The sequence below is a fragment of the Staurois parvus genome, unplaced genomic scaffold (assembly GCF_062004578.1).
Source record: "Staurois parvus isolate SC_StPar_1 unplaced genomic scaffold, SC_StPar_1.0 ptg000154l, whole genome shotgun sequence".
NCBI lineage: Eukaryota > Metazoa > Chordata > Amphibia > Anura > Ranidae > Staurois > Staurois parvus.
Genome location: NW_028317950.1, coordinates 18,032,658 through 18,176,836, shown reverse-complemented (window position 1 = coordinate 18,176,836; position 144,179 = coordinate 18,032,658). Strand labels below are relative to the sequence as shown.

The following is a 144,179-nucleotide window of genomic DNA, read 5'->3' as shown; positions in this document are numbered from 1 at the left end:
CACCCAGGTAAAACTTTCAAAGCAGACTGGGGATTTCAAGATGTGCTGTTCAAGCTCTTTTGAAGAAACACAAAGAAACGGGCAATGTTGAGGACCATAGACACAGTGGTTGGCCAAGGAAGCTTAATGCAGCACATAAAAAACACAGCATGCTTACTTACCTTCAATATCGGAAAATGTCCAGCAGTGACATGATTACAGAATTGCCAAAAACCAGTGGGACCCAGGTACACCCATCCCATCTACTGTCCAGAGAAGTCTGTCCAGATGTGGTCTTCATGGAAGAATTGCTGCCAAAAAGCAATACCTTTGATGTGGAAAAAAGGCTAAGTGCCTCAACTATGCAAAAAACAGGAACTGGGGTGCAGAAAAATCGAAGCAGGTACTCTGGACTGATGAGTCAAAATTTTAAATATTTGGCTGTAGCAGCAGGCAGTTTGTTCACCAAAGGGCTGGAGAGTGGTACAATAATGTGTATCTGCAGGCAACAGTGAAGCATGATAGAGGTTCCTTGCAAGTGTGGGGCTGCATTTCTGCAAATGCAGTTGGAGATTTAGTCAGGATCAATGGTGTCCTTAATGCTGAGAAGTTCAGGCAGATACTTATCCATCATGCCATACCATCAGGGAGACGTGTTATTAGCCCCAAATGTATTCTGCAGCAGGACGTGTTTTGTTTGGTGCCCCTTGGTGAGGAAGCCTGACTGTTTGGGTGATTGGTACGTCTTGTGTGGAAGACAGAGCTGAGCCAGGCAATTCTAACTCCAGAACGGTAAGCATTTATTTATGCCTTTGAATGTTTTCACCTCTGTCTCCCCTGTCTGAACACCTGGACAAGTAAGCTTCTTTGAACATTGTTTTTTATTAACCTTTTGTCTGCACTAACACTTTTGATGAGACTGATTACAAACAGTATAATTGAAATGAAATTGTTCTGAGAGTGTATGAGTAAACATCCTAACTGCTCGGTGCGCCTATTGCAGCAGAGTGTAAGCTTGAATGAAAGAGATCTGACTGGATTCTTGGAGGCAGTGAAATAAAACGTAGGATCTGTGCCATTCTGCCTAAAGGTTTTCAGTTGACTCTCAAATTAGATTTTGGTCAATATGCTTCCCAATCTTTGCGATTGAAACGCACCTGTGGGCCTAAATCACATGGAATGATCTTGTTGTGTATGAATCTATCCTCTGTAATTTACTAACTGTGGATTGTAAGTGAATATTTAGACCTGTGAACAGCTATATTGTATCTACACAAACTATACTGCAAGTAGCTGTGCCTCAATCAACTGCCTAATGCACTCAAAACACTCATAAATGTTTTGATTTTCCAAGTTTGCTTTAATTTTTTTTGAAATAATACAAGTAATAGCTCTACTCTGAGCAATCTTTTAGAATACTTCAGAAACGTCCACGGGGGGGGATTGAACTATCAAGTTCGGGTGATCCCCAGGCTGTTTGAAGGACTTCAGAACAGGGAAAAATTAAAAGTTTGTTCTGAGAAGTAGTGAAAAGCAGCAACGGTGACAGGGGCGGTACCTGTCAACCCAATCATTGGCCAGAGATTAGCTACCTCTGGGGGCAACCGCTTAAGGTTGGGGCAACCACTTAAGGTTGGGAAACTATTTCAGGGTCCGGTATCCGTAAGGATGGGCAACTGTATCAACTCAAAAAGGGTGTCTAAGTATGGTAAGCCCCATCAATTGACCCCAAGGGAAGAGATGATCAGTAAATATGGACCCTGGGTAGTTAAATATATACATGATTGAGAGCGCTGGACTGGAATTAAGTTTTCTAAAAGAGGTATTTTTAAACCTAAGACTTGGGAAGACCTCTGGTATGATCATCATAAAAAGATGACACGACCATTAGAAAGAGATGCTTGGAGTGCATGGATGATAGAATCCACACATAGGGCTGATGATGTGAACTTTCTTCCTGTGAGATTTAAGGAAAAGACACACCAAATGACCCTTAGAAATAGAGACAAGCAGGAACAGCCACTAGAGCCAAAACCCCAGAACAGTGACAGTGATGATCAGGGGGATGATGAGGAATTATCAGGATTGGGGCCTTATGCAGTTGCCAGGTCCTTGTTAACAAATTACTCAAAAGCTGATATGAATTGTCATCTATCAGCAGATAACAAAAAGGGAAAGCTACATCTTGCAGCCAAGTTTGACACCCCAGTTAAAACCCTGAATGAAGCACAGAAAGACTCTTTCTGTTGGGCACTGGAACAAGAAGGGAGAGACAGTGCAGCAAGGCAGGAGAAGGGAATGCAGGCATTAAGGGAGAAAAGACTCCCTGGTACCAAAGACCATATACAGTCAGAAGGGATACTTTCTGCCCCTCTGACAGAAGATCCTCCAAAATACAGTTAGACCCCATTTACTGGCTGCGAACCAGCATTCTCTCCTAGAGAGGAGTTAAAGAGCAATTCTGCTGCTGAGTGCAATACTGGCAGCTCTGCTACTGGGTACACTGCGTACGTACCCTTACGCCCCCATGTGACTAGTACCCCACAGCAAAGACCTGTGTGGTGTCATTCTAACAGGGAAATGACACCCAACATGGGCACACCTGTGTACCATGGGACTGTTAATGCCACCCTTCAGGGCACTTTGCAGTTGGATAAAGTGCCCCAACCTGGAAGCAACAATCACCACCAGTCGTACTGGGATTCTGTGGCAGAACCCCAAAAGACCAATCAACAGTTGATATCTTTTTCAGATGACCTACCTGTATATCCCGTAAGAGAGCAGGTAATTTATGATAACAGTGGGAGTTCCACTGGAAAGATGACGCATCATGTACCATGGACTCCTTCTGAGATGAAGGGATTTCTGAGCGTTATCCCCCATCCAAGGACTGATCCCATAAAATTTGCCAAAGAGCTTCTGGACACCCAGGCAAGCTACAATGCAAATTGGGGTGATATGCTTCAAATAATGAAAAGGGTTTGTGGAGATGGGGACTTTGATGCAATCCTCAGGAAAACTAATATTCCTCAGACCCTGTATGTTGACTCCAGCCATCAAGGATGTATATTCACCAAACAATTGGCACAATTGATTAAAACAGTCTATCCTCCCCAGTCTTGGACCAAGGTGTCTGGAGTGACCCAAGGATCAAAGGAAGATTGTATGACTTACTACAATCACTTTAAACAAGCTGTGGAATCAGCTGGTGAGGACATTACTAACAGTGCCCTATCACCTGTGTTGGTACATAGCTTCATTACTGGGTTGAGAGGAAAGATCAGGGAAAAATTAATGACTTCAAATCCAGACTGGAGAGATAAGCCCCTCTCCTCTTTGTTGTCACTTGCAACTGCTATTGAAAGGAATATAGCTGATTGGGAGTCACAGAAACCTCAGAAGATTTGCATTGTCACTGATAAGTCGAACGGTGCAGATCTTGGCCTAAAACAGAAAAGGAAACCTGTCTGCTTCAACTGCAACAGACCAGGACACTTCAAGAGGGAGTGTAGAGCTCCAAGACAAAGTAGGCCATTGCGGCCTGGGAAGGAATTTGAAAGAGACCCCAAGTGATGGGGAGAGCTCCCGGTGTTACCTGTAATCTCGAAAAGGAAGTGCTTATGTACAAATGCAACTGAATAATCAGACCCTAAATTGTTTAGTAGACACTGGGGCAGCTCGTTCCATTCTTAAATCCAGTGAAGTTAATCTCCCCATTCAAAATACAATTAGGGGAGTTGGTCTAGGGGGTATATCATACCCCCTATTGGAAACTAAAGTCCCACTAAAGTTCGAATTGGACCCTTTCAAACTGAAGCCTCCCTGCTCTTGAGCGATTCAGTTCCTTGCAATTTGCTAGGAAAAGATTTGCTCTCCCAAATGAGAGCACAAATACAATTTTCTGAGGATGAAGTGGAGGTGAACATACCTTCTGATCCTGACCAACATCAAATGGTAGAAACCTGGGACAGCCTCATTGCTTTGTGTAAGTTGGAACTAAATACCAACAGTACAGAGAGCTTGCCCAGTGATTTATCCAAAAGCACAAATCCAAATGTTTGGGCTAAAGAGGGTAACACGGGACATATGATCCACTGCCCTCCTGTGAAGATCAAGCTGAAGCCAGATGCTATCATTCCTAGGTTACCACAGTATCCGCTGAAACTGGCTCAAGTGGAGGGAATTAGAGACCAAATTAAACACCTCCTGAAAGAGGGTATATTGGTGAAAGTGAGTTTACCAGCCAATACCCCATTGTACCCTGTGAAAAAACCAGGCAGAAATGTTTACCGGATGGTGCAAGACCTTAGGGCAGTTAACAAAATCATCCAAGAGGATGCACCAGTGGTACCAAACCCCCACACTATTCTGAGTAACATTATACCAATCAAATCGATGCTTCACAGTTATTGATTTGAAGGATGCTTTTTTTACTGTACCGCTCCACCCGGACAGTCAATATTTGTTTGCCTTCAGCTTTGAAGGTCAGCAGGCCAAATGAGTATAGTAAAGCAATGAAAGAATGCCTTGACAGGTGGCACTGCCCAGAGGGTATCACTCTCCTTCAGTATGTGGATGACTTGCTGATTGGAGCAGACACAAGACAGGCATGTAGAGATGCCTCTATCTCCCTGTTGAATCATCTTGGAGAGGAGGGATGCAGAGTTTCCCCCTCCAAATTACAATACAACATGGACAGAGTTGTGTTTTTGGGTCATTGCATCTCCCAAGGAAAAAAACACTTGACACAAGATCGGAAGAAAGCTATACTGAATAGCAAAATGCCACAAAATTCTAAACAATTAAGAGGTTTCCTAGGGTTGGTTGGATATTGCCGGCAATGGATACCAGAAATGTCCAAAGTTTGTAAGCCACTCTATGACTCTGTAAACATACAGGGGAAACTGGAGCTCAGTGAAGAGCAAATGCATGCTATTCAGACCTTGAAGGCTGCAATCAGCGAAGTCCCTGTTTTGGGTCTGCCGGACTATACTAAGGGGTTCAGACTTTACTGTTATGAGTCCAGAGGCCATGCTGCTGGAGTCCTGACACAGGACCATGGAGGTCGTGACAAGCCCATTGGTTATTGCAGTTGTCAGCTGGACACAGTTGTCAATGCAATGGCGCCCTGCCTGAGGGAAGTAGCAGCAGCTGCTGAAATGCTGAGCAAGACTGCGGACATTGTGCTAGGGAACCCATTGGAAGTTTATGTACCCCATGAAGTACACGTGGTCATGCAGAACCTGACCACAAAGCACATTTCATCAGCAAGACTGACCAAATACGAACTGGCACTTTTAACTCCCACAAATATTACACTCAAAAGGTGCGCAAATTTAAATCCTGCTACATTGCTACCAGAGACATTGCAAGATGAGATAGAAAGCCATGACTGCAATGCAGAAATGGAAGATCACTACATGGAAGCACAAAGAGTAAGGGATACCCCCATCCAAAATGCTGACCTCACTGTTTTCGTAGATGGGTCCCGCTGTCAGGAATGGAGATTTTTTATTATGTATTGATGTCATACATATTCATCAGACTTATGTATAAAAGTATAAATATAAATAAATAAATACAAAACTCAACAGAAAGGAAACTAAAATGTCCCAACAGTCCCTGGGGAAAAAAAAAAAAAACTCAAACATAGCCTGAACGGCTCATAAATAAAAGTCCATAACCTGAAAGGAAAAAACGGAAACTATATACAATATTTACAGTACAAGGCCTTTATGGCCGAGACCACATGACTAAGAGCCTTTATGGCTCAGACAAAAACATAAACCATATGCAATTTCCATATTCAAACCTGCTGCTTACGGCCTATATGGCCTAAACTATATACAAAGGACCTAACCATACCATTATATACACCACAGGGGAGGGCTAAGGAACCCGCAGATCTTCCATGTCTGACCCCTACAACCTACCATGCAAAAGGCTACCAAAAAGATCCGAACGCAAAAATCTAGGGAGTGCTGAAGGCAGAAACTAGGGACAGATCCCACCACCCGAGATCAACAGACCGCAGCAACAGGCTTGATGTTCCTCCACGCCTCCATCCAAGCTCTGTGTCGCAGCCTGTCTTTCTCAAGACCCCGAATTTTCCCCACCTCACCAAGGATGTCACTCGCCACCACCTGAACAGGGAGGACCTTCTGCCGAATGGAGACCTGACACCGTGCCATCCAAGTGTAATAACGGACAACTAAGCTGACTAAAAACAGGGTGTCCAAATTAAAACCCATGCGACTCTTGAATGCTCCGTACACCCACTCCGCATACGACATGCGATGGAGGAGAGGAACACCCAGAGCCCCTCCCACCTGTTTATACACCTCTACGTTAAAGGGGCACTGAAGCAAGAAGTGGTCCATAGTCTCCACTTCACCCCCACACTCCGACCTCGGACAACCACGGTCATCCCCAGGACGGTACTTCAGGTTACCCCTCACGTAGAGCCTGCCATGGAAGGCGAGCCAGGCCTGGTCCCGCAACTTCAGGGGGATCCGCTCCAGATTTATCAACCGCAAACCCTCCCTCATAACATGGCCCGGGCAATCTCTCAAGGCCAGCGGCGCATGGAAAGCAGATACCACAATCCTCTCACCAAGGAACATCCTGGGGAGGGACCGGACCTCCTCCGCAGTCACATGCCACCGCCGAAGTAACTTCAGGCACGGGGCCACATAAGCCGGGAGCTTACCATGCTTGACCCGCAGGCTTCTCACTGGCCCGCCACTCTCCCAACTGTGCAGAAAGGGTCCAAACCAGATCCGGAACAGTCCTACCCATGCAGGCGGTCTCTCTGCCAGCATGTTACCAAAGTTATGTTTCAAGAACATCAGAGAGAAAAAGACCACCGGGTTGACCATACCTAGGCCACCCTCCCGCCTGGATGAGTAAGTCACGTCCCTCTTGACGAGGTTCAGCCGATTCCCCCATAACATCTGGAAGAAACAGCTATAGATCCTCGTATAGAGCGATTCTGGCAAGAGGCAAACGAAGCTGACGTACAAAAAGACTGGGAGCAGGAAAGTCTTGATCAAATCAACCCTTTCCCTCAAGGAGAGCCGCCACCCCTTCCAGCATCTCACTTTGACCTCGGCATCCGACAGCTTGGATTCCCAATTTTGCTTGCTGTAATCAGCAGAGCCAAAATTGATGCCCAACACTTTGATGTTCGGCTGAGGCACCGGGAAGGTGTCCGGGAGTGAGAAGCTCTCACCCTCCCTACCCATCCAGAGAACTTCACATTTGTCCTGATTGACCTTGGAACCTGATGCCTCGGCATACTGACCCATTACTGAAACCACCTCCTGCGCCTCCTCCGGTCCAGAAATGAAAACAGAAACGTCATCAGCATAAGCCACAACTCTCAAAGGCGGATCTCCAGTGGCACCCACCAGCACCCCACTCACCGCCCCGCCATCTAGCCTCCTGACGAAGGGGTCGATGGCAAAGGCATAGAGCAAGGGACTCAGCGGGCACCCCTGGCCCACCCCAGATCCAACCTCAAAGGGCTGCCCAACCCAACCATTCACCAACATGAAGCTCTCCGCCCCTTGGTACAATGTCTTCAACCAGCCGATGAACCTCCCCTCCAAACCATACCGGTCCAGGAGATGCCAGAGGTACTTGTGATCAACTCGATCAAAGGCCTTTGCCTGATCCACCGCCAGCAAGTACTTTCCCCATCCTTCAGCCTTACATCGCTCCAGAGCCTCCCGGACAGCTAACACCGCTGTAAAGGTACTCCTGCCCTGGACCGAGCAATGCTGCTGACGAGAAAGCAAACTGTCTGCCACTGACGACAAGGGCCAGAACAAGATCTTCGCCAGAACCTTTCTATCGACATTGAGGAGGCTGATGGGGCGCCAGTTCTCAATAGCCGAAGGATCTTTACCCTTTGACAGGAGAATAACTGCAGACTGTCTCATGGAAGGAGGGAGAGATCCCTCATCCAGACAGCTGTTATACACTTCCGCGAGACGAGGTGCCAGGCGGGATTTAAAAGCCTTAAAAAATTCGGCAGTCAGACCGTCTGGCCCAGGAGTCTTTTTAATGGCCAGACTATCAATCGCTCTGGACACCTCTTCTGCAGTAATCTCCCCAGTCAAACTCGCCAGAGGGACATCACTGTCCAGACCAGGCGTGGATTCCAAAAAGCTCGACATCCCTGTCCGGTCAAGGTGTTTCTCACTCAGTAAATCCGCATAAAAGGACCTGGAGACCTCCAGAATCCCTGACCTGGATTTAGTCAGGGACCCTGTACTATCCCTCAGAGCAGAGATCGTCTTAACTGCTGCACTCTGTTTGCAATTCTGGAAAGGGTCAGGCGAGTGGTATTTCCCATAATCCCTCTCCAGAACCAAAGAGGCACGCCGATCATACTGGAGTTTCCTAAGGAGAAGCTTCACCTCCGAGATTGCCCCCGAATCTCCACCGCTAGAAACAAGGCGGTCGAGCTTCCTCCGCAACCGCTGGTAGGCGTTATACTGTTTAAACTGCCGTCTCTTACCAACGGCCTTGAAAAACCTGCTGATCCGCACTTTGGTGAGCTCCCACCACTCAGACTTACTGCCGCAGAAATCCAGCACCGTCTCCTGCGCCTGAAAGAATTCCTCGAAAGATCGTCTCACCTCCTCGTCCTCCAGCAGAGACAAATTCATCCTCCAGATGCCCTTTCCTCTCAGCGGCGTGTCTGAAATATTCAAGGTGACAGATAGCATAAGGTGATCGGAAAACTCCACCGCCTGACACTCAGGTGCCGAGAAGGCTGAGTCTATCCTACTCTGGCTATTACCTCTCCTAAAGGTGAAACCCGTGCCGTCTGGGACACTTTGAATCCAAGCATCAACCAGACCTGCCTCCCTGACTATAGCATTTAGAAAATTGCTATCATATCCCAGCCTGTCAGTGAAGCCTCTCCTGTCCTTGGGCCTAGTAATGGTGTTAAAATCACCTCCAAAGACTACCAGCCGGGATGTAAAGAGGTAAAGTATAATCCTCGCAAAGAGGTTCTTCCTGTCCCACTTGGACTGTGGGCCATAGATATTAATGAGACGGAGCTCATGCCCCCTTACGAGAACATCCAGAATCAGACATCTTCCGATCTCTACCTCAATTATCCGCCGACACGTTACCATGCCGGTAAAAAGCACCGCAACTCCGCTGTAAAGCTCAGCCGCAAGAGACCAGTAGGAGGGCCCACGCCTCCACTCACGCTTGGCCAGATGGACATCAGCCAAGGTGGGCAACCTGGTCTCCTGCAAAAAGAAAATATCAGCTTCCATCCCACTGATCAAAAATAAGGCTGTTTCTCTAGCACTTACAGACTTCAGGCTGGCAACATTAATGGTTGCCACCTTTATCGGAGCGGGAACTGCCATTAAGATAATTGAGAGGGATGTTTCTTAATCCTCCTCTTGACTTTCTTGGCAGGGTCCCTCACTCTCTTAAGAGACCCCCCAGCATCCTCGTCCTCCATCGGGGAAGCGGGATCACCTGACCCCTCCTCCTCCCCCGACAAAGCCCCAAACCTATTCCCCAGGGCCACCTCCCCCGCCTCTAAAGAGGACACCGACCCCGCTGAGGACAAACTGGCTTACTCCGCCTACTCACCAGGGACCACCCCTCCTCCACCTGAGCCCCTACTGGAGCAGAACCTTGGGACTCTCGGGACTCCCTACCGGGCCTCCCACTCCGCCGCAGCGGCAAGAGCAAAGGGGGAGCAGACACTGAGGGACTAGACCTAGCCTCAACCATCCCGGCCCCTTTAGCAGCCTCCCTCAGCTGTTTCTTAGTCCTGGGAGGAGGAACCGGCACACAAGGGGGAACAACAGGGGACTCCAAAGGGGTAGACGAAACAGGGGGGACAGAGACAGGAGAGGCCACAGAAACCTCCCCTTCCCTCACAAGGGCCGCCACAGCAACCAAAGCCGCTCTCTCCAATGCCGCCTCCGCCTCTTCAGCATCTATCCGATCCAACTCTGCTTCAAGCTCCCCCACCGGAAGGTTGTGGAGGGCCTCCGGGCACTGGTTGTATGAATGCCCGAGCTCCCCGCAGAGATTGCATCGGACAACATTGCAGTCCCTGGCCAGGTGTCCTATTTCCTGACACAGGGAACATCTAATGACGGGGCAGGTGGCCGCAAAATGCCCCTTGCCCCCACACCGGTGGCAGACCCTCGGCTGACCCGCATAAAAAATTATCAGGCGGTCCTTCCCTAGAAAAGCGGAAGAGGGAATGTGCTGGAGCACATTTCCAACCACCTTTAAGCGGACGGTGGTCGTCCACCCACCTGTCCATATTCCCCTCTCATCCTTGATCTTCCCAAGGGGCCCCATCACATCCCCATATCTGCTTAGCCAGACCACAATATCTGATGCTGGGATGGATTCATTTCTCACCAGCACCATTATTTTTTTAATCAGGGACTGGCGAGAGACGAGCCTCGGGGTTAGGCCCACCCACCTAGGGCTGGTGACAAAGGTGGCCTCATACCTCTGCCAAAAGAGGTCCAACAATTCTGGCCGCATGAAGGACACGTCATATTCTCCAGTACCAACTGGAGCAATAAACGCAAAAATATCCGCGGCACGGAAGCCCATTTCTAATATGCGGTCTATGACCTCTCTCCTGCTAAGGGGGGGGCCCTCCCCTGACCATTTCAGCTGAACAACATTTCGCCTTGCGGCGGAAGTGGGTAGGTTACCTGCCCTTGTCCGGGCCGATCCCACTGACCCCTGACCTCCCCTAACTGCAGCAGAGTAACTGAGCCCCGATCTAGCCCCAGGGGCACTCAACATCAAGGGGGCATGACCAGGGGAAGCCACCACACCAGCAGCAGCAACTGAAGGGGCAGATGCTGATGAGCCATGACCTGGGGGAGCCCGGGGCTGGGGACCACCCATACCAGCAGGAGAACCCACCTGAGCCGGACCCGCAGGAGCCTGGACCTGAGAACCTGAAGCCCCTTGAGGAGAAACCGGGGGACCTGCTGGTTGCACACCAGAGGCCACCATGCCCCCCAAAGGGGCGGGGCCCAGTGGGACCACCACCGGAGGGGAAACACTCTTAGCCAGGACTGTAGGGCTAACCTGCACCTCAGACAATTTTGCAGGCATTATACCCGCTACCCCAGTGTCCAGAACCATCTCACCAACACAATCAGCAGAGTCCTTCTCCCCTTCCAGTGGCTCCCCTGCCTTTGCCAACACGTCCTTGGGGATGCGTTGCAGCATGACAAAGGCAGCATGCTCTTTCACCACCGGCTTAGCCGGCTTGCGGGGGATGACATCACTTTCAGCTTTTTCCTCTGAGTCCTCGGACGTAAACCTGAAGTCGGCTCCACGCAGCTCTGCAACCGCCTCTGCCAGGAACTGCAATCCGCCCACTATCTCCTCCTCCTCCTCCTCCACCTGGGTTCCCCAATCCACAGGCAGCTGCCCAGGGGGGAGGGACTCTGATGATCCTGCCACCACGCTGTCTTCCATGTTAGACGCCATTTCCTCTGAGGGTGCTGTGGGCTCAACCTGCCCCTGCTCGCCTTCCACCAGCAACTCCCCCGACAATTCCTCCACCGAAGAGGCCTCCTCCACCGGACCCCGCATCGCCGCAACACCGCGGCTTCTTGCAGCCTTAAATCTTGCTTCATGCAGATATTTCTCGCTTAGGACGCCACTCTGGCGCTGCAGCGCCGCCACATACCTCCCCTGCTGTGACACACGAAGTTCCAGCGCCTCCAGGTCCGGTTTCATGGCCTGCCGCTTAGTAGACCATACACGGTTGTAGGATGACCGGAGCTTCTTTAGCTCCAGAGTCAGCTTCTGGAGCTTGGCTTCCTCCTTCTCTATTAACCTGGCCCGAACGGCCACACGGTCCCGGTAGGCAGAATAAACTTCCCCCTTCCTAGGGGCCATTCCCAGGTCCTCTACTGGTGGAAAAGAGAGGCCGGTACTAGGCCCCTCCAGGGCCTTCTCCTCGCTGGACCCAGGCCCAGGATCCGCCATCCTGCCTGGGCTGGGCAGGGCACTTTAGCCCCAGGCTTCTCGGGCCTTTCTGGAGCTCAGCAGACAAGTGCAACACACCCTCTCTCAGGAATGAATTCACCAGTAATTGTCAGGAATGGACTGGCCAGCAATGGTGGGACTCGCCTGCCTTATGGGCTGCAGTACCAGGGCTGGCCAGCGGGTGCTCCCAGCAATCAGAGACTCAACCTTGCAGCCAGCTAAACACCTGAAACTGCTTACACTGGGGTATTTAAGGGATGGCCAGACCTGCAGACTCTGCCTTGGTGTATGTTTCTCCTGGGCCCTGTTCCCTGTTCCTGTTCCTGTCTGATTCTCTGCTGACCCTGCTCTGATCCCTGGCTTGTCTAACCATTCTCCTGCTCCTGATCCCTGGCTTGTCTGACCATTCTCCTCTGCCTGACCCTCTGTACCACGCTGCCCGCTACCTGCTGAACCTGGCTTGTGACCCCGACCATTCTCCGCTTGCTCCCCCTGTACCTACCTGCCCGATTGATATTGACCCGGCCTGCCTGACGATGCTTGCATTGTATGTACTGTCATCTGTGGGTGGTTGGTTTGGTTTGTTTGCACTGTGTTATGTTTTAGTATTGCACTGCGTTTATGTTTGTATTGTTAGTGTTAATAAATTACATTGTTTATAACATATCTGAAGTCTGCGTTTCCCTGCGTCAGTCACATACCTCTGGTCATACCCGGGAGCCCTGACATTACACCAAGGCCAATCCTGACCAGAAGTGGCTGCACAGGGAAGCCATCTTGGTTTGTTGATGGGAAGGATGGATCTGGATGAGGTTGCGTATTTATATCTGCTAGTGTTTGATGACAGGGAGTATGCTTATCAAACTCTGAACTGCTAGAATGTATACGGCTCGCTCATGTTCTAGTAGATCAGGGCACAGAGTTCTCTGAGGTGCAGCCATTAATTGAGGTTTGTGCTGAGTTGGTTTCATCTGGTTCCCCCGAATGCAGGGATGAATTTTTGCCACCATTTAGTGCAGACCAGGTAGAGTCCCTGGTGTGGTTATTAGAGGATGATGTGGGTTACTTTCTGGAGCGTTATTCCACATGTTCACCACAGGTACTAAGAGATTGTATAAACGCAGTGCAGTCTTTGGTCAGACAGGTTTTGTGTAAGCTCAGCTTTGTTCAACCCATACTGCAGACATGGACAGATTTGTTGCACCCAGCCTCAGTCAGCTTACAAAAACCCAGTCCTGCTTCTAATCTATTTCCTCAAAACTCTACTCCTGTATTCCCAACAGCTCTTCCAGTTACAGCCCAGTATACTTGGCTATCTACCGCATGTCAGTACCCTGTTCCCACTCGCTGCGCCTATCCTGCCTTTAACCCTGTAAAGAAGCCCTCTGTAGCGACTGTTCCTTCCCCTGTTCCATCCTCCAGCTCTTCTCTGTCTCCAGCTGCTCCATTCGTTTGCAGACCTGCGTTTACTTGCAGTGCCCCAGTAGTTAAAACCAGAAAAAAGCGAAAATTCTTTCCAACCAATACCAACCTGCCAGTATCCAAACCGGTGAACCTGCCTTCTGTGGTTCAGCCTGAAGCCTCTACTCAGCCTGAATCCTCTACTCAACCTGAATCCTCTACTCAGCCTGATGCCTGTACTCAGCCTGATGCCTGTACTCAGCCTGAAGCCTCTACTCAGCCTGATGCCTCTACTCAGCCTGATGCCTGTACGCAGCCTGATGCCTCTCTTCAGCCTGATGCCTCTACTCAGCCTGATGCCTCTATTCAGCCTGATTCCTCTATTCAGCCTGATGCCTCTACTCAGCCTGATGCCTCTACTCAGCCTGAAGCCTCTACTCAGCCTGATGCCTCTACTCAGCCTGATGCCTCTACTCAGCCTGATGCCTCTACTCAGCCTGATGCCTTTACTCAGCCGGATGCCTGCATTCAGCCTGATGCCTCTACCCAGCATGATGAACTGATCCAGCCTGACGATCCTATTAGGCCAGTTGACTCGATGCCCGCTGTTGATCCAGATGATCCGGTACCTGATCCGGTGCCCGCTGTCGTGCCAATTGACTCAGAGCCCGCTGTCGTACCTGGTGACTCGGTGCCCACTGCCTTGCCAGATGACACGGTGCCCGCTGGTGAGCTAAATGACCTGATGCCTGGTGACCCAGTGCCCGCTGTCATATCTGGTGACCCGATGCCCGCTGTCGAGCCAGATGATCCAATGCCTGGTGACCCGGTGCCCACTGCCTTGCCAGATGACGCGGTGCCCGCTGGCAAGCCAAATGACCTGATGCCTGGTGACCCAGTGCCCGCTGTCATACCTGGTGACCCGATGCCCGCTGTCGAGCCAGACAATCCGGTACCTGATGACCCGGTGCCCGCAGTCTTGCCAGACGACTCGGTGCCCGCAGTCTTGCCAGACGACTCGGTGCCCGCAGTCTTGCCAGACGACTCGGTGCCCGCAGTCTTGCCAGTTGACTCGATGCCCGCTGTTCCGCCAGACGACTCGGTGCCCGCAGTCTTGCCAGACGACTCGGTGCCCGCAGTCTTGCCAGACGACTCGGTGCCCGCCGTCTTGCCAGACGACTTGGTGCCCGCAGTCTTGCCAGACGACTCGGTGCCCGCAGTCCTGCCAGACGACTCGGTGCCCGCAGTCTTGCAAGACGACTCGAAGCCCGCTGTTCCGCCAGTTGGCTCGGTGCCCGCAGTCTTGCCATTTGACTCGGTGCCCGCAGTCTTGCCAGTTGACTCGGAGCCCACTGTCATGCCTGGTGACTCGGTGCCCGCCGCTCCGCCTGGGGGCCCGAGACCTGTCGCTCCGCCTGGGGGTCCGGCGCCCACCGCTCCGCCTGGGGGTCCGGCGCCCGCCGCTCCGCCTGGGGGCCTGAGACCCGCCGCTCCGCCTGAGGGCCCGAGACCTGTCGCTCTGCCTAGGGGTCCGGCGCCCGCCACTCCGCCTAAGGGCCCGAGACCTGTCGCTCCGCCTGGGGGTCCGGCGCCCGCCGCTCCGCCTGGGGGCCCGAGACCTGTCGCTCCGCCTGGGGGTCCGGCGCCCGCCGCTCCGCCTGAGGGCCCGAGACCTGTCGCTCCGCCTGGGGGTCCGGCGCCCGCCGCTCCGCCTGAGGGCCCGAGACCTGTCGCTCCACCTGGGGGTCCGGCGCCCGCCGCTCCGCCGGGGGGCCCGATGCCTGTCGCCCCGCCTGGGGGCCCGATGCCTGTCGCCCCGCCTGGGGGCCCGACGCCTGTCGCCCCGCCGGGGGGCCCGACGCCTGTCGCCCCGCCTGGGGGCCCGACGCCTGTCGCCCCGCCTGTCGCCCCGCCAGGGGGCCCAACGCCTGTTGCCCCGCCTGGGAGCCCGACGCCTGTCGCCCCGCCTGGGGGCCCGACGTCTGTCGCCCCGCCTGGGGGCCCGGTGCCTGCTACTCCGCCTGGGGGCCCGGTGCTTGTCGCCCCGCCTGGGGGCCCGATGCCTGTCGCCCTGCCTGGGGGCCCGGTGCCTGCTGCTCCGCCCGGTGGCCTGGTGCCTGCTGCTCCGCCTGGTGGCCCGGTGCCTGCTGCTCCGCCTGAGGGCCCGAGACCTGTCGCTCCACCTGGGGGTCCGGCGCCCGCCGCTCCGCCTGAGGGCCCGAGACCTGTCGCTCCACCTGGGGGTCTGGCGCCCGCCGCTCCGCCTAAGGGCCCGAGACCTGTCGCTCCGCCTGGGGGTCCGGCGCCCGCCGCTCCGCCGGGGGGCCCGATGCATGTTGCCCCGCCTGGGGGCCCGATGCCTGTTGCCCCGCCGGGGGGCCCGACGCCTGTCGCCCCGCCGGGGGGCCCGACGCCTGTCGCCCCGCCTGGGGGCCCGACGCCTGTCGCCCCGCCTGGGGGCCCGACGCCTGTCGCCCCGCCTGGGAGCCCGACGCCTGTCACCCCGCCTGGGGGCCCGACGCCTGTCGCCCCGCCTGGGGGCCCGACGCATGCTACTTTGCCTGGGGGCCCGGTGCCTGTCGCCCCGTCTGGGGGCCCGATGCCTGTCGCCCCATCTGGGGGCCCGATGCCTGTCGCCCTGCCTGGGGGCCCGGTGCCTGCTGCTCCGCCCGGTGGCCCGGTGCCTGCTGCTCCGCCTGGTGGCCCGGTGCCTGCTGCTCCGCCTGGTGGCCCGGTGCCTGCTGCTCCGCCTGGTAGCCCGCTGCCTGCTGATTCGCCTGGTAATCCGATGTGCCTCTGCCCGGAGTCCAGCCCCATGTGCCTCTGCCCGGAGTCCAGCCCGATGTGCCTCTGCCCGGAGTCCAGCCCGATGTGCCTCTGCCCGGAGTCCAGCCCGATGTGCCTCTGCCCGGAGTCCAGCCCGATGTGCCTCTGCCCGGAGTCCAGCCCGATGTGCCTCTGCCCGAAGTCCAGCCCGATGTGCCTCTGCCCGGAGTTCAGCCCGATGTGCCTCTGCCTGGAGTCCAGCCCGATGTGCCTCTGCCCGGTGTGCCTCTGCCCGGTGTGCCCCTGCCCGGTGTGCCCCTGCCCGGTGTGCCGCTGCCCGGAGTCCTGCCCGGTGTGCCAGTCTTTGATATCCCGCCAGTTACCAGACCCGGGCGGTGGAACATTTTGCCCAGCTAGGACTGTTTGGAGCGTCCTGAGGCCGCTCCTTGAGGGGGGGGGGTACTGTCAGGAATGGACTGGCCAGCAATAGTGGGACTCGCCTGCCTTATGGGCTGCAGTACCGGGGCTGGCCAGCAGGTGCTCCCAGCAATCAGAGACTCAACCTTGCAGCCAGCTAAACACCTGAAACTGCTTACACTGGGGTATTTAAGGGATGGCCAGACCTGCAGACTCTGCCTTGGTGTATGTTTCTCCTGGGCCCTGTTCTCTGTTCCCTGTTCCTGTTCCTGTCTGATTCTCTGCTGACCCTGCTCTAATCCCTGGCTTGTCTAACCATTCTCCTGCTCCTGATCCCTGGCTTGTCTGACCATTCTCCTCTGCCTGACCCTCTGTACCACGCTGCCCGCTACCTGCTGAACCTGGCTTGTGACCCCGACCATTCTCCGCTTGCTCCCCCTGTACCTACCTGCCCGATTGATATTGACCCGGCCTGACGACGCTTGCATTGTATGTACTGTCATCTGTGGGTGGTTGGTTTGGTTTGTTTGCACTGTGTTATGTTTTAGTATTGCACTGCGTTTATGTTTGTATTGTTAGTGTTAATAAATTACATTGTTTATAACATATCTGAAGTCTGCGTTTCCCTGCGTCAGTCACATACCTCTGGTCATACCCAGGAGCCCTGACACCCGCTTCTACACTGAGGAAGGGCACCCTATTACTGGGTATGCACCAAGGATGAAATCCTATTCCAAGGCAAACTAGCTGGGCATCAGTCCGCCTAGGTGGCAGAGCTTATGGCTCTGATGCAAGCTTGCATAATAGGCAAAGGGAAAAAGCTCAATGTGTACACGACTCAAGATATGCATTTGGCATATGTCACGATTTTGGCCAACTATGGAAACTGAGAGGTTTCTTGACTACCTGTGGAAAGCCCATCAAACATGGTGAGCTCATTAAGAAAGTCCTTGAGGCTCTTTGGTTCCCAGATGAAATAGCAGTCCTAAAATGTGCAGAACACACCAGAGGCACAGATGATAATTCACTTGGGAATGCTCGAGCAGATTCCGCTACTAAGGCAGCTGCTTTAACTGGTACCGAGTCTGTAGAAATCTTCACAGCCACACCTTCCTCTGACAGCCCTGGTTGGGTAGATTTGACTGTTTTGAAGAAATTGCAAGTGCAATCCAATGAAAGTACTAAGCAGAAGTGGAGAGATCAGGGATGTAAAGAAACAGATGGACTTTGGGCCCATGGGGATGGAAGATACTGTGCCCCTCCAGCATTGTATCCATATTTGGCTGAGGCGTCTCATGGCCCCTCTCATCTCTCCAAAGGCGTAATGGTCTCTACAATTACATCTCACTGGGTAGCCCCAGGATTCACCACTGTTGCTGAGAGATTCTGTCAAGGATGCGAAACATGTCAAATACATAATCCTGGGAGGCTGGTAAAAACCCCAACTAAGCATTTGCCCAAGGCACAGTATCCCTTCCAGAGACTGCAGCTTGACTACATTCAATTGCCAAAATGTCAGCAATTCCAATATGTCCTAGTATGTGTAGACATGTTTTCAGGATGGGTAGAGGCCTGGCCTGTATCCAATGCTACTGCTTCAGTCACTGCAAAGAAGCTGTTGCAGGAAATTGTGTGCAGGTATGGCCTGATGGAGACAGTAGAGTCTGATCAAGGGAGCCATTTCACAGGCCAAATGATGGCTGAGGTTATGGAAGGACTTCAAATTGAACAGAAGTTCCATACTCCCTATCACCCGCAGGCATCAGGGAAAGTTGAAAGGTATAATGGAATAATTAAAAATAGACTAGCCAAAATTTGTGAAAAGACACGCCTCACTTGGGTGCAAGCTCTCCCCCTGGTGTTGAAATCCATTAGACATACACCCAGAGGTCCGGAAAAACTATCTCCATTTGAGATATTGTTCGGGAGAGCCCCAATGACAGGTTTGTTTTTTCCACAAGAGATGACATTAATGCATTGTTCATTGAAGATGTATGTGCAGGAATTACACAAACAGCTTGCTAAGTTGCATGCCCAAGTTTTCTCTTCTATTCCAGATCCAAATTCTGACGGTGAATCTCACTCCTTACAGCCTGGAGATTGGGTGGTGATCAAGAAGTTTCAACGAAAAGGACTAGAACCCAGGGGGTCCCTACCAGGTGTTGCTGACCACCCCCACCTCAGTGAAATTAGAGGGAAAACTCTCCTGGGTGCATGCTTCTCATTGTAAACAAGTCCAAAAGAATGTTTAAAAAGTCGAGTGGAATGAGCCTGTCTACCCTGGTTGTAAGCTTAATCATCTGGGGTGTTCCTGCTACTTTTCAAAAAACCCCAGCCCCAGGGAAGCCATCCCCATTCTACCGTGGAGCAGAAATTGCACCCTGGATTCCACCTGAGGAGTATGGTAAATGGGTAATAAAACCTGAGGGGTGGAGTCACACTCAGATCCATAAGGTAGAGTGCAAACAAGGACAACTACTCCCTAGATACCCAATGTACTTTCACGGGTATATACTCATCCATGCTATAGCAGGAATGGATTTTGAGGGGTCCTTCCTAGAACATACCACCGGCCTTGATCCTCACCCTTACAGCTTTCATACATCCACTGGGGACTTTACAGAGGGGCATATACTCGAAAGGCTTTGCAAACTTGCATTCTTTAAGACTAGTCCTGGTGAGCGGGTACGAATACAGGGAGTGGTGAAAGATAGCCCTGATACCATAATGTATGTAACATATCACCTAGATGAAGACATGGCCTTGTGTGAAGGGAATTGGGACCCCAAGGATGTAGACTGCCTAATCCCAGGAATTTTTCCTGAAAGATCAAATGACAGTCAACCTACAAAGAGAATGTTTGTAGATCTGGATACTGAGACCCATGTGGTGTCCTTAACAAACTCAACGAAGGTGTCAGACCCCTGGAAGGTAGAATGCAAAAATAGCAAATTATATCCAGTAGATCCCAAGGGAGAGAACTATGAGGGGTGGTATATTGTTTACATCACCTTCAATTTGGGAGAAAAGAGAGAACATAAGAGGTACTATTATGATTTCCCTGAGCTTGTACAAGGGTCACTAGCAGACCGGTGTTTTCATCCTGCTGATGGAAAACTTGAGATCCTGATCACTAAACATCCCACCTATAATAGGGAGACACATCCACTTAACTACCTGTCAAAGAAGAAGGTGGTATTGCAATTAAATTGTAGTAACACCCATCAAGCTGTGTGGTATGAAAAGGCAAATATGACTCTCTCTGCTAAATATACAAACACTGTAATCCTAAAAATTAGGACTGATGCTAAAAACAAACAGTACGAGGCCATGGATTTACAATCAAGACTGTCCATACATGCCTTTGTGTTGCAAGTAATGAGGGAGCCTTGTGTCCCAGAAATAGAGGGTCATTATTTTATTGACACAGCTTATTGGCCCCCAAATCAGTCCTTGGCCTTCAACAGTCCAAACCCATGGAAGTGGGATGTCTTATGCAATGGTGTGGATCTGCCTAGAGTGAATGAGTGGATGCATGGAAGGCCAATGAGTGAAGAAATGAGAGGTGTGCATATGACTGTAGACTGGCAGGACCCACAGGGATATGATTTGGATTTAAATTTAGATGGCCCATTTGTGTGGCCATTCTGCAATGCAATCGATGAAAGCTGTTGGACATTTATGCAAATGACAAAAGTCAAGAGTATTGACATGTTCCCAGGAATAAATACCCCAAACACTGGTATACCTGGAAAGGGAGAGGAAGGATCTGTGTGACAGTTGTACGAATACCGAATGAGATGGATGTTCTTGTCCCGGCAAAAATTAGTTCAGACTCCTGTAAGGCCCCTATAGTGAAAGCAGCAGATCTAGTAGTCCCTTTGCTCTCTTCTCATTGGACAGTGCTAACAGAAACGCAATTTATGTTATATACATGGAGGATAACTTTATCTGATTTTCGGGTTGATAAATGGGATCAAAGGTGTGCTGCCTTCATAAAGAATCAGGTGTACATGTTGAAAGGTTGGCTGCAGTCAGGATATTCAGAGTACTCCCATTCTAGGGCCAAGAGAGGCTTAATGGAGACTGCCTTAGGAGCAGGGGGTGTGGCAATTGGTACCCTAAACACAATGGATCTAGAGGTACTCAGAAATAAATTAGGAGGTCTAGCACAACATGTTGGGGAAGGGGTTAAGGTGCAGTTAGATGTGGATCATATCCTCGAAAACCTACAACATGCTCACATCGATGCAACTGCCTCACTGTCTGAGATAATGAAGAAAAATTTTACAGGATTGATAGCAGGATTGTCCAGGGTACAGGAAGAAATCCAGCTTGCTTTGTCTTGCACCCAGGTACAATCAGAGATGTCCCAGGAACTCTGAGTAATGATTGCCTCTCTTTCAGCAGGACAGTTTCCACTCAATTTAAGAAAACAAGCAGGTAGGGTAGTATCCAAATTTGCTATGAGTCATATGGATTGGTGGATGACTCAGTTCCATGGCTGTAAAAACCTATCTTGCACTGTCTCATCCCTGATTCCAGTTGCAGGGATTGAACATCGTGCATATACCACAGTCAATCTGGGTACTATCCTATCGGACTCTACCATTTTACATCCACGAATACATCATGATCTGATGGTTTATGAGTCCGGACATCCTCAGATGATTGATACTGATGGGTGCTGGAGAAAGGAAGGGGTTGTGTTATGTCAAGGAAAACAGGACAGGATCATGAGACAGCAATGCTGGCACAAAGAAGGGTCATGTCTAATGGATGCTGAAGAATTGTCCCAACCTTTTTTAAAATACTTGGGGCAAGGGTATTGGTGCTGGTATCAAATGTCTAGTGATGCCCTATATTCGACATACGGGTTAAATTGTACTCAGCGGGGCACATTACCTCGTGGAGTCTACTGTACATCTTCTCCTGTGCTTGGCATAGATATAGCAGGGACACAGGGACGTACTCCTATTACCCCTGAGAAAAGGCTTGATATTAAACCTGAGACCCCCATCCACCTACAGAAACTTCCTTTGGGATTTGGGTCGGAGTTAAAAGCTTGGTTATTGGACTTTGGGCAACAGGATGAGATTTTAAATGTGTTAAAAGATGCTGAGAAACAAGCCACCGTTAGGCTCATCCATGATCAAAATAGATTAGTCCAGGTAACACACGCATTAGAAGGAGATGCTAAAGTATCCTGGTGGGAAGGTTTATTTGGGTACAGTCCTAGAGCCACAGCATTCCTAAACATCTTACTCCACCCTGTTGTTGTCTTGATTTGTGTAACCCTGTTACTCTTCCTGATACAACTAATAATGTGCATCACCATCAGGCGAATGAACGCCAAAGCAGTAAGAATGTGTACCTCAACGAGGTATCTCCTCTTGAGAAATCGAGAGGCCATCAACTCAAAAACTGCTCTCTGAAGAGTCTAATCCAAACCAGAAAAACACAAAAGAATTTTACACATTTAAAAGAGGACCCTAAAACAACATAAAGTTACAGGAAAATGAAACTCCTGTGTTTATTATTATTTTTTTTTTCTCTTCTTTGGCTGTTTTTGTTTTTCTTAGTTTTTTTTTTTGTATTTTTGTTGTTGTTGTTTTGTTTTAGGGAGAAGCCTCTAAATTGGAGTAATAAAGTTCAGTCAGGTTTATCTAATTCTAAAAGTTTTTTCTTTTATACTCTCCCCATTTTTGTGTACCTGACCTGCAAATATACTGTTGATTACTAGTATGGAGGAAGAGTTGTCTATCTTCAAGTAACTGCTGCAATTTTTATTTTTTTTCAATGTTTTCGTGTTTTAATGCAGTTACCAACAGTTTTCCAAGGCAACTATATATACAGTCAGGTCCATAAATATTGGGACATTGACACAATTCTAACATTTTTGGCTCTATACACCACCACAATGGATTTGAAATGAAACAAACAAGATGTGCTTTAACTGCACACTGTCAGCTTTAATTTGAGGGTATTTACATCCAAATCAGGTGAACGGTGTAGGAATTACAACAGTTTGCATATGTGTCTCCCACTTGATAAGGGACCAAAAATAATGGGACAGAATAATAATCATAAATCAAACTTTCACTTTTTAATACTTGGTTGCAAATCCTTTGCAGTCAATTACAGCCTGAAGTCTGGAATGCATAGACATCACCAGACGCTGGGTTTCATCCCTGGTGATGCTCTGCCAGGCCTCTACTGCAACTGTCTTCCGTTCCTGCTTGTTCTTGGGGCATTTTCCCTTCAGTTTTGTCTTCAGCAAGTGAAATGCATGCTCAATCGGATTCAGGTCAGGTGATTGACTTGGCCATTGCATAACATTCCACTTCTTTCCCTTAAAAAACCCTTTGCTTGCTTTTGCAGTATGCTTTGGGTCATTGTCCATCTGCACTGTGAAGCGGCGTCCAATGAGTTGTGAAGTATTTGGCTGAATATAGGCAGATAATATTGCCCGAAACACTTCAGAATTCATCCTGCTGCTTTTGTCAGCAGTCACATCATCAATAAATACAAGAGAAGCAGTTCCATTGGCAGTCATACATGCCCACGCCATGACACTACCACCACCATGCTTCACTGATGAGGTGGTATGCTTAGGATCATGAGCAGTTCCTTTCCTTCTCCATACTCTTCTCTTCCCATCACTCTGGTACAAGTTGATCTTGGTCTCATCTGTCCATAGGATGTTGTTCCAGAACTGTGAAGTCTTTTTTAGATGTCGTTTGGGAAACTCTAATCTGGCCTTCCTGTTTTTGAGGCTCACCAATGGTTTACATCTTGTGGTGAACCCTCTGTATTCACTCTGGTGAAGTCTTCTCCTGATTGTTGACTTTGACACACATACACCTACCTTCTGGAGAGTGTTCTTGATCTGGCCAACTGTTGTGAAGGGTGTTTTCTTCACCAGGGAAAGAATTCTCCGGTCATCCACCACAGTTGTTTTCTGTGGTCTTCCGAGTCCTTTGGTGTTCCAAACAGTTGTTTTGGCCACGCCTAACGTTTTTGCTATCTCTCTGATGGGTTTGTTTTGTTTTTTCAGCCTAATGATGGCTTGCTTCACTGATAGTGACAGCTCTTTGGATCTCATCTTGAGAGTTGACAGCAACAGATTCCAAATGCAAATAGCGCACTTGAAATGAACTCTGGACCTTTTATCTGCTCATTGTAATTGGGATAATGAGGGAATAACACACACCCGGCCATGAAACAGCTGAGAAGCCAATTGTCCCATTACTTTTGGTCCCTTAACAAGTGGGAGGCACATATGCAAACTGTTGTAATTCCTACACCGTTCACCTGATTTGGATGTAAATAACCTCAAATTAAAGCTGACAGTGTGCAGTTAAAGCACATCTTGTTTGTTTCATTTCAAATCCATTGGGGTGGTGTATAGAGCCAAAAATGTTAGAATTGTGTCGATGTCCCAATATTTATGAACCTGACTGTATATCTACAGTATATATTATTATTTTTTTTTTTTCCACCTTTTCTCATTTTTTTATTTTTTTTGAATGAATACAGATTCATTGCTCTTTACCAACCTAAAGTGTCGTAGTTGGAGGGGCATTAAATATGTACCTTTTTTTATTTTTATATCATTATGTTTTTGCTTTTATTACGCTTTCCTCTTTCTTTCTTTTTACTTGTTTCATGTAATTTTTTTAGATAAATGAGCTGTGAATTATAAGGCTGTGGCATTCGTGCCCGACTCAGCTTCAAGAGTCCGATGGGGATCCACAGGCTTATAATTGCTTCCTGCAGACATCCCTCAATCTGTTTATAGTTTTACCCCAAGCCCTGTGAGTGGGTGGGGAGAAGCCAGGAACTGAGACCTGACAATAGCATGCAGCATCGGCCATCCTCACCTTCAGGGGCTCTGGTAAATACCGACTGTTGCTCAGACTCTGCATCCTGTGGGGATCCCACTTCACTTGCCCACATTAAGACCCCCTATGTTTAACAACCTTAAAGGCAAAACAGCTGCTTCACGCTTGATTTCCCCCCAATAACATTCTCCTTCTCTTTTTTCGTATCCATGTATGATTGTCTGGAGGCCTGCCCTACCACCACCTGAAGAAACAACAACCACCACGTCATCTCTAGAGACAAGGGTGCAAAAGCTAGACCTTCCTCAACTATCTTTCGCCATGCTGAATAGTGCCATTTCGCGGTCTGATCCAATCTTTGCAAACATTGCACAGTGTTCCCAAGATACGGGACTAAAGATACCAGGATCCCGTCATCGATGTTGGAGTTCCACCCTTTCAAGGCAGAGGGGTGAGGAAACATTGCAGCACAGGCATTCATGGTGCGAATGTGAGGTGTCAGAGGCACCAGGACTTCTTTGTTTACTAGGAGTTCCTTTGTGATCAAGAAAGAAGAGGAGGCTGCAGTGGTGGTGGGGGGGTTGGGCCTTCTGGGTGGTCATGGGTGGGTACAAAATCATTGAGGGAGGGCATACGTTCTCAAATGAACTTAAAGGGGAGATGTGGTGGCTATTTTGGGCCTATAATAATTTTAATATTATTAGGAACTTCTGTTCAGGGTCTCAATTTATGCAACATATTTACCATCTGTTGTATCACCTCAACACATCTCCATGTATGTTACTGTGACTGTGGGGGGGAGGGGGATTACACAAAAGACTCAATGGAGGTGAGGGGGAAGGCAACTGCTTCTTTGTGTACCTTGCTCTGAAGCCCACCCATTGGAAGATAACTTGGGTGGTTCTTGGGATGGTCTTTTGTAAAGTGTATAAAACACCTTGGACAAAGGAGAAGCCCTCTCTTTGTCGTGTGTGCCTTCCAGGAGCCAGACCTCACAACATCAGGGTGTCTGTAATGTATAAGCCATGCTCTATTTTTATTTTCTATAACTTCCTTTCTTATAGTCATCTCTCTATACTGTAACATCTAATATTTTATTTCATGTAACATCAATTGATTGATTATATTAGTAACTATTTTTCTTCTGTATAAATAAATTAGATTTACTTTTTCTTTTTATTCGGCACAGTGGTTATTGGTTAGAAATAATCTACAACTGAGAGAGAGGCAACAAGGCCTGATTCTGTTGTGGCAAAATGTTGTAATCACTTATTGTATTTATAATCGATAGAACCAAGCAAATAAGTGTGGGAGAAAAAAACCGCCAAAACAGACGACAACCTCAACCCTACAGCCAATATCATTAAGAACTATCTTCAGTGTAAAAAAAGAACAGAGTCGTGGAAGTGATGGTCTGACCCCCACAGAGTCCTGATCTCAACATCATTGAGTCTGTCTGGGATTACATGAAGAGACAGAAGAATATGAGGCAGCCTACATCCACAGAGGATCTGTGCTTAGTTCTCCAAGATGTTTGGAACAGCCTACCTGCCAAGTTCTCTGGATTTTTATTCAGTTCATTTACTTTCTATTTTGTTAATTGATAAAAATAAACTTTTAACACTTCTATTTCTGAAAGCATTCTTAATTTATAGCAGTTTGCACACCTGCCTAAAACTACTTATACTCTGGACTACAAGTGAACTGTGCTCCACAGGAGGTAAATCATGCCTGGGCACGGTTAAAGCGGTGGTAAATCACTGAAATGAAAATGAACAAAGCAATTCCTCATAAACATAAGTGTGTACTTGGCTCAATCAATAGTATTTTGTGTGAATCCTATCTGCTCTCTCCTTCCGCTGCTATCTGCATGAGTCACTTCTGACAGTTTTTCCAGACACCAGGCTATCCCTGAAACAGCCTCCCCAGCACACAGCAGGTGATTGACAGTCTCAGAAGTGCATGTTTCCCAGTGAGGCTGTGTAGAGGGGGGCATGTTCTTTCCCTCTGCTCAGGTGTCAGATTACACTCAGCTCTGTGTTCTGTGCTATGCAGTATGGGGCATCAGATCCCCGTCCCCTGCCTCTTGGAAGGTGAGAACAACCATCTGAACCCCTGGTGTTCAACCTGCTGCCTGAGGGCTGCATGTGGTCCCTTGGTATATGATGTGTGGCCCTCAAACCTCAGCAATGTATAGTGAGAACATTGGTTAGGGTAATAGCATTGATCTCTACTGGCCTCATGTAACATGATCCTTCTGGGAAGGCTGTCCACAAGGTTTAGGAGTGTGTCTATGGGAATGTTTGACCATTCTTCCAGAAGTGCATTTGTGAGGTCAGGCATTTGTGCCTGACTTGCAGTCTCCGCTCTAATTCATCTGAAAGGTTCTATTGGGTCGAGGTCAGGACTCTACCCCAAACTCGCTCATCCATGTCTTTACAGACCTTGCAGTCATGAATGGAACAGGAAGGGGCCATCCCCAAACTGTTCCCACAAAGTTGGAAGCATGAAATTGTCCAAAATGTCTTGGTATGCTGACAATTTAAGAGTTCCCTTCTCTGGAACTAAGGGGCCAAGCCCAACCCCTGAAAAACAACCCCACACCATAATCCCCCTCCACTAAACTTTCCACTTGGCACAATGCAGTCACTCAAGTACTGTTCTCCTAGCAACTGCCAAACCCAGACATGTCCATTGGATTGCCAGATAGAGAAGTGTGATTCTTCACTCCAGAGAACACTTATCCAATGCTCTAGAGTCCAGTGGTGCTGTGCTTTACACCACTTCATCCCCTGCTTTGCATCACACTTGGTGATGTAAGGCTTGGATGCAGCTGCTCAGCCATGGAAACCCATTCTATGAAGCTCTCTATGCACTGTTGTGCTAATCTGAAGGCCACAAAAAGTTTGGAGGTCTTTAGCTACTGACATTGAAAGCTCTATAGGGGCCGCTAAAACAACATCTCCAATGAGAAATGTTAAAGTGCTGTATGCAAAATACCCTTTTAAAACCTATTACAGATATAATGCAATTTGTGCAATCTATATGCATGATAAACCATTGAATGAATACAATAATTTGTTAATTTACATCAGATACATATAATAAAGTGTGAGTGGCATTAAATTAGTTGTGAATGGCATTAATTCCTGACATTCCAGATTGGGGGAATATCCAGACTTTTATTTACAACCACTTGCAAGACTAGGACCCTCTTATCCAAAGGACAGCAGGGACCTAATTAACCAATTGAAGCACATATAGGTAAATGAGCATAGCATGCTGGTTATCATTGATATAGAATCACTCTACACCAATATTAAACAGGAGGATGCACTTGAGTCTATTAAGAGGGTCTTGGAGTCCCTATCTTACATTCATTCCACCCAAATAGAATTTATCTTGGAAGGTTTAGATATGGTCATGCATAACAATTATTTCTGTTTCAAAGAGGTATTTTATAGCCAAATCAAGGGGGTGGCTATGGGAGCTCGTTATGCTCCCAATGTACCGAACATCTTCCTGAATAAGTAGGTACATGATTGTATCCACAACAGGGTATGGAAAGGCCTTAGATTCTAAAAAAGATATATAGACGATATTATCATGGTTTGGAAGGATACACAAGATGAGTTAGATAATTTTTTGCATTACATAAATAATAACCCCTATGGAATCAAATTTATAGAAAGCTGGCACTTTGACACAATTAATTTTTTAGATCTAGTGGTGTTTAGGGAGAGGAACCGTTTGTTTACAAAAACATTTTTCAAGTCTACAGGCCGAAATGGATATATTCCTACCAAAACTTGTCACCATCCCAAGTGGATACAGGGTATCCCCAAAGGGCAATTCATGGGGATTAGACTCAACTGCAACAAAGATTCAGATTTTAGGTACAATCAGAGACATTAATGGACAGATTTCTGGAAAAAAGATATAACAAAAAGGATTTAGAACAAATTAAGAGAAAGGTCTTTACCCTAGATAGAAACTCATCGTTGAAAGGCACAAATACTAATTTACATTAACCGAAAGTGGCCTTCATTACAGGATTTAACACACAGTATAGAGAAGTTGAGCAGGCTATCAGAAAATACTGGCCTATTTTACATAAGGACAGTACTTTAAACAAGCTTCTTTCCACTAAACCTCGGTTTGTATAAAGCATAGGAAGGCTAAAGGTTTCAGGAACAAAATAGCCCTGAACATATTTTATCCCCTCTAAGGGAACATCTACCTTTCTAGAGAGGATTTGGTTCTATCGGTGTAGGAGATGTAAAGCATGTAGAACTACCAACCAAAAATAGAGGCATTTCAGTCATTTAGTATCTATAAACAATATGAAATCAGACAGTTTATCACTTGCGACACTAAGTTTGTTACTTATTTGTTGGAATGCCCTTGCTGCATTCAGAATGTGGGCAGAACAACACGTAATTTATGCACTAGAATTAATGAACATGTGAACATCAAAAAAGGCTACAAACAAGATAGTGTATCCAATCATTTTCATATATATCACAATAGATATCCCATGTTGCTTACATTTTATAATATAGATACAGCATGAAAAAACTGGAGGGGGAGTATCCTTACTAAACAAATTTCACAAAATGAGACATATTGGATTTATGAGCTCAGTACTATAAGTCTATATGGTATGAATATTGATATAGATCTTAATTGTTTCATTACTGATTACTAGCACATTTGTCATATAGAGGCCATGTATGTAGTTTATATGTTTCTGTATATTTAGATGTATTTTTTTAAATATAATTTTTATATTTCTTATATTTATTTTTAATTTTTTATTTTATTTTTTAATTCTAATTTTTATTTTTTATTTTCATTTATTTTTTTTTTGTTAATTTAAGTTTTTTTATATTATACCATGATTGGAGTGGAGGGTTGAGTTTGGTGGAGGTGGACACATTAATGCATTACAGTCCATTGCATATAGTCTCGATCTTCCATGGTCATATTACAGTAGGGTAATGCAATTGTAAATGGGGTATTGGAGGTGGAGTTTGACCATCTTTTTTCCATCCTATTAAAGTTTGGTGTGTCTTATAAAAGACACCTAAAAGATGGCCACCGGTCTGCTTCCTGATGATGAAAATGTGTTTTATTGCGATACCAATAAGCGCATTAGACCTTCTTTTTAATTAAAGAGGTCATATTCGTCTGGTGAGTTATATATATATATATATACCATATCACCGGGTGGAACCTTTGTGGTGAAGGAGACTGAGCAGGTGCACGTTTGTGTTTAGAGACTTTGTCAATTGAGGTCATGTGTGGTGACCTATGGACTTTATTATATGTATCTGATGTAAATTCACAAATTATTGTATTTATTTGATGGTTTCATATAGATTTGACGGATTGCATTATATCTGTTATAAGTTTTATAGTGGGATTTTGCACACAGCACTTTAACATCTCTTATTGGAGATGTGGTTTTAGCGCCTCCTATAGAGCTTTTAATTTCACGTGGTGATTATTCATCACTTCAGGGAGGCAGCTTAGTCACTGTTTGTCATTTTACGTCGGGGGTCTATATAGTTGACTCTGCAGATAGTTGCCGACTTCTGTGCACACTGTGCGCTTCAGTATGCGCCGACCCTGCTCTGTCATTTTACGTGGCCTGCCGATTGGTGGCTGAGTTGGTGTTGTTCCCAGTTGCTTCCACTTTGTTATAATACCACTAACAGTTGACTGTGGAATATTTAGTAGAAAGGAAATTTCCCGGATGGACTTATTGCACAGGAAGCAACCTATCACGGTACCACACTTGAATTCACTGAGCTCCTGAGAGCGACCCATTCATTCACAAATGTTTGTAGAAGCAGTCTGCATTCCTAGGTGCTTGATTGTATACACCTGTGGCCATGGAGGTGACTGGAACACCTGAATCCAATGATTTGGAGGGGTGTCCAACACGTTTGGCAATATAGTGTAGTTCTCTCTCTTAACCATTTGCCGCCCGCCCTATGGCCGAATGGCGGCTGGCAAATGTCATCAGCGTTCCGGGTGGACGCCATATGGCACTATTAGGAAATCTGTCCTAAAGAATATTAAGCGGTCATAGTTTGAGTGTAGACAGTGAGCGGTTGCAGGAGACCAGTACAACAGTACCAAGATGTAACAATGATTTAAAAAATGGAAAACAAGTATTTTATTCAAACCCTGCAATAGTTTATAATGGTGGTCTCCTTTTGCTTGCTTTTATCCGGCCCTTGGGGCACTATTTCGTCCACCAATACCAACAATGCGGCATAATTCCCTCCAATGATACCAATGATGGGACACAATTCCTCCCAATGACACAACAATGGGGCCCAATGACCCCACTGATGGGGCACAATTACTTCCACTGAAACCAATGACGGGGCACAATTTCTCCCACTGACACCAACAATGAGGCCCAATGACCCCAATGATGGGGCACAATTCCTTCCACTGAAACCAATGATGGGGCACAATTCCTTCCACTGACACCAATAATGAGGCCCAATGACCCCACTGATGGTGCACAATTCCTCCCTCTGACACCAATGATGGGGCACAATTCCTCCCAATGACACCAACAATGGGGCCCAATGACCCCACTGATGGCACAATTCCTCCCACTGACACCAAAGATGGGGCATTGTTTTGTTCACCACTAATATCGGGACCTTTTCTATTCCCAATGGCCACAGTCTGTCCCCCCTACAGTCTAAAGGGCAGTAAATTGGCCCTTTGTCTAGAAAATTTGGTTTATAATAAACAGGACTTTAGCAAACTCAATGTCCCCTTTGGAGATTTTCCCTTCCTATGCAGGTGATGATGTTATTACTTGTGCTGGAAATGGATGAAAATCCCCTGAAGCCATCCTTAGACCTTTTTTACCCTTCCCTGCTATACTCCCTATGCACACTGGGTGTGTAGCCCTGATTCATGTGGCTCTGATGTTCTGCTCTGGTTGAAGGGCAGAGATGTGCTGCTGCTGCTGGCAACCTGTCAAACTCTGAGATTCTGAGAGCTGCTGGGGCTGGACGGTCCACGTAGTGGTACGAACATTTAGGGCAGTATTCGCACAGGGACATATCTGCAGATTGCACCTATATGCCGGAGCCTCATACACTAGGGCTAAATGTCCAGTGTTTATGGGGCCTAAGTATATCCATCACACACAAATGAGACTATCCCATGTGATTTGTAAACATTTCTGTGAAACCAGCTGCTGTATCTTGACAAGTCTGCATACTGATGAGCTTATTTAATAATAAACAAATTCACTGTGCAATGTGGTATAACCTGCTGCTCAAGCAGAAGATTTACAGCTTTTTTCTTCCCAGAAAGTATCCTATTCTGTCAGCCTCACTACAGCACATTTGTCTGAATTCCCAAAAGCGCTATTGTCATTACCAAGCAATAATTGCCTTTTGTTATGATGACACATTGATTTTTCAACCCAAAAGGCATTACCGTACACCTCAGATGAATGTACACTACATGTTACTAAATTGATTTTTTTTTTTTTTAGGTATTTCAGCTGTACAAGCAATTCACAGAAATCCACAGGTTGTTACATCTTTAAAATACTATGATATTCTACAAAGGAAAAGAGGCAACTGAGCCATTGGTGGTAAAATACAATTAGCAATTTATGACAAAAATGAGTTGATAATTCTTTCATGAGAACAAAAAATGAGGAGATGGAGCTGCAGCTCCAAAATTTATTTGCTGACACCCTTTTATTGTCAGAAAACACAAACATATGAGAACATAGTTACATAGCCCCAGCAACCCATCATTCATTGTTCTGAGTGTGGTAAACGAAGCAGATGGAAATTCTGATATATCAGCAGAGGTGGTTAGAAAAAACATTTATAGATTCTTAAATCTACTGATAAAAATAATGGAAACCGCTGTAGTGTTTTTGTATTTGCCAAACAAGCTTTGGTTTCTTCTTCTGCTTCAAACTTAAAGTTATTGAGCTTCAATCCCTCTGTCTCTCAGATGAGATTTTCTGTTGCAGGGTGCAATGCTCCACCATTGTTAATCTCCTCCACTTATTGACTGATGTATTCATATGCCAGGAAGATGGTGCACTAGTTTAGTTTACAACTGGATTTCAGTGAAGTATGTCAACTTACGACTGCTTTTGACTTCTCTTGTTTCAGTCCTTGGAGTTGGGTCCACTACATTTTTGACTTCTTACAGACCAGCCTGGATATTGGGCTGATTTTTGGCTCTCGAAGAGTGCAGATCTCAGCACTCCTGCCCTTCTCCAATGTCTCATCAGTGAATTACCCCTTGGTCATTCTTAATGGAATGTTGCATCTTAGACTCCACAGAGAGCCAAGACTCTCAAAGTGGGATTTACCACTTGCTCTCAACTTCTTGCAAGCTGTGGATGGAATCAGTTTCAATCCAGGTAAAATAACAGTGATCCATGAAGACAACCTCTTTAATGGTTGTCACTTCCAGCCAGAAAGTTTATAGAGGTCAGGATCTTAGGCTATGAAGGAACCTCTTTGGTGTTCTGCTCACTTTGGGTACTGCTTCCCTTGCATGAAAGACTACTTAGGATGGACAGTTCCATTCATGACCATCCATTCCATTCACAAGCTTTGGTTTTATGACAAATTCAGGCCATCTCTTCGTCACTTTTTCTGGCAAAATCAGAAGGAAGGAAAAATTATTCAGATTCATCGTTGGATATAGGGATAAAGGTTTGGTTCTTATGGAATCGATGGCAACAGACTCATCCAGGAGTGTGAAAACTTTGTGGGCTTTTTTTTGTGTTTGATTAGCAACTGTTTCATACCATCACAAGTGGCACAAGAAGAATTAAGAGATAGCTCTATTTCAGATTTTATCTCCAACGGAGGGGATATGAGTGTATGACACAATTGTGGGCAAGTGGCGGTTTGGAACATATACCTACTTGCCGAGTGTGTTTAAAAGTAAAAGTAAAACTAATGAAACAAAACGTAACTGAAGCTTTCTTCTTTTTAAACTTCTAAAATTCGCCTCTCTGTTCAAGTCATGGGGCATGGAATGCGATCCTTAACCAAAGCTAGGAAAGCCTGGCAGCCATTTGGGTGCCCAGTGAACACACCTATCTAAGCTATAAGGTTGCAAGTAATGGTCACAAGAAGCTGTTTCAGAACCTGGATCTGGAAAAAGAAAAAGAAAGAAAGAAAGAAAGAAAGAAAGAAAGAAAGGGTGGAGAGAAGACACATGGATGGCGGGGAGTGTGAGCGGGGCAGACACAGGAGGAGAGAGTGGGAGGAGGAGGGGCAGAAGCAGCTTTCTCTCTCCTCTCCCATCTGTGGTGGTGGTGGGGGAAATGTAAGCACTGGGGACAGTCTATCCTGCCAGATCCCCCACAGCAGCTGCTGGGAGGGGGGAACTCATAGGCTGCAGGAGATGAGGGGGGCTGGCCATGTGGGGAGCATACAGGAGCCCAGGACATGCAGGAGATGGATAGGAGGGATGGCCGGGCAGCACATAGAGGAACCGAGAAATGCACAGTCCGGTTCCTCTATGTGCCGCCCAGTTGCCCCTCCTATCCAGACAGCCCCGGCCCACCGGGCAAATGCCCGGCGTGCTCTATGGTCTGTCTGGGCCTGGAGTTACATCTGCTCCAGTTAGGAGGGGGGAGAAAGAAGCTGTGGGGGAATAGTGTCTTAGTAGTGGAGGAAGGCTCATCTCCCTAATTTTTGTGAAACTACAGTGCAGTAAGTGACTAACTGTAGCTGTGTAAGATAATTCTCAAAAATAGTGCAGCGCTAACAAAAAAAATATAATATAATCAATAGTGCTAAAAATAAATATAATTCACTGTGTCCCAATAAATGAATAATATATCAATAAACGTGCATGAAGTCCCCAAACCAATGTAACCTGTGGTCACATAAGTGACCTATAATCAGTGAAATCTGATTGCACAATTGTGAAATCACTCTTATAAATATTATAGCAACTTTTAATGCTACGACATTGCACGGTCTAGGGCACACTGGACAAGGTGCATCTAGTGACAGAAGGTGTGACATCTTTTTGAGGGGTCTACAGGAAATAATTGCAGCATGCCTAAGTAGAGTGGCTTAATGGTGACAAATGCAGTAAAAATTATAATTCTTTAGCTAGAGTGTGAATGATTGCATATGCTAAAGTGTGGAAAAGAAGTCAACAACAAAGCTGAGCGCATGTATGTGTGACTGCATAGGGCCAATGTCCCCATACATAGTATTCCTGCCACAGTGGGAGGCATTCCTCCAACATGTGAGGTTTAGCTTACTCATACAGTTGTGTTCAAAATAATAGCAGTCAGACATCACTAACCTGATCAATCACTGTTTTTGGTAGAAATGATATTTCTACATGGCAAATAATTTACTAGCAGGTGTAGTAGTGTAATAGAAATCCAACAGACCCAACAGTCATGACATGCATGCTGCTGATTCTGTGTAATTAAATCACTCATTGAAAGGGGCATGTTCAAAATAATAGCAGTGTGGAGTTCTATTAGTGAGGTCATTCATTCTTTGAAAAACAGGTGGCAATTATTGCCCTTATTTAAGGAAGGAAGGCAGCAGATGTTGTACATGCTGGTTACAGTGCATTTCTCTCTGAAATTCTGAGGAAAATGGGTCGTTCCAGACATTGTTCAGAAGAACAGCGTACCTTGATTAAAAAGTTGATTGGAGAGGGGAAAACATATAAAGAAGTGCAGAAAATGATAGGCTGCTCACCTAAAATGATCACAAATGCTTTAAAATGGCAACCAAAACCTGAAAGACGTGGAAGAAAGCGAAAAACTACCACTCGAATGGATAGGATAGCCAAAATGGCAAGGACTCAACCAACAATCAGCTCCAGGAAGATCAAAGAAGGTCTAAAGTTATCTGTGAGTACTGTTACAATTAGAAGACGCCTATGTGAAGCCAAGCTATCTGCAAGAAGCCCCCGCAAAGTCCCACTGTTGAAAAAAAGACATGTGCTGAAGAGGTTACAATTTGCCAAAGAGCACATTGACTGGCCTAAAGAGAAATGGCGCAACATTTTGTGGACTGATGAAAGTAAGATTGTTCTTTTTGGGTCTAGTGGCCGGAGACAGTTTGTCAGACGATCCCCAAACACTGAATTCAAGCCACAGTACACTGTGAAGACAGTGAAGCATGGTTGCACAAGCATCATGATATGGGGATGTTTCTCATACTACGGTGTTGGGACTATTTATCGCATACCAGAGATCATGGATCAGTTTGAATACATCAGAATACTTGAAGAGGTCATACTGCCTTATGCTGAAGAGGAAATGCCCTTGAAATGGGTGTTCCAACAAGACAACGACCCCAAACACCCCAGTAAACGTGCAACATCTTGGTTCCAAATCAACAAGATTGACGTTATGGAGTGGCCATAATCCAACAGAAAACTTGTGGGGTGACATCAAAAATGCAGTTTCTGAGGCAAAACCAAGAAATAGAGAAGAACTGTGGAATGTAGTCCAATCATCCTGGGCTGGAATACCTGTTCACAGGTGCCAGAAGTTGGTTGACTCCATGCAACACAGATGTACAGCAGTCCTCAGAAACAGTGCTTATACAACTAATATTAATTAAGTGATTCAAAGGAAAGCAAAATCTTCAAACATTTTTCAGTTTATATAGTGAATGTTTGAGTTTGTAAAGAAGAATACAAACACTGCTATTTTTTTGAACAGTCTAATATTCACTTTTCTTCAATTTTTTTAGAGGAACAACACAAATTTGATATATTTTTCTTCATGTTTTGATTTGGAATAGAATGTGTAGTGTTCACAATGCATTTGTGTGTATGGACATAAAAGCTATTAGAAGGATTTTGAGCTTTATTCACTTTTTTCAACACACTGCTATTATTTTGAACACAACTGTATGTCCTGGTAAAGGACAGGAATGGGACATTGTTCACCAATAGGCAAGGTGGTAAGGAAGCTTTTCTACCATCTGCTCCTGGGGAACAAAGTAAGCAAAAAGAGGTGGAATAGTGGAGGACCATGCCTGTGATGTAAGGTAAGGAGAGTCGGAGGTGAACGGAACATCTCAGGGTCTACCACTTCCAACAATCATGCTGCGTTATTCCCCTAATGGTAGATGAAATAAGGGATGAGTAGTTGGCGATGCCCAAAGGGGGGGAGTGGCATGAAGAGAATATCTCTTTCTCTGGCCATCCTGATGATCACTGAAACATCCACATTGATGTTGTATGTGTTTGTAAAAATTATAGTCATTAAAGTGAAACTTGAGACTGCTTAAGTGCATATTGTCAAGACTCTCATGTAGATAAATGAGAGTCACCATTTATGCAAAGGTTGTGCCTTCCTTAACACATCTGTGTATAAGGAATGACTGCTTGTAATGCTGAAGAATTTATGCCTTCCTTGACACCCCTGTGTATAAGGAATGAATTCTTGTGATCAGTAATGATCAAAGGGGGAAGTTATGTATAGGGATAAATATGATCCTTACTGAATCACACATATAGAATGTTATAAGATGGCTGTATACTACATTTTGTCTATGTTTTTATAACTTCATATATTTCAAGTTGTTTATTGCAAAACACATACAGTATCTTGATTGGAATTTTGCCATTAGGCATGTGTGTGTCAATCTAAGAAACCCAAAGTGTCTGCTTTGGTCCTTTCAGGGTGATCTGTTTCTGTTTGATAAGAAGTGCTATATAAACAGAGAAGGACTCTATGAAAAGTGGGTTGCAGGAAGGACGGACACTGTATTCCCTATATATGTATATGCAATAAGTATAATTAAGAGCCTTATCTTGTCTGAAGGTAATTATTCAAGTTTCCTTAAAACAGAGGAACCTGAGCGGGAGGTACTAACCTCCCTACACAGGAATATTCTATGTGAAAGTCATTGTAGGGTGACAGCATGGTCCACCACTAATATCTTTATGGCACACAGTGGAGTAAAGCTAGCAGCTTTATCCTGATATCTTTGGTGTTAAAGTTTATTTAACTAATTATTTCCCATTCCTATGCTGCCATGGAGTTAGTCAGGAAAATAGAAAATTGTTATCAAATACTGACCATAATTTTCCTTTCCTGATTAACTCCATGGCAACACAGGATCCCTCCCAGTTGTTGATTAGGCTAGTACGGAACATTTGGATTGGAACAGCCTCTAAAATTATGAGACATTGTCTACCCATTTGTATGCTGCCATGGAGATAATCAGGAAGGAAAATTATGGTATTAGATCATTTTCCATTATATGCTGTATATGGTTGCTTTTGCTGGTAGAGGATAAAGCATAGGCAATACATATAGTACAGAAACAATTTCACAAAAAATACATTACGGGGACATGGATGTGTATTGATGATTTTTGGAGAACTTTACCACTTCAATATTGGGCACTTTTATCCCCTTCCTGCCCAGACCACTTTTCAGGTTTCAGCGCTCTCACACTTTGAATGACAATTGCGCGGTCATACAACATTGTACCCAAACTAAAATTTTATCATTTTCTTCACACAACTAGAGCTTTCTTTTGGTGGTATTTAATCACCAATGGGATTTTTATTTTTTGCTAAATTAACAAAAAAAGACCGAACTTTTTGAAAAAAAAAACACACGGTTTTCTTTGATTCTGTTATAAAAGTTTGCAAATAAATAATTGTTCTTCATAAATTTAGGACAAGTTGTATTCTACTACATTTCTTTGGTGAAAATAACCCTAATTAGTATTTATTATTTAGTCTGTAGGAAAGTTATAGAGTTTACAAACTATGGTATATATCTGAATATTGATCAATCCTGAAGTACTGACAGCCAATCTAATTTCTTGAGGTCCAAGAATGTCAGAACAGTACAGATATCCCCCAAATGACCCCTTTTTGCAAAGCAGACAGCCCAACGTATATCATAACAGGCATGGCAAATTTTTTGAAGTTGTAAATTTTTTGTCATAATTTTTTTCAAAAATGAAGAAATTAAAAAAATGATTTTCACTATTTGTTTTACATACTGTCACCAGTGCAGTACAGTGTCATCATATAACTGGCATGGCGGTGATCAGGGACACTGACTGGTGACAGTATAAAAAAAAATTGATAATTGATTTTTAATTTTTTTATTATTTTTAATTACATTTTTTTCTCTCTTTAAGATTTTTTTTTCATATTACACTATGACCAATGTAGTATAATTTTACCATAGTAACATTGTACTACTTTGGGGAAGGGATCAGTATTTTTTTTTTTTTTTTACACAATTTGCTTATAGCAAAGAATTACTTTACTATAAGCTAGCCTTTACGAGAATTCAGGGTTTTTTTTTTTTTGTGATTAGCTGTGATTTGGCCACGGCTAATCACAGGACACAGCTGGGCTGTGATTGGCCCAGCTTGTGCATGTGATCGCTGTGACCATTTACAGCTAGACACACTTGTACACAATGGATGGCATGAAAGGAAGCCATCCACTGTATACAACTGTCATGTGACCTGCTGTGATTGGTCACAGCAGGTCACATGGTACTGGCAATGGGGCCGGTACACAGATCTGTCATCGGCCGTGTCCAAGGTACACGGCTGGTGACAGATCTCGCCACAGTGCGGCCCTTCGGACATGCGTAATGTGCATTCCGGAAAGGATGCCGTATGGCGTCCACCCGGAAGTACAGGCTGTTTGCCCGGCCGCCATCTGGCTATAGGCCTGGCGTCAACTGGTTGAAGTCAAGCTTATCGAACTATAGCCCACCAACTAGCAAGGTACTACAAGGCTCAGAGTCATGGACCTTGCTGACTGACAGAATAGTTCATCCCAATTTAGCCTTGGAACAACAAAATCAATGTTTTTTTTTTTTAAGATAGCAAAAGAAGTAATACACTCACCGGCCATTTTATTAGGTACACCTGTTAAATTGCTTGGTAACACAAATTGCTTATCAGCCAATCACATGGCAGCAACTCAATGCATTTAGGCATCTAGACGTGGTGAAGACAACTTACTGAAGTTCAAACCGAGCATCAGAATGGGGAAGAAAGGGTATTTAAGTGACTTTGAACATGCATGGTTGTTGGTGCCAGATGGGCTGCTCTGAGTGTTTCAAAAACTGTTGATCTACTGGGATTTTCACACACAACCATCTCTAGGGTTTACAGAGAATGGTCAGAAAAAGAGAAAATATCCAGTGAGCGGCAGTTGTGTGGACAAAAATGCCTTATAGGTCAGAGGAGAATGGGCAGACTGGTTCGAGATTATAGAAAGGCAACAGTAACTCATCTCAATATGGACCAAGATCTCTGAGGAATGTTTGTAACACCTTGTTGAATCTGTGCCACAAAGAATTAAGGCAGTTCTGAAGGCAAAAGGGGTCCGGCCTGGTACTAGCAAGGGGTACCTAATAAAGTGGCCCGTGAGTGAATGTTGATCACAGCATACATAATATTTCCACAATTTATTGATTTTTCTGATCGAAAAGCAGTATTATGCCTTAGATAGAATGCGTAGCATTTCTACAATTTCTCTGGGCTACACTCCATACAATGCTGAGACCAGTGTAACTGGATGTGGCTCATAGCAACAGCAGCAGATGGCACATAATGTATGTAAGATCAAACTGCGCAAGTCCCTAATCAACTAATATCACAAAGCTACAAGTATGTAAGAGGATATCATCTCTTAAAAAGCTAATTCAAATGGATACTGCGCTAGCTGAACCCTTATTCCTTTATGAGCACCTTCACACCTCTGAAAAGCAATCAAGAAATTAATATGAAAAAAATATGATAATTAAATACGTGCATGCATATGCCCTATGAGGACCCTCACCCTTCTGAAGGGCGATCAAAGTTTAAGAAAAAAAAACAAAATGAGTAAGAGGACGTCTTGATGACGAAATGCATCGGGCGGAGCCTCCCTCTGACATCATTGCACTGTCAGCCATCTTGGATATGGTTCATGTGAATGCTTTTAATTGTTCTACAGCTTGTAAGTAGATGGCACATGCAGTGCTACAGCTGAAGAAAATCCAATGTGTGCATATAAGACCATGCTGGACCTGTATTTGATTTGGTCTCAGGTGAAGAAAAACAGTTGATCTGTCCTTCAGAGATTTCTGTAGCTGATAGAGGTAAGGTGTCAGTAGACTGGTTAGGTCTCTAGCTGCTGCCCCTCTGAAAGTGACTGGAAGGTGCTTGCGGGGATGAACCTAGTACAGGTATAAATGAGCAGTAAGTGTAGAAATGTGTCACAGCTGAAGTTAGGTTTTACATAGTTTATTGAAAGATTTAGTTCACATGTTTTTTTTTAAAAAGATGTTTGTTTATTTCTCATTTATAAAACACAAACAAGAACAGAAAAAAAGAGACAAATGATAAATAATACCAGGAACCCAAAACTAAAACCTAAGAGCAAGGGTACACAGAAAGGGATCAGACACAACCAACAAATTATTGCTAGGCCATGAGCCCTTTACAGAGAACAGTAAAAATTACAAAACAAAAACAGCAGCATAACAGATCAACAATCAAAAACAGTCAAACACACACATCAGACGCAAACAGCCACAAAACCCTGCACCATAAATTCCCCATATGAACCAGAAGAGATCACTAACACTTAAATTCCACCACTCAAACCATAGTGGTTGTGATAAGAGAGTATCCCCCCAGAAAGAGTCCGCCACATCCAGCCAAGGCCGCCAGATTTTTGTGAATTTTGTAGGGCAGGCTCGTCCCAGAGAGATCACCTTATATTGAGGCAGCACTAGATTGACCATTCGATATTAGGTCACATGTTTAGTTGTGAGCCAAGTCTTTCAATAAACTTTGGAAAAACTTTGTAAACTTAACTTCAGCTGTGATGCATGTCTATACCTGGTGCTCATCTATACCTGTTCTAAGTTCACAGATGAAGAAATAGAAGATCAGGAATTAATGCGGTTTTCTTCATATTTATTGCCTGGGATAGGGACCCCGCAAGGACCCTAAAACATTGGCCATATCTGACAGATGTGATGTGCTACAAATAATAAAACATTTTAATTTTTGATCTTCAGTTGAGTGCTGGTGACTCCTTCTGCACAGTAACAGAACATGATGGGAGGTGTAGTTGTTCTCCAAGTACAGAGCTATACGCTGGCTAAGAACTGTCAGCAGATCTATTGGTAAGAGAGTAAAAAAGGGAGGGACACAGTCTGCAAAACAAATACACATTTACTGCTCCCAGCAAACATTATCTTCTCACCACTGCAGGCTGCACATAATACAACACAAGGTAAGACGACCAGAGATTGAAATTCAATGCTGTCACTTACTATTCACTAATATAGCTACACTTGTGCATTTGATGATTATAGACATCAGTGTGATCTAAAACGTTCCCCATATTCATTGACACTGACACTAATATATCAGACGGTATTCTGAGTACTGTACACAATATAAAAAATATTGTATAATAATTTATCTGTGTAATCAACCCAGTGATAGGTAACCAGCGGAATCCTGGCTGTTGTGGGAATACAAGTCTCAGTATGCCTTAGGTCCCTGGCTGAATCTATACATTCTTGAGACAGAAGGATATGATGGGACTTACATACACACAGGATCTATCTATCTATCTATCTATCTACAGTATCTATCATTAGCCTCTCCATCTATCTGTCTGTCTATCTATCTATCATTAGCCTCTCCATCTATCTGTCTGTCTATCTATCTATCATCAGCCTCTCCATCCATCCGTCCGTCTATCTATCTATCATCAGCCTCTCCATCCATCCATCCGTCCGTCTATCTATCTATCATCAGCCTCTCCATCCATCCATCTGTCCGTTTATCTATCTATCATCAGCCTCGCCATCCGTCCGTCTATCTATCTATCTATCTATCTATCTATCTATCTATCTATCTATCTATCTATCTATCATCAGCCTCTCCATCTATCTGTCTATCTATCTATCATCAGCCTCTCCGTCCGTCCATCTATCTATCTATCTATCTTCAGCCTCTCCATCTATCTATCTATCTACATTTGTTGCAAATTCCTAACATTTGTTCATTGGAGCATTCGATCTTGTCATCATTAGGTGAACTAATAGTGTGGGAAAGCCCTTAAAATTTCATTCAACTCTGCTACGTGAATGGAATCCCAGATGTATTAAACAGGTTTCTTTTTTGTCCAGCACATGCACAGTACAATATGTATGAGTTCTCCTGCACTGCAATCACATTCACAGAAATTTGTTTGTTCAAATTAAAAAGGAGAATATTTTCTTCTCTAACCCTTTGAATTTTCTCATTACTACAGTTGAAAACAATAGTTGATTTGATGTCACTAGGCAAGTGAACAATCCAAAAAAAGAAAATTTTACTGGTGAATGGTCAGTTTAACACTAATAATACTGTATATCATCATTCAATTAATATGTGTAGCAAGTAGCATCAGTCTGCAGACAACTCAATGACATACTGTACACATTACTCCTCACTGTGGGAAAGGCTACAACAAATACTCATGTTTAGATATGATAAAGACATTGTGACATTGTTGATACTAATGTGGTAGTAAACTTCATTTAAAAAATTATTTTAATATGGGCCCCTGCAGGTCTATGTCATAAAGTGCTAGTCTATACCTCATATTAGCACATTATGGCAGATGCACCTGTCAAATGCAGCCCTCCAGCGCTGCTCTGCGCTGTCACCACTCCATCAGGTCCTGGCCACTTCCGTCTTTGCCCAGCCTTCCTTCTGGGTTTTTGCTCTCCAGCCACTTTAATGGCTGGGCTATGATGATGTCATTCCACACATGTGCAAGAGAATCATCTCCCCATGGCACACAAGCGGGTGCCATAAATGTGATCTGAGCTGTGCATGTGTGGCTCAGATTCCATTACAAATGACAGACACACCTGGCTACTTTTCTGTCTACCTACACTTTGCGCAAAACACATTTTCTTGCAGTTCTGTGTTTGTTTTCATGGCCAAGCACAAGCTAAGCACCACAGGCAATATTGACTGGGCCCTAACAATTATGACTTGCTATAACTACAGTTATTTTCTGAAATGAAGGCTGATGAGAACCTAAAAAAATAGGTTCTATGGGTTAAAAAATTGTAATGGCAAATAACATTTAGGTCATAACTTAGTGAATTTTAGTTAAATGTCCTATATTGTACCTACAGGACACAGTTCTCAATTTCTTACTGCATCTTTGTATTGATGGAAGCATAAAACCATGTCCCTGGATGCTCACGATATAATCTTTAGTCTAGGTCATTTTTCTGTTGTTGTGTACCAAAATATTTCTTGTCGTATCTCGTAGAAGTGCTTTTTCATATCTAACATTATGTTTGCTTTGGCCTGCAGAATTCATATTCTGGGTTTGTTTGTACACTATGTAGTTGTTATTCTGTCTATATATAAAATACAGAGAACAGTACCACTTCTTTCTTTAAACACTTGTATGCAAATCTCTATTTTTGCTGTAAGAACCCAAGTTGGCTCTGTCCCTCTTGCTAATAGGGAAGCCCAGGAGACAGGTCTTTGATAGGGAAAGCTTGACTGCTAGAGAAAAAGTTGAGAGCTAAACAAAACTAGCTGTTTGCATCTCTGGATTTACTGATCCTGATCCTGAGTGCAACCTTTGCTTTTGCATTTTTCATAACCTCAGTTCTCAGACTGAATGACCAGGTTGGTGACAAGTTTACCCTAACCTCACTTACATTGAAAATCAATATTCCTTAATATTATATTTTTAATTTCTTCATAAGCTTCTTCACTCATAGTTTCCTCAGTCTGATGTCATGTGAGTGGCATTTAGATCTAAAAAAATTATCCTTAGATCAATGTTTCTAAACCGTTTTTCTGTCGTGGCACCTTTTATAACTGTGCCACCCCAGTCTAAAATGTAACAAATGTGAATATTACTTATCAATGAGAAACATGAGTCTGGGGCAATGTACACAACCACCTTGATGAAATTAAATTCACATCAGAATCCCCCCCTTTTACATCATAGGTCCCCTTTCAGGTCACAGGCCCCCATTATGTCAGAGTTTCCCCTATCACATCAGAGTCCCCCCTGTATGTGAGAGCCCCCATCACATTGGATTACCTCCCATCACCTCAGAATCTCCTATAACCATAGAGTTCTCCCCAGATCACAGAATCTTCTCATCTTTGTGATCTAAAGCAAACAGAGTCGTGTGCTCACAGCACCCAGGAGGCACTCAAATGGCACCCCAGGCACTCTGGTTGAGAAACAATGTTTTAGAACTGCTATGCTGAGGAACTGTGTAGGCCTTGAAGCTACAATAAGTGTGTAGGACTTTCAGCAACCCTTTAGTTCCATAAACACATGGTGTACATTGTGTATAAAAAACCCTCAGCACAATAAACTTCCTATACAACTAATTGTGCAGCTAGCATATAATGTGTTCCCACATGTAAACTGTAAAATCAAATAAAAAATGCAGCGCAGCAATATAAACTCAATTAGTGCTCATAATACAAACATGCATAAATGAATAGTGAAACAAAATAGTGTGTGTGACAATAAATATGTGCTACATCCAATGTATTCTTAACGCATATACATAAATCACTGTAGACTTACACATATGAGTGCTGAAATAAATGTAGATATAAAATCAAATAACTTATATTTAATAGTGAACTGTCCCTTTAAGTCTCTCAAATCTTCATGTGTTTTTGTGCGGTATGTCTTCTATATCTCGTGCTCCAAATACACCAACATACAAATCTCCAGACAATGGTGCATTGTCCCTTTAAATCCGAAGTACTCCAAGTGAATCAATGTAATCACACTACTGCATACACGTGTATGGTGCTCCTGTGACACCCCTTAGTGTACATCCACCATAGGTGTCACCTATTCAGGTGCTGCTTCAGCTTCATTCCAACCAACCCTGAACACAGCAGGGATCCCAGTGGGTTTGCCAAAGATGTGGAGATAGGAGATGTTTTGGAGAGTTTAAAGAGCTGACGGTGGTGAGGATCTTTGTACCAGTATACCCACCCGGGTTAAAGGGAAAAGCGTAGTTTGACCTGACATTATGGGGTTTATTTACTAAAGCTGGAGAGTCCAAAATCAGACTCCCTTCTGCATAGAAACCAATCAGCTTCTAACCTCAGCTTGTTCAATGAAGCTTTGGCAATGAAACCTGGAAGCTGATTGGTTTCTATGCAGAAGGGAGTCTGATTTTGGACTCTCCAGCTTTAGTAAATAAACCCCTATGGGTCAAACCTGGAGGTGAGCGCAATAGTGTGTTGGAGGTGGGTGTACACTAAGGGGTGTCACAGGAGCACCATACACGTGTATGCAGTACTGTGATTATACTGATTCACTTGGAGTACTTCGAATGTAAAGGGACAGTGCACCATTGTCTGGAGATTTACAGTGGGGCAAAAAAGTATTTAGTCAGCCACCAATTGTGCAAGTTCTCCCACTTAAAAAGTGTGTTACTGATGGTAGCCTTTGTTACGTTGGTCCCAGCTCTCTGCAGGTCATTCACTAGGTCCCCCCGTGTGGTCCTGGGATTTTTGTTCACTGTTCTTGTGATCATTTTGACCCCATGGGGCGAGATCTTGAGTGGAGCCCCAGATCGAGGGAGATTATCAGTGGTCTTGTATGTCTTCCATTTTCTAATTATTGCTCCCACAGTTGATTTGTTCACAGCAAGCTGCTTGCCTATTGCAGATTCAGTCTTCCCAGCCTGGTGCAGGTCTACAATTTTGTTTCTGGTGTCCTTCGACAGCTCTTTGGTCTTCACCATAGTGGAGTTTGGAGTGTGACTGTTTGAGGTTGTGGACAGGTGTCTTTTATACTGATAACAAGTTCAAACAGGTGCCATTGATACAGATAATGAGTGCAGGACAGAGGAAAGAAAGAAGGTACAGGTCTGTGAGAGCCAGAAATCTTGCTTGTTTGTAGGTGACCAAATACTTATTTTCCACCATAATTTGCAAATAGATTCTTTCCAAATCAGCCAATGTGATTGTCTGGATTTTTTTTCTCATTTTGTCTCTCATAGTTGAGGTCTACCTATGATGTCAATTACAGGCCTCTCTCATCTTTTTAGGTGGGAGAACTTGCACATTTGGTGGCTGACTAAATACTTTTTTGCCCCACTGTATATTGTTGGTGTATTTGGAGCACGATATATAGAAGACATACTGCACAAAAACACGTGAAGATTTGAGAGACTTAAAGGGACAGTTCACTTTTAAGTATAATTTATTTGGTTTTATATCTACATTTATTTCAGCACTCATATGTGTAAGTCTACGGTGATTTATGTGTATGTGTTAAGAATACATTGGATATAGCATATATTTATTATCAAATATACTATTTTGTTTCACTATTCATTTATGCATGTTTGTATTATGAGTACTATTTGAGTTTATATTGCTGCGCTGCATTTTTTATTTGATTATATGGTGTACATTTTACCCAAAATATGAAAAAGCTGGTATATTCGAAAGGTCACAGCAAAGAAAAAAAAATTAAGAGAGGAGAAGATACACCAGAATAGAACTCCAAAGGAGATCATCTGCAGTGCTGGAGAAGTAAGTGTAAACCTCTGAAATACACTTACTTTCATGGCTGCTCTTAGGAAATCTACTGCCCTAAACATTAGCTACATGAAGTGAACTAATTGCACATATATAATTAACAGAGATAAAGGAGATTATTGGCACTGAAGTAAGAATAGAGCTCTAGGTTTGGGAGAACTAACTTTTCTACATTTAGTGCTTACCCCCACAGGAGTCGCTTAATATGATGGGTTCTATGTCCTGCCACAACTATTTAACCTGCTCAGTCCCCACTGACACACCTGGTTATAAGTTGAAGGTCGTTCACACCTGTTTAACTTAAGTGTTAGTATGCTACCACTCTAAAATAGTGCACAGAAAATAGGCCACAAGTAAATCGATGGCAGATTAAATAGATATATTATGGCAAGGCATGTTAGACAATGCATGAACCAGTAAACAGGCAACTGAACACTTTTGTACAAGCCAGACCAAACAGAATATACATCAACCTATAATATGGCAAACAACTAAATTTCATAAACATAAACAAAATTGTAACTGGCATAAACCATGAGAAATGTAACGGCATTAGCTGACCAAAAAAACATCCTCAAGTGCACTCAGCGCACACACCCCTAATAGTGGTTGGGCATATGCATCCCTTAGCGGGATACCCATGGGGGTGAGCCAAGTACCTGGTGCCTATTTAGTGATATTAAGCATGTGATGCTGTCTCTTTAAGACTGCACACAATGGTTAGCCGATGGGCTGCTAAGTAAGGAGCAGCCTCTATTGGCATTAACAGTGGGCAGGAATTGCCCGGGAAAAGTTCTGTGCTCTTCTTCTCTGTCTGCAGGGAATCTGGGTATTGACGTTCCATTGTGGCCACATCATCCAGTCTCGTGCCACTGCAAAGTCAGAAGGGGAGTGAAGTTCGGGATTTTACAAAGCCGCTCTGATCCTCTGCACAGCAACAGGAGAGAGGGAGAAGGCAGTCACAGCAGCACAGCTCTCTGACACAGTGCAGGGGTTGGGGGGGAGCACAGTGAACACACAGCTGGCAGAGCATCTGGCTACATACACAAAACTTCCCGGCTAGTAATGCCTTTTATGACCAGTGCAGGTAGACTTTGGTAAGCTCACGAAGGTAATATTGGCATAATGAGTTTCATTGGTAGAGTATAGGCTATTCATTTAGCAAAGTGAATTTTCACAAGGAAAATTTCCCTTAGCTTAGTGAAGGAGGTGAAGCTCTGCTGATTTCTACTACCCAATCATTTGAAAGCAAAAATTATGTTTTGTAGTCATTTTCCTTGCACATGATTTAATATTCTTTGCAATGTGAATTTTTGCCACAATCACTAAACTAAGTGAAATATCCCTTGCAAAGTAAGGCTGGCCATACACTATACAATTTTCTGTCCAATTTCTACCCAATTTCCTTTAAATTTACCTTCAACTATGTAGTGCAAGAGCCTGCCTAACTGGATACAATTGAAAGTCTTGTTCGGTTTGACCCCATATTATATGGTTTTTGGTAAATCTAAACCAAAAATCTCCAGAAAATTGTATAAAGTATGGCCAGCCTAAGCTTTCACTTTACAAAGTGTGCATGGTCTATTCTTTAGTAAATCAACTCTGCTGGGTCACTAGGGTGATATGAAAAAGGATGATTGCTAAGAGTTTGCTACACAGATGAAAGAAAAAGTATTTTTCTAAAATTCCTAATTTTTTTCCTGTTTAATTTTCTCAACAGCTTTCACAGCATAGTTAACTCGGCTCCGTGGCAGTCCACCTACACATTGTGTGCACACCACCTAGTATGGAGACCAAGGTATTCATCAGTCATGACATGGAAAGAGGTGTCTCCTCCCCAAAACTGTATGCAAGAATTATTTGTAAAATGAAAGAGGCTTTTCATGGAACTCACGGGGCAAGATTTAGCCAAGGCTCTTGGAAGAAACTTTTGCTGGCCATGGGCATCATATTAGCCTTCACATTCATGGTGATGTTGCTTCTTTGGAACTACAAATGTATTGTGGTTGATCATCTTTGTGTGGGTGGTGAGGATCCAGAGAACCCCACAACTAAAGATACTGAGAGGTTTACCAATATGGCCACCAATGACCTTGGTTGGCAATCATGAAGAGTCACTGTTTTGGAATGAACCACCTTAGAACTGTGTAGATGGACATCCTATTAACTGGATATGCTTGATAGTGTACAGTTGGCATTAATGTTCTACAGACATAACATAATCTTTACCGTTGCATTGTAGATTATTGATTTAGCTTGTTTGCCATTTAACTTTAACAATGGCTGAAAAGTAACAGCATTATTAAAATTGTATGTAGCACAATCAGAGATCATAGTTCATTGTAAAACATTTTTAACAATAATTAGTTAAAGACTTTATATGGAATGGCTTGACTGAAAGTAACTATACTTTGGAAAATACAGTTGTGACCAAAATTATTCAACCCCCAATGCTGTAAAGGGGTTTAGGGACTATAGTGTACATTTGGAATTGTATTCAGAATCAAATCCTACAAGGACGTTGTAACTACCCAAATGCAACTAAAATGACATCAATTGTTTATGTAATACAGTAGTAAATGGTTCTTATGTGGTTTCTTCATTGCCACAATTATTCAACCCCTTAAAGACTACCACTCTGAAGAACAGAGGTTCATACAGGTGCTTTCCATCAGGTATTGAAAACACCTGTGGATGTCACCGAGCAGCAATCAAGCATAATAAGCACCAATTAGGCAGCTTTAAAATGACTGTGATACTCAGCTCCTTCTAGACATTTACTGGTGTGGTTACAAACATGGTGAAGGCAAGAGAATGGTCCAGGAAGACAAGAGAAGAGGTGATTTCTCTTCACAGGAAGGGCAATGGCTATAAGAAGATTGCAAAGATGTTAAACATACCAAGAGACACCTTAGGAAGCATCATTCGCAAATTCAAGGCAAAGGGCACTGTTGAAACGCTACCTGGTCGTGGCAGAAAGAAGATGCTGACTTCGACTGCTGTGCGCTACCTGAAGCGTAGAGTGGAGAGAAGTCCCCGTGTGACTGCTGAGGAACTGAGAAAAGATTTGTCAGATGTGGGTACAGAAGTTTCAGCCCAGACAATAAGACGCACACTGCGTAATGAAGGCCTCCGTGCCAGAACTCCCAGGCGTACCCCCTTGCTGTCTCCAAAGAATAAGAAGAGTCGACTGCAGTATGCCAAAAGCCATGTGGACAAACCACAAAAGTTGTGGGATAGTGTTCTGTGGACTGATGAAACAAAATTAGAACTGTTTGGGCCCATGGATCAACGCTATGTTTGGAGGAGGAAGAACAAGGCCTATGATGAAAAGAACACCTTGCCTACTGTGAAGCATGGTGGAGGGTCAATCATGCTTTGGGGCTGTTTTGCTTCTGCAGGTACAGGGAAGCTTCAGCGTGTGCAAGGTACCATGAATTCTCTTCAGTACCAGGAGATATTGGATGGAAACGTGATGCAGTCCGTCACACACCTGAGGCTTGGGAGACGTTGGACCTTTCAACAGGACAATGATCCCAAGCATACCTCCAAGTCCACTAGAGCATGGTTGCAGAGGAAAGGCTGGAACATTTTGGAGTGGCCATCGCAGTCACCAGACTTAAATCCGATTGAGAACCTCTGGTGGGACTTAAAGAAAGCAGTTGCAGTGCGCAAGCCTAAGAATGTGACTGAACTGGAGGCCTTTGCCCATGAAGAATGGGCGAAGATACCCGTAGATCGCTGCAAGACACTTGTGTCAAGCTATGCTTCACGTTTAAAAGCTGTTATAACTGTAAAAGGATGCTGTACTAAGTACTAAGATTGAATGTCACTTGGGGGTTGAATAAAACTGATAATGCTGTGAGCACAGAAAAGACATTTGTGGTTATTTCATTATAACTGTTATGTTATATTTGTCTGACCTACAAGTGCCTCTTTAATGTAAATGTAAGCAAGATGACTGAATGATCAAAAGCAATGTCAAACTGGCCAAAACACTCAATTTCAGTGGGGGTTGAATAATTTTGGTCACAACTGTATATATCACCATGGTAACATTTTATAATAAAGCACACCGGTCACCTAAAAAAACTAAAATGACTTAAAGAAGAAAATGCAAGGGAGGTATTTTGTATTTGGACACTGATCTGCTCAACCCTAACCTTCCTACCGACACATCACTAGGGTGGGAGGCCTTACTGGCCAATTAGAAACTACATAAAGTATACGGAGAGTACTATTATTACTAAATGTACTATTGTGTTCCAAAATTCAATGCCTGCTGTAGCTATTCTAGAAGGCGTTACAGTGATGAGCTACATATATTCCATTTTTAAACATGTAAATATATATGCGTAAATACAATAAATCACTTTTATAAAGAGTAACTATCCATTTTAATCTTTTTACCTGTACATGAAGAAGTGCCAGCCTAATGTAAATATATCCTAATTAGTGTGTTAAAGGCCTCGTAACTATATATATTTTGCAATGATATACTGTATGTACACAGGGCAGACATCTACATATTACATATGCAGGTTGTGCTTGCTGTATATGCCATGCAGTGACAAAAAAGAATCAGCAAGCCTGCCAAACAGGATTTGCTTGAAAACAACAGACTTTCTAAAATCTCTAAGGATGTGAACCACCAACAGGGTTCAATGGTAGCCTGAGACCATTTAATCTTAGTCTAGGTTCTAGGTCCCATTAAGGAACCATTCCTTATTTGCAGCAAGAAAACTGTTTTTTTTTCGCAAAATTATAAAATGTTTCAGATCTTGAAAAAATGATATACTGATTTATGCGCAGTGCACATTTTGTATAATAGATCCACTTTTTACCTGTAAATTATATTTCCTGGCCTTTTAAGGCTTTTATCTTGATCTCTGTTAGTACTGAAAGCCTACTGGTAGCTGTGATAAATGTCTTTTTATGCTAACAAAAATGTCTTAGTTTTATGCATTTGTATGCAGACTATATACTCCTTTTTTTCAAAGGAGTCTGTCAGGATGAAAAACAAGGGAGCTGCCATTCAAGGATGGCGCTGGCATCTGGCACCCACTACACATGCCCAGGCAGGGGCAGACTGACCATTTAGGCACTCAGGCACTGGGTCAGTAGGGGGCCCCATGAGATGCCCCTGGTACCTTTCATATGCTTTTTTGGGTGTGGTTTGAGTATGGGAGAGGACACAGGGGCCCCATGAGTTGTCAGTCCACCCCTGGCCTCAGGACTACCAAACTAAAGCTATAGATTCCTTTCACTCTAGTGTTGGTTTTTAGAACCACATTTTATCACAATAAAAGCCCCATACCTGCAATCCTGACCTTTGCTTCTGGGCAGACACTGCTTAGGTAGGCTAGAAGACCTGTACAGCTTTCTTGAGCAATGCTGCAAATACTTCTGCCAAGCAACAGAAGCTGCAGTGTCGCTCAAAATGGCTTTTCTGTGGGTTAGGCAAGAGAAGTGGAGTAATTAAGCACTGGTGCATTGTGGGGTCACCCTCCTCCTGTATAAGGCCCACCTACACAGCACAAATTTAAAGGGGAGAACCTGCCTGAAACTGTTAGCCCTGTATTAGGAGTGAGGCTTTGTGTGGTGAATGCCCCTGGACTAGCAGAGGGGATGGAGGGGGGCACTAGACTAGAAAATGGGGAGGTTGCAGAGGAGACCATTGACTAGGAGAGGGGGCTGTGTGGAGAAGACAATGGACTAGAAGAAGGGGGTGTGCTCAAGAAGGAATTGGACTAGGAGAGGGAAGTGTGCAAAAGAGGCCGTGGACTATGAGACAGGAGTGTGCGGAAGAGGCTGTGGACAAGGAGAGGGGAGTGTGTGGAAGAGGCTGTGAACTAGGAGAGGAGTCTGCGGAGGAGGCTGTGGACAAGGAGAGGGGAGTGTGAGGAAGAGGCTGTGGACTAGGAGAGGGGAGTGTGCAGAGGAGGTCGTGATCTAGGAGAGGGGAGTGTGTGGAGGAGGCCATGGACTAGGAGAGGGGATTGTGTGGAGGAGGCCATGGACTAGGAGAGGGGAGTGTGCGGAGGAGGCCGTGGACTAGGAAAGGGGAGTGTGCGGAAGAGGTTGTGGACTAGGAGAGGGGGGTGTAACGTGCATGTGACATGATGTAACATGCATGTGACGTAAATGTACAGATTTGAGTAGATAAGATGCGATCAGTAGCAATATGTAAGGGCATTCCATTGTCATTAAGGATGTATATTCAGTCAGAGGGACTCAGACACACAGGCATCAATTAGGCTGAAAAGTCCGTCTTCCGGGATGTGACACCTTTGTGTTAATAAGGTTGTCACCTTCTGGTGAAACCGGTTTAAAGGAAGTGGCTCCAGACATTCGGGCTTCATGACAGCAGGGAGCTAAAGGTATATTCATCCATCAAAAGGGGTATGTTTAATCTCTCATAAAAGCTAAAATATTAGTTGCAGAGAGATGAACATACTCCCTTCTATTTTGCCATTCTGTAGGCTATATCTGCATATAAAAACCATATTTGTGGCTTAGGTAGAATGCCAGGAAAATGCAGGGTGGCACTGGATTGCGACAGTCAAATGGTGTTTGGTACTGTCGCGATCGGACTGATGTGCTGGTGTTGGAAATCCAATCCCAGACTTGGTGTTTCAAGCCGGTCTTAGTCCGATTGAACTTGGGCAGTTTAGTATCCAGAACATCCTGTGGGCAGGTACAGGAGCAGCCCCCCATGGTCAATTGGCCGAGGACTAATGTCCCACTTACATCCATATCCCCATAAAAGGAGTACCCGGGCATTGGGACATTTGTGATTCGTATGGAGCTAGTTCGATTTGCCTGTTGGATTGCTGACGCTCTGACTTGCTCCAGCCGCAGGATAGATCTTGGGTAAAGTTTTATTCTGTTTTATTCCCTTTTTATTTTATAGTGAATAGTCATTTGTGTGCCTTCTTGTATTTTTTGTATTTCTGTAACTTTTTATATTTTGTACATATTTTATGCACTGCCCACTTTTGGGAAATTAAATCTTAAAATTAGTTAGTGACTTCTGTGTATTTAAGCACGTGCTCATATCTTCGGAGAGATTAGATTGGAGAGATTAGATTGTATCGTATTTTAGTGCCTTTAAACGCTCAGTCAAACTCATTGCCAATCTGTATGCAACTGCACTGTGTGTGGGCAGATTGTAAAAGGTAACAGATCGGCCAGACGGAGATCTGTGTGTGTGGGGTGTCCCAACAGACCGTTCTGCGGATAAACTGTTGGGTGGTGGCAGGCTACCTTTTGTGGTGTGTCTGGTGCGGGGGGATATGGACAATGGAAGGGTGATTAACACCGGGGTTCAAGCTGTAGGGACTCTAGAAGGGTGGGTAATTACTAAAATGGTCCTCAACTCTAATCAGTGCACCAGATTGTATGTAAGATTTGTATCTGCCAGTGTGTGGTCGACCAGCTGGATTGGAGTGGAGTCTCCGTCTGGTGGTGGCCAAAGATAGTGTGGACTGTGAAAGGGTATCACGGCTGATCTTATATACGGTTTTATATATTCAAAGTTAAATCCCCTTTATTCCCTCCTACCACAAGTCACTGCCGCACGTGCATGCCTCAGTTAGCTAGTCGCTGTGGGCGTGGCGTGTGGGGAATCCATGACATGGGGTGTGTGGAGAAGGCCTCGGACTAGGAGAGGGGAGTGTGTGGAGGAGGCCATGGACTAGGAGAGGGGAGTGTGCAGAAGAGGTCATGGACTAGGAGAGGGGAGTGTGTGGAGAAGGCCTCTGACTAAGAGAGGGGATTGTACTAAAGAGGCTGCGGACTAGGAGAGAGGAGTGTGTGGAAGAGGTTGCGGACTAGGAGAGAGCAGTGTGTGGAAGAGGCTGCGGACTAGGAGAGGGGAGTGTGTGGAGAAGCCTCTGACTAGGAGAGGGGAGTGTGCTGAAGAGGCTGCGGACTAGGAGAGGGGAGTGTGTGAAGAAGGCCTCGGACTAGGAGAGAGGAGTGTGTGGAAGTGGCTGTGGACTAGGAGTGGAAGAGGCTGTGGACTAGGAGAGAGGAGTGTGTGGAGAAGGCCTCTGACTAGGAGAGGGGAGTGTGTGGAAGAGGCTGCGGACTAGAAGAAAGGAGTGTGTGGAAGAGGCTGCGGACTAGGGGAGAGGAGCGTGTGGAGAAGGCCTCGGACTAGGAGAGAGGAGTGTGTGGAGAAGGCCTCGGACTAGGAGAGGGGAGCGTGTGGAAGAGGCTGCGGACTAGGGGAAAGGAGTGTGTGGAAGAGGCTGCAGCGTAGGAGAGAGGAGTGTGTGGAGAAGGCCACGGACTAGGAGAGGGGAGTGTGTGGAGAAGGCCTCAGACTAGGAGAGAGGAGTGCGTGGAGAAGGCCTCGGACTAGGAGAGGCGAGTGTGTGGAAGAGGCTGCAGACTAGGAGAGGGGAGTGTGTGGAGAAGGACTCGGACTAGGAGAGGGGAGTGTGTGGAAGCGGCTGCAGACTAGGAGAAAGGAGTGTGTGGAAGAGGCTGCGGAGTAGGAGAGAGGAGTGTGTGGAGAAGGCCTCGGACTAGGAGAAAGGTGTGTGTGGAGAAGGCCTTGGACTAGGAAAGAGGAGTGTGTGGAGAAGGCCTCGGACTAGGAAAGAGGAGTGTGTGGAGAAGACCTCGGACTAGGAGAGGGGAGAACGTGGAGAAGACCTCGGACTAGGAGAGGGGAGTGCGTGGAGAAGGCCTCGGACTAGGAGAGAGGAGTGTGTGGAGAAGGCCTCGGACTAGGAAAGAGGAGTGCGTGGAGAAGGCCTCGGACTAGGAGAGGGGACTGTGTGAAGAAGACCTCGGACTAGGAGAGAGGAGTGTGTGGAGAAGGCCTCGGACTAGGAGAGAGGAGTGTGTGGAAGAGGCCTCGGACTAGGAGAGGGGAGTGTGTGGAAGAGGCTGCAGACTAGGAGAGTGGAGTGTGTGGAAGAGGCTGTGGACTAGGAGAGAGGAGTGTGTGGAAGATGCTGCGGAGTAGGAGAGAGGAGTGTGTGGAGAAGGCCTCTGATTAGGAGAGCAGAGTGTGTGGAAGAGGCTGTGGACTAGGAGAGAGGAGTGTGTGGAAGATGCTGCGGAGTAGGAGAGGGGAGTGTGTGGATTAGGCCGCTGACTAGGAGAGGGGAGTTTGTGGAAGAGGCTGTGGACTAGGAGAAAGGAGTGTGTGAAAAGGCTGCGGACTAGGGGAGAGGAGTTTGTGGAGAAGGCCTCAAACTAGGAGTGAGGAGTGTGTGGAGAAGGCCTCGGACTAGGAGAGGGGAGTGTGTGGAAGAGGCTGCGGACTAGGAGAAAGGAGTGTGTGGAAGAGGCTGCGGACTAGGGGAGAGGAGTGTGTGGAGAAGGCCTCGGACTAGGAGAGGGGACTGTGTAGAAGAGGCTGCGGACAAGGAGAGGGGAGTGTGTGGAAGAGGCTGCGGACTAGGAGAGGGGAGTGTGTGGAAGAGGCTGCGGACTAGGAGAGGGGAGTGTGTGGAAGAGGCTGTGGACTAGGAGAGGGGAGTGTGCTGAAGAGGCTGTGGACTAGAAGAGGAGAGTGTGTGGAGAAGGCCTCGGACAAGGAGAGGGGAGTGTCTTAACTGCACTGAGCCCACTTTACAGCCTTCTACAGTTAGGCTTCTATATGATAAAGACTAATGTGCATATTAACCTTTTATAAAGTATTGTTAAAGCTTTTGGGTAGCTCAAAACAACTTTGTAGCTTGTTCACACAAAGCTTTGAACTCTGAAAAGTGATCCGCGTTCAGATCTTTCTTCAGAGAGCATTTGACAGGCAGTGAGAAGGTGTTGTATTGCCTCCTTACTGCCTGCTTTAACTGCTTGAACCCCTGCACTAGAACACCATAACAGCATGCATTGTAGGGTGCTTGCAGAGTGGTTTATTCACTTGACAGGGGGTACAATTCCTGCTGCAACCACAGCATGTGTACCCTACCTGCCTCTGCTACTAAACAGGGTAGTGGCTAGAGGGACAGTAAAAATGTGGCTAAACTGCTGGGTTTTACTGCCTTCCCAACCTCTAGTGTGAATGAGCCCTAAAAGCAACCTTCAGCTCCAGTTTAAGTGTGTTAAAGACAAATGGTGGTAATGCTGGCTGTCACTTCGGACAAAGTGCAAGCAGGCTTTCAACATGTTTCAAGTGGTGCTGAACCTTAATGAAGCCTGCTAGCAGCCTGTTTAATGTGATAGTCACAATTCCCATTATGATTTGTGTTTAACCACTTCAATACCTGACAGTTTTACCCCTTTCTTGCCCAGGCCAATTTACAGCATTCAGCACTGTCGCACTTGGAAATGACAATTGCGCGGTCATGCAACACTGTACCCATATGAAATTACAGATGGGCTGTGATTGGCCCTGTCTGTACCATGTGATCACTTTGACCAATCACAGCTAGCAACACAATTGTACACAATGAATGGCATGAATCAAAGCCATTCATTGTTTACAATTGTAATGTGATCGGCTGTGATTGGTTACAGCGATTACATGGTACCAGCAGCGGGTCGGTATACTGATCAGTCATCCGCTGTGTCCATTGAACAGGTCGTGCCGGAGCGTGATCTGCAGGGCCTGCTTCAGGCGCATTCTGGTTATGATGTCCTCCCAGAACAATAGGGCTCCCGCCTGGCCGTCATTCTACAACAGAGGGGGTGGGGGGCAATTGGAGTCATATTAAACCCTCCTTTTTTTTTTAAAAGAACTTTCAGAAGCTAATTTAATCACTTACTGAACTTGCAGCTTCTTTACCTTCTAGTCCTTGCCTATGTTCAAGTTTAAGCTGATGTCATGATCACTGCCCAAAGTTTTCTGTTTCAGGGTGGCTCCTCTCCCTTACATTTTCCATTGGAGCCAACCTTGCATGCAAGGACTAGAGTCGTGTTTCCTTGCGCTGACTGCATCAAAAGAAACACACAGCCCCATAGCCTAGGATTGGGAGGCACTTCTCGGCTCTTCCTCCCTCTTCCCCTGTCCCTTTTCCAAGCTAACAGACTGTCTGGAGACTGCACTGTCCACTGTTAATGCTTTCCTGTTAAGACCAGATGTTTGTGGAGGCAGCACTGACAGAGCAGGGGCAAGCAGCCCTGAAAGTTATAAACTGCAGGCACTGGGGTAAGAATTTTAACAAATAGTTTTGTGAAAATGTTTTATGTTTTTGTGTTCAATGTGCTAGGCTAAAAAACACAGAGGGTTTGACAGTACTTTAACTTCATCAAACTGTACATTTATGGTTCATAAAAGGTTTCCAGTTTCCTGAAGCTGGCTGAAAGCTTTGCAAATGCTTTGTAAAATCATGCATTCCTCCTATACAAACTGAAGCACACACTGTATGTGTTAAGCATACTCACAAGTCTCTCTAGATCAGTGTTTCTCAACCTTTTTTCAGTCAAGGCACCATTTCAAATTATGGACAGTCCCGAGGCACCCTTTAAAATTATGGATAGTCTTGAGACACCCCATTGTAAAATGGGGTGCCTCAAGACTGTCCATCATTTTAAAAGGGCACCCCATTCTAAAATGTGAAAAACTATTCTAATAGTTTTATAAACCACAGCAACACCCACACATGTAGGACACTCAACATTAGAAGTGATTTATTCTTGCAAAGCAAATACACTTTTGCACACTGGTACTGACTAGTATTCCAGTGTTTCTCTTCTCCCTCAGTTTTTCTCCATCACTGAGCTAATGTGACCCCAGCACTGATGGAGAGGGGCAGGGGAGGGTCAAATTAGCATGCTGTGCAGGCAGCTGACATCCTCATTATCAACTGATGATGTCATTGTTTGTCAGGATGCCGGTGGCTAGAAGGTCATAATGGTACAAAGTGAAGACCTGTGGCTTTATGTAACTGAAAGGCAAGCTTGTTCCACCTGCTGGCTTGTATACAAGTTTTGGGCAATTTTTAGACATTTTGCCAAGGCACCCCTGAAACAGCCTCAAGGCACCCCAGTTGACAAAGGCTGCTCTAGGTGACCACATACACATTTACACTAATACCGCCACCTAAACCCAATATATGAGGTTTCAGTGCGTTTGATCCTGATGTCACACTACTGGCGCTGGGGATGTACAGGATGATTCTTTATTCCAAGGTCACACTGACACGAACAGTGAGCATACCAACCTTCTACACCTGGAGTCTCTGGCAGAGATTACACAGCCCTGCATGAAAGTCATACCAACGTAGAGAAGTCGTTCCAAGGCTTCCTTTTCTGTGCACCTTGTCCTAACTTGTTTGACCCTCCTGCTGCCAATTACAACCTGGTACAGATTGCAACTGAAAAATGAAAGCCCTCCCTATACATGGAAAAAGAACACATCACTTCTTGATATGCAACTATTATACAGTCTATGCCCTGGTTCACACTTGTGCAGGCCGTGTGGCTCACATTTGTGGGGGCACAGCAGCCCATCCATTTGAATGGGCTGCCGTACCTGAGTTTTCTGCAAAAAAAAAAAAAAAGGTGCATGCACCTTTTAAAAAAAACAAAACAAAAACAGCTGCAGGGACATTGCATGGTCTTTTAGAACATGAGATCTCCCTGTGATTCCCACACTTGCAACGCGTTGTGGCCTGAGATGCATGGAGGTGCCATTCAGAATGAACAGCAGCCTCGTCCATCTCATAAGAGCAGTGTGATTTGGCTGAGGGTCGTTGAGGGTGTGTGAACAGGGCTAACCCAGCCATTCCCAACCAGGGTTCCTCCAGAGGTTGCTAGGAATTTTATTGAGCTGTGGTATTTGATTCCTGTTTGATGGTGCCAAGACCACTTGGTAGATCCAGTAGCATGAAATCAGATCTTTTTAGCAGTCTGTATTGGCGGCATTCTTCCCATTTTCTGATAAATCGGTTTTAGAAATGATTCCTGCAGACACCTTAAAATTATTTCTATGGTTTCTCTGGGGTACGAAGGTTGAGAAAATCCATCATTGTAGGGGGGGAATTCTTCCTACTGTCCATTGAAGTGGTTTTAGCAGGTCATTCCTTGACACCTGAAAATTATTTCAAGGGTTTCTCTGGGGTGAGAAGGTTGAAGGCTCATCTAACTAATCCCTGGATCCTAATTTAGTTACTTGAGAATAAAGCAAGCTCCACATTTAGAAAAGTTTTCCTATGTCAGCTCCAAAGTGAGTGGAAGCATTAGTCCCAAGTAGTCCTGATAGGTATAAACAATATAAATACCTCCAAAGTTTACTTAACCCATGACTGAATAGTTTACATATCAACATCGAAAGTGTTACTATATAACAACTAACCTGCAGTTCAGGTTTAACTGGCTACTGTGGGCCATTTATAACTGGGGATAAAATTGCCACAACAAACCTTCAGAAGCTGGATTTCATTTTCTATTCTATTTACCATAACAGTGAAGAATGTCTGTCATCTAGCCAATCAGCCTGTAATAAAAAAAATTCATTTTAGAAAAAGAATATAAGAATATGGCTGCTGTGAGAAACATTATCACCTCGTTTTCATAACCTCCTCAATAAAATTTAAAGAAAAAAAATGTTAGTTTAATTTATAGTTACCTGTGTCTCCTTTCTAAATTATTTTGTGCCATCTTGCCTGATTCCTTTGGCCACAAATTTTTTTCCTCTGCAATAACAGGTGCTCATATATTGGAGGTAGGCAAAATAGCCATCTCTATTGCCCTTGCGTCATGGAGCAAAGATGCAACAAGTGAAGTAAGCAGTGCTGTCATTCCAAGGAATGAGAAAACCACCAGTTGAAGATCTTATAGTCCTACAGCTCTGGGAATACCGATTTCTTGGTTCCTTGTAGTGCGCTAAGGCTTCTCCTAATAGTCCTTGTATCACTATAGGACACAGTAATGACTGACCCCCCATTCACATCTGTGCGGGTGGTGCCGCTGCGGATCCGCACGAAAATCCATGCAGCCGCACCACCCGCACAGAGAATTCCAGACCTGCGGGCGGGTGCCATTAGTTCCAATGGCACGCCGCCCGCAGTGGGAAACGCAACTGTACTGGGAACCGAGGTTCTCATGCGGGCTGCGTTTTCCAAAGTACTATAGGGACTTTTTTCCCTGCGTGTCACAGGCATGGGACTCCATGAATGGGCTCTCGTGCCCGAGCAAAACGCAGCCGGCACGGCCGCATACATGTGAACCTAGGGTCAGGGAGTGACTGACTACACCATAGTGTGCAGCTGGTAATCAGACACTCCTGGAAGTGTTAGATTCTGCAGGATCCTCAGTTGAGTTTTTCTCTTCACTACTACAGAGACTGGCGGTGCAACATTGCAGGCATGGTGCCTTCTTCGCAGAGAACAGATTATTTTGAACATTCATTTTATATGAAGTTTTAGCGTTTGGGATTAAATATACTTTTAATATGAAATAATGACATGCTGTCCTCCAGCTCTCAGGTGCATTCGAGTTTATTTCTGGGGATTATTGCAGAAGAAAAGGTGATGTAAACTTTGCACGTTGCTGTGGACATGGTGATGTCTCCTGCTTGGTGATGCATTTTTGGATAGTAAAAGCTTCCTGTAATAAACTACAGAGGAAGGTCTACAAACTAACTACATGGCAATGATGTTAGTAACCAGGCGACAAGCGCTGATAGATGCTGGAAATGTACACAGCACAGCTAGAGATAAGAGCAGGATTGCAGCCTCAGTATTTGTATATAGTGATTTCACTTATTATTGCCTTTTTTATGTGTTTATGACTGTCACACAAACATCAGTGCTGTCTATAAATTGCTAAAAGAAAATGGCAAGATCTGGAAGGACTGCAGCAAATCAATAGAAGCAAAATGTCAAATCTTCAATTTAGGTAGACAAATTGCGCCTATTAAACTTTGTCAAACATTTGCCATGTGAATAATGACAATTCCTCACCTTGGATGAACAGGTTACCCATACAAAATGACACCTCCTTACCGCTTTGGTTGCCACCATTTGTTGGAAAAAATACCAGACTTAGGCTCCGTTCACACCAATGCATTCTTTTAGTGCTTTTTCCAGAAAGGTACTACAGTCCATTTAACATGGTTTCCTATGGAACATGTTCACATCTACAGTGAAGGAAATAAGTATTTGATCCCCTGCTGATTTTGGATGTTTGCCCACTCACAAAGAAATGATCGGTCTAAAAATCAAATGGTAGGTGTATTGTAACACTGAGAGACAGAATAGCAACAAAAAATTCAAAAGACACCTGTTCACAGGAGCAATCAATCAGATTCCAAACTCTCCACCATGGCAAAGAGCTGTCCAAGGATGTCAGGGACAAGATTGTAGACCTACACAAGGCTGGACTGGGCTACAAAACTATCGGCAAGCAGCTTGGTCAGAAGGTGACAATGGTTGGTGCAATCATTCGCAAATGGAAGAAACACAAAACAACTGTCAGTCTCCCTAGGTGCACCATGCAAGATCTCACCACGTGGAGTGTCAATGATCATGAGAACAGTGAGGAATCATCCCAGAACTACACGTGAGGATCTTGTCAATGTTCTCCAGGCAGCTGGGACCACAGTCACCAAGAAAACAATTGGTAACACACTACGCCAAAACGGAAATATGTAACCGGGGGCTAAACAAGAGTATAGGAAAAGAGAAGGGTGTATAGAGGGAAAGGTATTGGAGCAGGAAAAGAGAAAATAAGTGGGCTGCGAAGAGAGGGAGATCAACCGAACCAAAGATATGAGGAAGACAAAGGAAAAGGTAGTTGAGGTAGCTGAGGTTTAAGTTAAGCTTTAGGAAATACAAAAGGAGGGGCAGGAAAGAAGAAAGGGAGGAGAAGAGAGCTTAAAGGAGAGGGCAGATATTATCCGGGGACCCTGATGATCTGGAGAGGGATGCAGGAAAGGTAGAGTAGAGGGCAGCCGAGTAAGAGGTGAGTTCAAAGAAGAGAGTAGTGGATTGATTGGGAGCCAAGATACAAGAGAGCGGAAATTAGCGGTTCCGGGTTCCACTAGGGGCGTTGTAAGAGGGAAGCATAGCTCTAGATGACTGGTATAGACCTATGGTGTGGGTTGAGAGTTAAGGTTCAGATGGCCCAGTGTTAGGAGTCATAGCGATTAAACAGTTCAAAGATAGAAACGAAGAAAGTAATGGAGGGAGGGAAAGAAGAGAAACAGATAGAGAAGGGAAGCTACAGAACAACCTCATATCAACATATCAGTGTTTGCAATTAGGAACAGAAAAACAAATTGCAGAATACTGTAAGATAAGCAACAATGCTACATATCATGTGTGGGGCTTCATGAAATGACTTGAAACGCTAGAGTCCTAGAGAAAGAATGCTTGCTCTTGTGTAGAGAGAGATCCTGTAATGTAGGACTTCCACTTTCGAAGATAATGCCCCTCTTTGGATTTGGATGGAGAGGTGATTAGGTTAAGCCTGTCAAGGCGTAATAGGGAGTTTAGATCATGCTTTATATCCATTAGAGTTGGGGGACAGTTGTAGACCCATTTCTTCAGGATGGCCCTTCTCGCTATCAAAAGACAAGTAGATATCCAAGGTTTATGGTTTCTGAAGGTTGATATTTGAGAGGGAGAGGATTTTGTAACTGTTTGTTCCATGTAGCAGAAGAGAATAAGTAGTGGATCGAGGATCAATTGGCAGGTGCTGATGAAGTTTATGAAATTGATAACTTGCTTCCAGAAGGTAGATATTGCAGAGCAGAGCCAAAGTCTATGAGGTAGTGAAGGTTTGTGACTACCACAAAGAGGGCATGTGGACAGAGCTGGGTCAGTTCTTGAATAAAGACAGAGCAAATAAGCACGGTGTAGGATTTTCAGCTGTTGTTCACACCAGAATTCGTTGAGGTTAAAGGCACATGTGGTGGTGAATCCTGATAAAAGTTGGTCAGCTGAAAATGTGTTGTCGAAGTCTTTGATCCAAGATTTCACAGAGTTGGATGAATCCAGTGGTTTTGTGTATAGAAGATTTAGAGGTCTATATATGTTGGATATTTTGTAGTTCCGAGAGTTTGCCAGAACATCAATTAAAGTCATACGGAATCTAGTGGATTTGAGTGGGGCAACGGAGTTGACAAAGTTCCTTACTTGTAGTACATAGAAAAAATGGTGTGAGGGTAAGTTATAGGCTTGTAGGATATGGTGGAGAGGCTTTGGGGAACACGTAGAGGTATCGTATAGGTGCTGTATCAAAGTAAAATTGTGTGCGAACCAGAATTCATAGGCTGCATGAGAATGCGGAGGAGAGAAAGAGGGATTGTGATGTATAGGTAGAAAGCGAGAGAGCCATGGCGAGACCCCCAACTTACGTCTGACTTCTCGCCATGTAATAAGGATATCGCGCATGAGCGAGTTGTGTTCTAGATGGGGTGGGAGAGATTATTTGAATGTAGAAGGGCCGTGAGATCGTAGGGAAATGCTATAGCAGACTCACTGAGACAATTGGAGTACTTGGAGGATCAGGTAAGCCAGTCTAAGCAGATGCAAAACAGACAAGAGAGGTTGTATACACGTGCGTTTGGAAGGCCAGAGCCACCTTCACTACACGGTAGAAATAATTTAGCAAGAGCTATGTGTGGGCGTTTGCCCTTCCAGAGGTTTAACTTCGTTATGTCGCTGTGCTTCAAGAGGCGGGGTATAGTCTGGAGCAGATAGAGAAGTTTCGGGAAGCTCACCATCTTGAACAGATGTGATTTGCCCAAGAGTGAGAGCGGTAGATCCTTCCACATCTCCAATTCTCCTATAATTTTGTTAATCGTGGGTGTAAAGTTAAGCCTATATAGGGATGATGCTAGTTTCCCTATCTTTATGCCTAAGTATGTGATGTGCTTAGTTGCTATTTTAAATGTCGAGACCACATAGGGGGGCGGTCATGAAATAGTGGCAGAACCTCACTCTTAGAAAAACTTATATGAAGGCCTGAGCAGAGGCGGAAAGCTAAGAAGACGTCTTGAATGTATGGCAGGTCGAGAGATAGATTTGAAGTGAAAATTAAAATATCATCCGCGAACATGGAGATTCGCAATTCTTGTTGACCAATTGTGATTCCATGAAGGTCAGAGTGGAACAATAAATAGCGTGCTAGGGGTTCCAGGGTCAGGTTGAAGAGTAAGGGAGATAACGGGCATCCCTGTCTGGTACCCTTATTAAGTTGAATGGGGTTGGATATGTGGCCTGCCGCTAAGACATGGGCTGTTGGTGATGAGTACATGGCTCGAATCAGGTGCATGAACGGACCCTCGAATCCAAATTTCCGTAATGTTAAGAAGAGCCAGTCGAAATTGACATTGTCAAAGGCCTTTTCAGCGTCTAGTGAGATAATTCCAGCATCATGGGGTGTGCCATTTGCTGCCGGATTCAGGACCAAAATTACCTTACAAATATTTGAGGCGGCCGAGCGGCCCTGAACGAAACCCGCATGTGAAGGGTGTATGAGAGTGGGTAAAATAGTGGCTAATCGAGAGGCGACAATTTTTGATAAAAGTTTTACAGCTAGGTTCAGGAGGGATATTGGCCGTTATGATCCAGGGTCTGTCGGATCTTTATCTTTTTTGGCTATCAATTTAATGTGTACTTGTAATCCGGTGGGGAGGTATTCCCCTCCCTCCTGGGTTAACTGGAGTACTGACTGTAAGGTAGGGGAAAGGGTGTCGGCCATGAGTTTATAAAATTCGGCTGTATAGCCGTCAGGCCCACCGGGGCTTTGCCGTTCGTAAGAGATTTGATTGCTAGTGAGATGTCTGATTGAGATATTGGGGAGTTCAGGAGGTTTAGCACGGTTGGATCTATGTGCGGTAGTGAAATATGATCTAAAAAGGAGGTGGCCTGGGTAGTATCTATAGGATCAGAATCATATAGCTTCCGGAAGAAATTTTCTAAAATGGATATAATTTCACTAGATTTGCTTGTCACTATTCCCTGAGGGTCCCTCAAGGATGCAAAGAGGGTGGGTATAAAAGGTTTTTTACATAGTCGTGCTAACAGCTTGCCTAGCTTGTTGCCGAATTTGTGAAGGTTCAGGTCGGTATGGGATTGGTATAGTGTCTCTTGAGCTGCTGCCCAGATGTCAAATTGCCATTTAGCATCAGTCCAAGCTTTCCTATTTTTGTGCGAGTTAAGATTTGCTAAATCTTTCTGTGTCTGCCTTAGAAGGTGACTTGCCTCTGTATATTTTCGGAGAACGTTTTTCTTGTAGATGGAGGTGAAAGCAATGATTCTACCGCAAAGCACCGCCTTGCCCGTTTCCCAAAAGAGGTTTGGATTTGATTGGTGGGCTGCGTTCATTTTGCAGAAATTCAGACCAGGTATTGTGGAAGGCCGGAATAAATCCTGATTATTGGCCAAAAAAGGAAAACGCCATGTTGGTGGGTGTTGGTTGGGTTGTGAGTAATGCAGAGTTAGAGAAATCGGGGAGTGGTCAGAAATTACAATGTCATGAACATTGGATTCCGTGATTTTTTGTAGTAGAGCGATATTAGAAAAAAGGTAATCAATTCTGAATAGAGTATGTTGGACGGGGGAGAAGAAGGTAAAGTCCCTTCCTTCTGGATGGGCTAGACGCCAAACATCTGTAAGTTGCAGGACCTCAGCAAAATTGCTCAGTAATGTGTGTGATGAAGGCTGAGTGGTGTTGTTTTAGTCATGGACTTAATCATCCAGTGCTTATCTGTTCCTGTCCAAAATTTATGACGCTGGCCAGCTTGTGGAATGTGCGCACATAAAGAAACTCACACTGACACCTTTGGTCTGTGAAAACTTCTCTCTAATTTATTGAAATGAAACCGTGAGTTTATATATGAAAAATGATGCGAACATCACGTGATAACAGCATAAGCATTATATTAGTCTTTGATTGGTCACTTTACACGAAAACAATCTCCGTCATGGTATAGGTGTGATCTTCTTCAGTCTTATCTTAAAAAGAGAAAAACATTCTTTTGTCTTCCAAATCACACGATGGGAGGGGGTCTGTTCCTGTGAGCAAATATTTCTTAAGCAAGGATTTCTTAAAAGTACCACAAAGCCCAGCAGGCAGAAAATATTCACACAGCATATATATTCATGCTAAACATTTATAAATATGTGGAAAGAAATAGTATTAAAGTATAAAAGTAAATATTTATAAAACTCATAGAAATAGCGTATATATATATTCAATAGGAAACAAAATAGGCATTTTACCAAATCCATCACAGTCCCCCCTTAGAATGACTATTTTACTCTGTCCCTATAAAGCCTAGCTCATCTGTCCTTATGTACCTTGGAACTCTTTTATGCTGTACGTTAGACAAGTGATGACTATTTCATCACCTCCTTTGCCACAGACTTTGTACATAAGGAAGTCAGATGCTATCCCTACAGAATTGTGAGATTACTGTTGGCGGGGAGGGACCGTAATGGGGTATAAGGTTTTCCTTCATCTATCATATGGGGATCCTCTTGCTCCTTGTTCAGGAAGGTAGGTGTTCTGTTGTCTACAGCTTTGCTCATCAATTTCCTCACACATGGTATAAGACAGCATACAACCAGGAGAATCAGAATTATTAGTACAGTTACCCCTATTTGGGCAAGTATCTTTTGCCACCCACTCATCCAACTGAAATATTGATCCCACAAGTCTGTGATCCCTGAATTCTTTTTCAACTCAACTGACAGATCTTCCAATTTCTTCATAGACAGAGTAACCTTACCATTCGAGCCAGTATTGTCAGGAATATATGTACAACATGTTTCGGTTCCTTCTATCATTTTACAGACACCTCCTTTTTCTGCTAAAATCATGTCCAGAGCCATTCTATTCTGGAATGTCATGTAGGATGTAGGGGCTAGCTGGTCAACGATTCCTTGAAGGGCATCCCTGGTGTAATTCACAAACCTCTGTTGGTTGTAGTATATGTAATTTATCTAATCTACATTTTTATTAACAGTTATCATGGGAATCAGGGATTCAAAACCTGCTTTACTTGGTCTCTGGCTTTAAATTTATTAGACACCCCCCTTGGGACTCCAATGGCATCTATATACACATGTGGGTCAAAACTACCAGAAGGAGCTTTTTGTTTCCTCCTACGGCCAGGCGTTGGGTCAGGGATATTCTCTGCTAGGATGTGGAGAGGCATAATGGCCTTTACAAGGGCATACTCACCAGTCCAAATCCCTTCCAATCTTATTCTAATCTTTTGGTCCCCAGTAATCATCCATGACACATATGTATACCTGGTCACTACTATCAGAACATGCTCGTTGTGTCAAGATCATATAGATTACGGTCATAGCACCACATGGGATCTGTACTACAGAAATCAAAGGTGTAAATAGCTACATGAGTGTTGGATGAGTTGTACCAAAATATAGTGGTGTCACCTATTTCAGTGATATCCACCTGTTGAGCCTCTGTCAGACTCATTAGAAAAAGGATATACAACATAGTTGTCATGGTGTAGATGACGCCTTTCCCTCAGGGTTCGGGACTTTCTTGCAGTGGGAGGCGTGTATCCAAGTGTTCTTCCTGGCCACCTTGTCAGAAGGGGCTGTGGTCAGCAGAACTTGGAATGGACCATCATATCTTGGCTCAAGGGAATGTTTCCTCATAAATGTGTTTACTAATACCCAATCTCCGGGTAATAGGCTGTGAGTTCCTGTATCTGACTCAGAATCTGGAATGGAGAAAAAACTTGGACATGGATACGGGTTAATTCACGTGATAATACAGTCACATAATCAGTTAACACATCAAATTGTAATTGCAACTGTTGTGGAAAATAACAACCAAATATGGGGGCTGAGCTAAACAAAATCTCATAAGGGGATAGGGAGTGTTCTCTCTTGGTGTGTATCTGACACTAAATAGGGCAATAAGCAGACTGTCTGGCCAACTCATGCCAGTCTCTTGGGCTACTTTTAGCATTCTATTTTCCCACTACTTTGGGGGTGATAGGGGGTATGGAACGCCAGAGTGACTCCTAATGCCGCCCATATTTCTTTGGTTACTGAAGCTGTGAAAGCGGGGCCCTGGTCACTCTCTATCACCTCTGGAAGGCCATATCTGCATACAACCTCAGTGAGGAGTTTCTTCACAGTTGTTTTAGCAGTCCTGTTAGTTACAGCAAAGGCCTCTGGCCAACTGGAAAACATGTCCAACACCACTAGGGTGTACTCAACCGCCCACTCTTTGGCATTTGGATATGATCAATTTGTATCCTTTGAAAAGGGTATAGGGGTTTGGCCAAGTGTTTCTGTGGTGTCTTCTCTGTGCGTCCCGGATTGCATTTTGCACAGATGGCACATGCTCTGCAAAAATTGTTCGTCAATGTGGTGATTCCAGGCGCTATATCGTACTTGTTGATGACAGAGTTCATGAGGCTCTTTGACAGATGGGCTGCTCCGTGTGCCCACTGGACTACAGCTGGAAACATATTCTTGGGTAAACAAAGCCTCTTGTTGCACTCAAACAGACCGTCTTTGAGAATAGCTCCTCTCCGTCTCCAGCTTTCTTTTTCTTCTGGACTTGCTGCTTCTTGGAGTTCCTTGAAGTAGTTTCTGTCCACAGGTAAGGTCTGTAAAGTGAACATTGGTTCCCACTCTCCGGTCACCTCTCCTTCCATTTCTGGTGGTCCCATGGCCGCTCGTTTTGCCGCCAAATCTGCCAGATTATTGCCTTTGGCTTCTGAAGAGTTTAATTTCCCATGAACTTTTACCTTCAGAATAGCCACTTGAATGGGTAGAAGGAGTGCTTCCAGCAGTCGTCCAATGGCTGCTCCGTGTCTTATGGATGTACCTGCCGCAGTCATAAATCCTCTTGCCTTCCATATGGGTCCAAAGTCATGGGCCATCCCAAAGGCATATCTGGAGTCTGTGTAGATATTGGCCCTTTTTCCTTAATTCATCCGGCATGCTGTTGTGAGTGCTTGAAGTTCAGCTCCCTGTGCAGATATTGCTGGCGATAGGGCTCTTGCCTGTAGGACTGTGTCTTCAGTAGTGACCGCAAATCCTGTGTAATATGTGCCTCCTTCATCTGCATATCTGGAACCATCAACAAAGAAAGTGAAGTCTGGATCCTGCAGAGGTGTTTCACTCACTGTGGGGAGATGGAAGATTTCCATTTCCATCACTTCAAGACAATTATGAGGCTCAGTGGCTCCATCATCCTCTCCACTTTCTGCATTACCTTCATTACCCCCCTCAGCAATTGGGAGGAGAGTGGCCGGATTCAGGGTTTGGCAACGTAGGAGAGTGACGTTATCAGGAAGGTGGAGGGAACACTGTAGTCTAAGATGCCTCGCTGTGGACAAATGTTTAGGTTGGACTTGGTTTAAAATGGCAGCAATGGCATACGGTGCCAGAAGAACAAGTTCATGTCCCAGTACGATATCAGAGGTCTTATCCAGCGGAGCAGCGAAAACTGCACGCAGACACAAGGGTGCTCCTCTAGTCACTGGGTCTAAACGGCATGAGTAGTAGCCTACGGATCGTAGGCAGTCTTCGTGGGACTGGGCCAATACTCCTGTGCCATGGCCTTGGCGTTCAGACATGAACAGTTTGAAAGGTTTCTCGTAGTCTGGTTGACCTAGGGCTGGGGCTGAAGAAAATAAGCGTTTTAGAGCCAAAAAATTGGAGTCGGCCTCTTCGGACAGATGGAAGGGCTCAGACTTGAGAGCATCGTAGAGTGGTTGCATAAACCAAGAAACATCAGGAATCCATGACCTACAGTAGGATATGAGGCCAAGAAAGGCATGGAATGGCTTCTGGCCTAAAGGGAGTGGCAAGTTCTGGATGGCCTTAACTCTTTCCTCCGTAAGATGCCTTGTTCCATGTGAGAGGCAGTGGCCCAAGAATACGACTGTTGTAGAGCACCATTGCAACTTCGGTTTAGAGGCCTTACAGCCTTGGTGTGCCAAGTAACATAGTAAACTCTCCGAGGCTTCTTCAGCCGTGGGCAGGTCATCAGCACAGAGGAAAAGCCATCCACATATTGAAGAAGGACCACTGCCGAATGTTCCTTTTGCCACGTGCCCAGTATGGTGGTCATGGCTTTGGCAAACTGGCTCAGGGAATTTTGCGCCCCCTTGTGGCATAACTGCCCAGGTGTATTGCTGCCCCTCATGGATAAAAGCGAAGAAGTATCTGCAGGGAGGATACAAGGGAACGCTGGAGAATGCATTTGCCAGGTCCACCACGGTGAATTACTTTGCTGTTGGAGATACCCCTGTGAGTAAAGTGTGGGGATTTGGAACGATAGGTGTCTCTAAGACAGTGGCTTCATTCACTGCTCGGAGGTCCTGTATCATCCTGTACTTCTCTGGTTCTCCTTTGGGTGTCTTCTTTTCTTATCGGGAACAAAAGCGTATTACATGGAGAGGAACAAGGTATGAGTGCACCATTTGCCACAAGGGACTTGACCTGCTTCAAAATGGCCTTGGATTGCGCTGGTTTCAGTGGGTACTGTGGTTTCCTGGGTAGGGGAGCTCCAGGCTTCAGTTCCACCATAATTGGGGGTACCTTTTAAACGTCCAATATCTTCGGGTCCTGTGGACCATAGACAACTTGGGATTCTGCTCAGCACATCCGGTGCCACGTAGAATGTACCATTGACTTGTAAGACCGGACACACTGGGTAGAGGCGGCTCACTCAAGGCGTTGGCCTTCCATTTGTCTAATTTGGTGTACCAATATGGCCGCCTCCAGGAAGTGTACTGGGCTGGGCAGGAAGGGACAAAGCAGGAGCAGCAAGATGGCTGCCATCAGGAAGTGTACTGGGCAGGGCAGGAAGGGACAAAGCAGGAGCAGCAAGATGGCTGCCTTCAGGAAGTGGGCTGGGCAGGGCTGGGGTGGTGGGCATAAAGTAGGCAATAGATGAAGGGCAGTGCTGTCCCTCCCCTCCTCCACCCCACATTCCAACATAGGGCGGTGGTTTTAGCACACACTTCCATTTACAATTTTGTGATACAAATACATTATACAATTGCCATTTTCCTGAATTTCTTCCAACTATCCTTCTTTATACAACACTTTTCCAGTTCTGTACCAAACTTCTGTCACGTTCAGCAAACCTTTTTTCACATAACATTCCTCTCTGTTCCTACAATGATTTATGCCAGTCCTGACCTTCAGCTTACAAACTTTCACTACTTTAGATAACTGTTTTAACTGCTTCACTTCCTTCACAATATGACATGCCAGTAATCCTTTTCAATATTTTAACACATTAATGGTACACATAAACAGTTTGTTTTTTTTTTTTTCCCTGTAGCAATACCTGTTCTGTCCACTACTCTTTGTGGATAACTTCGGCTACATTATACCAAACTTCTTGCTGTCTTCAGCACATGTTTGTCAACTAAGACATCTTTCTTCTCTTTTTTTTTTTCTCATACCTCCTTATCTTTGATTCCACATACTTTCTAACTTAACTAATTCCTTTAACATACTGCTCCCCCTCCCTCTGTGCAACCAGGTCACGTGCTAACATTCCTTTCTAGGGGTCTTATCAGCGTCTGACCCATCTCCTCCTGTCCTTGGTCCTTCCTAACAAATCTAAGACACTTCACAGGCTGCTGTCCAGACTTTCCTTAACCCTTAACAAACCCCAACCTTCTGTTATGAATGGCAAACATTAGCTTACAGACACACATTTAGGACATAACATAGCAGTCTATCTTGGTGGGCTCTGAGTACAGATCACTGAGTAACTCTTCCTAGCCCCAAAAATGGCTAGGGCACCCGCTGTCACACTACCGTGAGGCATATCCGACACCTCCTCTGTTGTGGTCAACACACAAGGTTACCACACACCCAGAGAAATTATGTGTCAAAACCCTCAGTAGGTCCACTCCTCTTCCACCTCAAGACTGATACATAAAAACACACAACAGAGACCCAGGTAACAGATAAGCACATGCAGGTATATTTAAATAAACTCCGGGCATACAAGGTTACCTGCCTTTATTGACCTTTAGCAGCCGTACTAGGCACAGGTATGAATCAACAACAAAGACAGGATAAGCAATGGTAAGATAGCAAAATATATCTTACCATGCTCCGAGAGGTGATTAAGCTCTCCGGCCTGTCCAGTTTGACTGACACCGAACGCCTTTTCATGGCGGCTGGCTGCAGGTTCATTATTCAGTTCCCGGGTTTCTTGGCACCAAATTGTTTTAGTCATGGACTTAATCATCCAGTGCTTATCTGTTCCTGTCCAAAATTTATGATGCTGGCCAGCTTGTGGAATGTGCGCACATAAAGAAACTCACACTGACACCTTTGGTCTGTGAAAACTTCTCTCTAATTTATTGAAATGAAACCGTGAGTTTATATATGAAAAATGATGAGAACATCACGTGATAACAGCATAAGCATTATATTAGTCTTTGATTGGTCACTTTACACGAAAACAATCTCTGTGGTGGTATAGGTGTGATCTTCTTCAGTCTTATCTTAAAAAGAGAAAAACATTATTTTGTCTTCCAAATCACACGATGGGAGGGGGTCTGTTCCTGTGAGCAAATATTTCTTAAGCAAGGATTTCTTAAAAGTACCACAAAGCCCAGCAGGCAGAAAATATTCACACAGCATATATATTCATGCTAAACATTTATAAATATGTGGAAAGAAATAGTATTAAAGTATAAAAGTAAATATTTATAAAACTTATAGAAATAGCGTATATATATATTCAATAGGAAACGAAATAGGCATTTTACCAAATCCATCACAGTGTGAGGTGTGCGGGTTAAATTAAGCGATTTTGATTTGTCCTCCTGTATATTCATACATGTGTTGAAATCTCCTCCCAGGACAATTGTGAGGTGCATGTAGCTTGAGATTTTAGAGGACAGCTCTTGGAAAAATTGCTTGGATGGGGAATTTGGGGCATAAATGTTGACCAGGGCCAGAGATGAGGAACCTAGTTTAATGTGCACAGCAACATAGCGTCCCTCATCGTCTGCCTCTATCGAAACAATGTCAGGAGAGAGTAGTTTATGAATGAGAATAAGTACTCCCACTTTGTGATTGATGGTGAGCTCAAAACCTGGCCTACCCATAATTTTTTCATGCGTGCAAAATCGGATTGAGTTAAATATGTTTCTTGAAGAAACGCGATGTCTGCTTTCAGACGCTTAAGGTGTCGAAGACTGGCCATATGTTTATGCGGCGATCTCAAGCCCTCAACATTCCATGAGACTATGCATGTCATGATAATGTGGTTATTGGGGTGGTTGTATACGATTGTGATCTTTTCCAATACAATGTTGACTTAGCGAATTCCTCACCATTATCCAGACTTTCCTGGTGTAGTGCATGGGGCTGGGGTGTTGGGGGGGTCTCTGGGCAGAGAGAGGGGAGAGAGTAGAGAAGGGGGGGGGGACACAGATACAAAGGCGACCCAGCAGGGGTCCATGGAATAAGCAAAAACAACAATAAACTTCAAAGGCATTTTGAACTTCACATTATTTCGCATGTTACCTCCAAACTTTGACCAGTGTAACCGGGGACAATAGGGTTTGAAACCTGCAGCAGGGGATTGTATATCCAGAAGCAAGGAATGGAGGGAACTCCAAGATCATTATGGTCTAGCAGTGGGGGGGGGGCAGCAATCCCTAGTATCGGCATCGGCGCATTAGTCAAAGCATGGTATTGGCCATAGCATACAAAAACATTATTAACTGAGAGCCAGAGGCCCTGATTGACTGGTAGCTTTGTAGGCATAACAGCAGGTAGATAACATTAATGTACAAAAAAGAACAAGAACGATAACTCAGAGCAATATATGTAGGTGAGCAGGCGATCGGGTGAGGTGAGAGTCACTTGTGTTGTGAAACTATTTATCATTGAGTGGTGAGGGAGGCGGAAATAAGAAGGAGAAGCCGAATGGGGGTCGAGGATTCCGTTAGGGTGGTCTTTGTTTGGCCGAATTAAAGTTGACGCGTTGCCTCTTTGGTGGGTCTTTTCCCGGACTGCGCTGATCTCTTGGGCCTGGGTTTTGGGGAGCATGGTGTGAATTTAGAGGGCCCATATATCTGATAAATTGGCTTGCAGATACAGGAGGGCTTCCTCTGGGTGCAAGCAAAATTTAGATTCCCCTGTAGACATCCTGAAGCGGAGTGTAGCAGGGTATGCAAGGGTGAATTTAATCCTTTTTTGGAGAAGTGCAGCGCATATTTGCTGGAACGCTTTTCATTTGCGGGAGACTTCCTGAGAGTAGTCAGCAAATAATAGCAGCTTGTGGCCCTCTAGTTGTAAAGAGCGTGCATTATGGAATGAATTTAGGATAGCAACGCGGTCAGTGTAGTTAAGATATTTGACGATTATAGAACGTGGGGTGCGTCTATCATTTGAAGGCACCCCAAGACGGTGTGCTCTTTCAACCTGGCAAGGTGACAAAATAGCCAGTGGGAATGCACGTAGAACAAATGTCGGGCAACGAACCCGAGTTGTAGGATTCTGGGAGGCCTATGATGCACAGATTGTTGCTGCGTGAACGGTTTTCTAAGTTGTCAAGTTTGTCCAGGATGGATTGCTGCATACGTTTAGAGTGTAAAACGCCGGCCTGCATAGCTTGAAATTCGTCCTCTAGATCCGAGAGGCGTTGTTCAGCTTCAGTTATACATTTGGCGTTGTCCCCCAAGTCCTTTCTAAGTTGCTCTATGCCCTGCGCTACTGCTCTGTCCACTGCCTGAGTAATGGTGGGTAGTAATATAGAAGCAACAGCCTGTGCAATCCTATCATATTGGTCCGTGGGACTAAGGGTGTCAGCCTGACCCAGTGAGTTTGTGGTATGTGGCTGTGCCTCTGCCATACCTGCTCCAGCATCAGTGTCCATGCTGCTGCTGTTCTGGCTGTGAACGGCAGCCATCTTGGCTGCAGGAGGGAGAGAGCTGTTCCCCTGGCATCGTGCAGCGGGGCCGGCAACAGGTACCGCTCCATGCAGGGGGGAGAATCGGTGGCACTTTTGTGCCTTATTGATTGAATTCCCTGGTGCAGGGAGCCGGCCTTGTAAGCGTGGTGCCTGGAGCCGCAGGTCCCGTGTCTACTCCATGTGGCGCCGGAACTGGAAGTCCCACACTACCATCTTTGAACGTACAACACGATGAACCTTGAAGCAGATGGGTTACAGGAGCAGAAGACCACACCCGGTGCCACTCTTGTCAACTAACAACAGAAAACAAAGGCTACAATTCACACAGGCTCACCAAAATTGGATAATAGAAGATTTGGAAAATGTAGCATGGTCTGACGAGTCTAGATTTCAGCTGCGACATTCAGATTGTAGGTCAGAAATTGGCGTAACAACATAAAAGCATGGACCCATCCTGCCTTGTATCAAAAGTTCAAGCTGGTGGTGGTAGTGTAATGGTGTGGGGGGATATTTTCTTGGCACATTTTGGGCCTCTAATACAGTCCCATACATGGTCTGAATGCTAAACGATTTTTTGTCCGAAAATCGGAAACGTCGTTCGCTTGGTAATCCGATGGTGCCATCATTGATTTTGAAAATCGGCCAACCAAGTCATAAGGTTCACCCCATATAACATGCAAAATTTCATGCACATATTCTTTTCGGAAAAACAATCGTACGATTTGACCATCGAGTCGAAAATCAGACGTTTTTCACAAATTTTCCAACATGCCCAATCACCGAAAAGGGGAGGAACCATGAAAATCGTCCGGTGACATTGACCCACTAACAGAGCGAAAATCGGCCGTTTATTCTTAGGGCCGATTTTCGGATGAAAAATCGAACAATTTTCGACCCGTGTATGGCCGACCTTAGTAGCAATTGAGCATCTTTTAAACGCTATGGCCTACCTGAGTATTGTTGCTGACCATGTCCATCCCTTTATGACTACGGTGTACCCATCTTCTGATGGCTATTTCCACCAAGCTAATGCACCATGCCTCAAAGCTCAAATCATCTCAAACTGGTTTCTTGCACATGACAATAAGTTCACTGTACTCCAATGGCCTCCACAGTCACCAGACCTCAATTCAATAGAGTGCCTTTGAGATGTGGTGGAATGGGAGATTCACATCATGGATGTGCAGCCGACAAATCTGCAGCAACTGCGCAATGCTATCATGTCAATATGGACCAAAATATCTGAGGAATGTTTCCAACACCTTGTAGAATCTATGCCACAAAGAATTAGAGACAGTTCTGAAGGCAAAAGGGGGTCTAACCCAGTACTAGCAAGGTATATCTAAGAAGGTGGCCAGTGAGTGTATATCTTCATTGAGACCTTGAGGACTCAGGGTGTTTAAAGAGAAAATACAGAATGTCTTGCATTCGCAAAGCTTGTTGAAACATTCAGCCTTGGTGTAATTGGGCGATATCTCCTCCAATAACCATACTTGAAACCCTTGATTGGATTGACCATGGGTCTCTTTGAAATGTCTCGGCACACTATCCTCCCTTGCTCTATGGCCCAGCAATATTTGTCAAACCTCACCCTAACTGCTCTGGTGGTCTGGCCCCCGTACAATAATTCACAAGGGTATTGCAAGCAATAGATTACGAATTCCGTGGAACAACCACTCAATGAGGCCCTTCCCTGAGCATTAAGACAAATGTTATATTCTTCTCAATAGAGTGCATTATCATTTTTAACTCTTTGCTATCATATCTACACTTAGACAGTGGCACCCCCTTGTTTCAATGGATATAATATATACATGTTTTTAAAACTGTTGTATCCATTTTATATATGTAATATCTCTGGCATAAGAAGATTTTTTTTTCAGTCGTAAAAAATAGATTTTTATATTTAAGTTTTTTGGCTTATATGGGTCTATTTGAAGTTTTCCTGTGTGCACATTTAAAGTTCCTTTCATGCATGTACTTTCTTCAGAAAAAAAATCAAACTATACTATCCCAGAGCCACCAGAGTATCCACTTCCTTTGCTGGAGGATACTTGCACCTGGAGAGAAACCTGTGCAGTTTGTAGTTAATGGCTAGGAGGTCCACATCTAGCATTTCCCAACTGTGACACAAATCCTGGAACACCTCTGGGTGTAAGAACCACACCTCCAGATCCCAGTTCTGCTGGGTGAGAAAGTGTGCTTGCCATTGGTCATCGCATGGAATGTACATGGCTGAAAAGGGTAGACTATAGAGTTCTGTCAAGAACAGGATTTGATTTGACTTCTGGTTCCTCCCTGATGATTGAGGTACACCAACCTAAGGGCAGTGCCCGACTGAATCTGGGTCAGATGACCCTCCAGTAGGATGGTTCAACACTTTAGTGAAAGCCAAATCATCTGAAATTCAAGGACTGTGGTTGACGAGATTCCCTGGAATTAAAAGTACTCCTTCCCAAGGTAATGTCTGTTGTGAGAAATTTCCAAAAGATGGAAAGTGAACTCCCTAAACTCCAAAGCTGAATTCCTGAATCACTTAGCCAGGAAAAATCAGTCTGTCCAGAGACTAGACTTGTCCCTCAATGACAGAATAGGACTTCTTTGAAAGGGGTTACCATACACTCATACAAAGTGGAGAATTGTATGGCTCTGGACTAGAAAGTTTGAATCTGAGACTGAATTGTCTAATGTTCCTCCTGTGGAAAGAACACTCTGGTCGGAGGTATGTCCAGAACTAGACCTAGACATGCCAAATTATTTATTTACTGACTGTTAACCTTTGCAAAGCAATGCTTATCTGAGGACTTGGCAGACTCCAAGTCCTGAGGGTAGATTTAAAGCTAGGCTTGGAGGGGTCTTGATATGAGAGTTGAGGGAATGGAGAAATAAAAGGGTTGTTTCCCAACGATAAAGATGAAGAAGACGTAGCAGTCTGTTGCTTCTGCTAAGGAAACCGAGTGCTCCTCCAACCAGCAGCATCCTTTATGATGTTGTCAAGAACTGGTCTGAAGGCCAGCCACACCAAATACTTTTTAAACAAGAAATCCACTGTCCAGCACATTAGCTGACATGCCCTATGCATATGAACAGAGAAATTTATGATAAATTAAATAGGAAGCTTCTAGCAAACCATCACAACTGACATTTAAAGCTGACCAGTCATAATTGGTCTAATCCATACCAGAATCCCTACAAAAAGAAGGGGAAGAGAAGTTATGATTTCTATTCCCTGGACTGCTGCACTGGCTGTGTGTGCATTGACAGCTCACTCATGGGAGGTACAGCAGAGACCAAGTAGGTGGGAGCGGTGTAGGGAGTTAGTTCACCCTTTAATTTTTTGTGACAATGTGAGCGTACACTTTAAATGAAAGTAGATATACCATTTGCAACCTTAATAGTCACTCATGAGTAGTGGGATGTTGTACTGGCCAGATGGATGGTACAATCATACATACTGTATGTAAAAATCTTCACCAGTAGGCCTTCCTTATGTAAAAAGCATATTTGTTTGTTTTTAAAAAAAAAAAGAATAGTACCAAAAAAATCTGAAGTTTCAGGACCTATCAGGGTCACTTTATAAAGGCAGGTCATCTTTAACCGCTTCCACGCCGCCCTATAGTAGAAATACTGCTACAGGGCAGCACGGGTGCGCAAAATCACGTATATCGCACCCTAGGTGGCCTTGGCTGTCCATCACGGGTCCCGGCCGGTGTTTGCCGAGTATCTCAGACGGGGAAGAGACCTGTGTATAAACAACACAGATCTCTCCAATGTCAGCTTTTGCACACACTGCTTTGTATGGCTCTGCATAGAAGAGCCATACAAAGCAGTTTGCTTACAGTGAAAAACACACAGACCCCATAGTAAAACAGCACACAGTTAACCCTTTGATTGCCCCACGTTAACCCCTTCCTGCCCAGTGCCATTAGTACAGTGTCCGTGCTTTTTATTAGCACTGATCACTGTATTGTTGTCACTGGGGATGTCAGTGACACCAAGTCAGTTCCCCCCAGTGTCAGAATGCCTGCTGCAGTCCCGTTTAAGTTGATCGCTGCCATTACTAGTAATAGTTTATAACGCAATAAAAACCGCAGATGCGATAAAATACCACCGAAAGAAAGCTCTATTTGTGGGGGAAAAAAAAGGACGTAAATTTAATTTGGGTGCAGTGTTGCATGACCGTGAAATTTTCAATTAAATTAACGCAGCGCCATACCGCAAAAAATGGCCTGGTCCGGAAAGGGGAGTAAATACTCTGGAGGGCAAGTGGTTAAAGGGAACTTGTGATGATAGAAGTAAGGTAGCTGCCATTGTTCACTTTTTTAATTTAAATTTGCTTATACATTGCCTGCAAGTATGGGACTCCGTACTCTAGTTATCTTATGTAACCCTTTTTTCCCCTCACTCTCTAGAACCAATAACCCTGTCTTTCCACTGGGCTTAGATCAACCACAGGCGTTTTCTTGGTGGGTAAGTAATGGGTTTTCCCAAGTTCAACACTTTCTCACCTCCAGGTCCTTCCCCACATGGGCCTCTCTTTGGGGCAACCCATGACATCCCCCAGTTGGAGCTCTTCCATCATCCCCAGCTTCAACATTAGCTCACCTCATTATGCAGAACTTTCACATGTCCGCTCCAGAAAAGTGCCTTTGAGCACACCTGTCAACATTACCTTGGTTCCCCTGGTCTTATCTCAGCCCTTTATGCCTCTGAACAGTTGCTCTTCCCATACTATGTAACCCAATGGGAACGATATCTGGCAGTTGAAACAGACCTAGCGGACTGGAGCAAGGCCTGGTCTTCTGTAGTAAAATGCTCAATTAACACAGCCCCCTTGAAGGCGGTGTATAAGATACTATTATGGTGCTATAGGGTTCTAGACCATATCACCCATGCAAATTTATGCTACAGTGACCGCTGTTTTCGGGGTTGTGGCCATTGCAATGATGTTTGCATACGTGGTAGACTTGCCCTAGATTGGTTGGGCTTTGGTCCCGCATTTTGGCCTCCTTTTTACTCTCTTCCACTTACCCATACCCTTTCTGTTCCTCTTTTCTTTCCCTGCCTCACAGGTGCACAACGTTTTCCCGTCTCATCACCTTCAAGTTTAGTTTCTTTTATGTTTCTATTTACCTGTTCTACTCATTTGAGCTGTAGACGGCAAATTCATATGGGTATAGTTGGATCCAGGGGTCGCCCCGCTGTTGTAGGGGTGACCCCCCCCCCAGCCCTCTACTTTGTGAAGCCAATATTGTGAATTGAGTTTTTGCCACTGGGGCAGCCTTTGATTGCTCTCTAATGTCTTTGTTCTGCCATCTCTTGCTGTTATGTATGCTCACTTCAATTGCAAAATAACACTGCTAGCCAGTGCGTGGGCGAATTTACTGCTTAACTATTCTCTGTTCAAATCAAATACACATTATTGAAATAGAAAATATAGGTGTGATATTTTCAAATTGTTGCATTCAACTTTTATGTAGATTTTACACAGCATTCCAATTTTGTTTGGAAATGAGGTTGTATAAATATTTTCACACAAGTTTCAAAGGAACTTTCACACAATTTCCAAACTGAATCAACTTTAAAAAATGTGAATCTTGGATGAACATTGTGTGAAAAAACATAAGTAGACCCCCATGATGTCTATTCTGCAACTGAAGCTTATCGTTCTCCTTGCAAGCTTCTATAAAATTTACACTGCCCTGTATATTCTTGCTAAGCCTTGGTGTCACAATGAATTAACATCCACATGCATCCCCAGGTTGGCCAGCCAAGACACTCAGAGATGCTGAACCCAGAAGGACTAGTAAAGGATGTTGCACTGGTGAGGAAGCTTGTGGATGTCACAAAGCTGGAGTGGAGTTAAGTGTAGATGGCTTTTGTTCTATCTTAATTGCAAACACAATGTTAAAAGGGAACCTGCCACAGGGCTGTCAGAGGATGCCATCTGACTCAAAGAAGAGCTAAGCTCCAGACAGGCAAGGAGTGAAGCTGAAGATGTTCTCTGCAAGTAACTAGCACTGCTTCCAGAAGTCAGGTGTTGGGATCCCCCAAAGCTGGAAAGGAGCCTCAGCTGTTGCAGATAACAACTGCCCTAAAAACATCTTAAAGAATAAGAGATTAAAGTAAAAATCATTATGGTCATTTTTCATTACAAAATAATTTTTCGTTTTGTGCAAAAGAGACACAATGTACAAAACATTTCATAAGATCGCACAGCATTCCTGAAGCCCTTAATGGAAACATGTCATGAAGGAAACAAAGTATCATTGCTGTTGCACTGTTTAAAATCCTAGATGGCTGGCCGTTATGCCAACTGTCTAGTTTCAGAAATGTGAGTCATTGTCCTGGCAGAGGTATGAAGATCAGGTGTTATGACTTCAATTGAGGATTGATTTTCACAGTATTACAGCTCAAGGAATAAAGTACTTAACCAAAGACAGCTCCGCAACTAGAATTTTCAAGAGGTCAGCAATAGCATTGCCCATATTTCTGTCATGACAAGTTTCCTTTTTTTAGATGCAATCTAGGAGTGGTGTATGCAGAACTTAATGACAGTGTTGGCTGTAGCTTGTTTACAGTAACAGCCAGCACTATCCCTGTAGGATCTTAATTCAGCAGTCCCAGAATGCAGCTATACGGTGCTTTATAGGCTTCATGAAAGCTGTTTGAATGCTTTGCAAATTCTTGATGAATCCAATGCAAATGTCTGGTGACCTGGGCCTTGGAAATGATGGCTATGGTCAAAGGACTAGTTACAAAATAAACACTACTTGTACTGAATTGACACCATAACCAGAGTATTTCAGGATATCAGCAATGATTGCACATAAAAATACAGCAGGGCCCACTGGATTAAAGCTCAGTTTTATGGTTTATTTATGTACCCTACAACCTTCCCCTTATAGCTGCAAACATCTCCTATGTGTGCAGTTTAACCACCCACACACCAAAATCATAGAAATGGTACTCATACATGTGTTGGGTAATTTGTGGGGAAAAGCCTATTGAAGCTTTGCCTCCTTAGACACTTCTCCAGCCAGTGACTGGACAGAGAAGGAACTGCAACTGATAATGTTATCACATGCTTGCTCCTACTGTCAGCAAATGTAAACGTAGCAAAGCCTGTCTGGCTCCAGCTGCTGCCCCTTCCTCTTCCGGTCTGCGGTGCAGAGGATGATACCAAGACAGATTCAAGAACATATTTATACCATATGTAAACAATTAATACATAACTAGATTCATTGGTTTTAAATATTTAACTGGAGTTTATCTTTAAAGAGGATCTCCAGGGTTTAGTGACGTTAAAATGGTTCATTTGGACCAAGCTGGTTCAAATTAACTATTTACTTCACTAACAGATGCAGCCACTGTGTGCGATGTATAAACTGTATGTAGCCTTCACTGCATATAGTACGCAGCATTGTATTCCTCAGTGGGACGGGAACTTCCCATCTCACTTCCAGGACAAAATCAAGTCAGACTGAGTGCTGGTCAGCCATTCACAGGAAGCTTTGTATTCAATGAATGAATACAAAGCTTCCGTTGGTTACCTGAGACAGAAATCGTGACATCATCCGCCCACCTTTACAACTCAGCCAGTCAGAGTTAGGCTTTAGCTAAAACCTCCATTGGGTCCATTATCCGAGACTGCATGGATTATCCCCTAACAGGGGCGGACTGATCATTCAAGCACTCAGGCACTGCCTGAGGGCCCGGGGTCAGTAGGGGGCCCCATGAAATGCCTCTGGTACCTTTTTTATAGGCTTTTTTGAGTGTGGGCAAGGACACAGGGGCCCCATGATCCCCTATTGCCCGGGGGCCCCATGAGTTGTCAGTCCGCCCCTGTCCCCTAATACTGTCAAAGTCTAGCGTAACCAATATGTCATCAAATGTAATATAGCAGAAGTCCAAAATTTGCTTTACAGAACAAGTGACATGAAATTCAGAAAGAAATTAACTCTCAACCAGGCAGAGCACAAGATCAGTACAGGTATTCTCAGTACTGATCCTTGACCAGTTTCAAATGCTGGTAAGCGAGAGGTGAAAGTCTGTGCATCTCAATTGTGGAGTCTGAATGTTAGCTGGAGTTTTTGGGTAACCTGTAGACCCCTCCAGAGTAGACGAGCTGTTGGTCACTGACTTTCTTCTGCAGAAAGCCCTGCAGCTCCTGAATATCTATCTCTGTCACCACAGGACCAGTCATCACAAACATCTTCAGCATACTGTGGATCCGCTCCAGTGGCAGGCTTTCCAAGTTGGTTAGCATGGCCTGAATGTAAGTCCAAAAGAGCTGGTGAAATGAGAAGGAGAAACAAATGAGAATCATCGATCTTGTTACTGGTACCAAACAGTCACATGTACACAATTTCGGAATGCCTGGTAAAATTACATGGCTAGCTGATTTTGTAAATTTAATATGTTATATGGTAGAGGCAGGTAGATGTTAAGGATTAAAGTGGTAGTAAAGCCACTTTGTCAATTTTTACCTACAGGTAAGCTTATAATAAAGCTTACCTGTAGGTAAAAGTAATATCTCCTAAACGTGCACCATTTAGGAGATATTCGTTCTTTTTTTCAGCGCCGGCGCATGCACTCTGAAGGAATGGCCTACCAGAGCTGTTCCTTCAGAGCACTGTGCCGTGCCCCAAGACTCCTGTGCGCATGCACGGGAGTGTTGGCATTGTGGCTCAGCCAGTCAGATGGCCAGTGCCCGCAAACCTGGAAGGAAGATCGGGTGAAAATGGAAGCCTCTATAGCGGTGTCAGCACGCTGCTAGAGGGCTTCGTTTTGAAGTAAGTTATACATAATGTGCTAGTATGTGATGCAGGTATGCGGAATACCTTGCAGGGGATTTTTTTTTATTTTTTTTTTATGGATGTGGTTTACTACTGCTAACACTTATGAAAATTTGGAGGAAGACTGGGATGAAATCCCTAAAAGAAAGGCTGTTTTTTGCTGGCTACAAGAAACATCTGATATCTACTACAAACTAACTGACATGCAGCACAAACTTCAGCACAAGCCACATCCCATCCAGATCTACTAAATAAAATATACATTATTATACAGGATTTATATAGCGTTAACAGTTTACAACATAAGAGCAATACAATACAATACAAATTAATGCAGGATCAATAAATCTGATCTCCAGGCAAAAAGCCCTACAAATAAAATAAATACAAAAAAAAAGTTTACCTAAATAAAGATAGGCGCTAGCCGTGTACAAGTAACAAATGAGTAATGTTCCATGCACTAAAACACTTAACATTACATTAAAAAACATATATATGATCATCAAGTCCACAGATCAATGTATATTGCTCATCACCTTGTCTATAACAAGATGTATAAAGTGACCATTTCTTCTTCAAAAATCAAAAGTGCTCCACCATGTGCCAATATATCAATAGAAAACAAATTGGACAAGTCTCTTCTTTTTTGAAGTACTATTGCCTACTGAGACCAGAAACAGTCTTGGTGGGCCTGAAGTAGCAGCCTATTATTTTTTTAGGAACTATTGCCACAACTGAGACCTCAAATCTTCTCACCTGCAGCTCCTCCTCCTTCTGATCAGCCTGTGAAGCCATCGCTGAGTCCCCTTCTTCATCACTATCTATTAGGACCACTTTTTCCGCTTGGTCTTTCTGTTCCTCCTCGATAACTGTGAATGTCCCTTGAGGGTCTTCACGGAGGACACCTTGCTGGAGCCAGAAGGTCATTTTCCTGCGCAAGGAAGCAACAGGAACCTTCAAAACCTCGCTGAGCTCTTCTAAGGTCCAGGTACCTAGATAAAACATCAAGCTGCAATTAATTTAGGATCAGCATATGTGCTTCAAGTTTAGGGCCTCATTCACACAAGCTATTTGGTTTGGCAGCCAATTCTTGTGCGTGGGATCGCAGGTGGTTCCAGACAGCTACAGCCAGGAAGCCTGTACAATGCAACAACAGGCTGACAGGCTGACGCTGCAGCTGTCCATCACCATTCACATGTAATTGCACAACCAGCAATTACATGTTGTTATGGACACATGATTGTCCCTGGACACAGACCGTTCCACAGAAAATGTTCAATGTAGTACTATAGTTTTTCTTACAAAAAAAAAAATAGGAACAAAAAGATCTTTTCGGGCTTTAAGATGCAAATGTGTACAAAACAATTTGGGTGCTTGTGGCTCCTACCCCATCTTCAACACTAATTTAAAGGCAGATGGTTTTTCACCTTAATTCATGCTATGCATTAAGGCAAAAAAAACCAAAAAAACACAACATTCTGGGTGCAGCTCCCCCTCTTACTTATCTGAGCCCCATCTCTCCCGGGTCTCTCTCCTCATTGGCTCACACAGCAGCGGAAGCCACTGACTCCTGCTGCTGTCAATCACAACCAGTGAGCAAATGAGGCAAGAGCAGGGGACGGGGCCAAGCTGTGCTCTGTGTGTGAATGGACAATGTCCATTCACAGGAGCATAGTTCGGGAGCGTGCCTGCTCAATTGCCCCCATAGCAAGCACTCAGCAGGGGGGAGGAGCCAGGACTGCCGGCGGGGCCCCAAAAAAGAAGAGGACCCAGCTGCTTTGCACTGAGCATGTAAGTATAATTATTATATTATTATTATACAGTATTTACATAGCGCCAAAGGGTTTGCTCAGCGCTGTACAATAGCGGGGGCGGGACAGAACATGAGACAAAACAGTACAATACAATACACGAGAGGTTCGAGGGCCCTGCTCTTTTGAGCTCACAATCTAGGAGGGAGGGGATAGTGGTACAGGAGGAAGTGGCTGTGGGGGATGGAGTGGTAGGAGGAGTGGAGGAGATCAGTTGTTAGGTGAGGGTGGGGTAGGCTTCCCTGAAGAGATGGGTTTTCAGGGTGCGCCTGAAGGTGAGGAGGGTAGGTGATAGTCTGATGGATTGGGGTAGGGAGTTCCAGAGGATGGGGGAAGTCCTGGAGAAGTCCTGCAGTCGGGAGTGGGAGGATGAGACCAGGGAGCTGGAGAGTAGGAGGTCCTGTGAGGAGCGAAGGGCACGGGTGAGGTGGTATTTGGGTATCAGGTCAGTTAGGTAGTTTGGGGCGGCGTTGTGAATGGCTTTGTACAGTGGGGATCGAAAGTTTGGGCACCCCAGCTAAAAATTTGTATTACTGTGCATAAAGAAGCCAAGGAAAGATGGAAAAATCTCCAAAAGGCATCAAATTACAGATTAGACATTCTTATAATATGTCAACAAAAGTTAGATTTTATTTCCATCATTTACACTTTCAAAATAACAGAAAACAAAAAAATGGCGTCTGCAAAAGTTTGGGCACCCTGCAGAGTTAATATCTTGTACTGGGTGCCCAAACTTTTGCAGACGCCATTTTTTTGTTTTCTGTTATTTTGAAAGTGTAAATGATGGAAATAAAATCTAACTTTTGTTGACATATTATAAGAATGTCTAATCTGTAATTTGATGCCTTTTGGAGACTTTTCCATCTTTCCATGGCTTCTTTATGCACATTAATACAAATTTTTAGCTGGGGTGCCCAAACTTTCGATCCCCACTTTAGGTCAGAGTTAGTAGTTTGAATTTAATGCGTTGAGCAATCGGGAGCCAGTGAAGGGATTGGCAGAGGGGGGTGGCAGATGTGTAGCAGTTGGTGAGGTGGATGAGTCTAGCCGCTGAGCTCAGGAGAGACTGGAGTGGGGATAGCAGTTGTTTGGGTAGGCCAGTGAAAAGGGAGTTGCAGTAGTCTAGGCGTGAGATAATGAGGGAGTGTACGAGTTATTTAGTAGTGACTGGGGTGAGGAACATACATATCTTGGAGATGTTGCAGAGGTGGAGCCTGCATGACTTTGATAGTGATTGGACATGAGGTTGGAAGGAGAGGTTTGAGTCCAGGGTGACACCCAGGACTTTGGCGTGTGGGGTGGGATTGATGGTGGCGTTGCTAGTCATGATGGAGAGGATGGGGGGGGGGGGGTGCGGCCTGGGGGGGAAGACTAGGAGCTCGGTTTTGGACAGGTTTAATTTGAGGTAATGGAGCGACATCCAGTTTGATATGTCATTCAGGAGGTGGGCGATGCGGGCGGAGAGTGAGGGGGTAAGTTGAGGGGTGGAGAGGTAAATTTGTGTGTCGTCGGCATAGAGGTGATAGTTGAAGCCGTGAGAGTGTATCAGTTTGCCAAGGGAGGAGGTGTAGATGGAGAAGAGGAGGGGTCAGAGGACAGAGCCTTGGGGGACACCAACAGAGAGGGGGAGAGAGGGGGAGGTGGCAGCGTTATAGGCAACGCTGAAGGAGCATTGGGATAGGTAGGAGGAGAACCAGGAGAGAGCAGCATCCCTGATGCTGAAGGAGTGCAGTTTAGTAAGGAGGAGGGGGTGGTAGACAGTGTCGAAGGCCGAGGAGAGGTCAAGGAGCAGGAGGATAGAGTAGTGGCCATTAGCTTTGGCGATATAATGTGTTTGTTATTTTTTTGTTTTAAATTACAACCTTTGCCTTTTCCTAATCATTTCTATGCACAGAATGAGCTGAAAGAAGATCAGTCCCTGCTCTGGTTACCTTGGCTTACAGGATCACCAAGAGCTAAAGCAACAATTAAAATTTTCTGTGCCCTTATAGTCATATCAATTGACAGCAAGCTCACAGAAGCACAGATAGCCATGTTAGTCAGCCTCCCAGCTAACATGGACCACGCAGAGTGTCTGCAAAGGATGCATAGGAAGAAGAGCTGCCCATTATTTTAAAATAGACTACAAGGTTTTTCAATCTATCAATTTAAACAGAACAGAGGATTTCTCCATAAAACAAGCCAGTGTTGAACCCAGACTTACTTTTATTTTGGAAGTTTAGGATGATGGCGGCATGGACAGGGGACACGGAAAAAGAGAGAGTGCGGTCAGCTAGCTCCACATCCAGGCTCACCAACCCGAGATGGTGCTTCCAGTTTAGTGTCCTCATTGCCTGGAAGAAGAAGGAAACTTTGTTATAAGTTATGACAAAGACCATCAAATCTGTACTGTGAGAATCAGCCTTGGATCTTACCTTGAGTTTCTCATATCGCCTAGTGAACATTTCCATGGTTTCTTTAATCTGCTCTGGGAGTTCCAGCTTCTCATCCTTTAGTGCTGGCCAAAACTCACTTGAAAGGATGACTGCCACTAGGTTAAATGGAGGTCTCTCTTCCTCCAGGAGCTTTTCCTCCTCATCACGTATATTTGCATTGATGCGGCGAGAATCTGCCATGTCCTGTAACAAAAACATTTTTTTGCTATAGAAGCCCTAAAACTACCAATGCAGCACACAGCCCTAGGGTTTATTACACAGCCCAGAAAACAGAGGGACCATATAGCAGCAGTATGGCGTAAATTTGGCCATAATGCTGCTTTAGGGGAAAATAAAAAAAATGGGCATATATATATATATATATATATATATATATATATATATATATATAAAGCGCACAGGTTTGTGCTTTAGAAGTTTTCTCTCTATTTTGTCTTCTTCAGAACGCAAAAGCAAGGAAAGCCGAATCCATTCTGGCTAATGGGGTGGGGGACAAGGACCTGTCACATGATTCAAAAAACATGCTAAAGCGATTCTGAACAATACCGCCTTTAACTGAACAAAAGGCAAATTTAGGTGAGCAAGAATAAAGGTACAAATACCAAGTGCAATGAGGTTCCAGGGGATATGTAGATAACCACAAAATGGGCAGCTCCATCAACTCCAGCAATGAGACATGAGCACAAAACAACAAATAAAAGAGCACTGGCAACCCTGTGGAAGTCAATAAAGTTACAAGCCCAGGAGCAGATGAAATCAAAATTCACTTTATTGTTGGGTTAAAGAGCATGACATGTAGGCGTGCCCAGATTGATACATCACCAAGGCAGTGGTGAATAGCGAATAGAGGGGTTAATATCTGTGGGTGGCTATTAAGGATGAAACACTCCCCCGGACCCTCCTATATATATTTTAATTGCCGTTTCCTAATCACATGATCTGAGGAAGGGGGCAAGTCCCCGAAACATGTTATCATGATGCCCAGCTTCTTTCCTTTGGTTTGACATGGTTTGAGTGCTCCTCGAGTTTGCCCTCACCAGCCCTTGTTCGGGCAGTCTCTCGCAAGGTGTATGACATTACAACCGGATCTGGGACAGGTGACTTTCGGCGCATTTAGATTTTATCTGTTCCTGGGCATGTGACTCCATTGACTTCCACAGGGTTGGAAGCGCTCCTTTATTTGTTGTTTTAGGTGAGCACAGACCTGCTTTCTAACTCCCACACATTCTACAAAAAATGAGGAGGAATCGATTTGCGTTTTGTTTTAAGATTCTTGGCTGCGCCATACAAATTTAGTCTTTTAGCTTTTGTGTCCATCTGTGAATTAAAAAGGTTTTCATCCCAGATACAATCCAAACATATACAAATATTTAAGCATCTATCCAACTCATCAGAGCAGAATTTGAATCTAGGTCTTTACAAATTAGTTAAGCTTTGTGATAATTATATAGATCCTTTCTCTTGTTGAGCAAATGCTAGCAACCTTAAAATAGACTTCATAGTCTGCAACAGCTAAGTTCTATGTAACAGCCCCATATTCAGAATGACAAGCATAAGAAAAAAAACTACCAAAATAAAAGGATGAAAATCTTTAGACCCCAACTTTTGGCCACTTGCCTAGGCGAGGATAACATTACTCAAAGCTCTTGCAGGATACTTAGAAAGCTGAAGATCTCAAATGTTGAAAAACCTTAATTTATTTATTTCAGGTACTTATATAGTGCCGTCAATTTACACAGCGCTTTACATAAATATATTGTACATTCACATCAGTCCCTAACCCTCAAGGGGTGTCCAATCTAAGGTCTCTAACTCACATTCATACATACACATACTATGGACAATTTAGACAGGATCCAATTAACCTACCTGCATGTCTTTGGTGTGTAGGAGGAAACCGGAGTACCCGGAGGAAACCCACGCAGGCACAGGGAGAACATGCAAACTCCAGGCAGGTGGTGCTGTGGTTGGGATTGAACCAACGACCCTAGTACTGCCAGGCGGAAGTGCTAACCACTAAGCCACTGTGCCACCCAGGAGCAAGATTTGAGATTCTCCAATTTAAGATCTCTGCTGCAATTTACTATTTAGGACCCTACATACGATCTAGGGCAAAAAGTGGGAGAAATAGTATAGTGTTTGGTTATTGCAGACTGTCCACTATAAGCATGTTTAATTTTTTCCATCCTACATGATTTCTGTATAAGCAGTAAGGAAAGATGTAAAAGATTATATAACTTAGTTTAACCAATAGCCGCCCTGCCAATAGCCATTTGGCGGCCGGCAAAATGCTGTAGATTTCTGGGTGGATGCCATATGGCGTCCTCCCGTGCATGCGCAGTTTTCGCGCTTACAGAGCGTGCAGCAGTGCGTTCTGTCACCGGCCGTGTACCTCGGACATGGCCAATGACAGATCTGAGTACCGGCCCCCGTTGCCGGTACCATGTGACCTGCTGTGACCAATCACAGCAGGTCACATGACAGTTGTATACAATGGATGGCTTCATTCATGCCATCCATTGTATACTAGTGTCTAACTGTGAATGGTCACAGCGATCACATGCACATGTCATGTGATTAGCTGTGGCCAAATCACAGCTAAGCACAAAAAGAAAAAAGCCCTGAATGAATCGATGTCATTCAGGTAATTGCTTGCTTATAGCAAAGTAATTGTGTAAAAAAAAAAAAAAAAAATACTGATCATTTCCCCAAAGTAGTACAATGTTACTATGGTAACATTGTACTACTTTGGTCAGAGTGAAATATGAAAAAAAAAAATCTTAAAAAAAAGAAAAGAAATGTAATAAAAAATTAAAAAAAATACACATACATACATACATATATATATATATATATATATATATTTATATTGTTTTCATACTGTCACCAGTCAGTGTCAGATCACTGCCATGCCAGTTATATGATGATGCTGTACTGCACTGGTGACAGTATGTAAAAAAAAAAAAAAAAATAGTGAAAATACATTTTTTTAATTTTTTAATTTTCCAAAAAATTATGACAAACAAAAAATACAACTTCAAAAAACTCGCCATGCCTCTTATGAAGTACGTCAGACTCTCTACTTTGCAAAAAGAGGTCAATTGGGGGATATATGTACTGTTCTGACATCTTGGACCTCAAGAAATTAGATTGGCTGTCAGTACTTCAGGATTGATCAATATTCAGATCTATACCATAGTTTGTGAACTCTATAACTTTCCTACAAACTAAAAAATACATCCTAATTTGGGTTATTTTCACCAAAGACATGTAGCAGAATACATCTTGGCCTAAATTTATGAAGAACAATTATTTATTTGCAAACTTTTATAACAGAAACAAAGAAAAACGTGGGTTTTTTTTTCAAACTTTTCGGTCTATTTTTGTTAATTTAGCAAAAAATAAAAACCCCGGGCGGTGATTAAATACCACTAAAAGAAACTCTAGTTGTGTGAAGAAAATGATAAAATTTTAGTTTGGGTACAATGTTGTATGACCGCGCAATTGTCAAAGTGTGAGCGCGCTGAAACCTAAAAAATGGCCTGGGAGGGAAGGGGATAAAAGTGCCTGGTATAGAAATGGTTAATAGCTTGTTTGCTTTAAGTGTGCATCTTGGCATTATAGAATATAGACATTTTCTGTACCTTCAGCATGACTTCGCAGTAATGCATCTGAGCCTCTCCGAAGCGGAGCTTCAACAATTCCACATTACGGATTTCTCTAAAATAAGAGAGAAACCATGCAGCTTTAAAGTTGATTGAAATTTGTGAGCAGCTAGTAGACTTTTTCTGGGATTAACTAGTGTAGAGAAAGAGGTCAGGACCTGACGACTTTACTGGGAAATTTCAAAACCAATAATTATAAGATATGGGTTACTAATGGATAAATCAGTGATTTGTTCTTCCCATAAGACATGAAAAGTTCCTATGTTTACCTCTCAGAACTGTAGCTGAACTGGTGGAGCAATCTGTCAGCGAGAAGGGTTCTGTATTCATTAATAAACAACTCTTTGCTGCCGTAAATACTGACCAGAAGGCTGATGATGTCAGAGGAGCGACGCTTGGAGCCACTTTTACCTAGAAGAAAAGGATGTAGACAGTACCGTTACAAAAGCCATCACTGCAGCTAAAGGAGTTCTGCTGAGCAGAGCTACAATCCAGAATAAGCAGTAATGTTCGGTTTAGCCTTTGTTTAGCATTGAATTGTGTGCACATATAGTGCTATCACAGGACATGGGAGAATAATCAGGTAACATGGTGGATGGGGGGGGCGGGATTATGGTTTGGGGTTGTTTTTCAGGGGTTGGGCTTGGACCCTTAGTTCTAGTGAAGGGAACTCTTAAAGGTGTCAGCATACCAAGACATTTCATGCTCCCAACTTTGTGGGAACAGTTTGGGGATGGCCCTTCCTGTTCCAACATGACTGCGCACCAGTGTACAAAACAAGGTCCATAAAGACATGGATGAGCGAGTTTGGGGTGGAGGAACTTGACTGGCCTGCACAGAGTCCTGACCTCAACCCGATAGAACACCTTTGGGATGAATTAGAGCTGAGACTGTGAGCCAGGCCTTCTCATCCAACATCAGTGCCTGACCTCACAAATGCACTTCTGGAAGAACAGTCAAACATTCCCAAAGACACACTCCTAAACCTTGTGGACAACCTTCCCAGAAGAGTTGAAGCTGTTATAGCTGTAAAGGGTGGGCCACCTCAATATTGAACCCTACGGACTAAGACTGGGATGCCATTAAAGTTCATGTGTGTGTAAAGGAAGGCTTCCCAATACTTTTGGCAATATAGTGTAAATAAGATACTGCATACCAGGATCGGCATCCACAGGGTCTGGCACCCAATCCTCTGGGTCTGACACATCGTCATCACTCTCTTGACCATTCTCTAGGACCACAGGATCAGCCTTAGACAGCTCATTGGCCAAATCCCCTTCAGCATCTCCTGTTAAACCAGCAACAATTTGTCGTACGGTATCCTCTCTTGTTCTGTTGGGAAAGAAAAAAAAAATAAAATTATAACTTTTACCTGACAGTCATTTTGACTTATTAAAGAGTTTTAATAGGAGTTATGCATTTTAAAAAGTGTTTTACAACTGTTTCATATTATTTTTAGGTTCATCCTTTGCCATTGTAGGAAGGGGCTTTGCAGAATTGCAAAGATTACATAACATGCTAGAGACAACCTCTTGTATTATAATATTCTGAGCAAGGGCATACATTCACTATGAGTGAGAAGAATAATAAAGCACCATCATCTGCAGAAGTACACAGAAAAAAAACACAGCCTGCATGGGGAATGAGCAAATACTGTTGCTGCCTAATACAGTGCCTTGAAAAAGTATTCATACCCCTTCAAATTTTCTAAATTTTGTCATGTTACAACCAAAAACGTAAATGTAGTTTATTGGGATTTTATGTGATAGACCACACAAAGTGGCACAGAATTGTGAAGTGGAAGGAAACTGATAAATGGTTTTCAACATTTTTTACAAATGAATATCTGAAAAGTGTGCGTGCATTTGTATTCAGCCCCCCGAAGTCAATACTTTGTAGAACCACCTTTCGCTGCAATTACAGCTGCAAGTCTTTTTGGGGATGTCTACCAGCTTTGCACATCTAGAGAGTGACATTTTTGCCCATTCTTCTTTGCAAAATAGCTCAAGCTCTGTCAGATTGGATGGAGAGCGTCTGTGAACAGCATTTTTCAAGTCTTGCCACAGATTCTCAATTGTATTTAGGTCTGGACCTTGACTGGGCCATTGTAACACATGAATATGCTTTGATCTAAACCATTCCATTGTAGCTCTGGCTGTATGTTTAGGGTTGTTGTCCTGCTGGAAGATGAACCTCCGCCCCAGTCTCAAGTCTTTTGCAGACTAACAGGTTTTCTTCTAAGATTGCCCTGTATTTGGCTCCATCCATCTCCCCATCAACTCTGACCATCTTCCGTGTCCCTGCTGAAGAAAAGCATCCCCACCACATGATGCTGCCACCACTATGATTCATGGTGGGGATGATGTGTTCAGGGTGATGTGCAGTGGTAGTTTTCTGCCACACATAACATTTTGCTTTTAGGCCAAAAAGTTAAATTTTGGTCTCATCTGACAACAGCACCTTCTTCCACGTGTTTGCTGTGTCCTCCACATGGCTTCTGGCAAACGGGACTTCTTATGGCTTTAACAATGGCTTTCTTCTTGCCCCTCTTCCATAAAGGCCAGATTTGTGGAGTGCAGGGCTAATAGTTGTCCTGTGGACAGATTCTCTCACCTGAGCTGTGGATCTCTGCAGCTCCTCCAGAGTTACCATGGGCCTCTTCGTTGCTTCTCTGATTAATGCTCTCCTTGCCCGGTCTGTCAGTTTAGGTGGATGGCTATGTCTTGGTAGGCCTTCATGATGCTGTTTGCTCACTAATGTTCTCTAACAAACCTCTGAAAGCTTCACAGATCAACTGTATTTATACTGAGATTAAATTAAATTACACACAAGTGGACTCTAGTTGCTAATTAGGTGCCTTCTGAAGGCAATTGGTTCCACTAGATTCTAGGGGTATGAGTAAAAGGGGGCTGAATACAAATGCATGCCGCACTTTTCAGATAATTTGTAAAAACTTTTGAAAACCATTTATCATTTTCCTTCCACTTCACAATTATGCGCCACTTTGTGTTGGTCTATCACATAAAATCCCAATAAAATACATTTACGTTTTTGGTTGTAACATGGTAAAATGTTGAAAATTTTAGGGGGTATGAATACTTTTTCAAGGCACTGTAGATGTGCATTTATAAACTAAACACAGAGTCAACAGGTCAGAAAGATGTCTGCCATTTGTAAACAGTGAAAGTATGGAATGATTCAATACCTCAGGTACTTCCTGATTGGCTCACAGGCCACCTCCAGAATCACCATAGAAGGATCCAGTTCTCTCAGAGCTTTAATGGCAGAAATGTATAAGGTGATTATATCTGATGTATTCACACCTGCACAAGACACAAACACCAGTGACTCCCATTAAAGATTTGTATTTAAATCTTATTCATTCAAGTTGTGTGGTCAGCTGTTTTGCAACATTTTTTCCTTTTTAATTTATTTTTATCCCCATTGGAGAGCTTTCCCTTCACTTCCTAAGTATGTGGATAAGGTTAATCCTTTCTTCTCCCTCTTTAACCACTTGCCGTCTGGGCCATGTACATAAACGGCCAGACGCTGGAGTGGGTGGCCATTTATAAATGTCCTCCAACTTCCCTGCTTGTGCGAGCTCCCTAGGCACTGCGATCTGGTGCCCACTGTGTTCTCTAGACACAGCGGAACACCGATCTCTGTACGGGACCTCTGTGTGAGGTTCCGATTCATGTGATCACTTCCTGACATCATTGCTTACCACTAGTGAAATCTGTGAATGATCACAGAGGTCACATGGTACAAGGCTATTCACAACAGCCTTGTACCATGTGACAAGCTGTGACCAATCACAGCTCACACAGTATTTCTCAATGGCTGTAAGAATGCAGCCAGAGAGGAGAAATGATTGCTTTTACAGCCTTTATGGGTGTAAAAGCAATCAGTGTAGAGAAAAAAAAAAAAAAACACCCCCCCAACAAGTAGTACAGTGTCACTATGGTGACACTGTACTGCTAGGGTGACAGTATGTAAAAAAAAAAAGAAAACAAATAATGATAAAAAATGTAAAAAAATGTTTTTTAAAAATTACTTTTGGTTATAACTAAATTTGGGTTATTTTTTTTTTTTACTAAAGAGATAACTGAATAAATTTTGGCCAAGATTTATGAAGAAAGATTATTTATCTGGAAAATGTTATAAGAAAAACTTTTTAAAAAACATTTTTGGACTTTTTCATTTATATAGCAAAAAAAAAATAAAAATCCCAGTGGTGAATAAATACCATCAAAATAAAGTTTTATCTGTCTCCAAAAAATGCTAAAAAATTCATATGGGTACAGTGTTGCATGACCGCGCAATTGTCATTCAATGTGTGATAGCACTGAAAGCTGAAAATTGGCCTGGACAAGAAGGGGGTAAAAGCGTCCAGACTTGAAGTGGTTAAAAGTATACCCTACATAGTGTCGCTTCTCCCACTCTGCTATGCAAGGGATTACAGTAGGGCAATAATAAAACTAATTCAGGTCCTTATGCTAGATTAGTGTAAAAATACAATTAGGGTTTTCATTGGTTTGGCTTTATTGGGCAAATGCAGCTTGTTGTTCACAATCCATACATAAATATATACATAAACACACACTTAAATAAGCTAAAATACAGGAAATGAATGTTTAACAGCAAGATAGAAATAGAATTCTCACCAGGATGTAGCAACCTGGTCTCTAGAGCGGATTTCAGGCTTGAAAGTAATTCCTGCCTCTGATTGGTCCGTTCCAGACAGTACTTTAAATCCTTGATGGCTGGTTTAGAGTCAGGAAAATCTGGACAAAATAAAAATGTTAAAGGGTAACTTGTCATGAGAGATATATATAGGCCACCTCTGCTACCCTCTCCTCCTACAATTTACGTTTCCTGGATGTTTGGCTCAGAGCTTGAAGTAAAATTACAAGCAGCCTGTTGCTGACATTAAAGCAGTACTAAATCAAAAACCATAAATGTAACATATTGCAGCTTAACAATCATTATATGTAGTACAATATAATACATGTTTGTTTTGCCTGTACAGTATGTGTGGGCACAGTCACATGTCTCCTCCAGAGGGGATGTGACAGGGTGACAACATTGAGGCAGAACTTGTTACCCCATAACAGGGAGTCCCTGCGCACACACACACCTTCACCTTGGCCAGATATTACTTTAATTGAAACTGCCGATTTAAGACTGAAAGCAACTCTTAATTACATTTACTTTACAAAGTTTTAAGTTTTTTTTTGTAATTAGGCTTAGTACTACAAGTGAACTCTAACAGTTTTCTGCAGTATAGTGGTGCACCGAAATGAAAATTCTGGTGCCGAAACCGATACCTAAAATTCAGAATGCATGTGGCCGAACCAAAACTGAAATCTCTGCGTATGTGAGGAGGTTCCAATTTTTTTCTGTATTTTTTTCTACTTTCATGTAACTTATGATTTTATTGCTATCACATAGGGGAGCAATAGTCCCCTATGTGATAGGATATGAGTGACAGGTCCTCTTTGTAGGGGGGAGGGGGTGGGGAGAGGAGCAGAGCAGTGTATACAGTGAGGTAGCAGTGTATACAGAGAGGCTCCCTCACTTGCTGTCACTATATGTCGGTGCTGATTTTTAAATGGAATTGCCCGCTTTTTTTTCTTCACTATAGCTCACAGAATTAGCTGTCACTTTCCCCAGAGCTAAAGAAAACTTTGTTTCTTTTATCTCCTGGGGGGAAAGTGACAGCTGATTCTCTGAGCTATAGTGAAGAAAAAAAAAAGCCGGTAATCACATTTAAAAACCGGCAGTGACATAGAGTGACAGCCAGTCACTGTATACACTGCTCGTCTGCCTTTCTCCGCCGCCCTACCCTCACATCTGCAGTACACACAGTCCCCTGTATCGGCTAAATTTTTCCTATTGGCATTATTTTCAGATATGTTTCGGTGGCTGAAATTTCGGTGCATCCCTACTGCAGTTTATTAGCAATCTTTGCAAAGACAGAGCAGTGATATTTTTCGAATTAACCCAATTTACTACTTACCTCGAATAATACAGAAAAGTTCATCAATGCGCATGCTAGCGTAGAGGCGGTAGAAAAATCGCTGAACATGACAACGCCACCGTTTCAGGGTACTCATAGCTTTATGTTTGGAGGCTTGAGATGTCTCATCCTGCAGGAAGACTTTACTGAGCCAGCCAATCACCTTCTCTATCCACTGCAGAAACAGAGAATTATAGTTTATATTAGGTATCTTGCATTGTCACACACACAATGGTAAATCAATACATTTCAAACCAATTCAATATTTTAATGGTGTGCCTAAACTGTGCATTCTAAAATAATTATAATATTAATTTTGAAATGATTAGGTCATGTTCATAAGACAAAATAATAATAATAATAATAATAATAATAATAATAATAATAATAATAATAGGTATGTATATCAAGTCTCAAATGACTGGCAAACCAATAATTTACAGTTAAATGCCTACTGATAGTTTACTGTTGCTACAAAGCTCTTTGCCAGGTACACGTTCATTGAACTGAATCGTGTATACCGAACATATTGCTGTATTTTTAATAACCTGTCACCTGGTAGCCAAGGAAAAAAAACATATTTATTTTTTTTTTCTTCATATGTAGTAGCTAAACCTAAATTTCTGGGGTGTGTGTGTAGTTACACACTCCCGCAGCCCATAGAGTGTTCAGTTTCAGTAATACACGCACGTGAAAAGGGATATGCCCATTCCATTGTTATGTGTTGCTTAAATGTTTTTATATCTATCTTTTTTGCTGTGTAAACCAACAGCATCACTTGATTTTGTATACACAAATCAGCAGTTAGTTAAGAAACACCAGCGTTCTAACCTTCATACTCATTAATGTTAATACGGCGTCTGTCACTTGATAAGGTGCAGCCCTCTAAAGATCAGGGAATCTGGGTAATGTCAAGAGAAAACACAAAAGAGGGCACACTCTCCTTGTACATTACCGTGATGAAAATAGAATTTATTTAAAAAATAGGTCACAAATGAATACTCACAAATAGACCATAAAATCAGACATAGAGCCAAATCTTTCAGTCCCAGACAATGGGGTTCTGTCCCAACAACTGCCTGGTTGGAACTAGCTGATGCGTTTTGGGAGAAGCACTCCCTTCCTCAGAGCTGAATCAACCAGAGGTGCCAATGCCCCATATATGTCAGTCATTCGCGGTCTATGAGGAAGTCAATTTGATGACAAAGCGCATCAAAGTGCAAGTGCCGCAGCGGCCATTTTTGAATAGGTCTTTTGTACTCATCCATAATCACTAAGAAGAGGTGAAAGTGGAGATTAAACTAAGGATCCAAAGGCACACATTGATTCATGCAGGGTAAGGTGCATGCTCAAAGAGGAAGGTAGGAGCACATTTAATGGTTTAAACACTGGATGTGGATGGTGCACTGTACACACCAATCAAGAGTTTGGGATGTATTGATGAAGAGATTTACATAGATTACACACAAAGAATGTGCTCCTTGAGGGTAATAGTATTTATTGTGAATAATAGAATAATGGTGGCTATCAACCACGGAGTGATTTATACATTTTGAGCATGTTTCTGGTTTTGTTAAGTGAGCACACGGGTGTATCACATTAATGAGTTAATTAGAACTTACTACACTATATTAGTTTATTTTGATCTTTGGGAGAGTTGGCACAGTGGAGTAGAAGGAAAAAGAGAAGAGAGGGAAGATTGAATTGTAAAGAACGTATGCTGATTTGGAAGAATTTGGTGAGAGCATATGGAGATCTGTGTGGTGATTGAAGGATAAGCTGTGTGCTGATTTGTGTATGCAAGACTGTTTGTTCTATCCAGGGGGGCACTTTTATTTTCAGCTGCACACTGATGTGACTTTTGGCACCTGTGGCAATAAGAAGCATCACTTAATTGCCATTCCCCTTTGTATCACTCCTTATACTCTCCTTTCCTCGCCTCTTCATTCAACAGCTGATGAAAAGGGAAACAGCCAGTATTTCTGGGTATGAGGCAACTTATGAGGTGTGACAATTTAATTCCCTGAATGAAGTGTATTTAAAAAAAAAAAAAAGTCAAAAACACGTTTGAATTCTTTAAAAGATGTGATGAAATTTGAGGACAAATGTTCTTTCTGATCTTCTGTCAAGATTTGAGGCACCATCTTTCTGGAAAGCTTTCTCATTCCCATATCCTCCATTAGGATCTGCCGCACTGTTTCCCTGTTCATGTTCAATTCTTCTGCCATCATATGCAAACTCAATCTTCGATCTGAATGTATGAGGGTTGCCAGGAGCAAAGGCTGTTACATGGCGGAGGTAGTGAGTCCTTATCCACTTGACCTGCAGAAGGCTTTATCTCCTTCATGTCCAGGGCATTTTTTGCCATTCAGCACTGTTACTTTAAAGTGATAGTAAACCCAGGACCCTGCATTCACTATACCTGGTCTCCCACAGTACACACAACATGAAAATGCAATTATTTTAGTAAATATAAACTGCTAAATATCTTTTCTCATCAGCAGTTAGAGCAGTCTTGTGACTTCAGCAGAGCACTGGTTAAAGCTTGTAGGAGGAGTTTTCTTTTTGCTCGAGGAGGATGAGAAACCTCTAATCCTCTGTCTGGACAGTGCTGATTGGCCCTGTGCTGATCACATGCACCCTCCCAAGAAAAAAAAAACCTCTCTAGCAATACACACCAAACTGAGCACGTGCATGTGACCACGGGTTCAGTCTGTATCAGGTGGCCATTTCAACAAGAGGAGGGGCAGAGAAGAAAGGATCAAACAGCCTTTTTACACAATGCAGAGGATTAACCACTTAGGTCAGGGGTTAAAATTTCGAGTACAGACCTACTAGCCCAGGGGTCTGCAACCTTTAAGACATAAAGAGCCACTTGGACCCGTTTCCGAGAGGGAAAAAAAGACTGGGAGCCGCAAAACCATTGCAACATTTAAAACAAATCCGACACTGCATATATTGCAAAAAGCGCTCTGGTCATGAAGGGGGTTTAAGGGCCCAGTAAGCAAAGGGTTAATCAGGGCCACAGTGTATCGTCATAATCACAATCATAGCCTTAGGTCAGTGGTGGGCAACCTTTTTTTTCAACTGAGCCAAATCTCGCCAAAACCACGATTGAAATTTATTTTGAGAGCCACATTTTTAAAACTGAAAATACATCCCCCATATAGTAATTCATCCCCCATATAGTAATTCATCCCCCATATAGTAATTCATCCCCCATATAGTAATTCATCACCCATATAGTAATTAATCCCCCATAGTAATTAAACCCCCATAGTAATTCATCCCCCATAGTAATTCATCCCCCATAGTAATTCATCCCCCCTATAGTAATTCATCCCCCCTATAGTAATTCATCCCCCATATAGTAATTCATCCCCCCTATAGTAATTCATCCCCCCTATAGTAATTCATCCCCCCTATAGTAATTCATCCCCCCTATAGTAATTCATCCCCCATATTAAGTCCCCAAGTCCCCCCTGTGTCAATTCACTTACCTTTGCTCCGCGCGTTCCTCTCGCCGTGTTCCCGCGCCGTTCCGGTGTAGCATGAAAATCTGTCTCCTATGAGGATCTGTCCCCCTCGACGTATCTGCGCATGTGCCAGTTTCAGGCATTAGCAGCCGATCGGCGATCTCCGGCACATGCGCAGATACGTCGAGGGGGACAGATCCTCATAGGAGACAGATTTTCATGCTACACCGGTCTTCAGGGCGGACTGTGAGAGGAGCCTAGCGGGAGCCTAGCTCCGCGGGCCGGATTAAAAGGTCCGCCGGGCCGTAGTTTGCCCATTGCTGCCCTATTGCCTGTCACCTGGTGGGCAGTGTGCTCCGGAGCCGCAGCCAAGGTGAAAAAGAGCCGCATGCAGCTCTGGAGCCGCGGGTTGCCGACACCCGTACTAGCCGGTCACAAAAAAAAAAAAAAAAAAAACCTTACTCTCCACCAGTTGCCCCACCCAACCTTGCCCGGGTCTGCCCCCACCCCAAACCCCACCCCCAACCACACCCCCTTAAAGTTTATGAAATTACATTTTTCTTTAGAATAAAGAGTCCAAAATATCAAACTGTACACAGTAATGTATTATCCCAGCTCCCCTGTACTCCATTATAGTGATATGACATGTATACAGTAATCATTGTATACATGTCATATCACTACAATGGAGTACAGGGGAGCTGGGATATACATACTGTATACATGTCATATCACTATAATGGAGTACAGGGGAGCTGGGATATACATACTGTATACATATCATATCACTATAATGGAGTACAGGGGAGCTGGGATATACATACTGTGTACATGTCATATCACTATAATGGAGTACAGGGGAGCTGGGATATACATTACTGTATACATGTCATATCACTATAATGGAGTACAGGGGAGCTGGGATATACAAACTGTATTCATGTCATATCACTATAATGGAGTACAGGGGAGCTGGGATATACAAACTGTATTCATGTCATATCACTATAATGGAGTACAGGGGAGCTGGGATATACATACTGTGTACATGTCATATCACTATAATGGAGTACAGGGGAGCTGGGATATACATTACTGTATACATGTCATATCACTATAATGGAGTACAGGGGAGCTGGGATATACATTACTGTATACATGTCATATCACTATAATGGAGTACAGGGGAGCTGGGATATACATACTGTGTACATGTCATATCACTATAATGGAATACAGGGGAGCTGGGATATACATTACTGTATACATGTCATATCACTATAATGGAGTACAGGGGAGCTGGGATATACATTACTGTATACATGTCATATCACTATAATGGAGTACAGGGGAGCTGGGATATACATTACTGTATACATGTCATATCACTATAATGGAGTACAGGGGAGCTGGGATATACATTACTGGGGAGTAATGTATATCCCAGCTCCCCTGTACTCCATTATAGTGATATGACATGTTGTATACACTACAGTACTTACTCCTAGTCCCTCCGAGTCCCCCGCGACGGTGGAAAGGGTGTCTCCTCTCAGCGGAGCCAAAGAAGCCGGAAACTGGAAGTTGTAAACCAGAACTCGGCTTCACAATGACGCTTGGAGCGCAGGTGCAGTTGCTCCATATTTCATCTGTGCTCGCCACAGAGGAATTTCTCCTCGCATTTGGCGAGCAGCTTTTTCAAGCCCTGCCTTAGGTTCCACAGTGAGTATAACAAGCATGCTTTACTGCATATATAGACTGATTTTACTGGGTTTAGTAATACTTTAACTGCCAATTGCTCAGTCATGCTACACTGTGCCCAAATTAAATTTATATATTTTTTCACACAAAAAGAGCTCAATTTTGGTGGCATTTAATTACCAATGAATTTTTTTGACCAAATAAAGTAAAAAGGCGTATATTCGCGCTGACTACCAATCAGATGGCAGAAATAGGTAGTATACAACCTAATAATATGTGAAAGTGAAAAGTGCAGTGCTAGACAAATATATGAAACTAATAAGATTATAATAAGGGTTCAAAAATAAAAGTCCATGAAACCAAATGATAAAAAAAGTGTTAAATAAATGTCCATCCACCAACATATACAAGTGCTCTTGATTGTAGAAAAAACTATTTTGATTAAATGTACCACCACCGTCTCAGTGAAACTCAAATTCACCAGAGACTGCCACTACAGCAGCATACACGCTCTTATAATCAAGCAGAACCGCATGTATCTTGTCATAGATATCGATGAATATATGCCATTTTTTCTGCCCAGACACTGGTAAAAAATAAAGCTCACCAGGAGCGAAAAGCGTTCCTCCAATAGTGTAGTATTTATTGTATGTAGGGTAAATAAATATATAAAATCAAATACCAAGCAAACAGAAAAATCCAGCTTACATAAGCTGCTGCTGCAGACCCGAGATCACGCAGTGGCATGACACCAGCACTGAAAACTCCTCTCCGACATGTTTCGTCCAATCGGACATTATCAAGCGGTATTACAGTGCTGACATGTTACACATTTACATAATATTCCATCTCCGCCCCTTCTTTGCAATCAAGCACAGGCCGGAACCGACATTGCAAAAATGTCCATCTTGGAAAGACCGGAAGTGCTAAAACCACCATCTTTAACCACTTCCCGACCGGCCGTTGTATATAAACGGCCGGACGGTGGCACTGCAGGGTCGGGTGGCCGTCTATAAACGGCCTCCCCGCACCCTGCTTGTGCGCGCTCCCTGGGAGCGCGCAGCACCGCGATCCGGTGCACGCTGTGTCCTCCGGACACAGTGAAACACCGATCGTCGGACGGGACCTCTGTACGAGGTCCCGATCATGTGATCACTGATTGGCCAATCAGTGATCACATGCAAAGTAGTAAGCAAGATGTCACTTCTGACATCATTGCTTACTATGTGTGAAATCTGTGAATGATCACAGAGGTCACATGGTACAAGGCTATTCACAAAAGCCTTGTACCATGTGACAAGCTATGACCAATCACAGCTCACTCAGTTCTTTTCAATGAGTGCAAGAATGCACACAGAGAGAAAGAGAAATGATTGCTTTTATATCCTATATGGGTGTAAAAGCAATCAGTGTAAAAAAAAAAAAAAAAAAAATCTTCATCACCCCTCACAAGTAGTACAGTGTCACCATGGTGACACTGTACTGCTAGGGTGACAGTATGTAAAAAAAAAAAAATAAAAATAAAAAATAAAAAAATAAAATAAAAATGTAAAAAAAAATGTTTAAAAATTATAATTTTTGCTTATAAACTAATTTGGATTTTTTTTTTTTTTACTAAAAAGATAACGGAATAAATTTTGGCTAAGATTTATGATGAAATATTATTTATTTGCAAAATTTTATAAAAAAAAACACTTTTTTTCAAATTTTTTGGACATTTCATTTACATAGCAAAAAAAATACAAATCCCAGTGGTGAATAAATACCACCAAAATAAAGCTTTATCTGTCTCAAAAAAATGGTAAAAAATTCATTTGGGTACAGTGTTGCATGACCGCGCAATTGTCATTCAAAGTGTGATAGCGCTAAAAGCTGAAAATTGCCCTGGTCAGGAAGGGGGTAAAAGTGTCCGGTCTGGAAGTGGTTAAAAAAGGTCATCATTGGGTAACAGTCTAAAACCGGATGTCCGCTTATGTAAGCTGGCTTTTTCCGTTTGCTTGGTATTTGATTTTATGTATTTATTTACCATACATACAAGTCTAGTGCTGCACTTTTCACTTTCAATTATTTTTTTTATTTCTTTCTATATAAACGAAAAAACACGAAAATTTTGGATAAACCCCTCCACATTTTTCTTAGTTTCTGTTATTTGTTATGTAATTATGTTTTTTTTTCTTTTTTTACATACTGTCAACAGAGCAGTTCATAGTGCCTATAGTGAGTGACATTGTACTACTCTTAGTGGGTGATCAGTGATTTTTTTTTTTTTTTACACAGTTATTGCTTATAATGGACAAAGGATTGAACTGCTGTGCACCCCAAGGGGCGCACTAGTGTGCATGTGCTAGGCAACGTAGGGGTACATGGTCTAGCTTGGCTGTGCCACCTGCTAAGAGTAAAACTACTGTGGGTGGGTGGCTAGTGGTTAAACCTGAGTAAACTCCAACCAGGTCAATCTTAAAGCAGAACATCACTCTCTCAATCAACATGGATTGTTTTTAATCCTTATGCTGCTAGTATTAGTAAATAGATAGGAAAGTATATCATATTTACTTGTTTTAAACTTTTTTTTTTATATTTCCTGGTTTCCATGCTTACGCAAATGATGTCATACATCCCAGCAGTCTTAAGGAGGGGAGGGACAGTTCTCAGCTCAGCCTATGCCTGAGCTAAGGGCAGATGAATTCCAGGAAGTAAATGATACAAGAATCATCTGCCCTTACTCAAGGATAGCCACGGTCAAAAATGCCTGGTGTTTTTCAAAATGATTTCTCAGCAAAATAAAGAATGGAGACATGGATGGTTAGGTGAGTTTGCACTGAATATTAAAAACAAATTAAATAGCATTTTTGGTTTGGGGCGCTCAGATGCAGTGCAGTTCCAGTTTAACTAGGGCCAGTGTTGATGGGCTTTTGTTTTCTTCAGAATGGCTTCTCTCCCCATACAAATCTATGGAATACACAACAAGCTAAAGCAGGTCAGCTGCATCTGCAATGATCTAATAAGGGTCTCGAACTGATTGCTGCATTAGCCCATCAAATCCTTTCCCCACAGACCCTTACACACAGGGCTTTAACTTTCTGCTCCAGCAGGCAAACAAAAGCATTAGGGTAAAGTTTAGGGGACTTCGTCCCACATGCATAAAACACAGGCTCAGTTTAATTTGGTTATCTCAACATTACCTCCAGGAATTCAGTAAGAAAGGATCTCTCATAGTCTCCACGGCATCTTTTCTCCATTCTCTGCTCAATCATCTTGTGAAGAATTGTGGTGACTGCATCTGAACACACTCTCTCCAGCAGATTCAACCTGTGGCTAAAGTTAGTGATGTCATGTCAAAAAAAAAAACTCCAAACATCAAAAATCTACCCAGCACTATAATGACTCCGTTACATAACTCCATTATAACAACATTTATTTCATGGTGTTCCCATGCCTCACATCTACTGATGATTAATCTTAATCGTAAATGCTCCAATTGCATGTAATTGATTACTGCTACATACTTGTGTAGCCAACACCAAAGGCACCATTTGTGTCATCTGTTAAACAGAGCTGTAGCCTTAAAACAAACATTTGCAAACAAGAAGGTACTTTACTACAGAAGATAAATAATAATAGGTATTTTCTGCAATAAAGGCTTCCTGGCAAGGAAGCTTGTTGGTGTCACAATGCCAGAACAGAGGTGGTTTTTGCAGACTTCAGTACATCTCTGCTGCTATACTTGCACATTTCCCGTTTTGTGTATTTACCCCCGGTTCACACTGATACGGTGTGGGATCCAGTTGCACTGCGTTCATGCAAACCAATGCGCTCGTCAATGTTCAATTAACGACACCTCAAAAACGGTTCCTTAAAAACAGTGCAATTGCCTGAATCGGAACCCATGGGTGTGAACACCCATGCAATCAGATTCCAGTGTGGCTAAGAAAGGTGCATGCAGCTTTTTCATGCAGGTTCGATGCGATTTGAGCCATACAAAATGAATGGCCTGAAATCGCACTGCAAAGAATCGCATGAGATTTGAACAGAAATGCGGTACGTGCATCGCATCAGTGTGCACTAGCACTTAAAATGCTGCAAGTACAGAAAAATACCCATTGCTCTGCTAGAAACCTAGCAAGTTCCAAACTTCCCATTTGATTTGACAACACAGAATGCCTCTGCTGCACTGAAACTCCAAGCAGTGATGTCAGCCATGCCCAGGAAATTAGGAGCTCACTGGAAATCTGGGAGGAGCATCAGGTATTTACTGTACTGGCAGAATTTTTTAAGAGATAAATCATGGGGAAATAAATCATGCAGGTATAACAAAAAGGGATAAATCATGCAGGTATAACAAAAATGTACTGAATATGTACAAGCTCGGCCCAACATGTTTCGTCCAACGGGACGTCATCAGAGGTCTCACAACAGTGATTATACTTTGGTGCATACAAGTGCACTATTTGGTAAGCATGCACTTTACTTATTTTGGTTATGGAATTCATATCATAAAGCTCTTGCAAATATCGGCCTCTCTTTAAAACTGTCTGGAGTGTTCAAAATCTCTTCTGTGGACTGGAAAAATCAGGGCACCAAGGATTAATTTTCTTTATTTTTTATATACACGGGTTTTGTATTACTTTGTGAAGCACACACAGGATTTACAGCGGGTAAAATAAGTATTGAACATGTCACCATTTTTCTAGGTAAATATATTTCTAAAGGTGCTACTGACATGAAATTTTCACATGTCGGTAACAACCCATGCAATCCATACATACAAAGAAACCAAAACAAATAAGTTCAGAAATTGAGTTATGTGTAATAAAATGGAATGACACAGGAAAAAAGTATTGAACACGCTAACTGAAATTTAATACTTCATACAAAATTCTGTGTTGGTAATTACAGCTTCAAGACACCTCCTGTATGGGGAAACTAGTCACATGCATTGCTCAGGTGTGATTTTGGCCTATTCTTCCACACAAACAGTCTTCAAATCTTGAAGGTTCTGTGGGCCTCATCTATGAACTCTGATCTTTAGTTCTTTCCATAGATTTTCTACTGGATTCAAGTTAGGTGATTGGCTGGGCCATTCTAGCAGCTTTATTTTCTTTCTTTGAAACCAATTGAGAATTTCCTTGGCTTTGTGATTGGGATCACTGTCTTACTGAAATGTCCACCCTTGCTTCATCTTCATCATGCTGGTAGATGACAGCAGATTCTGATCAAGAATGTCTTGGTACATTTTTCCATTCATCATTTCTTTAAAGACATGGAAGTTTGCCAGTACCGTATGCTGAAAAGCAGCCCCACATCTTGATGTTCCCACCTCCAAACTTCACTGCTGGTATGGGGTTTCCGGGGTGATGTGCAGTGCAATTTGACCTCCAAACATGGTGTGTATTATGGCATCCAGAGTTAAATTTTGGTCTGACCAGACTATATTCTCCCAGTATCTCACAGGCTTGTCTAAATGTTGTGCAGCAAACTTTAAAGGAGCTTCAACATGCTTTTTCTTCAGCAATGGAGTCTTGCGTGGTGAGCGTGCATACAAGCCATGGGGGTTAAATGCATTACTTATTGTCTTCTTTGACACAATTGTACCTGCTAATTCCAGGTCTTTCTGAAGCTCTCCACAAGTGATCCTTGGCTCTTGGACAACTCTTCTGATGATTATTTTCACTCTTCTGTCAGAAATCTTGAAAGGAGCACCTGGACGTGGTCAGTTTATGGTGAAATGATATTCTTTCCATTTCCAGATTATGGCCCCAACTTTGCTCACTGGACCTTCCAGAGGTTTAGAAATCCTTCTGTAACCAATGCCATCAGTATGTGTTTTGCAACAAGATTGTGAAGGTCTTGAGAGAGCGCTTTGTTTTTACCCATCATGAGATGTTTCTTGTGTGACACCTTGGTAATGAGACACCTTTTTATAGGCCATCAGTTGAGACTGTTATTGTCATTTCCTGGTAGGGAGTCCATGTGTGCGTCGCCCTACCCATGCCGCCATTGATGGCTAGGGATGTCAATCACCGGGTCCCGGATGGAGATTCCCCGCCAGCACACGGAAATTGTCGGGATAGCTGACAGGGGAGAGACCGGTGTGTAAACAACACAGGTCTCTCTTCTGCCAGCCAGGACATGCTGCTTTGTATTTCTGAATATACAAAGCAGCATGTCTCCCAAGTAAAGTACACACAGCACATAACGTAAAACACAGCACACAGTTAACACTCTGATTGCCCCAGATGTTAACTCCTTCCTGCCCAGTGTCATTTTTAAAAATCTATTTTTTCAGATGTTTTTTAACATATAAAAAAGTAATTTTAACTTCTATTTATACATATATTTGTAAATGCATTCCAAAAATGTAAATTTGCATTTTTAACTACTTGCTCTCCTGAGGATTTACCCCCCTTCCTGACCAGGCCTCTTTTTGCTACTCGGCACTACTCTAATTCAACTGATAATTGTCGGTTATGCAATGCTGCACCCAAACGAAATTTACGTCATTTTTTTTCACACAAATAGAGCTTTCTTTCGGTGGTATTTGATCACCTGTGCGTTTTTTATTTTTCACGCTATAAACAAAAAAAAGACCAAAAATTTGAAAGAAAAACAATATTTTTTACTTTCAGCTATAAAAAATATATAGTACATGAAAAGTTGGTTATAAATTTAGGCCAAAATGTATTCTGCTACGTTTTTGGTAAAAAAAAATCCCAATAAGTGTATATTGATTGCTTTGTGTGAAAGTTATATCATCTACAAACTATGGTATAGATACTGTAATTTATGCCATTTTTTTGCTATAGAAAATGACAAAAACATTTTTATTTTATTTTTTTTTACACGAAGTTGTCATTTAAAATGATTTATTTCTCGCACAAGCCATGGGTATATGTGGAATTACACCCCAAAATACATTCTGCTACTTCTACCGAGTATGGGGATACCACGTGTGTCAGACTTTTTGGGAGCCTAGCCACATACAGGAGCCTGAAATCCAATGACCATTTTGAAATCCTGAAGGTGCGTAACTTCCTCATTACACTTCCTCACTACCTATCACAGTTTTGAAGGCCCCGGCATGCCAGGATAGCACCAAACCCTCCCCCCCAATGACCCTTTTCTGGAAAGTAGACACCCCAAGGAATTTAAAAAGAGGCATGGTGAGTATTTTGCAGATCTCATTTTTTCTTACAAGGTTTTGAAATATAAAAAAAGAATAGAAAAAATATGTTTTTGTTTTTTTTCTTCATTTTCCAAAAACTTGTGGCAACAAATGAGATCTGCAAAATACTTAACATGCTTCTTATCAAATTCCTTGGGGTGTCTACGTTCCAAAAAAGGGGTCATTTTGGGGGGTTAGGTGCTATCCTGGGATTTCAGGGCCTCCGAAACTGTGATAGGTAGTCTGGAAGTGTAATGAGGAAATAAAGCCCTTTAAAAACCTGAAGGTGCTTATTGGATTTTGGGGTCCTGTACTTGGCTAGACTTCCAAAACGTCTCTGACATGTGGTACCCCCATACTCGGGAGAAGTAGCAGAATAGGGGCATTCTATGCCCAGCATTAGAAGTGTATGCCACAAATCATTCACTCTTCTAACCACCTGAAGACCAAGCCTTTTCTGACACTTTTTGTTCACATGAAAAAAAATAATTTTTTTTTTCTAGGAAATTAATTTAAACCCCCCAAAATTATATATTTTTTTAAAGCAGACACCCTAGTGAATAAAATGGTGGGTACTAAAATTTTTTATGGCACATACTACTCGCGCGGCGATTTTTCAAACGCAAATAAAAAAAAATACACTTATTTTACTTTTAATGCACAAAAACACAATATATCGGCCAATTATTTGGTAAAAGATAATGGTATGCCGAGTAAATAGATACCAAATATGACATGCTTTAAAACTGTGCATGCCCCGTGCAATGGTGACAGACTGCAAACATTTTTAATATCCATAGGCAATGCTTTAAAAGCCTTTAAAAGCTACCATTTTAGATTTACAGAGGAGGTCTAGTGTTAGAATTACTTCCCTCGATCTGACGTTCACGGCAATACCTCACATGCATGGTGCAACCGCTGTTTACATACCGGCACAGGGTCAAGGCTTGTGCACACAGGTGTGCGTGCATGGGAGGGGCGACTTTTTTTTTTTTTTTTTAAGTTATTTTGATTTTTTTTTTATTATTATTTTTACATTGTACCTTTCATTTCTTGTTTTTGATCACTTTTAATGCTATCACAGGGAATGCAAATATCCCCTATAACTTTAATGGGCATTGTCATATATTCTTTTTTCAGAAATCTGGGGTCTATCAGACTGTGGATATCTCCTCTGCCCTTACATTATCTAATCAAACCAAAATCGGTGTGATCAGATGCTTTCCCAATTTATAAATGGCGCTGTTTATATCCTGCGAAACTGAAGTGATGAAATGCTCGTAGCTTCCGAATTCTTAGACTATAGAGATGATTGGCATCACTCCGGTCTCCAATCAGCTCTATGGTCAGCTGGCAGAAACACCAGCTGCATTCTAAGGTTCCCCCGATGGCACGAGACTGCCCGAGAAGGCAGCTGGGGGGGGGGGGGGGGCAATTAGCCACTAGGATTGCTTTTACATGAAAGTAAATCGCCGGCTGAAAAAATTTATACCAGGATGATGCCTGCAGCTGTAGGCATCATCCTGGTATAACCATTCAAAGTCCAGTGATGTACCAGTACATCGCTGGTCCTTGGTTGGATATATATATACTATGTTCTTTTTTTTTTGTATGCAGCCTGTGGACTGGATGAAAAAATGAGAAGAAATCTCTGCCAGAAAAAGTGTGAGGTATGCCCACCATTAGAATATACCGCCCTGCATCCACACACTTCTAATGGTGGGCACACATTAGGTCACACTTTGCCAAAAGCGCCAGTTCCAAGATTGAACAAATGTCTAAATAATGGCACATGTCTAAAAATTGTCCACGTATAAGTGGTACCCCATATGGAAAAAGGATGACACTATCTTGCCACTGCTCCCCATGTAGTCTGGGCATCCAGGGGGCTCCACGTGACTATCTTTTCCCTCGTAAATCCGAAACTTATAAGTATAGCCTGTTGCCCTCTCACAGGTCTTCTACATCTTGACCCCATATCTGGCACGCTTGCTGGGGAGAAATTGTTTGAATGCAAGGCGGTCAGAAAAATTAATGAGGGACTCATCAACGCAGATTTTTTGCTGGGGAGTATAGACATCTGCAAATTTTTGGTTAAGGTGATTTGCGAGGGGCTGAATTTTGTGGAGCCGGTCAAATTCAGGGTCACCCCGAGGATGACAGAGTGTATTGTCGTTGAAATGCATAAAACACATTTAACTCTCACATCTATGCCTGGCCATGGCAGCAGAGAACAGGGGCATATGATGAATCGGGTCGTGGACCAATACAACCGCAATACATTTCTTTTAGTAATGCCCATGTTGAGGGTTAGGCCCCCAAAAAAATGTAAATTCGAAAACCGTAATTTCCATGCGACTGGTCTGGAAAAGTTTGAATTTGGGTTGGCGACGATAAGTTGTTGTGCATATAAATTGCTTTGATCCACAATCAACGCATACAGATATTCCGTGAAAAACAGCTCCAAAAATCAAGGAGGTATGTGAAAGACCAGGATGTACTAGACCGCTGGTACTCGCCAGTTCACCAAAAGGTAGAGCGGCACTAGTACTGGCACTCTGCTGCATATGAGAGTCATCAAAATTTACCGGGAAGTGCTAACAGAGATCAGGCCTGATTCTGCGAACACTGCGGTTTTGTGTGCAATGTATCAAGTGACAGTGACCTACTGACACTGCACTTGCTGGGGGAGAAGGGGGGGGGAGGTGTAAGCGTAGGGGCTAAACGCAGGTGCTGGCAGGTGTCGGGTCTGATCCCGCTAACTCTGCGTTTTTGGGGACGCTATACTAATGTGAACGCTGATATAGTGCAGATCTGATCAAAGATATTGACACTGTTCAGACACTATACTAGCAATGGAGGTTTATTGTGCATGAGCGTGCACCTGGCAATCAAGGGGTAATGTAATGACTGGTGTACTGACGCTATCTGGGAGGGGCGTGAAAACCGTGTGTGTGTGTGTGTGTGTGTGTGTGTGTGTGTGTGTGTGTCCGTGTGTCCATGTGTCCATACCACCCTGGTTTGTGTTACGTCGCTGCGTTACTTTAACTGACAACTGCGCGGTCATGCAACACTGCACCCAAAATAAATCTACATCCTTTTTTTTCCCCCCACAAATTGAGCTTTCTTTCGGTGGTATTTGATCGCCTGTGCGTTTTTTAATTTTTGTGCTATAAAAAAAAGGCTGACAATTTTGAGCAAAAAAAACAATATTTTGGACTTTTTGCTATAAAACATGTCCAGTAAAAAAAATTAAAAATCAAATTTAGTCATACATTTCTGCCAAAATGTATTCTGCGACATGTTTTTGCTAAAAAAAATCCCAATACGTGTAAATTAATTGGTTTACGTGAAGTTATAGCGTCTACAAATGGCGGGAAAGATACTGGGATTTTTTTTTTTTTATACTAATAATGGTGGTGATCAGCGACTTATGGCGGTGATCAGCAATTTATGACAGCGATCAGCGACTTACTGCGGCAGACATTTTCACACTGGGGGGGAATTGACTTGGGGGTCACTGACATCCCCAGTGACACCAATACAGTGATCAGTGCAAAAAAAAACACTGACACTGTACTAATGGCACTGGGGATGAAGGGGTTAACATTTTTTGGTAATGAAAGGGTTAACTGAGGGGAGTGTTTTACTAGGGGGTGGGGGTGTGTGCTTCACAGGAACATGCTAATCCTGAGAGATAAACTCTTCTCTCAGGTTCAGCGTGCTCTGAACTGACTGAGAGCAGACTTGCAGTGTAAACACTGCAGCCTTGCTCTCTGTCAGTGATTGCCGGTAATCGCCAGGACCCGGTGATGGACACCCACTGCTGCGATCGGCGGGAGGGGTAGGGCGGACACGCGCCGCGTGTGCGCCCCCTACCTGTTTTACAGAGTGCCGTTAAAAAACTGCGTTCTGCGTAGAGGTGCCGCCCTGCCACAGTAAAAACACTGTGGCTGGTCGGCAATCAGTTAAGGACATACAGTATATTTGTAATTTATTTTTAAAAATATGTTTCATATATTTTGTAATAAAAACGCATTTCATCATGCAGTATATATATATATATATATATTTAAATATATTTTGAGATTTATTGAATATATAAAAATATTGTAAGTATTTCAAATATATGGCAATATATTTGGGAAGAATATTTAAAAAATATATTTCAACTATATTTTTCTTCCATATGGGGTGGCGAGTGGCTAGCACAAGTAGTGTTCCGCAGCCACCAAGAATTCAAAGAATCCTTCCAGATGTGCTTGCAAATCCTGATTGGCAGCCCACAAATTCTGCAGCACCCGTACTTCCCCCATTCACTGTCCAAACCGGATTTCAGGTGGAAACAGCAAATTGAACTACTCCCCTTGATTTTTTGGAGCGGTTTTTCATGAAAGATCTGTATGTATTGATTGTGGATCAAAGCAATTTATATGCACAACAATTTATCTCCGCCAACCCAGATTCTAACCTTGCCGGACCATTTGCATGGAAACCCATTACGGTTTCCGAATTTAAAGTTTCTTGGGCCTAACCCTGAACGTGTGCATTACTGAAAAAAAATAAATTGTATTGGTCCACAAACCCGATTCATCATATCCCCGTGTTCTCTGATGCCATGTGCAGGTATAGATATGAGAATATAATGCGATTCATGCATTTCAATGACAATGCACTGTCGTCCTTGGAGTGACCCTGAACTTGACCGGCTCCACAAAATTTGGCCCCTTGTAAATCATCTTAGCACAAAATTTGTGTATACTCCCCAGCAAAACATCTGTTAAGTCCCTAATTAGTTTTTCTGGCCGCCTTGCATTCAAACAATTTCTCCCCAGCAAGCGTACCAGGTATGGGGTCAAAATGTATAAAAAAAACTTGAAAGAGGGCAACTGGCTATACATGTAATTTTCGGATTTACGAGGGAAAAGATCACGTGGTGCTCCCTGGATGCCCAGACTACATGAATAGCAGTTGCAAGATAGTTTGGGAGTTAGTGTCACCCCTTTTTCAATACGGGGTACCACTTATAGGTGGACAATTTTTATTCAAGCCTGCCACTATTTAGACATTTATACAATTTTGTAATTGGTGCATGTGGCACCATGCGACCAAATTGCTGGAGCTTCCCCCCAACGGCTTGTAAATACTCATCTTAGAAAGGGGGAAAAATCCTACTTGAAAAATGATGAATTGCTCGCAGTGAAAAGGAAGGACAAACTGAATATTTTCGTCCTGTCTTCCATTCATGCAAACACGACCATGCAAATGTCCACGACAGCTGGTGTTGTTGAGAAGAACTTCTGTGTCCACTACTATAACCTTAACATAGGAGGGGTGGGTTTCAACCACCAGATAATGAAGCCGTACTTAGTTTCCCAAAAAGCCAGACGCTGGTACAAAAAAAAGTGTCTGTTTATTTCAATTGGCTCTATATAATGCTTTTGTGCTTTACAAAGCAACTGTACAAAGTGGATCCTTCCTAAAATTCCAGGAAGAGATCATCACGGCCCTTTTGAACCCAGAAAGTGCTGTGGCCCAAACCCCCAACCCAGATGCAGTTAGCCAGCTGCATGAGAGGCATTTTCCAGATGCCATTCCCCGTACCCCAACCCAAAAGGCACCCCAAAAAAGATGTGTCTGTAGCAGACACAGAATTAGAGGCGACACCCGCTGTTTTTGTCCCTCCAAAGATTTCTTCATCTACAGTACATCGCTCGATGTGAATAGAGGAATCTGTGAGGTTCTTTTTTTTTTTGTTCAACCTATGGGCTGAACGAAAAGAAAAAAAAGAACATTTCAAGTTTGCCCACCATTAGAAGTGGGTGGATACAGGGTGGTATATTCGAATGGTGGGTATACCACACTTTTTCTGGCAGAGATTTCTTCTCTTTTTTTCCCCCCATTCAGTCCGCAGGCTGCATTAAATAAAAAAAAAAAACATAGCATATACAGTTGTGCTCAAAAGTTTACACACCCTGGCAGAAATTGTGAAATTTTGGCACCGATATTGAAAATATGACTGATTATGCCAAATAATGCTCTTTTATTGAAGGATGATGATCATATGAAGCCATTTATTATCAAATAGTTGTTTGGCTCCTTTTTAAATCATAATGACAACAGAAATCACCCAAAATGGCCCAGATCAAAAGTTTACATTCCCTGGAATGTTTGGCCTTGGTACAGACACACAAGGTGACACACACAGGTTACAATGCCAATTAGAGGTTAATGTCCGACATCTGTGGCTTTTTAAATGGCAATTCGTGTCAGTGTATAAATAGCCAATGAGTTTGTTAGCTCTTACGTGGAAGCACTGACTAGGTTAGATACCGAGCCATGGGGATCAGAAAAGAGCTGTCAAAAGTCCTGCGTAACAAGGTAATGGAACTTTATAAAGATGGAAAAGGACATAAAAAGATGTCCAAAGCCTTGAAAATGCCAATCAGTACTGTTAAATCACTTATTAAGAAGTGGAAAGTTTGGGGATCACTTGATACCAAGCCAAGGTCAGGTAGACCAAGAAAGACTGCAGCCATAACTGACAGAAGAATTGTCCGGGATTCAAAGAAAATCCCACAGGCAACCTCAAAAGAAATACAGGCTGCTCTGGAAAAAGACGAGTACTATGTGACATTAAAAATTGCAGTACCTATCATTTTATTCACTAGGGTATCTCCTTTAAAAAATGATATAATGTTTGGGGGTTCAAAGTAATTTCCGAGCAAAAAATACAGATTTTTTCATGTGAACAATAAGTGTCAGAAAAGGCTTGATCTTAGGTGGTTAAAAGAGTGAGTGATGTCTGGCATTTTTTTTGGAAATTAGACACCACAAACTACTGAGGAGACATGTTGAGTCAATAGAAGAATTTATTTTTTACCACAAATTTTTGGAAGATGACAAAAAAAAAAAAAATTATATATATATATATATATATATATATATATATATCTATATCTATATCTATCTCTCTATCTGCCACATTTGAGAGACTTTTTGGCAGTCTAGCCACTTACGGGACCCTAAATACCAATAAGCACCCTCAGGCTTTTAAAGGGCTTTATTTCCTCATTACACTGCCTGACTACCTATCACGGTTTCGGAGGCACCCCAAGGAATTTGATAAGAAGCATGGTGAGTATTTTGCAGATCTCGTTTGTTGCCTCAAGTTTTAGAAAAATGAAAAACAAAATTTTTTTCTTTTTCAAAACCTTGTGAGAAAAAAAAATGAGATCTGCAAAATACTCACCATGCCCTTTTTAAATTCCTTGGGGTGTCTACTTTCCAAATATGGGTCATTTCGGGGGGTTTGGTGCTATCCTGGCATTTCAGGGCCTCCTGTGATAGGTATTGAGGAAGGGAAATGAGGAATTTATGCACCATCAGGCTTTCAAAGGGGTCGTTAGATTTCAGGCTCCTGTATGTGGCTAGACTCCCAAAAAGTCTCACACAAGTGGTATCCCCATACTCAGGAGACGCAGCATAATATATTTTGGGGTGTAATTCCACATATACCCATGGCATGTATGAGTAATATACCAACTTTGTGTAAAAAAAAAACAAAAAAAAAAAACACATTTTTGTCATTTTCCAAAAACTTGTGGAAAAAAATAAATCTTCCATGGACTTAACATGCTTCTCAGCAGATAGGTTAGGGCAGGGCCTAAAATTTCAAGTCCTGAGCTACTAGCCAGGCCTTAGAGTTACTTGCCACCAACAAACACACACACACACAGAGACACCTGTACACACACACATACACACAGAAACATGTACACACACGCACAGAGACACATGTACACACACACAGGCACGTACAGACACGCATACAGACAGATACATGTACATACACAGAAATACACACGCACAGACACATGTGCATACACACAGACACGTACATGCGCGCACACACACACATAGACACATGTACAGATACACACATGTACAATTGTACATGCATACACAGACACACACACACCACCATCCCCCCCCCCCCCCCCCCCCAATAAAAAGTTGCAGTACTTCTTTCACTCACAGATCCGGGTACTGCACTCCAGGGGGAGGCAGAGAGCACAGCACACACTCCTTGCTTTGCTTTCACTGCGCTCAGCTATTGAGCAGTCTGACGGCTCCCAGTGCCAATGACATATCCGGCCTGAATTCCGAGCCTGCTCAGCAAGACGGCCCTGGGGGACACACTCGCCCCCACCATAATTTCCACTCGCCATTGGCGAGCAGGCGAGTGGAAATTTCAAGCCCTGGCTTAGGGTGTCTACTTTCCGAAATGGGAGCGTTTGTACTGCCCTGACATTTTAGCACCTCAAGAAATGTGATAGGCAGTTGAAAAAGCTGTGTAAATTCCAGTATCTATACCATAGTTTACAGACGCTATAACTTTCACACAAACCAATTAACATGCAGTTTTATAGCGCAAAAAATAAAAACCCCTGAGGTGATCAAATACCACCAAAAGAAAGCTCTATTTGTGTGAAAAAAAAGAACATAAATTTAGTTTGGTATAGCATTGCATGACTGCAGTTACCAGTGGTTCATTTCTGAACTTGTTTTGGTTTCTTTGTACGTATGGATTGCATGGGTTGTTGCTGACATGTAGTGAAACTTTCAGGTCAAAAGCACCTATAGAAATGGATTTACTGCGTTATTGTGATGTGTTCAATACTTATTTTACCCCCTGTATATTACATGTTTTGACTGTACCACACAGTGCTTCATTTGGAGCACAGGACTTTCATACTTGTTTTGCTCACAATATTATATACTTTGATTGCATCTCTTCATGTAAAATATTCAGTTTATGCGGTGGAGCTGCAAATGTTATCTTTTATATTTTTATGGATAAGGCTAACAGGACAACAGCCCTCTGGTTAAAAGTGGTGACAAGCTGTGTAATCAATGAAAGGAGTGACACTGATAAGTAAAGACCTAGATCTCTAGACATAATGTTAACTATGTCATTGTTTACTTTGCTTACATGTAGGAAATACAATGAATATTATTAATTACATACTGGTATAGAGCACTTACAAGATGCTGTTGAGCTGCTGAAACTGCTCCATGGCAGTGCTGCACCAGCACTGGTCCTTAGGGCTCTCACAACCAGCACACTCCGAGTCCTCTACCAAGGGGTCCTCAGAGTCACTCTCCTGCTCGTTCATGCTGCTGTCACAGTCACTGACACAATCATCCCCCCTCTTCTTCTGCCTCATGTAAATCTTAAATGTCCGACTATAAAACTGCTGAACCATGTTTTGGAAAGTCTTGGAGGTGGAAAAGAAGAGGATAGCTTTAAACATGGTGAACACTTTATCCCTCAATATCTGGGAATCTGAGCCATGCAAGAAGCCCATGTCTGCCCACCTACCCAGGATTTCCATGCTTTTTAGGTATGGTTCTAAACGGGACAAAAGGAGACGGAAGGTGTCCAGCAAGAGTAGTACACATTCCTGCTCTTCAACAGCATTCTCCTGCTGGTTGATGCCATTCCAGAATTCTGGAGCGATGTTCCTCTGCAGATCCATCTGCAAGACTTCGGTGAACCATTCTTCCACCACAGTATGCAGGCCACAGGCACGGAGCACATCTAAGGCTATTTTCAGATCGTTTTCCCCGATCGACTCATCAGCACCAGATCTAGGAGCAGCCTACAATAAGAACAAATAAAAGATTCTAGATCAAAAGTTATGAGAGGGATGCAACAGGGTAAAAACAGTTATGAATACTATTATCTGCCATCTGATGACTCCCTTCTCTCCTCACACTGCAGTGTCTAAAAGCTCATTTACATAGGCACATGGGGGGGGGGGGGTAAAAGCAGGAGATTGAGCTGCAGTTTTCCTGCCCCTGGCTACCCACAGCAATCCATCCGAACAGGGCTGTACCCATTCAATGATGCTTTGCTTGCCGGCCAAAATTGAATGGCATGTTGCATTTAGCAAGCTAAAAAAGGACCCATTAAAGTGAGTGGGGCTGCCAGCAACTGCATGAAATGCATACAGTTGCAGTGGCTTGGCATTACGAGGGTTAAAGCAGGTGGTGAGGAGGCAACAGATCATTTCCTCACTCTCTGTCAAACACACACTGAAAAACAATCCACGTGAGGCAGACACTGCCGCACGTGTGAATGAGCTCTTAATGAGTAGCACTGTTACATTAAAGCAGAACTTCACTGGAAAGTAAAGTTCCACTGGATCACTCCCTGCAGGAATCCCAGACACTGGTAAGTACCGGATTTCTAAAAGTCAGCAGCTACAGCATTTGCAGTAAAATTTTATCTTTAAAGCACAGGGCCCTGTATTCAATTCTTATCTGTATAGATTTTTTATGTCCTCCACAATCCAACAACATACTATCATGAGTGAAATAAGTAGGCTGCCATGGCCAACCTTAAAGGACATGTGCATTTATCCTATTTGTCCCTTCCCCTCTACAGATTACTTTCATCTAAAGACCACACCTGCGCATTACTACCCAATATACTTCTACAGGGCTATGTCCCGAGGAAGGATATGATTGGAGATGGCCCCACAGAATTCTATGAGGCAACCATCAGACCAGATTTCAGCTGACTCAAATTAAATTTGAAAGACCCTTATCCCCACGTAAAAACGTTAAGAATTCAGCCTAAGGTCCTGAGCTGGAGACATGTCTTCTGGATACCAAAGAACCTTGGTACTCATGCTTAGAGCAGATGTAAAAGTCTGAGCATACACTCATCCCATCAAACATTCCAAGATTCTAATAATTGCAATACCACTCCAAAATAAAATATAATTATTATAATATAACCCTTATAGCATAAGCTCCACCTTCACCCCTGAAAATGTAAATAAGAATAATTAATATATATGCCACTTGATCAAATGTCACCCCACAGTGTAAAAGATTATTATTATACAGTATTTATAAAGCGCCGATAGTTCGCTCAGCGCTGTACATTACAAAGGGGGACAGAACATGTGACAGAACAATAACAATACAATGCAAAACATGAGGGGATCGAGGGCCCTGCTCTTTCGAGCTTACAATCTAGGAGGGAGGGGATGGTGGCACAGGAGGAGATAGCTGTGGGGGATGGAGTGGTAGGAAGAGTGGAGGAGGTCGGTCAAGTTAGCAGGGGGTAGGCTTCCCTGAAGAGATGGGTTTTCAGGGTGCGCCTAAAGGAGAGGAGAGTAGGTGATAATCTGATGGGTTGGGGCAGGGAGTTCCAGAGGATGGGTGACACCCTGGAGAAGTCCTGGAGGCGGGCATGGAAGGAGGAGACCAGGGAACTAGAGAGAAGGAGGTCTTGTGAGGAGCGGAGTGTGCGTGCTGGGTGGTACTTGGATATTAGGTCAGTGATGTAGTTCGGGGCAGTATGGTGGACAGCTTTGTACGTCAGCGTTAGGATTTTGAATTTGATCCGTTGCGCAATCGGAAGCCAGTGGAGGGATTGGCAGAGGGGGGTGGCGGAAACGGAGCGGTTGGAAAGGTGAATGAGTCTGGCAGCCGTATTCAGGATGGACTGAAGCGGGGATACCCAGCGGCGCGGCAGGCCAGTGAGGAGGGAGTTGCAGTAGTCAAGTCGTGATATGATGAGGGAGTGGATGAGCTGTTTAGTGGTTTCTGGGGTTAGGAACGTGCGGATTTTGACGATGTTGCGGAGGTGGAGTCTGCACGAGTTTGTTAAAGATTGGACTTGGGGCTGGAAGGATAGGTTGGAGTCCAGAATGACACCAAGTACTCTGGCCTGCGGGGCGGGTTTGATATTGGTGTTGTTGGATGTGATGGAGAAGTCAATGGGGGGTGGGGTTCGGGCTGGGGGGAAGACAAGAAACTCGGTTTTGGAGAGATTCAGTTTAAGGAAGTGGAGCGACATCCAATCTGATATGTCGCTCAGTAGGTGTGTGATTCGGGCAGAGACCGAGGGGGTGAGGTGGGGGGTTGAGAATGAAAGATAAATATAATTAATGAAATCAAAGTCCAAAAATTAATTAAACTGCACAAGTGTCCTTCAAAAAAAAGTCATAAATGTAATTTCCACACAATTGTTTGACCAATGTCACCTCAAAAAGAAAGAAATTATAAGGGGATCCCTTATGAATAAGTCCAACGACGAAACACGTCAAGGGAAGTGACGTCAGACGCACACGGGAACCGGAAGTGGAGTAGCAGCCATTTTGAAAAGTGGCAAGAATCCTACCAAACATTTTGGATGTTCTCTGGACGGCAGAGAGGTTTGGAATGTCGATTTTAAAGGCTGTTATAATGTGAGCATAGTAATAAAGTAGTTTATATGGTGTTTTGGCGATATTATATTATTTTACTCTTCATATATTGGAATCTTGGTGGAGCATAGTATGAAGAGGAATATGGAGTGTTTATGCTGATGAACCCACATGACATCAAGGGAGTGTGGTATCCCTAAAGATCTCTCTAGGAGGGCTATCTTAATATCACAGTATATCTGGATGGCATTAAGGCGAGATTAATATTGTGTTTTGGTAAGGGTATTCACTCCTTACTTTAATTAGAAGTGTACACTGGTTTTGACACTTGCTTTTGTGGCACCTTTCAGTAGTTCACTAACATTTTTTTTACACTTATTTTCACTTAACAGTGTTCACGTATGTGTTACACAGTATAGTGAACTCACACATTGTTTTTGTAGAATTTATTTAATAAGGATAATGCACTATGTATGATTTCTTTCTTTTTGAGGTGACATTGGTCGTGAAAGCCTTTGAGAGGCTCTGATATTTGGACAATTTTGTAGAAATCACCTTTATGACTTTTTTTGAAGGACACTTGTGCGGTTTAGTAAATTTTTGGACTTTGATTTCATTAATTATATTTATCTTTTACACTGTGGGGTGACATTTGATCAAGTGGCATATATATTAATTATTATTCCAAGATTCTCCTTGCTCAGCCCAGTGTTACAAGCTTCATTATTCATATGAGTGACTACAGATCACAGCATCTAATTCTCCCACTGGACAAGTCCCAGTGGCCTATGACATAGCTTGGACCCATCGAAAATGAACATCCTTACTCTTTTAAAGGAACCTGGTCAGATAGTGTGAAAAAATACAGATCAACAATAGCCTGTGGAGGAACAAAGTTTACACATATCTGTCCAGTGGCAGTAGTGCTAAAACAATGCTCTATTGCAGAACTCCAGGCATGAATACTTTCTCACATGTCTGGGAGTGCTGAATAGTGCGTCCCTTGCTGTGATTTATCCTGTTGAACCATAGGTGTCCTGCAGCAGAAGAAAGATCTGCGGTCAACAGGGAGACATGTGATTGGACACTCCCGGAAGTGTGGGATAGTATCAGCACTGGGACTGCTTTGTGAGAGCAATGTTTCAGCACAGTCACTGCAGGACAGGGAAGTATATATATTCTTCCACAGGTTGTTGGTGGCCTATTCTTTCACCCCCCCCCCCCCAACAGGGTCATTTTAGTTGGTTTCTCTAGCTATTTTTGTTGGATAGAGTCAAAGCCTCAGAGATTTAGCCTCATTCACAGGGGCATACCTATCCATACACCCATGTAATGGGCTGTCTTCAGCCACCCAGGATACACAGATGATCTGTGCAGGTCCACACAGCAGGTCACCTGTTACTGACTTGAACAGGCTGCCTGCATGCCCCTCCGCACCTGTGCATCCTGGTTGGCTAAGACGGCCACTCACAGGGGTATATGTGCCTTAAATGCCAACAGTTTCTTTAAGGGTGAAGATTCACCCACGTTTTTTGACACCCACACGCCCCCCCTCCCCAAGCTTCAACAGATAGGGATGTTCTGGCTTCGCAGCCACACTGACCCGATATGGATCGCTCGTTGGGCGGCAAGCCTACCCAACGCTACACTTGCAAGTCAGTGGGGAAGCACCACAGAAACCCCGCAACCATGTGCGATGCTCTGCACAAATGGAGTTAAAACAAGTGGTGAGGAGGTGTTGCATTGCTTCCTCACTGCCTGTCAGTAGCCTCTGGAGCGTGATCCTAACAGGGATCAGGCTTCACATCTAAATCTACCCCAAGGCCCCTTTCACACTGCTAAGTGGGGGATCTGTCTGCTTACCCCCACTGCGCAGGTGGATGACAGAGCAGACATGGCCTTCTGTTCTCCATCGGGAGGTTGGATGTAAATGGACCACCTGTTCATTTACCTGTCATCTGATCTGTCAATGGGGAATGGATCCCCATCTGTCCATTTTTGGCGGATCTGATGCAGGTGGGTGGTCTGTTTAAATCCACCTCCTCCATAGAGAAGAATGAGTGGTCCGATTGGGTCTGCCTGAAAAATGGACTGGACCCAGATCAGGCTGAATACTTTAATTTTTCATGCATTTGCATCTGTACTGCATTTTTGCTATGTTTACAAACCGCACCTGAGTGCATCTGGTGTATGTAATGAGCCCTAATTCCAACCCCCACCGTGTCCCAGAATTCACTGTGTGCACTGAAGAACTACAAGTCCCAGAGGGTCCTGTCAGCTACCACCTGGCTTTTATTCTGTATATTAACAATCTGGAATGCCTGCAATGGAGACTGCACAGCAGTGAGCAGGGCATGCTGAGACTTGTAGTGGTCTAGCTATACTGCAGCCCCCTGCACAGCGCAGACCTCCTGCCAGCCTCCATTCCGCAGGGTTGGGAGCCTGCAGTCCCTTCTAGAGGAGTACAGAGAGGACACTGACCAGCCCCAGGGCGGAGGCAGGCACCAGACCCAGGCTCAGGGTGTTCCAGGCAGCGGACAGCTTCTCCGGGCTGCAGCGCGTCATCCCTCCTCTGCCGCCAGTCCTGGGCAGGCCGGTCGCACAACCGCACGTCATTGTGGCCCGTGGCTGATGACGTTGCAGAGCCGGGCTTCCAGTCTCCATGGCAGCAAGAAACGCCGGCCAACTGCGCGGCGCAGACATATTTTTTTTGATCACATGTGAGCCAATTCTGGGCTCTTATAGGCCGCTGACCGGGAAGTGAAGAGGAATTGGTGACGTAACTATAAAGTAGTCCCGTGAGCGCACCAAGAACTAACCGAACCGGTGGGCGCAGAGGAGCCGGGGCGAGATGAGCCAACAGGGGGCGGCGCTACAGACCTATAACAACGAGCTGGTGAAATGTAAGGACTGGGCTGTGTCCTCTGACCTCACATACTCCCCTGTTGTACCATGAGCCCCCCAAACCCCCTTCTCTGTCACAGGGGCGGACTGACAACTCATGGGGCCCCCGGGCAATAGGGGATCATGGGGCCCCTGTGTCCTTGCCCAAACTCAAAAAAGCCTATGAAAAAGGTACCAGGGGCATCTCGTGGGGCACCCTACTGACCCCGGGCCCTCGGGCAGTGCCCGAGTTTCCAAATGGTCAGTCCGCCCCTAGTCTGTCATCCACACCACCCCTCATTGTCTGACACCCTTCCTCTATAATCCAGCTAATCACAACCAGGGTGAGGTTGCTGGGAGCTCTTTGGTCAGTAAGCAGTTTCTGTCCTCAAGAGGGAGACCACTGACCACAAATCCCAATGTCCACAAATGTAAGGATCATTTTTCCCACCTACCAGGGCCAAAACTGGGGGGGGGTGGCACTTGCCCCCGGTGCCTCATCAAGGGGGGCGCAGCTGGGGGTACCACTCCTGCCTACACTGGGTACCGCTGCTCTAAGTGCCACCGCCACCCGATCAAGTTTAACCTCCCTGGCGGTCTAACTAATCAATATTTTTCAATGTCAAAGCAGTACATTGTTTTGCATGGAAATGTGTAGTTTTATATTGTAGCCTTGTAATTCTTAGGAATAACTCACTTAAATCTGTCCAAACAGTCTTGTAAACATCCCGGGTATGATGAAGTTTGAAACACAATATTACAATAATAAATTTAAATTCAATAATGTAATAAAACCAAAACACTGAAATTTGCAATATAGCGCCAAGTTTGCACATTGCTGAGCTCAGTCGCAGAATCGTTTTCAGTGTGTGATGACGAATTTCCCCACAAATGATTATCACTCAATTCTGCAAGTGGCTCTAATTCACTATCACTGTTCTCTAGCTGGTCTAAAACCACTTTTGACGTAATGGGACGTTTTTTGGATGCCATGGACATTTCTCAGTTTCCAGGCAGAAAGAACAGTAAAAGTGCAGGCAGGGCACAGGACAAAGCACTAGGGACAAAATGTATGTGAAATGGTTTGATACAGTAATGTAATCCTAACTGATTACAATGTATTGTGTGTATGTCATATTTTTACTATTTTGAATCTCCTGCCGGTTCCACCAAACCCCCCCCCCGTGTCTCGACGCTCGCAGGGAACGGAACCTGGATGCCGACATTGGCCGGAGGACACGGCGGGAGGACGTTGTGGGATCGCAGGACAAGGTAAGGATCGAGGGATCGCAGGAGAAGCACTACAGTGTAATCCCAAGTGTGGCTCGGGGTTACCACTTTTGGTACTGTAAATTAACCCCGAGCCACACTTGGGATTACCACTAGGAAGGTTAAGGGACAACCGGCACCCGCGGTAAATACCGGAGAAACAAGTGGGAGGGATATCGCACAGCACACCAGCACTGAATCACTCTGCCCGCCCCATAGAAAAGCATTCCTGAGCAATGCTTCAGCTATTGTTGCTAAGCAACAGTAGACGAAGTGTCGCTCGGCAATGCTTTTCTGTGGGGCGGACAACTTCCTTGAAGGAAAAGGATAGTTTAGTTCCGCTATAACCGTCACCTCCTGTCCACAGGATAGATGCGGGAGTGCTAACTAGGGGTCATCAAGAAAACACAAGTGTTGAGGCCTCTCTGGTAAGTGGTGTCTAAAGTGTATATCCAAAATGCCTCATTTCTAAATAGATGGTTCTACTAATTGCCATCCCTATGTGGCTTCCAGACCTGTACAATCACCATAGGTGAGGCATTTTGAACATACAATTTAGACACCACCTATCCGAGAGACTTCAACACTGCTTACTTGTTTTTTTGCATTTTCTTAAGTCAAGTTGGGTACTGATGAGCTCTGGCGAGGACTGTTATTAAGAGTTCCCTATTTGTACAGGGAGCAAAATATGCTTCCCCAAAAAACATAGCAAGTTTCTTCTGTATTTGCTACCTAGGTCTTTTGTTCTTTTATGAGGTAGGTTGCTCAACTTTCAGCTTCTACTGTCTGATTCAGGTATAGAAGATCTGTGTAGCAAAAGGGATGAGCTGAACCGCCAGATCCAGCAGGAGGAAGAGGAGAAGAATAAGCTTCAAAATGACGTCCGCATCCTCACGGAGAAACTGTGCAGAGTGAACGAGAGCTTGGCGAAGAAAATGGTGTCCAGAACGGAATTTGACAAAACTATTGCTGAGACACAAGCTGCATATATGAAGGTATAGTAGATCAGAATGACTCTTGGATATTGAGATATCAAACACAGGATCTGAGTCTTGGACAATGGGTTATGCAGCTTCCTTCAAGTGTCTAGACACTGGCAAACAGCCCTGCATTTAGCCCTGCTGGGGGCAAGCAGCAGGGTTTAGAGCCGCCTTCCACGGGCTGTCCCAATCAACTAGCCGGCACTTCTGCAGGCTGATAATGGGGGCGGCAGTAGCGGAACCCACTGCAGAGCATGCCAAGGACAGATCAGTATCTCCTCCCCCAGCAGGGATCAGGCAGCGCCCCAGTGTCCTGCTCACCCCCCGACCCCAAGGTAGAGCTTGCTGCAAGGCTTGCAGTGATTGGGTGGGACTCGAGTAGGGGGTGTGGCCAGCCTCGGAGGTGATCCTTCCTTGCCACAGGTGTGCTGTTGTGAGAGTAGGCTGCAGGACTGGTATGTGTGCTGTGTAGTGGCTACTGAATGGAGAGATAGTGATCAGGAAGCACATGCTAAAACGTTCATTGCTAGAAGATAAGGAGTGGACATGGTTAACACTTTTAATGTTGGCAGATGAGCTCCCATTTGGAAGTGCATGATTAATCACACTTCCAACACACATCTGAAAAGGTTAACCATTTCATTGCCAGCAGATCCCTGGTGAAATGCATTTCCATTAGGGATCGGTAAGCAGCACCTCTGCCTAATAAACAGTAACCCTTCATATTTTCTATCATGCAAAAAAAATATCAGGACAAGTAGATTGCGTCCCGATTTTTGTCCTTGGACAAGTAGTTTTTTGGGTTTTTTTTAATTTCCACACCCTTGAGGTAAATGGCTGTCTTTCTCTCTGCTCTGAGAGAAGCAAACCTTTTTCATTGATTTTGTTTATTTTTATTTTTGTCAGTCTGATTCTTCCAGCAAGTTACTAGCTACTACATAGCCCCTGTTGCTTCCACCTTGCCCCTTGGGTGGCCATACCTAAACCACGCCTAGAAGAAGTCACGGGGCCAGCTCTAATGTTGCTTTCTGCACTGGGTTCTGTGTTTAGCACTCACCTCGGCACATAGTGCAATGCAATGTGTTGGCCACAGGGTGGTATATAGGTCCAGGGCTTTGGTCCATCTGCTGGTGGAATCCTGTCTCTGAAGACCCTTTGGGGATATTTCCACCAGAAAGGCAAAGATCTGGATGGGGCTTGGCCCTTAACATTCATTCTCAGCTAATGGAAGGGCCTTAAGACTACCACACTACATCCGGGCTGCAAGTCTCTTTTGCAGCCAGAAGCGGGAGTAGACTTTTTTTATTTATTTATTTATTTATTTTTTATGCCTGTAATTTTTTGCACCCCTTTCAACTGTGTATCCTGTGTGGGTCAGGCTGCTATTGCACTTGTGTGGCTTCTTTCTGATGGAGACCCACTACACATGTGCACGCCATTTTGTCTACACACTTGTGCGACCAGCTGGTTCTTCTGCCTCCAGCTTACCAACATTAAACAGCATCGTAGTCCTTGAACATTATGGACTTCCTCTGTTTACAGTGACTGGTCATAGAAGGCTTAACTTTTGTTCTTCTCCGCAGTACAGGTCTTTGAATACTTATAATATTATCCTATTTATACAAGGAATAAAGTGACTTCCCAAAAAACTTACAGTGGCTTGAAAAAGTATTCATACCTCTTGAAATTTTCCACATCACAACCAAAAACGCAAATGTATTTTTTGGGGATTTTATGTGATAGACCAACACAAAAGTGGCACATAATTGTGAAGTGGAAGGAAAATGATAAATGGTTTTCAAAATCTTTTACAAATAAATATCTGAAAAGTGTGGCATGCTTTGGTATTCAGCCCCCCTGAGTCAATACTGTGTAGAACCACCTTACCCAAGTCTTTTTGGGTAAGTCTCTACCAGCTTTGCACATCTAGAAAGTGAAAGCTCTGTCAGATTGGATGGATAGCATCTGTAACCAGCAATTTTAAAGTCTTGCAACAGATTCTCAATTGGTCTGGACTTTGACTGGGCCATTCTAACACATGAATATGTTTTGATCTAAACCATTCCATTGTAGCTCTGGCTGTATGTTTAGGGTCGTTGTCCTGTTGGCAGGTGAACCTCCATCCCAGTCTCAAGTCTTTTGTAGACTCAGGTTTTCTTCTGAGATTGCCCTGTATTTGGCTCCATCCATCTTCCCTTCAACTCTGACCAGCTTGCCTGTCCCTGCTGAAGAAAAGCATCCCCTCAACATGATGCTGCCACCACCATGGGGATGGTGTGTTCATGGTGATGTGCAGTGTTGGTTTTCTGCCACACATAGCGTTTTGCTTTTAGGTCAAAAAGTTCAATTTTGGTCTCATCTGACCAGAGCACCTTCTTCCACATGTTTGCTGTGTATCCCATCCAACTGCAAACAGGACTTCTTATGGCTTTTTTCAACAATGGCTTTCTTCTTGCCACGCTTCCATAAAGGCCAGATTTGTGGAGTGCATGACTAAAAGTTGTCCTGTGGACAGATTCTTCCACCTGAGCTGTGGATCTCTGCAGCTCCTCCAGATTTTCCATGGGCCTCTTGGCTGTTTCTCTGATTAATTCTCTCCTTGCCCAGCCTGTCAGTTTAGGTGGACAGCCATGTCTTGGTAGGTTTGCAGTTGTGCCATACTCTTTCCATTTTTTGATGATGCATTGAACAGTGCTCTTTGAGATGTTCAAAGCTTGGAATATTTTTTTTTATCATGCCAGGGTGCTAGGTCTGGATCTGAACTAACCCCTTGGCCCCACATCCAATCGCTGTCCAAAGCTTGCCGCCCCAACCTCCAACATCTCCAAGATACGCCCCTTCCTAACTAATGACACCAGAAAACTTCTAACTCACTCCCTGGTCATCTCCCTCCTTGACTACTGCAACTCCCTCCTCACTGGCTTACCTTTGTATAGGCTATCCCCCTCCAGTCCATCATGAATGCTGCTGCCAGACTCATCCACCTTTCCAACCATACAGTGTCTGCCACCCCTCTTTGCCAGTCCCTCCACTGGCTCCCGCTCACCCAACGAATACAATTCAAGATACTTACAACAACTTCTAAAGCCATCCACTACTTAGCCCCTAGTTACATAGCGAACTTGGTCTCAAAATACCAACCAAACCGTTCTCTCCGTTCCTCTCAAGACCTCCGGCTCTCTAGCTCCCTTGTTCATAGAACAGCTGTATTTATACTAAGATTAAATTACACACAGGTGGACTCTATTTACTAATTAAGTGACTTCTGAAGGCAATTGGTTCCACTATCTTTTAGTTAGGGGTATTGAGTAAAGGGGGCTGAATACAAATGGACACCAAACCTTTTAGATATTTATTTGTAAAACATCTTAAACAATTTAACATTTTCCTTCCACTTCACAATTATGTGCCACTTTGTGTTGGCCTTTCACATAAAATCCCAATAAAAGACATTTACATTTTTGGATGTAACATGACAATGTGGAAAATTTCAAGGGGTATGAATATCTTTTCAAGGTACTGTAGAAAATGTTTTCCATATTTACTGCCATAGGTGTTTTGTAGGAGGTAAGTTGCTCAACATACAGCTTCTACTGTTTTAATCGGGTATAGATTTGTGTAGCAAAAGGGATGAGCTGAACTGTCAGATCAAGCAGTACTCTCTGCAGCACATGTCATTGTGGGCTAACTGTGGGTATAGGATTATAACTTTTTTTTTTTTAAATGGTTGAACTGGATGGACTTTTGTCTTTTTTCAGCCAGACTAACTATGTAACCCGCGCAAAACTTTGTGGATTATAGGGCCAAGGGGAATGAGTCAGCAGACTGTGCCAGCTCGCGCTCAGCTAATAGCTCAGTGAGGGTCTGTAGCATCCCCCAAAAGGCCCTGGTACTGTTAGTCCTGACTGCTGTACCCAGTTGAGTTGTTGCTCTCCTCAGACCTGCACTGCTCCTTCTGTTATATCTCTATTTCCTTTTTATCCAGGGAGGCTTTCTTAGCCACTTTGTCTGATGCTCTTGACCCTTTTAGAGGCCTCAGACCAAGTGGTCTCCTCTAGAGTCTTCCTGATTGTCCTCTTAAAGCTTCCATGCTTTCTGAAGGGGAGGAGGAGGAAGGTTCCCTGTCTGGTGCTGAGTATTCAACCTACAAAAAGGCCCAATCTGCTGATCTCTCCCAAGCTTAAATATACTATTTCTATGCTTATTGACATGGTTCACACACGTCTTGCCTTGCATTATCCTCGGTCAGCCTAACCAAAGGTCATCAGCCCATGGTCCTTAAAATGGTTGTAAAGGCTAGACCTTTATTACCTTAATGCATCCCATGGTGCAAAATGTCCCAGTCTTTGTAGTGCCACCTTCAACCCCCCCTGTATATTTACTTGAGTCCTATCTCAATCCAGCTCTGCCTGTGTACAGTGGCTCTCTCTTCTCTCTATTCAGAGGCAGCAGTGGGTGCCATTGGCTCCTGCTGCTGTCAATCAAATCCTGTAAGCAGGGTTTGGACTGAGCCAAACTGTGTGTCAATACACACAGTTGTGCCCACATGTGCACCCCCATAGGAAGTGGATTTCTGTGGTGGTACATAAAGAGGAGGAGCTGAAAGTGCCAGTGGGGGACCCCAGGAAAAGGGGTTCAGGACCGTTCTGTGCAATCCCATTGCTCAGAGCAGGTAGGTATAACATGTTTTTTATTTTAGAAAAAAAGCCATTACAAAGGATTTAAAAACTCTTTCGACAGCCAAAACTTGCTCCTACAGCCTGTCTTTGGTGATTGGCCTCAGTGTGAGAAAATATTAATTTGTCCCAAGCACTTTGCTCCGCAATATCCTATGGAATAGGGGTTCTTTAAAAAAAAACCTGCCCCAGTTCCTGTTTTTAGCAAAACCGTAATGGTGCTTGTTGAGTATGTCCCTGTTTCCAAGGACTGTGATAGGTTTTGAAGCCCTTTTTCAAGGCCTTGTTTTTGGCTTGTTCTACTATGCAGCCTGCCATTGTGCCTATATCTGTATTAGACCCTAGCTGTCGGGTCCAGGAGAATGGCTTAGAACCCTGGATCTATTTTGCCAGATTTTGTCTGTCCTCCCAACAGCTGAAGCTCTTGCCCATGACCTTGCAGTACTGCATTGATGAATTGTTGTGTATTGAGTATATCTTGGGGTTTGATGGGTCTTCATTATACATTACTGATAAGTATGTTTTTACATACGGATATTTGATTCTATGTTTTTGGGGGGTGCTGCACAATTTATTTTACGTGTGAATCTCATTCTGTGCTGGTGAGCACTCGGTAAAAGAGAGGAATTGAAATGCAGCTGCACAGGAATATTTGTATTGCACCATCAGCAGGTTCACTGACTTTGCATGTATCCTTTAAGTTGTTTTGTTGATTTCTTCTAGTAGAAGGAACATTTTCTCATGAGAAATTTATGGACCTATTTATTCTTTCAGATCCTGGAGAGCTCACAGACTTTACTGAATGTGCTGAAGAGAGAGGCCGGTAACCTGGGCAAGGCCACAGAAGTACAAGGAAGCTCCAACACATAAACGCCAGTGCTAGTTTTTATAATGCATTTTGGATTGATATTGAAACTTTTATATATTGGTTTGGGTTAATGATATAGTACATTTTTAGAGTGTATTTTTATATTTAAAGCTGAAATCTGGCCTAAATAAATATTGTCTGTATACAAGAGCTATGTGTTATCTTATTATCCCATGTGTAATTTCCAGATCTGTGCAGTAATCAAACATACAAAAAAAAACATTCCGTGTTCACCTCCCCCTAATGCTTACTTGAACCCAATCCTGATCCAGCGATGTGCACAAGAGCAGCAGCTCTCATGTCTCTCCCTCCTTACTGGCTGATTAACAGCAGCATAAGCCATTGGCTCCCACTGTTGTCAATCACAGCCAGTGAGGAGGGAGTGGGGGGTAGGCTGAGCCATGCCCTATATGTCTTATGGATACACAGGCGGTTTGGGAGCGAGCATGCAAAAGTGCCCCCAGAGCAAGCAGCTTGCTCTGGGGGCACTCAGCAGGAGGGAGGGTCCAGGAGTTCTCGCAGGGGAACAGAGAAGAGGAGGATCCAGGCTGCTCTGTGCTCTTTTTATTTGATTGTGGATGATGTGGTTTTGCACAGCCACCTAGTGTCCCCCGTATTTGCTTCCTCTGGCCTAGTAGGAACATCAGAATAGTTTGTCATTTTTCCCTCAGGTCTTCGTGCCAGTTGCAGGGGTCTCTTTAAGTGGGTTGCTATTACCTGTCCAATGTACTAGGCTTAAAGCATGTAAGCTCATCATGCCGACTAGCAGTCTCCTTCTGCTTAAAAATAATAAAAGAAAAATATCGGAAACAGGTGAAAACAAAAATCATCTTGTTTGTTGCATAAAGGAGTAAAAATTTTCCATGGCAAACTTACAGTAATGCATTTCAGTCTAAAAACAGACCTTATTCATAGCTAGTTATATAAAAAATAAAACCAATATATAGAGTGGAACACAGCTGCCCAACCCACCATCCGTAATCGGATCAAATAACTACACCTGTAGATGCAGGAGACGGGCTGAGCTAACGTGCATCACTGTCCATATAAAACACCCAGTGAACATAACTCACAAACACATAACCACAGAGAAAAACATACACAAATGTATAGAAAAAAATCAAATCGAATGCACACTGGCATTTGGAAGTTATAAAAGTAATACTTTGCATATATGTCTGAAGACAGGAGCGAATAAAGTGGAAGATCAATCCAGATCGACATCCCAGCTGAGGATTAACCCCAAAGGTGATCTGGTCTGCAACTTGTGGATCCGCCATGCTTCTCTTCTTAATGATTTACAATGCCTATTCCCCCCTCTTGCTGACACAAACTCTCTCAATGCCACAAAAACAAAAAAAAAAAGTAACATTTCCTCCAAGAACTTCTTTAAAATGTGAGATGACAGAAATCTGTTTTCCTTGCGGGTTAATGGAGTCTCAAAAATGTTCTCCGATGCGGGTTCTAAGACCGTGTATAGTGCATCCCACATACTGCAATCAACATGATGTGCAGCATATGAGATACACCACATAGGTGGTCCCACAATTTATAACATTTCTAATCATAAAAGTTTCACTGGTATTAAAAGACTCAAAACTCTTGGTCCATAGATTCAATGAGTAATATCTGCATGTTTTAACACCACAGACATAAGAGCCCATGTAGGAAAGCCAGGTAGACTATTTCATTTTGGAACTAAAATAACTTGGAGAAAGAAGGTGCTCTCCAACTTGACAATCTACAACCATGCTGCAATACAGCATTAGACATGTGCTTTTTGTTCCAAATCAAAATTTGGATGAATTTTCCATTAAGAGATTCAGATATATCCGAATTACAACATAACAAAACAAAATTCGAATTGATTCACATTTGAAAACCAATTTGAATTTGAAAACAAGAATAGAATAAAAAAAAAACAGAAAATAATAGAAAAGAAAAAAAAAAGAATAGAACATAATACAGTAGAAAATAATAGAGTAAAATAGAATAGAAAATAAAGCAACAGAAAAGAATGGAATCCATTAGAATAGAAAGATTAGAATATAAAATCAAAGAACAGAAAAGATTAGAATAGAGAATCATAGAATCAATTAGAATAGAAAAGATTAGAATATAAAATTAAAGAATAGAAAATAATAAAGTAAAACTGAGCAGAATAAAGGAATAGAACAGAATCAAACAATAGAATAGTATAGAAAACCAATAAAGCAGCATAAAAAATAATTAACTGCCTTCTGAAATTCAAATTTTGAATGGAATGAATTTGAACAGAATACATTAGAATAGAATATAAAATAATAGAATAGATTAGAAAAGACAAATACTTTACAAAAAATTGGGAGCTGTGCTATGGTGACGTGAGTAGTGATCAACAAAAAAATTGTGAACATTTTGCTGAAATTTCCAATCTGGTCACGCAACTCTTCATATAGCCCATATACCATCAAAACGTTATGGATTGTAACGTTAGAACTATTATTGAATCCGTTAGAATTATTTTCAAATCCATTTTAAATTTCGAATTTGGTCAAATTCAAATAAACAAAATGAATTCTGAAAAACTAAACAAATTAAATGAATTTAATCAAACAAAATTAGTCAAATAACGAATCAAAACGAAACAAAACAAATGTTTTAATTTTGCACGTCTATACAGAATGTATGTCCATATCTGCATATAGAATCTGTAAATTCTTCTTAATCATATTAACAATACACTGATATTCTTTTGAAGAGGTAGTGACAAAGGTAACCTTCCTGTCACTTCCCTGTTTCTCTTGTCCAGATAAGTCAAATGCTCTCTTGTTCTGTATGTTACTTTCTCCCAAAAGATGTGCCCCATCTCTAGCTTCAGCAATCCTCCTGCCTCGTCCTATACACCAATTGGGGAAACTCCTAGATATGTCTATTCTTAATCATTTCTGATTCCGTATCAAAGAGTGCACGATGGAGCAGTTCCTTCACGCCAGAACAAACTCTCCAACTAGTATAGCCTTAATCGTATGAAACGGATGACAACTTGTGGCAAACAAAGTGGAATTGCCTGCACACGACATTCGGAAAGCTGCAGTGGCAACAGAGCTAGTGACAAGATCAGGGAAGAAAATAAACCCTAGTGGGGCTTTTAAGGTACCATTATGGGTATTGAATAGAGCATATTTTATTATGACATGAAAAAACCACACAGAGTGGTAAGCAAAACAAACGCCAATGTAGGCACATACAGTTGTGGCCAAAATTATTCAACCCCCACTGAAATTGAGTGTTTTGGCCAGTTTGACATTGCTTTTGATCATTCAGTCATCTTGCTTACATTTACATTAAAGAGGCACTTGTAGGTCAGACAAATATAACATAACAGTTATAATGAAATAACCACAAATGTCTTTTCTGTGCTCACAGCATTATCAGTTTTATTCAACCCCCAAGTGACATTCAATCTTAGTACTTAGTACAGCATCCTTTTACAGTTATAACAGCTTTTAAACGTGAAGCATAGCTTGACACAAGTGTCTTGCAGCGATCTACGGGTATCTTCGCCCATTCTTCATGGGCAAAGGCCTCCAGTTCAGTCACATTCTTAGGCTTGCGCACTGCAACTGCTTTCTTTAAGTCCCACCAGAGGTTCTCAATCGGATTTAAGTCTGGTGACTGCGATGGCCACTCCAAAATGTTCCAGCCTTTCCTCTGCAACCATGCTCTAGTGGACTTGGAGGTATGCTTGGGATCATTGTCCTGTTGAAAGGTCCAACGTCTCCCAAGCCTCAGGTGTGTGACGGACTGCATCACGTTTCCATCCAATATCTCCTGGTACTGAAGAGAATTCATGGTACCTTGCACACGCTGAAGCTTCCCTGTACCTGCAGAAGCAAAACAGCCCCAAAGCATGATTGACCCTCCACCATGCTTCACAGTAGGCAAGGTGTTCTTTTCATCATAGGCCTTGTTCTTCCTCCTCCAAACATAGCGTTGATCCATGGGCCCAAACAGTTCTAATTTTGTTTCATCAGTCCACAGAACACTATCCCACAACTTTTGTGGTTTGTCCACATGGCTTTTGGCATACTGCAGTCGACTCTTCTTATTCTTTGGAGACAGCAAGGGGGTACGCCTGGGAGTTCTGGCACGGAGGCCTTCATTACGCAGTGTGCGTCTTATTGTCTGGGCTGAAACTTCTGTACCCACATCTGACAAATCTTTTCTCAGTTCCTCAGCAGTCACACGGGGACTTCTCTCCACTCTACGCTTCAGGTAGCGCACAGCAGTCGAAGTCAGCATCTTCTTTCTGCCACGACCAGGTAGCGTTTCAACAGTGCCCTTTGCCTTGAATTTGCGAATGATGCTTCCTAAGGTGTCTCTTGGTATGTTTAACATCTTTGCAATCTTCTTATAGCCATTGCCCTTCCTGTGAAGAGAAATCACCTCTTCTCTTGTCTTCCTGGACCATTCTCTTGCCTTCACCATGTTTGTAACCACACCAGTAAATGTCTAGAAGGAGCTGAGTATCACAGTCATTTTAAAGCTGCCTAATTGGTGCTTATTATGCTTGATTGCTGCTCGGTGACATCCACAGGTGTTTTCAATACCTGATGGAAAGCACCTGTATGAACCTCTGTTCTTCAGAGTGGTAGTCTTTAAGGGGTTGAATAATTGTGGCAATGAAGAAACCACATAAGAACCATTTACTACTGTATTACATAAACAATTGATGTCATTTTAGTTGCATTTGGGTAGTTACAACGTCCTTGTAGGATTTGATTCTGAATACAATTCCAAATGTACACTATAGTCCCTAAACCCCTTTACAGCATTGGGGGTTGAATAATTTTGGCCACAACTGTACATAATGAATTCAACAAAAATATAAAGAGATAATAGTGGGCAAAGACTCTGGCTCGGGACGTGAGAACATCACGGGCAAGAGCCCTAAAACCCTATTGATACCATCAAAAGAATAAATCGTCTTCAAACTGGTAAAGCGATTACAGACATAAAAGGTATGAAAAATGTTGGTAATTAGTGGAAATATCTAAATTATTATAGACTACCCAAATAAGGGACCATTGGGTGTAATTTAAGAAAGATGGTAATTCCACTAGAAACCAAAATTGCTTTTCCATAAAATTGAATCCAAAACTGAATAATCAATCAAAAGATCTGATGCGTTTTGTGGGATGTGACCCACTTCTTCAGGGAAAGTGGAAAAACTGAGCAACAATGCCAGTTGATGATAGCACGCTGTTCAATAGAAGCACCTGATATACATGAAGATCAGTAGTGATTGGATACACAAAGGGAGATTTTCTGAGCACCGGGGAAGAAGCCACCAGTCCAAGAATACCTCAGATCAAATTGGGTAGCAAACGCCAAGCCGGTGTTCGTTCCAGATAAAAAAAGTATAGTGACCAACTGTTACAGGTTGGTGAATAAATACCTGTCTTGGTTGCTCCTGAGCAGTGAAAAGGCAGAAATGTTAAGAAGGTTAAAGGCAGACAAAAAAAGGGCAAAATTTGCCCAAACAGATGCCCCAGTGTAGTCCATAGGACTGATGATCAGTGCTGATCCCTTCGCTGACAACTGCCGGTTCTGTGACAGCATGAGGAAAGTGCAGCCGAGAACCGGCAACTGTATGTACCCGGTGATTGCTGTGTCATTGGACACAGCTGATCACGCGGTAAAAGGCCGCCGTAATTGGCCGTTTACCATACTGTAGGACATCCCCATAAAAGAGAGACAACTGCCTACCCCACAAGCTACTTACAGAGTCAGGGGGAGGCAATCGAACTCCCAACCTGAGGAGTCTCGAACAGACTATTCCAAACAATTCTGGCTCCTGTGATTACAACAAAAGCACAAAAACTACATTTACTTAGCAGCCTGGCTAGGGAGGTGCTACATGAACATTAGCAGACATCAGTAAGTGTTACATTAATGTAAATCTGTCAAGAGAGAAATATTGGATGTGCCATTTGTAACCTCATTCTGAAAATGCTAGCGGACAGGCTGACAAACTGGCTTCAATAACTTCTTAGTCGCTGATTCAAAACAAGTATGCAGATCAGGAAAGTCAGACAAATTCATTCTGAGCACATTTGTTGAAGGTTGGCAACTTTAAAGTGTTGAAGCAACAGGATCAGCATGACAGCCAGGAATCTAGCACTTTCAGTTCAACAGCATCCTTTGATTTTCTTTCATCACAGATTTACATTTGTTGACAAAGCCCAGGTTGTTTTTATTTCTCCGCCCTTTCCTGGCATATACTTACCTTGCTTTCACTCCACTGCTGCTCCATTCAGGACCAAGTGCCAAAAGGACATACCTGATACTATTGGGTACAGAGGAGTATGTGACAACACTGGACCAATCAACAATTCTAGAAATTCACAACTCACTCAGAGCTTTCCTTTCACTCCAGGCACCTGAACAGAGTTGTGGGGGAGTCATAGGAAGGCGAGTATACGTTGCTGGGGAGGGCGAAATCAGGGCCAGGACAAGGGGTGGACAGGAGGGGCAGCTGCCCTGTGCTCAGAGAAGCAAGGGGACAAAGACTAGATGCAGGGTGGTACACCCATTCTATGGCATATATTAACAGTGGTGAATTCTGGATCCTTGCCCTGGGCGCTGGACTATCCTTTTCCAGTGCTGCTCTAAACAAAAGTCTAAATGTGGGCATCAGAAAAAAAATATGCCCCTGGAGTGGGTCCTCCCCACACTAAAAGGGTTTCAGATTTGTTAGGTCTAGGGTAGAGGAATACGCTGTGATGCTTACCTTATTGCTTAACCAGCAGGCATCCTCCACTCTTTTGCACCCTGGCCAGGTGTCACTCTCTGACATCATCACTTACAATGCAGGACCAATAGTCCTGCATTATACGTGAGGATGGAGAGGGTCCACCTGCCAGCAGCTAAGAAGAGAAGAGCTCTAGTAGATAGAGGAACAAGGTATGTCGTCTTTTTCTCTACCCCCTCTGACTTCATGATCATTTAACCCTTCCAGTGCGAGAAAGGGCTGCATGGACAAAACACGGAGTCACTTTAAGCTGATCACATATCCAAAAGAAAATGTAAAAAAGCTACAACAATTTGAAAGTAAGGCTGACCTCCATGAAGTACAACCATTAAATATGTGGTCACGGAAAATGAATGGCTGCTGTAAAACTCTAAATTGAAATTATTAAAGGTTAAGTTCACCTTCTGGACAAAAATAATAAATGCACATTTTTTTTTTGCTGGTAAAAAATGTGCATTTATTATTTTTGTGCAAAGGACCTTGGAAAGCATTGCACCAGTGATCAGTAGATGGTTGATGCCATGCAGGTCTCCTGCAGACCTGTCAGAATCTCTGCTTGCCGTACGGGATTTACAGCTAAACAGATATTCTGACAGGAAGCTTCAATTAACTACCACAGCGCTGCACAGTGCAGTGGTAGGTCATTGAAAACTACATGCCGGAATCTGCTAAGGCTGCTGGGACTTGTAGGCACTCATTCACAGATCTCTGAATGAGTGAAGCGACATGAGGGTGGTGCCCCGCACGGCCGCGCTGTTTTCAAATCTAACAGATAGTACAGGGAAGCTTCTCCCCATATGAACTGTCAGAGGGAGGGAGGCGCGGGCATGGCTGCAGCTATGGGAACATGTAACATGTTCCAAAGGTGAACATATCCTTTAAAAATCTGCAACAATAGGGAGTTCCTGCTTATCTTCAGATACAACAAACATTGGCTTTCTTGTGTCATTCATCACACCATACTGTATATAATGTGACTGTGTAATCCCTGATGGTAAATAGGTCAGTAAGGCTAGGTTCACACCTATGCAGTTTGCGTTTGATCCGTTTCTGCATTGCATTTGCATTTTTGCATTTTTTTTTCTTGCTAGGCAGATTTAAAATGCAAAACGCATCACAAATACATAAAAAACGCAGCAAAAATGCACTACATGTTTTTCTGCATCGCTTCCATTGAAGTCTATAAAACCAAAAACACAACTTTTTGCGTTTAAATAAGTCCTTGACCCTTTCCAAAAAACGCACCGGGTGAAAACATAGAGATGTGAATGTGTCCCTCAGGAAATCATGTTAAATGGACTGTAGTGCATTTCTGCAAAACGCTGCGAAAAACGCTTAAGTGTGAATCTAGGGTTAAAGCTGGTTTGTTCAGATGTGTCACTGTCAGCAAATTACTTGCTAGTCCATATTGTTACCTAAACCCAGGGGCGGACTGACAACCATGGGGCCCCCGGGCAATAGGAGATCATAGGGCCCCTGTTTCCTTGCCCAAACTCAAAAAAGCCTATGAAAAAGGTACCAGGGGCATCTCATGGGGCCCTCTACTGACCCCGGGCCCTCGGGCAGTGCCGAGTTTCCAAATGGTCAATCCGCCCCTGCCTAAAGCCCAATTCCGGGCTAAATTTACTCATGTAGTTGAAACCCCCACTATCCAAAAAGACATTTATCCCATCCATTGCCGGGGCAGGGGCACCACTACATGGGAAAATGTAACAGCAGTCCAATGTTTGACCTCAATCATGTGATTACATATTCCAAAATCAAGTCAATCAATTCAACAAGAATGGCAGCTCCATGCACCATTGTGTGCTACCATGCATTGCAGTTACATGTGGAGCCAGTCTTTGGAAAACTACAGCCATTACCAATAAATGACCTTTCTTGATCTTGTGTTTCCCTATAACTACCTGTAGAAGACAGCTGGGAAATATTTCATCTTAGATTATTTCCGGCAGAGAAACTTAAGTACTCTTGTGTGTGAACAGCTGTGGCCAGATATGTACCCTGTACAAACCAATGGTCCCGCTGTTCACATGTTACTGCTCATTGAATCACTGATATTGGTGGGATAAACTAGTCCCTACTGTTGGTGTCATTGGGAGTAAAAATAAGCCCCATTAATGGTGTCAATGGGAAAAAAAAGCCCCATCATGTCAGCAAGAAAAAACCTTTTAGTTGGTGTCAGCCCATATCAGTGATGTTAGTGGGAGGAAAATGACTCCATGTTGGTAGGAGTGGAAAGAGCCCATATCATTGATGTCAGTGGGGAACACATAAGCCCTATCGTTGGTGTCAGTGAGGAGAAAAACCTTATCACTGGTGTTGGCAGGAATTAAAATAAAAAACCCTTATTCATATTAGTGAATTATATATTGGTAACAATGGAAGAAGAGTGACCCCATGATGTCCATGTCAATGAGAGTAAAAAGGGCCTCATGTTGTCTGTGTCCCAGGTAGAAAATAAGCTGCATATTGCTATAGTCAGAAGGAATACAAATAACCCCTCACTGATGTCACCATCATTGGTTTAATGTGGGGAAAATATATGCCCAATTATTGGTGTCAGTGGGAATAAGAGTAAGCACCATCATTGGTGTCAGTGAGAATAAAAAATTCTTGACCCCTAAAGTCATTGGGCAAAAAAATAAGCATCAGTGTTGATGTTGGTAGAAGGATAATAAACCTTATCATTAGTTTCATGTCATTGATGTAAAGAAGAGGAAAATAACATCCATATTGGTGTCAGTGGGAGTAAAATGAGCCCCAAGTCCTTGGTGCCCCTGGGAGTAAAATAAGCCCCATAACAGTGTCAGTGGGTGAAATAAGTACCATATTGATATTAATGGAAGGGAATAAGCCCCAGTGTTGTCAGTGGGAGCAAAATAAGCCCCATCATTGGCGTTGGCAGAAATAATATAGACCCAATTTTGTCAGTGAAATAAGTCACATATTCAGTTGAAGGAGAATAATTCCCATTGTTGGTGTCAGTGTGAGTAAAATAAGCCCCATCATTGGTGTCAGAGTGAGTAAAATAAGGCCCATCATTGGTGTCAGAGTGAGTAAAATAAGGCCCATCATTGGTGTCAGTGTGAGTAAAATAAACCCCATCATTGGTGTCAGTGTGAGTAAAATAAGCCCCATCATTGGTGTCAGTGTGAGTAAAATAAGTCCCAATTATTGGTGTCAGTGTGAGCAAAATAAGTCCCATTGTTGGTGTGAGTAAAATAAGTCCCATTGTTGGTGTGAGTAAAATAATTCCTATCATTGGTGTCAGTGTGAGTAAAATATGTTCTATTGTTGGTGTCATTGAGTGGGTAAAATGCAACTCATCATTGGTATCAGTGGGAATAAAAAGGTCCAATCGTTGGTGTTATTAAGAGAAAAATAAACCACTTCTGTCAGTGTGTGAAGAACAAGCCCCATTGCTGTTTGTAAATGGGCATAAAATAAGCCCCATCATTGGTGTCAGTGTGAGTAAAATAAGCCCCATCATTGGTGTCAGAGTGAGTAAAATAAGCCCCATCATTGGTGTCAGTGTGAGTAAAATAAGCCCCATCATTGGTGTC

General features: G+C 43.6%; 2 protein-coding genes across 2 annotated transcripts; one reads left to right on the top strand and one right to left on the bottom strand.

The window, feature by feature from the left end:
- Positions 1-82,705: 82,705 nt before the first annotated feature.
- On the bottom strand, positions 82,706-125,817 carry ANAPC2 (anaphase promoting complex subunit 2). The gene is made up of 13 exons (XM_089675136.1): positions 125,623-125,817; positions 119,963-120,579; positions 106,935-107,067; positions 98,579-98,753; positions 97,224-97,343; positions 95,765-95,882; positions 93,716-93,891; positions 92,829-92,970; positions 92,539-92,614; positions 88,874-89,077; positions 88,663-88,792; positions 85,405-85,640; positions 82,706-84,143 (listed from the first exon to the last, which is right to left on the bottom strand). Exons 1-13 carry the CDS (start codon positions 125,803-125,805, stop codon positions 83,931-83,933), a joined length of 2,523 nt encoding a protein of 840 aa, XP_089531262.1. The 5' UTR covers positions 125,806-125,817; the 3' UTR covers positions 82,706-83,930.
- Positions 125,818-125,837: 20 nt separating this feature from the next.
- On the top strand, positions 125,838-133,967 carry SSNA1 (SS nuclear autoantigen 1). The gene is made up of 3 exons (XM_089675137.1): positions 125,838-126,044; positions 128,089-128,288; positions 133,724-133,967. Exons 1-3 carry the CDS (start codon positions 125,993-125,995, stop codon positions 133,817-133,819), a joined length of 348 nt encoding a protein of 115 aa, XP_089531263.1. The 5' UTR covers positions 125,838-125,992; the 3' UTR covers positions 133,820-133,967.
- The last annotated feature ends 10,212 nt before the right edge of the window (positions 133,968-144,179 follow it).

Coding starts and splice junctions, on each gene's coding strand:
- ANAPC2 (XM_089675136.1), bottom strand. CDS start 125,805: ATGGAGACTGGAAGCCCGGCTCTGCAACGTCATCAGCCACGGGCCACA. Junction 95,883..97,223: donor GACCAGGTTGCTACATCCTG/GTGAGAATTCTA, acceptor TGTCTTGTGCAG/GTGTGAATACATCAGATATA. Junction 89,078..92,538: donor ACTGCGAAGTCATGCTGAAG/GTACAGAAAATG, acceptor TTTTTGTTACAG/GACATGGCAGATTCTCGCCG.
- SSNA1 (XM_089675137.1), top strand. CDS start 125,993: ATGAGCCAACAGGGGGCGGCGCTACAGACCTATAACAACGAGCTGGTG. Junction 126,045..128,088: donor TAACAACGAGCTGGTGAAAT/GTAAGGACTGGG, acceptor TGTCTGATTCAG/GTATAGAAGATCTGTGTAGC. Junction 128,289..133,723: donor CACAAGCTGCATATATGAAG/GTATAGTAGATC, acceptor TTATTCTTTCAG/ATCCTGGAGAGCTCACAGAC.